The sequence below is a fragment of the Bombus huntii genome, unplaced genomic scaffold, assembly GCF_024542735.1.
Source record: "Bombus huntii isolate Logan2020A unplaced genomic scaffold, iyBomHunt1.1 ctg00000083.1, whole genome shotgun sequence".
In the NCBI taxonomy this organism is placed as follows: Eukaryota; Metazoa; Arthropoda; class Insecta; order Hymenoptera; family Apidae; genus Bombus; species Bombus huntii.
Genome location: NW_026099338.1, coordinates 295,503 through 403,290, shown reverse-complemented (window position 1 = coordinate 403,290; position 107,788 = coordinate 295,503). Strand labels below are relative to the sequence as shown.

The window sequence follows — 107,788 nt, the reverse complement described above, 5'->3', positions numbered from 1 at the left end:
TGACTCATTGAAAACCAGCTTTCATTTTTTGTTGATAGTATGGTAAGAAAATGTGAAGTTCGAACGCTTGTAACGATTGCCTGAGTTGCGTCATCCTTGGTTTTAGGAAAAGATAGGGAAGTCACTGAAGGGTGTCGCGGCTTCGATGTCTTTCGTAGCTGCGACGCGGAGGCCTCTCGGTTGTTCTTTGAACAATCGTCAACGTGGACGAACGTCAAAGCGAAACCACGCGAATTCGGCATTTCCGATAATACGGAACTCTGTAAACGCGACTGCGTTGAATTCGTTCGATTAATTCCTAGCAGTATCTATAAACAGTGAACTTAAGGCCCCATACACAACTGCATACGCTAGGTTGTAAGAAATAATAGCTATATAAGTATGTAGCGGCGCATGAGTTAGAGAACGATGCAAATCGAGAGCGACTCATATTATTGTTTTGCCTCGTGACACTTACACAGTCTTGACGTACATGTAACGTCAACAAATATCTCCAACAGACTCAGGAAACCTGAACAGCCTTGCACACGACACCGACTCCCAAAACAAAGGAATATGAATTCGGCACATAGGCATAAGATAAACGAACATCTAGAAGGGCTGTGTCTTGATCGAGTCTTTCAGTCTTTCGGTAACGGTCAAATCGCACACTTGTAATCCTATTATAAAATAAAGGTACCTCGAACTCTGGTTCAAGAACCCAACATTTTTTTATTATTATTTTCCCATTATTTTTACGTGACATTTTGGCGATCCTGCCAGGATCCATTCGCTTCAGTGTAAACGAAGTTACGATTTCGGTCTACGGACATTATTGAAGATCGAAGGATTCGAACTACTTGTGTTATGAACTTTGCTGTCAATAATTTACCACGGTGGACCAAATTAACGGGGCCACTGTCAGCATAGAACAAATCAACAGAACGAGTTTGACACTCAAACGCATTTGAACGCGCCACAGAGGAAAACACCGCAAGGGAACCTCATTCTACGAACTTACGTATCAAGGTGAGAAAAGTCGGAATTCTTTTAAACAATATAGAACGCGAAAAGTTAGTTTCTCTAGTAACTCTAGCGAAGAGACAATATGAACAAGAAAGACACAAAAGCCGAGACAAGTTTACCCTCTACAAGTGGAGTTCAAAATAAAACGGGAACACTCGATTCCTCTACCAGAGCAATTTTAGACTTAATACAGAGACAGAACGAAGAATTTCGACAACAATTTAACGAAATAAAGAATGCTTTAAAATTAGCGAACGAAGAAAATAGAAAACGCGCTAACGAAATGGAAATATTAAGTAGAAACCTCTCTCGTGTTAAACTACCACAAATAAACGTAAAATCAACTGAATTCGGTTCTATGATGACTGACGATGACGATAATATATCAGTATTAAAACACGATACTAATCCACCTCCACCTATGCCACAAAAGCCACCAACATATGTCCAACCATCCAATTCAACAGCTGGAAACTCTGGAAATCTAAAAGCTGTTTAGTATCTCCGATACTAAACGGAGAAAACGATATAAGTGTAGAAGATTTTATTCGTGAAATAAAAGAAATGAGAATGATGTGTAGCGAACAAACGTTATTATTAAAAATGATCAAAATAGAGAAAATTGTAGGAAAAGCCGCAATGACAATCCGCAATATCCATATTAACGAATTCGAAACTCTGTACGAAGGATTAAGACGTAACGTAGCTACTCAAGCATCAGTAAGAGAACACCAAGATCAGTTAAGAGTGATAAAGCAAGGAATAACCGAAAGCGTGCAAAATTATAACATTAGATTTCGACGTGTTTTCAACAAACTTCAATACAGCATTACCAATGAATATAAAGACGAACTAACTCGATGAGCGATGAACGATCGACTATACATGGTTTCTGTGATTGACTATGTAAGAGGCCTTCGTTCAGAAATAGGACACGTGCTATTGGCTAATCCCCCCCCCCCAAACATCATCGATGCAGAAAAAAAGGCAATGGACGTGGAAAAATACTTTCGCGAAGACAACGCTCGCAGACGGATGACACGACAAACAACCACTCCACCATCTTATCGTAACCAGACGTCTCGTCCAGTAGGTAACCGCTTCACGATTACAAGTAACATGAATAACAAAACTCCACCCACACAAAACATTCTACCAAGAATGAATAATTTTACAAAGCTTGAAAATCGACCATTAAACGAAAGGCCACAAACGAAATGTTTCAAATGCGATCGATTGGGACACCTTGCCAATCAATGCCAAAATTTTCGAATACCGCCTCAAACAAAAGCCCCTCCAGGAATAAACCACATTCAAGAACAATCAGAATTAACAATGCTACCTCAGGAAGATTATCCACAATACGACTACAATTACCAGGACGACGAGGATTGCGATTTTTCGTTGACTCGGGAGCAGGAATCAACTTGCTTAAACGAGGATGCTACCCAGGAAGGACAATAATACCAGACACATAGAAATTCTCCATGGAACATTCCAAATACGAATCCAATTCCAAAATTAAACTAAATTTATTCAACAAAGAGATAGAATTTTCCTTAGTAGATGATAATTTCCCTATCATAGAAGACGGCATATTAGGCTTACCCGGTTTAAATCAATATCGATTCGAACTCTCCAATAAAACATTAAAATTAGATAATAATACTCTTCTGCTGCAGCAAGAACCACCCCTCGCATCGGGAGAAATCGTTCAAAAAATTGTATACTTCGACGGAAAGCCAACGCCAGTATGCTTTATCAATGGTGGTAAGTTTTCAGTCCAAATTTCTAACATTATTGAAAATATAAACACTGTAGATCAAATCTAAAAATTCAAATCTTTGATTCGACTATCGCACATAGAAAAACCTCTTAGAGAACCTATGTAGTATTTTCGTCTGTACCTACTTAAATTATATTTATCTTATTTTCCTTTAAGCATTCGTGAACGTAGTGGTAATGAACTTCAATGTGTTTAGAATTTTTTGTGAAATTTCCGTACTTTGCTATACTTATCACTCCAGAGTTATCGTCATAAATTTTTACAGGGTTATTGTCTAGATTTACATTGAAGACCTTCATAATTTCTCTAATAGACATTAATTCACTCACCGCTTCCGATAGAGCTACATACTCTGCATACGTCCAGGCTTTTGTCACACACCTTTGTTTTTTAGATTTCCAACCGATTACATTTCCATACAATTTAATTACATATCCAGAAGTAGATTTTCTATCTAAATGATCTCCTGCCCAATCAGCGTCCACATAACAATCTATCGTTTCACACTTTTCATTCCTTTTCTAATGTAACCTTAAATCTTTAATATTAAATATTTCAATATTTCGGTACAAATATTTCAATATTCGCAAAGCATATTTAAAATGTGTCTCGCTACAACAATCTTGAAATCTACTTAAGATAATTCACACTATAACTTATATTGGGTCTGGTATTTGTACTAATATACAGCAATGCGCCAATTAAATTCTTGTATCCAATGTCATTTCTATTTATCTCAGCGTTTTCAATTTTTAAATTTGTTTCCGTTGGTGTACAGTACAATTTGCTGTTTTGTAATTTATATTTGTTCGCTAATGATTCAATGTATTTCGTTTGGCTTAGTTTCATTTCATTTTTTATATAATCATACTCTATATTTATTCCAAAATATTCTTTTACTTCACTTAAATCTTTCATTTTAAATTTATCAGGTAATAGCTTCTTTACATTTTGTATCCTTTTTTTGTTTTTACTACAGATTAACAAATCGTCTACATATATTAGCAAATAAACAACATTTTCCCCCTCTCCATGAGTATATAGGCACAACTCTATGTTATTCTTCTTAAAATCCAATGTCGTCACATACCTATCAAAACACTCATACCAATCCCTCGGACTTTCTTTTAACCCATAAAGCGCTTTCGATAATTTACAAACTCTATTCGTTCCGTCCGCATATCCCTTTGGTTGATTTACATATACCTCCGAGGTTACTTCACCATTTAAAAAGGCAGTTTCTACATCCATTTGCTCAATTATTACTCCATTTTGACAACAATATGATAGCAATATCTTAAAGGTCTGATTACTCGCCACTGGAGAATATATGTCATCGGCTACGTTTCTTTGTTGAAATCCCCTTACCACTAATCTAGCCTTATACCTGTCCTCTGATTTTTTCGTGTAAACCCATTTTACATCTAATACTTCTTTGCCTTTTACCCTTTCTACCAATTTCCAAGTTTTATTCTTATAGAGACATTCTATTTCCTTATCCATAGCCTGTTTCCAAACTTCACTATTTTCACAACAAATCGCCTCCTCAAATGTGCAAAAGATATCTACTCTACAATAATTTGCGTGAATCTCACTACTGTTTTCCTTTTCTGGATACCTTACTGGAGTTTTCTTATTACGTGTAGATCTCCTAGGAATCTTTACGCTTTCAGAACTATTATCATTTTCATCTTCTCTACTTTCTAACTCTTCCTTATTCATGCTGTCCAATAAATAATTATCTTTACTATCATCGCTAACTGCATCGAATGAATTCTCCTCAAAACCGATACATTTTTTGTCTGTTTCTACGACCTCTACATGTCGCTACTGTTATTTTTACACCTAATAGGACTCTCTAACCTACTTCACTATATCCTAACAGAATTCCCATATCTGCCTTCTTATCCCATTTGGAAACTCTTTTTTGTTCTGGCCTTCTTACAAAAACTTTACTTCCATATAGATGTAGATTTTTAACACTTGGTTTTCTCCCGAAGAATATTTCAAAAGGTGTCTTTCTTTCTATAGTATTCGCTAATATTCGATTTTTCAAGTATGCCGCTGTACAAACTATTTCCGGCCAGTACCTTTTATGTACTTTCGCTTCCGCTAACAAGCAACGCGCCATGTCCATCACTGTTCTATTATACCTTTCCGCTGTCCCGTTTAATTCATGTACGTATGTTGGGCAATTATTTATTCTTATACCTTTATCCCTAGCAAATTTATAAATTCGATTATTTAAATATTCTTTACCATTATCGCATCTTAATATTTTTAACCTCTTGCCCGTTAAATTTTCGGCTTCATTTACGAACTGTACGAAAGAATCAAAGACCTCATCTTTTGATTTTATACAATAGATCCTAGCTATTTTACTATAATCATCGATAAATGAAATGAAATATTTTTCTCCATTGAATCCGGTAGTCTTAAAGGGACCACATACGTCCGTATGAATAATTTCCATTATTTCCCTAGCCTTAGTTCGATTATTTTTGAAAGGTAAGTTATGCATTTTGCTTTCTATACACACCCTACATTTCAAAAGTTCCTTTTCAAATTCATTCGGTATGCCAGTCACTAGCTGCTCTTTACCCAAAATCTCTAAATATTTAAAATTTACGTGTCCTAGCATCCTATGCCATCTTTCCTTTTTACTCATACCACTACGTTCGGCGCTGTTTACTAAGTGCTTCTTCCCTTTCAATATACTTTTTATTCTATATGTCCCATTCTCTTTGAACTGAGCTGTAAGTATATTATCCTCATCTATTACTTTCGCAATATTTCCTTTGGAAATAACCGTATTCTTATCGTCTGCTGGTTTACCTAAACTAATCAAATTTGCGGACATTTCTTTCGCGTAAAATACTTTCCTCATATTTATTTTATTTTGTTTTCCGAATGCTTCAAAATAACTTATAACATTCCCAACTTTTGTCGCTTTTATCGGTCTATTATCGCCTAAATATATATTTACCGGTTCTTTTAGGTCGATAGATTTATCGAAATAATTTATATTATTAATTATGTGATCGGTACAACCGCTATCTAATAGCCACACTATTTCGTTCTTACTTATTTCATTCGTCTCACTGCTGTTTGCTGCGTGCGCCGTTGCTGTCCATATGCCTGCTCTTGAGTTTCCATGCTCGCCCGTGCCGGTTCTTGATTGATGATGAAAGTTTCCACGTCCTCTGCTCGTATTGCCTTTGTTCTCTCTTCCTCTGTTTCGACCAGGTGTTGGCCCATGCCAATAGCCGTTACTGCTTCCCGCTTGGACGCCATTTTGACACTCTCTCGCAAAGTGTCCTAATCTTCCACATCTGAAGCATCCTTCCTTTTTTGCAGAAAAGGCGTTGGTTTGCCTTTCTCCTCGATTGGATTTATTTTTCTTCTCTGCTATCTCTATTTTATTTTTTACATACGCTACCGTTTGATCCTCTTCTTTCAATGCGTCTATTATGTCCGCTATGTAGCTGTATTCTTCGGGTAACGTATTCAGCATGTAATTCAGCTTTTCCCTCTCACTTACTTGTGCGTCCGCACTTTTTAATTCATTTATTAATTTTTCGAAATCGTTAAAGAATGATGCTGAATCACTGTAGTTCTCCAGTCTTATGTTTTCCAATCTCCTTCTGCATACGATCTGCAGTGCCGTCGACTCTTTCAAGTACATTTCATCGAACCTTTTTATTATATCATACGCCGTTTTTCCTTCCCTAACATACTCCAATTGTCTGTTCGATATTGCACTATAAATTATATTTATCGCCTTCAAATCCTTTTTGTCCCAGTCTTCATCGTCTCTTTCGTTCTTCATTCTAGTTGTAACAACCTCGCATTCCTTATATTTGAGAAACATCGTGATTCTTTGCTTCCACATTCCATAATCCTCACCATCGAATATAGGTATCATGATTTCCGATCTCTCCATTTTAATTGATTCTTCTTTTTTTTTCTTTTCTTACTCAAGCGTTCCTACGTGCTCGAAGTATATTTTTTTTCTCTGAAAGTTTTTTTTTCTTTACTGAAAACTCACTCGCAAGATCGTAACCACGCACTAAATATCTTGCAAAACTAGTAACCACGCTCTGCTACCATGTTAAGGAAATTCGAGGATTTGGGAATACAAATAATTGACTATATTTCCCACACAACAGTTATACATCTATATTACTCTCTGAAGAACGTCTTGCACGCACGCTGGTCGCCAACCGACTATCCTAGATTCTTCTAACATCTGGCAACAGTCTTTTGTCTCCACTAAGACCTTGACGCCCTCTAACCCTTACACACACACTCTCATGTACAGTGTAAATGTATCACTTCCCTAACAAATAAGTATGTTATTTCGTTACCACTTATCTCGTTCATCTCGCTGCTGTGTGCTGCGTGCGCTGTTGCCATCCATATGCCTGCTCCTGAGTTGCCATATTCGCTCGTGCCGGCTGCTGATTGACGATGGAAGTTTCCACGCCCCCTGTTCGTATTGCCTTTGTTTCCTCTTCCTCTGCTGCGACCACGTGTTGACCCACGCCGATAACTGTTACTGCTTCCCGCTTGGACGCCATTTTGACACTCTCATGCAAAATATCCCACTCTTCCACATTTGAAGCATCCTTCCTTTTTTGCAGCAAAGGCATTAGTTTTCATTTCTCCTCGATTAGACTTATCTTTCTTTTCCGCTATTTCTATTTTATTCTTCACGCACGCTACCGTTTGTTTCTCTTCTTTCACTGCATCTATTATATCCGCTATGTAGCTATACTCTTCGGGTAACGTATTGTTTTCGCACGTTCGCTGGGAGACGCGATCTCGAAGAAGCGCGCCAACGGGAGTCGTAAATTCCCGTTACGATTTGCTAATCGACGCCGCGAATCGCTCGATCCCTTATTTCGTTTAGGATAATAAGGGTAGTTAAATGAAGGATAACGCTGTTGCTAACAGGTTATTATATATTTTCACAAACCAACAACTTCGGTGTAACACAAAATGAATATTTGTTATGAGATGACTACGAATGAGTGCGACCTGAGTCTCTAGACGGATTATCGCGTATACTGATGGATTTGTCGACTCATTGTATTCGAATTGCTGACCGCTTGACGAGATGCTTGATTGAGACTGACTGATCTTCGGGTGTAAACCCGGTCGAAGGATGTTGACTGTTCGAAGGATGTAAAGTCAGTGATGTTCGGAGACGATGCTGTGGCGGAGGAAAGCTAAGGATGGGTGTGTCTAGCGCACGGGACCATCGGATTTGTTGGTGACGATTTTGACTAAGGGAGTGAGGGAAATAGTCTTCGTTGTTAATTGGTTAAACGAAGGGTCTTAACCGCCCTCGAGAGAAAGTGGTTCGTGGGAGGAAAGTTGCATCATACGTGAGAAAAACCAACTTTCCCTTGTCAAGCCGTAGTAGACAAAGGTCTTTAGAAATGCTTTGGAAACAGACGTTTGTTCAGTTTGAAGGACCTCGACTAGGAAATTCCTAAGATTTATGGAAGATACTTGAGACTATTGAGGGTACGCAGTGAGTATCCGAAGACATCTGGTTGCCATCTTGCCCGCGGTGTGTGGCCTGGGCTAGGTAGAGTTACGCGACGTAACACGTATTTATCATGTAATTCAGCTTTTCCCTTTCACTCACTTTTGCGCCTGCACCTTTTAATTCATTTATTAATTTTTCAAGATCGCTAAAAAACGATGCTGAATCACTGTATTTATCAAGACTTATCTTCTCCAATCTCCTTCTGCACACGATCTAGTGCCGTCGATTCTTTCAAGTACACTTCGTCGAACTTTTTCATTATTTCATACGCTGTTTTTTCTTCCCTAATATATTCTAATTGTCTATTTGAGAAGGCACTGTAAATTATATTTATCGCCTTCAGATCCTTTTTATCCCAGTCTGGATTGTCTGTTTCAGTCTTCACTCTAGTTATAACAATATCACATTCTTTATATCTCAGAAACATTGTTATTCTTTTCTTCCACATACCGTAACCCTCACCATCGAATATCGATAGCATAATTTCCGATCTCTCCATTTTAATTGATTTCCTATTCTTTACTCAAGCGTTCCTACGTGCTTGAAGTATTTTTTCTTTTATTTTATATTCTTTGAACGTTTCTTCCCTTACTAAACTCGCAAGACTAAAAACCACGCACTAAATAGCTTGCAAAACTAGTAACCACGCTCTGCTACCATGTTAAGGTATAGAGAGGATTCGAAAATACAAATAGTTTACTTTATTTCGCACACAACAGCTATACATATATATATTACACTCTGAAGACTTCGATAACCTTCTTGCACGCACGCTTGTTGTCAACCACCTCCTCTAGATTCTCCTAACAGCCTCCAATCGTCTTTTGTCTCTACTGAGACCTGGACGCCCTCTGACGCTTACACACACATTCACGTGTACAGTGTAAATGTATCATCTACGTAACAAGATCATCAACGTAAAATCCTACCGTCCTCCCGAACATCATAAAACCGAAATAAATAAACAGATGACTGAAATGTTAAACAAAGAGATTATAGAACCCTCCGACTCTCCCTATAACTCTCCTGTCTGGGTCGTTCCAAAGAAAATCGACGCATCAGGGAAACAAAAGTGGCGAGTAGTGATTGACTTTAGGAAGTTAAACGAACTAACAGACCAAGACGCGTATCCACTACCTGACATTAACGATATACTATCACAGCTAGGAAATAAGAAATATTTCTCCTCTTTAGACTTATCCTCAGGGTTCCATCAAATACCCATGGACGAGAATTCAAAGAAATACACTACATTTAGCACACCATAAGAACACTTCCACTATAATAGAATGCCATTCGGGCTCAAGAACGCACCTGCTACCTTTCAAAGAATGATGGATACCACGTTAAGAGGTTTGATTAACAATCATTGTTTCGTTTATCTCGATGATATCATTATATTCGGGCAATCGATGGAAGAACATACTAAAAACTTAGTCATTATATTCCAAAGACTCGGGAAAGTAGGTCTAAGAATACAACCAGATAAATGTGAATTCTTAAAGCCCGAATTAGAATATCTAGGACATGTAGTGACAGCAGATGGAGTAAAACCTAACCCTAAAAAGATAGAAGCAGTAAAGAATTTCAAACTACCAAAAAATCCTACAGATGTAAAATCATTCCTTGGGCTAGCTGGATACTATAGAAAATTTATTAGAAACTTCTCTAAAATTGCCAAACCTCAATCTATTTTTAAAGAAGGACATTTAGTATTAATTCATAACGATCATAAAGAACACAAGATAGATACTGAATGGCCAGGGCCATACACCATTGAAAAAGTGAAAAACCCCTTATTATGAAATAATAGTAAATCACTCGATTAGGAAAATACATGGTAACCGTATTAAACCTTACTTTCCAGGACGATCTTCACCTTCTTCATAGTTAGCTAAGCTAAACGTTATACCCCTTAATGGTAGTTCTATATATCAAGAAAAATTAGCTCATGCATACTTATATAGCGAATCCGTAAACGTAATTATAGGTTTAGACATTAAGGATATATATGCAAAACTCAGCGAAATTAAAAGATTTAGACTAATGTTAACAGAACATTTTAAAAGTGAATGCCCGTATTCCAATGAAATGATTACACGCGCTCGCAAAAGAAATTTAGACAATGTAATCATGCATATTAAATTTATGACACACACTTGTTACCGAAGAGGCTCATTGAATTTTGTTGGATCCATTTCTAGAAGTCTATTTGTAACTCTGGATAACGATAATTTAGAATTAATGAATAAAAATATAGATAAATTTTTTGATGAAAACAATAACTTAAAAACCAATATAACTTACAAAACAAATTTCAAAACTATAGCTTTACCCTTAACTGACAGTCTAGAAGAAATCCTAACAAAAATTGAAAACGCTCCAAAAATCATTAATAATGTATAATCGTATAGAATGCACCTCAATCAAATTTCCAACGAAGTAAACTCTCTTAATTATGAACATAGAATTAGAAGTCTTAAGAAATAGGAACTAAGTGTCTTATAAATTATTAGTTATATTGATCTAGCATTACTAGGAACATATGTATATTTAACAAAATAGGATTATTCGATATTATAAGCAAATGCCTACCTTCCAAATTATGTATTCGCGTATTATGTTGTAAAACCAAAGAAAAAAAAAGACACAGGTATAAGCAATATCTCGAGACCAATAGAGCGCACCTTTAAACACATATTCCACACCTGAAATACAACCATTACGAGAATTACCTGAAGACACCAATTCAGTCATCCTCGAAGCAAGGCATGTAAGATTCCAAAAGGGCATACAAAAGGAGGCACTACACCGAAAATAAGAGTCTGGAGGACCAGCCGCACTCTAACACTGGGGGAATGTAACGTCAACAAATATGTCCAACCGACTCAGGAAACCTGAACCGCCTTGCACACGACACCGACTCCCAAAATAAAGGATTATGAATTCGGCACGTAGGCATAAGATAAACGAACATCTAGAAGGGCTGGTTCTTGATCGAGGCTTCAGTCTTTCGGTAACAGTTTAATCGCACACTTGTAATCCTATTATAGAATAGAGGTATCTCGAACTCTGGTTCAAGAACCCAACATTTTTTTATTATTATTTTCCCATTACTTTTACGTGACAAGCAAAGCGTAACGATAAACAAACTCCGGGCAAAACAATGTTGCCGCTACGTGCAATCGTCAACCGAGGTTGAATTTAAAGTTTTCGATACTCCCCCGAGTATAAATAAAAGAACACGATCGTTAAGACAGTTAGTATCGAACATTCTTATAGCGAATTAATATCGAACGAACGTAAGCATTACCTTGTATACACATATCGAGCAACACTAAGCGAACGACGACTAATTCTGTACTGCAAATAATTTTAAATACATTTGACTACACTAAGTATCAACTCGTCTGGTCATTAATCAACAACGCGTTTAATCGTCCTCCACATACATGTTGTATAAGCTACTATGTGTATATTTATTTATGTTTCCCATAGTACAGACGTATTCCTTATTTTATTGTAGCTGTGTAATTTCAGTAGTCTTGCATAAAGGACATCTGTTTTGTTGCAATTGTATCAGCTATTAATTGTAATACTTGAAGCGTTTGTATCTAATCGTCATGCATCTGTGGTGGCACTCGACCATGGAACTTTCCAACGGCTTCGCGACACAAAGCGCTATACCTTCAAAGCGTAAGGCCGACACGCCTAATGTACCATTGATATCCCTACAGTTCTTTCGCCGAATATTCGGAAGAATGCATACGCGGCAACCGTTGCGGACATCTAATAAACGCGTGCGTAGTGGAGATATCGAGGGGCAACAAAGAAAAGAATCCATTTGGTTTCGAATCAAAGATTCATTCTGCCCCGAGCTGCGGAGTGCGAAAGGTTAAGCGTCATAGCGAAGCAAACACAATTAGAGATACGTGATTATTGACTCTTGATAGTTAATCGTTAATCGTTAATCGTTGTTCATCGTTAATCGTTAATTGTTTTTGATCGTTCATCGTTAATCGTTAATTGTTGTTGACAGTTAATCGTTAGTCGTTAATTGTTGATCATAAATTGTTGACTGTTGATTGTTAATAATTTAATTAACTTTTTTGTTGAACATCAAGAGTATTTCTTGTGGGCACCTTCACCCACTATCCACCTCACATCGTTATTCTACATACGGAAGGCAAGATTGATATCAAGTTCGAAGGACAGACCGCAGAAGTCTGGTCTCTGCTATTACCACGAGACCTTTCGAGACCGCGCAAGGAAGTGCCGGGCCCCTTGCAACTGGACCCAGTGAAACGAGACCAGCCGTCCGTAAACGCGGCATGTGGCGATGGCTTTAGTATCCCATCGCATTTTCGTGACGGACAGGGCACCAAGGATCTCTTTTCTTGTGAACACCGGTGTCAATATAAACGTATACTCGTGCAACAAACTACGCGGATCCGCGAACAAAGATACGTACGAGCTGTTCGCGGCGAATCGAGTGGTCGAAGCAAACCGAAAACGCCTTTCGCGAGTCAAAACGCATCGTCTCTGACGCCACAATGTTAGTGTCACGACCGGCATACTTCAAATCCGATGGACTGACGATGGAGATAAAGATGTGGCGGCACTCGGCGACAATCGGCGGCAATATCGCTGAAGTGTCTAATGAACCATCAACATCCCAACGGTCCTTCCGCCGAAGGTTCTAGAAGAAAGAGCACGTGGCAACGGTCGCGGACGCCTAGCAAATGCAAATGCATGGTGGGGATGTTGAGGGATGACAAAAGAAAGTAATCGGATTCGATCGAAAGTCAAATCATAAGAGCTTCAGTCTTGGAAAGTTACGCCTAGAGTTTGGAAGTGGATTGTAAAGTGAATTGTTGTTAGAAAAAAAATAAAGTTTCTTTTTTTTATTTACACCTCAAATTTCTTTTTTTATTTTGTTATTTTACGTGACATTAGCGCATTCGGTATCGGCAACAGCGCGTGAACGACAAATGGCAGCCGCTAGGATTCGTTACAAAATCTTTGTCTCCCGTGCGATTAATTCTGTATTTAGAATAATTTTAAATATATTTGACAATATCAAGTATCAACTCGTCACGTCATTATTTAAATCATCCACCACAAATCCAAAAACAGAATAAGGAAAACAGAGAAACGAACAAATAGAAAATTAAGTTGCTAACATGTTTTTCTATAATAATATTTTAACATCAATATTGTAATACGCAATGTGTTACGCCGCCTAAAACATCTGCACGCCAGCCCGCGCGACCGGACAACAACCGACCTGCGTAACGTCACTTCGACCCTCAATAAACCTAAGGACCCACCATAACTTTCACTTCCCTGTATTGTTTCGCCATGTGTCTTCAATCCGTTTGTCTTGAAGAATTTCTAAAGCTTAAAAATATTCTCGAAACACAGTCGGTTTTTAGAGAGGTCCTTGGGTTTATTAGTCGCACTTAAAACACGGAGAAAGCGGGTATGCACCCATTAGGAAAATCCGAATAGCCCTGTAATAAAACAAGCTAGGTTTTTCTCACGCACACAGTCATCTATCCACCACGATGGTAGGAGACTCGATACTCATCCCTTCGAGCAGTAGTGCAGGTCATGACCAATCGACACCGCGCTTCGTGGCCCTCACTTTTTCTAACGAAAGTGGGAACAACGAATCCGCGTTCTTTAGGCACAGGGGCACACCCACACCGAACTTTTCTTCCGTATTAGAAAAAGAGCGACAGACAGTCTAAAAACTAACGCCTAACGCGGCAGTCTACACATAGCGCGAGAGTCGCATACTTCACGCAAATCTTTTGTCGGTTCTCGGTGTTGTCGAACACACATCTTCTCTCCTAAATATATTATAGTGCTAAGTCCATTAATACATTAATTTCCATTATAAGAGCCCTGCTCTAGCGTACATATCTATCGCATCTTCATGCGACAAGTTGTTAACTATTTATTTCTCTACGTCAGTGTAATCTAAGTGTTGGAAATATATAATTTATAATTCTGTGAATCACAGTGTTATACAAACTCAATCACCCCTATTATCTCAACGGAAATCAGGGGATCGATCAATTCGTGGTGTCGATTGTTATAATCGTAACGGGGATTTACGACCCCCGTTGACGTCTCTCCTCGCGATTACGTCTCCCCGCAATTGGTCGAAATTTACACAATGTGAAAATGAAAAAATTGGAAGCAACCGAACTACGGATGAAACTAAATCACTTCGCTGCTTGTAAAGATAACTTTTAGTGTTATAAACATAAGTCAAGTAGCAAAGAGCATAAATTGAATTTACCCAAACTCTTCTTGAAATCTGACAAAATGATTCTTTATTTTGTCAAAAAAATCTTTACGTATTTTCCATTCCCATTCGTCGCTTTTTTCAGTGGCGTGTTTATCGCTACGTCGAAACTCCGTCGGGTAGCAGTTAATTTCATTTAAAGTAGAAAACTATTCAGAAACGTGTATACGTTACACAGCAACAAACCAGTCGCCCTGTTATTACCTCGTTCTCAACAGTTCAAATTTCAGGGACAACCGACTACTTAGTATCGACCCAGTACGTCATATTTACTCGCCAAAAGAATTGTAAACGAAAATTGTAACCAGACGTGCCGTTAGTAACTACCATTTTTCGCGAAACTTCTTTTTCATTTGGCGGAAATTTAAACAAACCCCGAAACACCGTGGCGTTTTGCAACTGTCTTTAATCCTTTAAGATAAAAAAGATTGACGCAAAATTTTGACGGGATGAAATTTCACGATATATTCAGGTGAAACGATGCGAAATTAGAGCGAAGCTTATAATGGGAATATAGTTTGCTTGTCTGTTGTCATAAAATGAGATATGCAGAATATATTAAAAAATAGAGTATATGTAATACGAAACTTTATATTATTCATGTTATTATGGACAAAATATCACAATATGTTCATATATTTAAATCTCCTCCGAAAAAGATTATTGTATGTAGAACACAGTTTAACTGTATTTTGAATTCTTGTTTATCAGATCACAATTGATAAGTTGATATTAGGATGATTATCCTCATTTGAAACAATTTTGTGACTGTTACTTGTCAATATACTTTATATCTTATGTACATTTTAAATATAGTACGCAAACTCGAAGTTGCAAGGAACATTAATAAAAACTCAATATTTCAATAACGCCTTTCATGATTATAATTAAATATTTTTTCAAAATGTCGTATCAGTGTTACATCTAGCACCCCCTCCCCCACACACAAAAGTTTACCAATTTATAATATATGTACTAGTAGATTGACAAGTTACGATTTACAGGTTATATAGAATTCTATTTTATGATTTTATAATTTTTCGTTAAATACAATAATCAAATAACTTGCAAATAGTAAAATTTCATTTGTTTTATCGTCAAACTTGTGCAAGGGAACATATTAATGCTGGTAACTTTAGTGACTTGCAAAATTTCAATAGTGCAAGACAGGCCAGATATTCAATTGCAATTGGTTGCTATCCATATTTTCATCGGTCTTACAATAACCTTATGTTATCAATTATGAATTAAAAAGTTAATGAAATCACAACTCACCCAAGGCCAATGGGTATGACTTCTTTTCGAAGATCGATTGAAATCTCGAGTTTGTTGTTTGAGACATTCAGTTACCACAAGACAAAAACACCACTCCATTACAGCCGACGTAAACAAAACATGACAGATTCTTCCAATTCTCGGACAACAAACATAGGCATACATACTGTTTTAAAGTCACAGTCTGTCGTTGAACTTTCGCCAAGTAACTTGATACGCACATATACACGTCCCTCGAAATCAGTTTTCGACGAAAATACATACGTGACATGTTATGTTGCAACCGAACGTGAATTTCTCGCGGGAAATAGCCTGATATCGTTTATTTATGCGTCTCTCAAATACGAATTTTACTATACACTTCGTTTAAGACACGCCATTTTGCAAAACGATTATCGAAAGATTACTGCTTACATCGAGATCGAGAATAGATTCGCAGGAAGCTGGATGCCGCGATTTCTTCCCGCGCTTTACTTTCTTCCGAAGTTGTGATTGGTTGATTTCCTGCTGCCATATTCGGTTTCGCCGAGAATCGTGAACACGTACGCTGGAAGCAATGCGGGGTAATTATTTAATTTATTTCATAATATTATTTAACATATATCGTGAAAAGTTCTGAATATTCGGATTCTTCTGTTATCGTTTCATCGTATGTTAGCATTATCAGCTCTCGATATCGAATTGGCAAACAGAATTTTTCTCATACAAAGTAAGTCACATTAAGTATATGTATATGTATAGTCGAAGCAATGCAATTAAAAATTTTTCCATTTTAATTGCTATTATTTATCACAGACATTTTACCGAGCATTCATTTTATAAATCTTATACATACATATATATATATATATATATATATATATATATATATATATATATATGTATATATCGGGTTTACATTAGAATTAGGGTTAGGGGCGTGAAACGAATCTTCGTTTGGGTTACACGTTGTCGTTATGCAATGGAGAAGACATTGACTAGTGCAAATACGATTATTATAGAACCGGACAAGTAACCGCGGTAGTTAGGTGCTCGAGATACTAATGACAATGATCCTAGGTTCAATAACGAATCCGCGGTCAACGGGATGACAACAGAACGTACTCACAAAGTCTAAGTCTGAGAATAATCACTGATCGCGAAGGCGTTACTCTTGGATCGATGAGATCGCGAGCGAGAAAGCCTTTCCCGTCCCGATGATGCCACACAGGAAAACTATAACGGGGTGTGTCTAAGGATACGAGATCATCGGATTCGTCGAGAAAAGCCTTCGTTCAGAAAGTGTTGCTGCTAATTGGTTAATCTCCATATCGGTGGTTAGAAAAGGATGCTAGCCGCCCTCGAGGGAAAGTTGCTAGTGGGAGACGCCGCTCGTTGAAAAATATGTCTTCCCTATCTTCCCGTAGTTGGGACAAAGACTGTTTGTCTGTTTGAAGGACTTTAGTTAACTAAACCTTAAGATTTATAACGGGCCCTCGGGCTAGCCGAACATGTACTGCGGAGACGCATCGACATCTGGCAATCATCTTACTCGAAGAATAGGGTCTGCACGTGGCGAGCCACGGGACAGAAACCGTTGGAATGTTTACTGTCGCGTGTCGCCACAAATATTTCTTTTAAGGAGAGCTATAGAATTACTTCATACCTTTGTTAGGCAAAGCGTTCATCCCGTGACCGCGGCTACGTTCGGCGACTGACTGTCGCCTCGAACCCAAGCTCATTATCACAATTCTCGAATAATTACAATCGGGTTGAATAACTACAATTGTTCAATTACAGCTATAGTAGACTCTAGGTTACAATGTTGCGGGATTATCCAAAATTCCAAAGGCTCCGGTGTTCTTTCATCTCCGACACGGCCATCCTGACTATCACACGTCCTCGTGTGTAACTAAAATATCGTATTTCTTACATTAGATTCGATACAACTGACATTATTTGCGATTTAACTAAATGTCCAAGTAAGTCAAGGGTCCAGTGCAATAACAAAGTTTCGTTCGGAGGTTTGACAACAGAAAAATAAAAGAGAATAGGAATTTGTAATGTTATAATTTGTATTCAAAGTGTTAGGTGCGTTCTGTGAGTCGCCAGCCAGACCGTAATGACACAACAGATCATTTTCGATTTCGTACACCGGTGAACCTCAGTTTGTTGGATCATATTGCCACGTTGGGTGCATTACACCCAGAAAGCACGTAAGCCTACTCAACGGGTTACAACAAAAGCACGTAACCCCACTCAACGGGTTACAACAAAAGCACGTAACCCCACTCAACGGGTTACAACAAAAACACATCAACCCACTCAACGGGTTACAACAAAAACACATCAACCCACTCAACGGGTTACAACAAAAACACATCAACCCACTCAACGGGTTACAACAAAAACACATCAACCCACTCAACGGGTTACAACAAAAACACATCAACCCACTCAACGGGTTACAACAAAAGCACATAAAACCACTCGGTGTATTACTATGACCACAACGCAGTGTTAATGATCCTCTGAGGTCAGTGTACTTGCATCGTTATTATCACCGCCGTTGTCATCACCGCAGACGTCTAACTCAGCAGGGACGCAACCTTCTGGCATTTTTCTCAGTCTGTCGTGTCTGTCCTTATATGATCGTTTGCCGTCTAAGGTTTTTAGGGTATATCTATCTCCTTCCAAAATCTCGGCTATTACGAATGGACCCCTGAATTTCGGATCTAACTTCGTCTGGTTTCTTTCCTCGTTTTTACGTAACACGAAATCGCCAAGGTTGAACCTAACTATTTTAGCTTTGTTTTTGTCGAACCTATCCTTATCGTATTTGGCGCAGTGATACATCGAGCATTTTCGACGATCGCATTTGCGTCTAAGTTAGTTTCGCTTAGTAAGGAGTTATCCCGGTGATCGTGGATTCGTTTGAACTCAAACATTGCTAATAGTATTATTTAATTTAATTATTCGTAGATCGTATTATTCATTAGGCTTAGTGTTTGTTAGACTTATTATTAGTTGTACTTATTATTTGTTAAGCTTAGTGATAGACCTGTATATATGTCTAAATAAAATCTCGGCTTTGTGAAACGATGGCTAGTCCACACGAAGAGTCGTCGCGCGCCCAAAATTCGAATCGTGACCCGACATATATATATATATATATATATATATATATATATATATATATATATATATATATATATATATATATATATATATATATATATATATATACATATATATACAAGATATATATACAAGAAAGAAGATACAAGAAAGAAGATACAAGAAAGAAGGAATATTATATTAGCGGCATTTTTGTAGCCATTATATAGGGTTTCGATCGCATAATTAATCAGTATCAACTTACCAGTCTTTAACGGAAGGACAAAAAGAAGAGCAGACGACACACAGACCGCAATCATGATCATTTTCAAGTAGAATCTCAAACTGCCGTACATCTTAGAAAACTTCGTTAGTCGTAAGGGATCAAAGGATGATGTCCGCGCTAGGGAAAATAGATGAGAAGCGGCTATTTCAACAACCACCGTGTAGGTACTGCACTAGCCAGAAGTATCTGCGACAGAAATCAGAATACACTCGTTTTCGCATGGTTGGATCAATTTCGCGTGGGACTAACCTGATTGAACCTAACGCGGGATAATTGCTCAACTCACGACTTTAACCAGCCCGCTTGATTCTCTGTAAATGCTTGAAATTGACGCTTGGATTCTTTCCAGATTAACTAGCTTTGCCCCTCCCTCCCTTTATCTATTTTCTTAGATCGACTTAGACTGCCACAATATATTATCTTTCTTCTTTTCTTTCCTTTTCTTTCCTTTTGATCTTTTAAAGCCCTAAATCGCTGGCTATTTTGTATACTATATATTTTGTACACTCAATTACTCTGTAAGTCATAAGTACATATGTTTTACAACGTTATTTGTCATATTTCAGTTAAACCCCAGAAAAGCCAGAAATATATTTTCAGCATGTTTTAACGCGCCCCTGGCAAAGATCTCAAAAACGAGTTGCGGCACAATTTAAAGCGACAAATAGCATCGCGTGTCTCGTTGTGGTAACACACGGTTCGCCAGTTTTTTTTTTTTTTTTTTTTTTTTTTTTTTTTTTTTTTTTTTTTTTTTTTTTTTTTTTTTTGATATCGGTGACTGCCATATTCTCTTGAGTTTCCAAATCGTAAAGAATCTTTCCCCAGGGATTGGTCAACTGTGTATGTCCCCATGCGACGTAACTTGCTTAAGGAACACGAGCCGGTGATATGCAGGCAACGTATAATTGATTATCATTCGCTCTGAAACGCTGAAGTAATGACCAGTGCAGTGGTCCAGTGGTCATATTGAATGCCGCTGGATATATCAGCATTTGGCAACCTAACCCAGAGAAGCAGGAAATATGAAGCTACCGAATACCAATTAACTTCGTAGTTGCACGGTTCACATTCCATCATTTCTGAATATGCGAGGACAGTCCTCTTATTGTGCTTTTAATTCTTTTATTTGTTTCATTTTCAGCAAATATACTGGTTTTTTTAAATTAAGCTTCTGTTTATACAGAGTTACAGATTATATTAATTTTATATAGAATATATTTAAGAAAGATATTTAATTTTTTGCTAGTTAAGTATTGATCGATTAAGTTACTGTACCTTTGTTCCGATAAATGCGTGCCATTTCCTCGAATCTAATATCATAGCAAATGCCAATACCTATTTTGCAGCCCTTCACATCGAACGTCGTTAGGGAGTTACCAGGACTGAGTGAATCACTCTCTCGAAAAGTAATCTTATTAGGAATGTCGATGTCGAATAGATGTACCTAATAACATAAAAATGTAGTCGCTAATTCTATTGCTGCAACTTTTGTAATTTAATATCAAAGTTACCAACTCCTAAACTTTAATTATTTTTTATTTAATAACTGACAGCGTTTTTATCACTTTCTTTTATTAAAAAATCTTATCATTTAATAATGTTTAAAAAGGAGAAAAAATAAGTATAATAATATTTTAAGTATTTGAAAAATTTATACAACACAAACACATTACAACAAAAATGGGCGTTTCCCGTATCATAACGTATTTTATAAACCGTAAATTATAGAATTGGTTATAGTATACGTATGTACATATGTATATTCCTAAATTATTCCTAGATAGAGTCACTTTCTTCGCCCCAATATTTTCAAATTCAAAGCCATAAAGGAATATATTACTTACCTTTCGGTGTTTTGCTATCAAAGTTCCATCGGGACCCCAAATAGTACAGGTATTGTACAATTTATCGCCCTCTATTTCAGGCATCGTACCACCAACTACATAGATGTTGTTTTCTTTAGCTGCGTTCGATGAAGCAACGCTCGTTTCACCATCAGGAATACTCTCGGCGTATTTTGGAAAGTACTCTGCGTTGCAATATTTCAATTAATGAAATGTCTTTTGTTCCAACCATAAATTAAATTGAAATGTTTGTCAGTTTTTTATTTTTTAAATTATTAAAATAACTAAGTTTTATATTTCGACTTAATTAAATATGCAATTACTTAGCTAATAGTATATATAATAAATTGTTTCTACAGGTTCAAAATGAAAAATGAATATTTAGAAATATTTAATTACGACAATGCTATTTGTGTTAGCATCAGTGGCTTGTTACTCAACGACTTTGCTAGTACTTTTTGAAACATAAAGTTAGTTTTCAATTAACACTTATACTAGAGGCGGAATTATAAATGCAAAATAATTGATAATACTAATTTATAAGTACCTAATTATTAGTATCTTCAAAAATATATTTATACAAAAATCACGATAATCATGAAAATGGGGAAATCCTATATTCTCGAATCAATTCACAATTTATTTTGTATATTAATTAGATTCCGCGCTCATCAGTACGTACTCACTGGCGAGATCGAGAAAATGTATCGGCAATTCCTCGTACGACCAGAGGATCGGAAATATCAAAGGATATTATGGCGCAGCGCGAGTGGAGAAACAGAAACATATGAGCTTAACACCGTAATACTCTTATCATAGAAATAGAAGCAGTCCTCAATTCCCGCCCGCTAACTCCTATCTCCACCGATCCAAATGATCTCCTAGCCCTCACTCCCGGACATTTCCTCATTGGCGATTCATTAATGTGCTTACGTGATCGAGATTTCAGAGACATTCCATCGAACCGACTCTCCAAATGGCAGCATATCCAACAGCTTAAACAACATTTTTGGAACCGCTGGCATAAGGAGTATTTGAACGAGCTAACCAACCGCAATAAATGGAGCAAGGGTGGACACAGCATCCAAAAGGGCACAATCGTCATCCTCAGAGAGGACAACGTTCCCTCCATGCATTGGCCTCTGGGCCGAGTTCATCCAGGCGCCGATGGTGTTGTCACGTAAAATAACAAAATAAAAAAGGAATTTGAGGTAAAAAATAAAAAAAAGAAAACTTTATTTTTTTTCTAACATCAATACACTTTACAATCTACTTCCGAACTCTGGGCGTGACTTTTTAAGACTGACTCTTATGATTTTACTTTCGATCGGATCCGATTACTTTCTTTTGTCATCCCTCAACATCCCCACCGTCCATGCATTTGCTAGGCGTCCGCGACCGTTGCCACGTGCTCTTTCTTCTAGAACCTTCGGTGGAAGGACCGTTGGGATGTTGATGGTTCATTAGGCACTTCAGCGATATACATTGTCGCCGAGTGCTTTATCTCTATCGTCAGTCCGTCGGATTTGAAGTATGCCGGTCGTGACAGTGTCATCCGGACAGCTACAGTTCAGACGGCAAAAAGCATTTTGGATCGGGGCGTCAAAAGGCTTGTCCCACTGCCAATTCAACCCGATCTCGAGAAACCCGAACAACTAGCCACCGAGACGAAATAAGATGGGAACTTCAACCACACCTCGCTAGTTTGATCGGTACCCTCTCAACGGGGGGAGAATGTTACGCCATGCGGCTTACCATAGGTCATATTCTTAACTATCGATCGCGGCACTATAATGTCGCAGACGGACCGTCGCGTCTGCCCGGCAAACAAACATTGTAGTGGCAAGCGCATGATTCATTAAGCAGGGCGACTTCCAGAAACGTCGACTCGTGGTCGTTATTTTACCTCGCGTAAAAGAATGTGGCGTGATCCGAACGTAGTGGGGGTCGCCTTCCAGAAAAAACGAAAAAAATCGAAAGGCGTTCAGAACTTTTCGAGAAGTCGAACCGTCAACACAGGTGGTATGTCGCGCATTACTTATCAACCAAAACGCAGTTACATTTTTTTTGTTCCATTTATATCTTTCTAGTTAATAAGTTGTTGAAATAAACATTAATTTATTTGTGTTAATTCTGTGGAATTTCATTGAACTACTGAACTGATCAGTTCGTGGCGTCGATTATTTAATCGTAACGGGAAATTACAACTCTCGTTGACGTGCTATCTCGCGATCGCGTCTCTCCGCGAACGGTCGAAACAAAATGATTCACTAAAAACTGTCCTGAATTCCTAAGAACTTATTTACCGCAAAACTGACAAAGTGTTTATTTAAAAAATGAGGTTGAAGGTAGTCCTTTTCTTTCATTTCATTCATTTTCATTTTCTTTCTTAAGTATGGCTAACACAATATCTAATCAATTAAAATTTTATATTTTCACGTGAAAAGTTTCTTTAGATAATTATTATCAACATGATGACTCACTCTTACGGATTAATACGTGTCTGTAGGGCAATCCGGTGGACTTGATCGGCTTTTTACTTCGAAAGTTGAGTAATCGGTGTCGCTTTCTTACGCATCTTTGAACTGTATAAATGTTTTAAAATTGTTTGATCCAGAATGTACCACACCGGACAATCAAGAAGGCAGGTGCCTTGACTACAGAAAATGTAAACCTCTGCAAGAAATATGGCAGATACAGTACCGTACAGCCACCGATTTTTATAGACGATCAGTGTGCAGATACCAGGGCAATGTTACGATCGTTTGCTGTCCGAACGATCCAAACAAAGAGAAGAGAGAAATTTTAATAAAAACTGTGTATAAGTATAAGGCTTTGCGACCACCATACTGTGGTTTTAGCAACGTCTCTCATACCAGGGTGGTCGATGGTAAACCAGCTGAACTTGGTACGTTTTATGTCTTTCTTTCCGATTAATAATAAGCCATTTACTGCAAAGAATGAACTTTAAAGGCATTAAACAGCACATCAATGTACATTTCAATTAGACTAAATAATAATGCTATGATTTTATCGGTAGTAACTTTACTTATTAACTTGAATTATTTCTTTCTTTTACTTCATGTTAGGAAGAGTATCTTTTTGCTTGAAATAAAAAATTGATATAGGAGTAATAATATGGATAGAGATCAAAAACTGTTAGGGCAGAAATTACACGTTTGAACTTTATAGTTCAGTATAGTTCAAATAGAAATTATATAGAATTATTTAATAATTTGTATTCCACTGGAATAAAAATTTAATTTCTGTCTTTATCAAATCTCTGTTTCAGAGTATTTGTACGTATGTACTTATCGTCTGCTGTATGATCGAATTTCGAATAGGTAATAATCGTTGTTACTCGTTATGTGAGAAAAAATTATGTATATTCACAACTATGACTATTGCATTTTAGGCGCTTGGCCATGAATCGCTGCATTAGGTTTTCGTAATCCCCGAAACCCAGACAAACCACTATGGAAGTGCGGAGGTTCCCTGATATCGGCTAGGCATGTTTTGACCGCAGCACATTGTGCACATATGGATGGAATAGAAAACATACACAATCATAATATTGCCATTCTTAGATTGGTGGAGGAGGTGCCATTTTCGAGTAAGTCCTCAAATATATATATATATATATATATGCTATTGAGTATTACTGAAGTATCATATCCTGAAATTTCTTACTGTACACATATATTGTGTCATAAAGCGTGTATAATTCTTTCTCATACTTTTGGTCATTAGTTTCCTGCATTTTCATTTATTTTTTTATTTTTCAGGGTACGTATATCCCATTTGTACGAAAGAGCCCCTACGAAAGAGCAACTTCGTCGGCTATAACCCCCTTGTTGCTGGATCGGGAGCATTAAGATATAGTAAGTGATATCAATTTTATAATAAAATTAAATAGTTCCAGTCTTAAATATCTTTCTTATTTTCTTCGTAGGACGACCACGACGTAATGCATTAATGGAAGTACAAATGCCAGTGATTAAGAACGCCGAATGCAAAATAGCTTATTCCAAATTTCCTAATGCACCTGATATCACTGATGGTATAATATGCGCCGAACATGCTCAGGGTGGAGAGGATTCTTGTACGGTAATTAAGTTACAGAGTTACTACAAACTATACGGTATCTGAAGACACGTCGATTCGAATTAACATCAAATCGACGTCTTAAACATTAAAAATAATAGATAAACACAATTTAATAGTTTTGCCCACTTCTCACACCTCGTTATGGTATTTAATCTAATTTCCTCTAATCTTAGTTTTGCTCAAAATACATATAACATGTACGTTATAAATTGGAGTATTTCAATACACAAATCAATAGAAGATTATTACTGTATATAAGTATAATTTCAATACAATTCGATCGATATATTTCAGTATCTTTGATTAAAAATTTAACGATCCTTTCAGGCTGACCGCGGCGGATCACTGCTGATACAACATGAATTAACCTCGTATTTAATAGGTATTGTGTCTTATGCTTATAAGTGCGGCACAGCTGGGTATCCCAGCGTTTACACTAGGGTCACATCGTACCTTGACTTCATTCTCCAAGCGATGCAATAATATGATATTACTGTTCCATAAATATCATTGTGTAAAAAACGTAAAGTTGGATTTTTTTATTGTGGAGATAAGAAACAGCTCAAATTTACATTGTTTTGTACGTTACAAATTATAGGCTTAAAATGTACGAAATGTAACTTTGAAACGACACTAATTTTTTACGCACGATAAACCTCCACAACTTAGGTATGTAAAGATGATAAACGTATATTAATTCTATTAATTTGGTAATAATAAACCAACTTTCTGAGAAGTTCTGTAAATTTCGTTTCTTTTGTATCAAGAGAATAATGGAATATTCCACTTAGATCGTATACTTCTTGTATGTACGTACAAAATTTTCCGGCTAATCTAAAACACTTCATAAGATAGAGAGCTTCTGGAAATTCGGACACAGAGAGTGCATAAAATACAAGATAAGTCTCGTGTCTTTCAAAATTATTTTTTATTCGCTAAAAACGTCCTGTGTACTCATGCAATCACATGCAACCTCGAAACTTCACTTATTTTTTATCACTTTCCAATTCAATACACAGTTTCTGCATTTTTGACTATATGTAAGAGAAATTTCCATTCAGCCAAAGGTGTACTTACAGATTATAGATTCCTATACGACTCTCAGTAAAAATTTATCCGCACTCCAGATAGTTAAAACTTCTGTCGACCGTATTGATCCATCTGCACTCTTCGTATGACGTCAATATCTGTTCAGTGCTGCTGCGCAGGTTTCTTTGTGTTACGTCAATTCGTTTGTGACCGTTGCGCGAGTAATGGCGCTTTGCAATGGTGATTTGCAGGAAAACAGTGCAGGATGCTGTGATTCGTTTCTTGTGGTCGGAGGTTATGTTTGATGCCTATATTTATCAAAGATTTAATGCACATTATGGAGAAAGTGTTTTGTCACGAAGTGTGTTTGAATGGGCACAAAAGTTCAAAGAAGATCGCACAAGTGTTATGAAAAAACAGCTGGACGCCCGTCCACATCCACGATGACAACATTGAACGTGCTCATGAACTTATGCTCTATGGAATAGACGAGTGACAGTGGATAATGTGGCAAATCATTTGCAAATCAGCCACGGCTCTGCTTATGCAATAGTACACGACAGATTTGGATTTTAAAAAGTTTGTGCGAGATGGATGCCGAAAAAGCTGATGAAAAGGTGAAGACGACGATGCATTCGTGGTTCGCAGCTCAGCCCAAAACATTTTTTAATGAGAAAATATAAAGGTCCTTCGGCAAATGGACAAAGTGTATACAGAAATCGAGTGATTATGTCAAAAAATGATGTATGTCTTTTTTGACAATTGCTTAAAATAAATTCTACACCGACAGAGCGGGTAACTTTTTACTCACCCTCGTAAGACACTTAAATTTCCAATCTATTATGATGAATAAAAGAGCTTATACTATTAAATCTAATTGTATTTTGTTGCATGAGAGTACACGTGTATGTGATGTACATTACCTTTATATCCCCTTGAACGCTTCAATATTGCGCATATATACTATATTTTGTACAGCTTCTATAAAATTTCGTATGTTTGTTTAGGCTGTTAATCTAGAGGCTGGAGTACAAAGAAGTGGCACAATGATGTGGGCTGATGACATTTATAATTATCAAGGAATCACCCCTACATTCGCTCAGGTATATATCGTTGACTATAATGTATTTAACATATATGATTGTTAGAATATTAATAATTAATTTTTAATTCTATCAGAATTTTAATGAAACTGTCCCTTGGGAAGGAAGAACTGATACCTTGATATCACGGTTTGTACATCCTATATATACGACAAATTTTAGAACATTATATAACGAAGAACCAGATCGTCGTGGCCATGTGATGTGAATAAAAGGACTTGAATTTGATGATATTTTTATAATGTTAGATAACATAACTAAGTATCTTCACAGTAAGATAGGATGACATGGTTTACATGATCTTAATGTTGTTCACTCGAGTGATGATATTATAAGGAAAAGTGTAATATCACAGGTAGGATGATTCATAATTTAGAACTACTAACTCATGTATGTATTAAAAATTAAAGAAATATATTAAATTTTATAGGATATTTATGTTTAGTAACCAGTAATTCAGAGATTGGTATTCATGGTTACTATAACGAGGCTGTAGAAACGCACCCTTTCTTCTTTGCAAATGGTCCTGTATTTATGTCTAAGCCGAAACTGGAACCTCTGAATAATTTAGATTTATTCTTGTTATTTTCTAAAATACTTATCTACAGTATACCATAAGGAATGATACCGTATCGCACCTAATCAAGTGCCTTAAGAAACATCAACAGGATATCACAGTAATCCCTTATCGACTGATATGTAAGTAAAAGTTATCTGTCATTGTTATACACAATTATGTGTTAGTGTTATACACAGTTATTTATCATTTTCTATTAATTCAGTTGTAGCCACTACAATATCTATGACACTGGTAGTAATTATAAGAACAATAATGATGTTCTATAAGAGGAAATGATGATTAGGAACAAAAACTTACAGGTAAGTCAAAGTATATGTTATTTGCCATTTGAAAAGAAAGTTACTAACTTGGAATTTTTTGATAAATAATAATTGTGCAAAATATATTGGATTTCAAATTTGTCAAAAATTGAAATTTAAGAAGCATTGTAATAATATAACATTAATATTTTGATTTTTCAGGAGATATCATGCGGTGGATGGATAATATGTAAAAAATATTAAGCAGTATATGAATTTTCATATTGCGTAGAGATAACAAAATGAATTTTAAAAAATGTCGACATGGTAATAAGAAATAGCATCATGACAAAGAATATATAAACACAGTTTCATTTTTTATAAATAAAAATTTGTTGTTCCAGATTTTGAAATATAGTGAAACGTTTAATTAGTATCTTAATATCTTTAAATAATTATTATTTTAGAATCAATTGTAATTGTATCATACGTACTTTTGAATTCGTGCAAGAACATATGTTATTTTGAAGTAGTTATTATTAGGAAATTGTTAGACGCGAACAGTATGCGAAAAGTTAGTATGTAGTGTAATAATTATCAATCAAAGCACAAGAATTAAATTCTTTAGGAAAAAATTTCCGGAATTTCTTATTTACATGATTATAAAGAAATCCATAACAAAAAGGAGCTGCTTTCTAATACTTCTCTTCCTTGTAATGCCTACGTTAACAATAACGAGGTTCGACTTTTTGTTTTTAGAGGGATACTGGAAAATTTGAAAGTACAGTACCATTGGGAAGAAAATCACGATATTGAAAACGATATTTGCAAGTAAATTTCCAAAAAATCTGTTTTCAAATTTTCGCTTTCTATTTCACATTAAAAGAAAGGGAGGGCTGCCTTCTTTTTCTGCAAGACAAAACAAACATTCTGAATCTCGTATCAATGAATGATGTCAATAAGTTATTTTTCTTTTCAGATTGAACAATATTCCAGATTTATTCATAATTTCATACTACGCGAAGAATAGACTTTCATAGGTATATAAAGGAAATATTAAGTATAGGAAAACTCTTTTTCGTTGTAGGTGACATATGCTTCACGGTTGAACACATGTATTTTTGAACACATATAAATGAAAAAGTACTCTTATGGAGAAAAAGAATTGATACCTTCGATTGACATTAGATAATGTATATAAACTTATGAACAATCACTATCACTATCAGTTTGTATTTTAGGTGCACACGCAGATTTGTTGGAGTTCTTATAAAATGTACTTCCTGTACGAACGTTTTATTCTTCCAAATTTTACGATACTATGTCTCATATGATAACTATATGGATTAAACGTAATATAAATGATCCGAAAATAGACTCGAACGACATTAATTGTCTTTCTATTTATACCAATATCGAAAATACAAGTAAAGCTGGAGCAATAGTATGCAAGAATGGACTATTTATTATTTTAAACCAAATCATAGCATATTCAGAATGCACAGTATTATCATGAAACGACGAGTTTTATGTTAATTCCGACCGATTACAATACCTTTCTTTCGTTTACAAGGAACGACGAGACTGGCAGTTGCGTGATTTCCAATGCAAAAGCCGCGATATCTGCACGATAACCTAACCTCAACCGATTTTGTTGTACTATTCTTACGTGGACTTCGTTTGTACCACTTTCGTAACAAAAATAGAATACGTAGAACACAGCATTCCGTTATGCGATATTGTCGATTCCTAACATCCGAAAAATCAGAGATAATTTTTTCCCTACAGTTGTACATTTGTGTGAAAAATTACGAACGTAAAGTTGTTTGGTGCATGCACAGTCCTCCCCTCCGCTGCATTTGCGTGGACATGCTAGAAAGATTCACTTTTCCACGGTGAAACTGTATGTATTATAATTTCATTTTTACAAAGGTCGAACATCCTACTATGCATAAATTTAATATTAATATAAGCAGGTTTCGTGTTAAGTATTACATCTGACGTATAAGCACACGTGTGTACGAGCCTTGGTTTTAAATGTCTTATAGTAGACACCGAAAAGATTATTCAGTTGGATATCTGACTCAACATCAATATTTTACTAGGAGATAACATGTTAAGAACACGTTGGTGGATGGCATGGGAGATGATGAATGAAGACATACTTCTGTGAGATACATAAAATAGTAGTCAGAACGTATTTTGGCGCTTGGGGACAGCAACAGCTTTTTTTTTGTTTTTATTTATTTGTTGAAATTACAATCAATTCTCGCGTTGAGAATTTTCAGTAATTTTTCCGGCGTGGCGCAGTGACATGGCTGTTTATTTACAATAAGTTAATACTTATTATAGATAGGTATAATTTATAAGTATTATAAGTAAGTGCATATGCTTAATTTGGATAATTAAATGAATCTAACGTTTAGGTCTAGCGAGTAGTGCCTCTTCAGCCTGCGAATCTGGTCCGTCGTATCGAGTAGTCCAGTGATTAGGGGGTTTCGGTGTTTCTTGACTCTTTTGCTATATCTGTCGCTATATTTTGCTATTTCCTCTTTGACTGTAGGTATCTTGAGGTCGCGATGGATGGTTTCGTTGGTAACATACCAAGGTGCGTCTATTAAGGCTCTTAGCGCTTTCGATTGGAATCGTTGTAGTATTTCGATGTTGGAGTTACTTGGACAGCAACAGCTGGTGATACTGTCATACACCTCCATTTATAAACTTTCGAAAATCGATGTGACCTTCAAACTTTAGTGTATTCTGTTTCACAGCACAAAATGTTTCCGAAACGTAAGTTTATTGTTACAATAAACTTGACTAGTGGCTCTGAAATACTATCCTTGAAAAAACAATGGGGAAATTGGAGCAAAAAAAAAGAAGGAAATAAACAAAGACCTTGTTGGTTCGTAAAAATAAAATATGCTACAGGAAAAATTTTTTCCAACGGATTGAGATGCGACAAGCTTTAAAAGCTATGACGCGAATCGAGCGTTTGTCTACAAGAGCGCATTTTCGGTGGATATATATGTCGGAATGACATTGGGGATAGGGTTGTCGGTGTTTGAGGAGTCTTCATTGAAGGTAGCCATCGTTGCGGTGTAACGAAGATACGATTTATTGACACAGGTATGAATAACACAGGTTTTGACAATCTACCACGGCGGTGAGACGTCCGCGACACTAGTGACAGTGGTCTCCGGTTCAATAACGAATCCGCGGCCAACGGGATGACAGATGGGCGTTCTCGCTGAATCTAAGTCTGACTCGTAAAAATAATTGCTGAGCGTAAAGACGTTACTCTTTGGTCGACGGGAGCGCGTAAAAGAATGCCCGTCCCGTCCCGACGATGTCACAGAGGAAAACTATAATGGGGTGTGTCTAAGGACACGAGATCATCGGATTCGTCGAGGAAAGCCTTCGTTTAGGAAGTAAGGGAAATTGACGTTGCTGCTAATTGGTCAATCTCCATATCGGTGGTTAGAAAAAGATGTTAGCCGCCCTCGAGGGAAAGTTGCTAGCGGGAGACGCCGCTCGTTGAAAAATATGTCTCCCCTATCTTCCCGTAGTTGGGACAAAGACTGTTTGTCTGTTTGAAGGACTTTAGTTAACTAAACCTTAAGATTTATAACGGGCCCTCCAGCTAGCCGAACATGTACTGCGGAGACGCATCGACATCTGGCAATCATCTTACTCGAAGAATAGGGTCTGCGTGTGGCGAGCCACGGGACAGAAACCGTTGGAATGTTTACTGTCGCGTGTCGCCACGAATATTTCTTTTAAGGAGAGCTATAGAATTACTCCATACCTTTGTTAGGCAAAGCGTTTATCCCTTGACCGCGGCTACGTTGGGCGACAGACTGTCACCTCGAGCCAAAGCTCACCGTCACTAATCTAGAACAATTACAATCGGATTGAATAACTACAATTGTTCAATTACAGCTATAGTAGACTCTAGGTTAGAATGTTGCGGGATTATCTAAAATTCCAAAGGCTCCGGTGTTCTTTCATCTCCGACATATAATTATATAATGACTCATTGAAAACCAGCTTTCATTTTTTGTTGATAGTATGGTAAGAAAATGTGAAGTTCGAACGCTTGTAACGATTGCCTGAGTTGCGTCATCCTTGGTTTTAGGAAAAGATAGGGAAGTCACTGAAGGGTGTCGCGGCTTCGATGTCTTTCGTAGCTGCGACGCGGAGGCCTCTCGGTTGTTCTTTGAACAATCGTCAACGTGGACGAACGTCAAAGCGAAACCACGCGAATTCGGCATTTCCGATAATACGGAACTCTGTAAACGCGACTGCGTTGAATTCGTTCGATTAATTCCTAGCAGTATCTATAAACAGTGAACTTAAGGCCCCATACACAACTGCATACGCTAGGTTGTAAGAAATAATAGCTATATAAGTATGTAGCGGCGCATGAGTTAGAGAACGATGCAAATCGAGAGCGACTCATATTATTGTTTTGCCTCGTGACACTTACACAGTCTTGACGTACATGTAACGTCAACAAATATCTCCAACAGACTCAGGAAACCTGAACAGCCTTGCACACGACACCGACTCCCAAAACAAAGGAATATGAATTCGGCACATAGGCATAAGATAAACGAACATCTAGAAGGGCTGTGTCTTGATCGAGTCTTTCAGTCTTTCGGTAACGGTCAAATCGCACACTTGTAATCCTATTATAAAATAAAGGTACCTCGAACTCTGGTTCAAGAACCCAACATTTTTTTATTATTATTTTCCCATTATTTTTACGTGACATTTTGGCGATCCTGCCAGGATCCATTCGCTTCAGTGTAAACGAAGTTACGATTTCGGTCTACGGACATTATTGAAGATCGAAGGATTCGAACTACTTGTGTTATGAACTTTGCTGTCAATAATTTACCACGGTGGACCAAATTAACGGGGCCACTGTCAGCATAGAACAAATCAACAGAACGAGTTTGACACTCAAACGCATTTGAACGCGCCACAGAGGAAAACACCGCAAGGGAACCTCATTCTACGAACTTACGTATCAAGGTGAGAAAAGTCGGAATTCTTTTAAACAATATAGAACGCGAAAAGTTAGTTTCTCTAGTAACTCTAGCGAAGAGACAATATGAACAAGAAAGACACAAAAGCCGAGACAAGTTTACCCTCTACAAGTGGAGTTCAAAATAAAACGGGAACACTCGATTCCTCTACCAGAGCAATTTTAGACTTAATACAGAGACAGAACGAAGAATTTCGACAACAATTTAACGAAATAAAGAATGCTTTAAAATTAGCGAACGAAGAAAATAGAAAACGCGCTAACGAAATGGAAATATTAAGTAGAAACCTCTCTCGTGTTAAACTACCACAAATAAACGTAAAATCAACTGAATTCGGTTCTATGATGACTGACGATGACGATAATATATCAGTATTAAAACACGATACTAATCCACCTCCACCTATGCCACAAAAGCCACCAACATATGTCCAACCATCCAATTCAACAGCTGGAAACTCTGGAAATCTAAAAGCTGTTTAGTATCTCCGATACTAAACGGAGAAAACGATATAAGTGTAGAAGATTTTATTCGTGAAATAAAAGAAATGAGAATGATGTGTAGCGAACAAACGTTATTATTAAAAATGATCAAAATAGAGAAAATTGTAGGAAAAGCCGCAATGACAATCCGCAATATCCATATTAACGAATTCGAAACTCTGTACGAAGGATTAAGACGTAACGTAGCTACTCAAGCATCAGTAAGAGAACACCAAGATCAGTTAAGAGTGATAAAGCAAGGAATAACCGAAAGCGTGCAAAATTATAACATTAGATTTCGACGTGTTTTCAACAAACTTCAATACAGCATTACCAATGAATATAAAGACGAACTAACTCGATGAGCGATGAACGATCGACTATACATGGTTTCTGTGATTGACTATGTAAGAGGCCTTCGTTCAGAAATAGGACACGTGCTATTGGCTAATCCCCCCCCCCCAAACATCATCGATGCAGAAAAAAAGGCAATGGACGTGGAAAAATACTTTCGCGAAGACAACGCTCGCAGACGGATGACACGACAAACAACCACTCCACCATCTTATCGTAACCAGACGTCTCGTCCAGTAGGTAACCGCTTCACGATTACAAGTAACATGAATAACAAAACTCCACCCACACAAAACATTCTACCAAGAATGAATAATTTTACAAAGCTTGAAAATCGACCATTAAACGAAAGGCCACAAACGAAATGTTTCAAATGCGATCGATTGGGACACCTTGCCAATCAATGCCAAAATTTTCGAATACCGCCTCAAACAAAAGCCCCTCCAGGAATAAACCACATTCAAGAACAATCAGAATTAACAATGCTACCTCAGGAAGATTATCCACAATACGACTACAATTACCAGGACGACGAGGATTGCGATTTTTCGTTGACTCGGGAGCAGGAATCAACTTGCTTAAACGAGGATGCTACCCAGGAAGGACAATAATACCAGACACATAGAAATTCTCCATGGAACATTCCAAATACGAATCCAATTCCAAAATTAAACTAAATTTATTCAACAAAGAGATAGAATTTTCCTTAGTAGATGATAATTTCCCTATCATAGAAGACGGCATATTAGGCTTACCCGGTTTAAATCAATATCGATTCGAACTCTCCAATAAAACATTAAAATTAGATAATAATACTCTTCTGCTGCAGCAAGAACCACCCCTCGCATCGGGAGAAATCGTTCAAAAAATTGTATACTTGGAAAGCCAACGCCAGTATGCTTTATCAATGGTGGTAAGTTTTCAGTCCAAATTTCTAACATTATTGAAAATATAAACACTGTAGATCAAATCTAAAAATTCAAATCTTTGATTCGACTATCGCACATAGAAAAACCTCTTAGAGAACCTATGTAGTATTTTCGTCTGTACCTACTTAAATTATATTTATCTTATTTTCCTTTAAGCATTCGTGAACGTAGTGGTAATGAACTTCAATGTGTTTAGAATTTTTTGTGAAATTTCCGTACTTTGCTATACTTATCACTCCAGAGTTATCGTCATAAATTTTTACAGGGTTATTGTCTAGATTTACATTGAAGACCTTCATAATTTCTCTAATAGACATTAATTCACTCACCGCTTCCGATAGAGCTACATACTCTGCATACGTCCAGGCTTTTGTCACACACCTTTGTTTTTTAGATTTCCAACCGATTACATTTCCATACAATTTAATTACATATCCAGAAGTAGATTTTCTATCTAAATGATCTCCTGCCCAATCAGCGTCCACATAACAATCTATCGTTTCACACTTTTCATTCCTTTTCTAATGTAACCTTAAATCTTTAATATTAAATATTTCAATATTTCGGTACAAATATTTCAATATTCGCAAAGCATATTTAAAATGTGTCTCGCTACAACAATCTTGAAATCTACTTAAGATAATTCACACTATAACTTATATTGGGTCTGGTATTTGTACTAATATACAGCAATGCGCCAATTAAATTCTTGTATCCAATGTCATTTCTATTTATCTCAGCGTTTTCAATTTTTAAATTTGTTTCCGTTGGTGTACAGTACAATTTGCTGTTTTGTAATTTATATTTGTTCGCTAATGATTCAATGTATTTCGTTTGGCTTAGTTTCATTTCATTTTTTATATAATCATACTCTATATTTATTCCAAAATATTCTTTTACTTCACTTAAATCTTTCATTTTAAATTTATCAGGTAATAGCTTCTTTACATTTTGTATCCTTTTTTTGTTTTTACTACAGATTAACAAATCGTCTACATATATTAGCAAATAAACAACATTTTCCCCCTCTCCATGAGTATATAGGCACAACTCTATGTTATTCTTCTTAAAATCCAATGTCGTCACATACCTATCAAAACACTCATACCAATCCCTCGGACTTTCTTTTAACCCATAAAGCGCTTTCGATAATTTACAAACTCTATTCGTTCCGTCCGCATATCCCTTTGGTTGATTTACATATACCTCCGAGGTTACTTCACCATTTAAAAAGGCAGTTTCTACATCCATTTGCTCAATTATTACTCCATTTTGACAACAATATGATAGCAATATCTTAAAGGTCTGATTACTCGCCACTGGAGAATATATGTCATCGGCTACGTTTCTTTGTTGAAATCCCCTTACCACTAATCTAGCCTTATACCTGTCCTCTGATTTTTTCGTGTAAACCCATTTTACATCTAATACTTCTTTGCCTTTTACCCTTTCTACCAATTTCCAAGTTTTATTCTTATAGAGACATTCTATTTCCTTATCCATAGCCTGTTTCCAAACTTCACTATTTTCACAACAAATCGCCTCCTCAAATGTGCAAAAGATATCTACTCTACAATAATTTGCGTGAATCTCACTACTGTTTTCCTTTTCTGGGTACCTTACTGGAGTTTTCTTATTACGTGTAGATCTCCTAGGAATCTTTACGCTTTCAGAACTATTATCATTTTCATCTTCTCTACTTTCTAACTCTTCCTTATTCATGCTGTCCAATAAATAATTATCTTTACTATCATCGCTAACTGCATCGAATGAATTCTCCTCAAAACCGATACATTTTTTGTCTGTTTCTACGACCTCTACATGTCGCTACTGTTATTTTTACACCTAATAGGACTCTCTAACCTACTTCACTATATCCTAACAGAATTCCCATATCTGCCTTCTTATCCCATTTGGAAACTCTTTTTTGTTCTGGCCTTCTTACAAAAACTTTACTTCCATATAGATGTAGATTTTTAACACTTGGTTTTCTCCCGAAGAATATTTCAAAAGGTGTCTTTCTTTCTATAGTATTCGCTAATATTCGATTTTTCAAGTATGCCGCTGTACAAACTATTTCCGGCCAGTACCTTTTATGTACTTTCGCTTCCGCTAACAAGCAACGCGCCATGTCCATCACTGTTCTATTATACCTTTCCGCTGTCCCGTTTAATTCATGTACGTATGTTGGGCAATTATTTATTCTTATACCTTTATCCCTAGCAAATTTATAAATTCGATTATTTAAATATTCTTTACCATTATCGCATCTTAATATTTTTAACCTCTTGCCCGTTAAATTTTCGGCTTCATTTACGAACTGTACGAAAGAATCAAAGACCTCATCTTTTGATTTTATACAATAGATCCTAGCTATTTTACTATAATCATCGATAAATGAAATGAAATATTTTTCTCCATTGAATCCGGTAGTCTTAAAGGGACCACATACGTCCGTATGAATAATTTCCATTATTTCCCTAGCCTTAGTTCGATTATTTTTGAAAGGTAAGTTATGCATTTTGCTTTCTATACACACCCTACATTTCAAAAGTTCCTTTTCAAATTCATTCGGTATGCCAGTCACTAGCTGCTCTTTACCCAAAATCTCTAAATATTTAAAATTTACGTGTCCTAGCATCCTATGCCATCTTTCCTTTTTACTCATACCACTACGTTCGGCGCTGTTTACTAAGTGCTTCTTCCCTTTCAATATACTTTTTATTCTATATGTCCCATTCTCTTTGAACTGAGCTGTAAGTATATTATCCTCATCTATTACTTTCGCAATATTTCCTTTGGAAATAACCGTATTCTTATCGTCTGCTGGTTTACCTAAACTAATCAAATTTGCGGACATTTCTTTCGCGTAAAATACTTTCCTCATATTTATTTTATTTTGTTTTCCGAATGCTTCAAAATAACTTATAACATTCCCAACTTTTGTCGCTTTTATCGGTCTATTATCGCCTAAATATATATTTACCGGTTCTTTTAGGTCGATAGATTTATCGAAATAATTTATATTATTAATTATGTGATCGGTACAACCGCTATCTAATAGCCACACTATTTCGTTCTTACTTATTTCATTCGTCTCACTGCTGTTTGCTGCGTGCGCCGTTGCTGTCCATATGCCTGCTCTTGAGTTTCCATGCTCGCCCGTGCCGGTTCTTGATTGATGATGAAAGTTTCCACGTCCTCTGCTCGTATTGCCTTTGTTCTCTCTTCCTCTGTTTCGACCAGGTGTTGGCCCATGCCAATAGCCGTTACTGCTTCCCGCTTGGACGCCATTTTGACACTCTCTCGCAAAGTGTCCTAATCTTCCACATCTGAAGCATCCTTCCTTTTTTGCAGAAAAGGCGTTGGTTTGCCTTTCTCCTCGATTGGATTTATTTTTCTTCTCTGCTATCTCTATTTTATTTTTTACATACGCTACCGTTTGATCCTCTTCTTTCAATGCGTCTATTATGTCCGCTATGTAGCTGTATTCTTCGGGTAACGTATTCAGCATGTAATTCAGCTTTTCCCTCTCACTTACTTGTGCGTCCGCACTTTTTAATTCATTTATTAATTTTTCGAAATCGTTAAAGAATGATGCTGAATCACTGTAGTTCTCCAGTCTTATGTTTTCCAATCTCCTTCTGCATACGATCTGCAGTGCCGTCGACTCTTTCAAGTACATTTCATCGAACCTTTTTATTATATCATACGCCGTTTTTCCTTCCCTAACATACTCCAATTGTCTGTTCGATATTGCACTATAAATTATATTTATCGCCTTCAAATCCTTTTTGTCCCAGTCTTCATCGTCTCTTTCGTTCTTCATTCTAGTTGTAACAACCTCGCATTCCTTATATTTGAGAAACATCGTGATTCTTTGCTTCCACATTCCATAATCCTCACCATCGAATATAGGTATCATGATTTCCGATCTCTCCATTTTAATTGATTCTTCTTTTTTTTTCTTTTCTTACTCAAGCGTTCCTACGTGCTCGAAGTATATTTTTTTTCTCTGAAAGTTTTTTTTTCTTTACTGAAAACTCACTCGCAAGATCGTAACCACGCACTAAATATCTTGCAAAACTAGTAACCACGCTCTGCTACCATGTTAAGGAAATTCGAGGATTTGGGAATACAAATAATTGACTATATTTCCCACACAACAGTTATACATCTATATTACTCTCTGAAGAACGTCTTGCACGCACGCTGGTCGCCAACCGACTATCCTAGATTCTTCTAACATCTGGCAACAGTCTTTTGTCTCCACTAAGACCTTGACGCCCTCTAACCCTTACACACACACTCTCATGTACAGTGTAAATGTATCACTTCCCTAACAAATAAGTATGTTATTTCGTTACCACTTATCTCGTTCATCTCGCTGCTGTGTGCTGCGTGCGCTGTTGCCATCCATATGCCTGCTCCTGAGTTGCCATATTCGCTCGTGCCGGCTGCTGATTGACGATGGAAGTTTCCACGCCCCCTGTTCGTATTGCCTTTGTTTCCTCTTCCTCTGCTGCGACCACGTGTTGACCCACGCCGATAACTGTTACTGCTTCCCGCTTGGACGCCATTTTGACACTCTCATGCAAAATATCCCACTCTTCCACATTTGAAGCATCCTTCCTTTTTTGCAGCAAAGGCATTAGTTTTCATTTCTCCTCGATTAGACTTATCTTTCTTTTCCGCTATTTCTATTTTATTCTTCACGCACGCTACCGTTTGTTTCTCTTCTTTCACTGCATCTATTATATCCGCTATGTAGCTATACTCTTCGGGTAACGTATTGTTTTCGCACGTTCGCTGGGAGACGCGATCTCGAAGAAGCGCGCCAACGGGAGTCGTAAATTCCCGTTACGATTTGCTAATCGACGCCGCGAATCGCTCGATCCCTTATTTCGTTTAGGATAATAAGGGTAGTTAAATGAAGGATAACGCTGTTGCTAACAGGTTATTATATATTTTCACAAACCAACAACTTCGGTGTAACACAAAATGAATATTTGTTATGAGATGACTACGAATGAGTGCGACCTGAGTCTCTAGACGGATTATCGCGTATACTGATGGATTTGTCGACTCATTGTATTCGAATTGCTGACCGCTTGACGAGATGCTTGATTGAGACTGACTGATCTTCGGGTGTAAACCCGGTCGAAGGATGTTGACTGTTCGAAGGATGTAAAGTCAGTGATGTTCGGAGACGATGCTGTGGCGGAGGAAAGCTAAGGATGGGTGTGTCTAGCGCACGGGACCATCGGATTTGTTGGTGACGATTTTGACTAAGGGAGTGAGGGAAATAGTCTTCGTTGTTAATTGGTTAAACGAAGGGTCTTAACCGCCCTCGAGAGAAAGTGGTTCGTGGGAGGAAAGTTGCATCATACGTGAGAAAAACCAACTTTCCCTTGTCAAGCCGTAGTAGACAAAGGTCTTTAGAAATGCTTTGGAAACAGACGTTTGTTCAGTTTGAAGGACCTCGACTAGGAAATTCCTAAGATTTATGGAAGATACTTGAGACTATTGAGGGTACGCAGTGAGTATCCGAAGACATCTGGTTGCCATCTTGCCCGCGGTGTGTGGCCTGGGCTAGGTAGAGTTACGCGACGTAACACGTATTTATCATGTAATTCAGCTTTTCCCTTTCACTCACTTTTGCGCCTGCACCTTTTAATTCATTTATTAATTTTTCAAGATCGCTAAAAAACGATGCTGAATCACTGTATTTATCAAGACTTATCTTCTCCAATCTCCTTCTGCACACGATCTAGTGCCGTCGATTCTTTCAAGTACACTTCGTCGAACTTTTTCATTATTTCATACGCTGTTTTTTCTTCCCTAATATATTCTAATTGTCTATTTGAGAAGGCACTGTAAATTATATTTATCGCCTTCAGATCCTTTTTATCCCAGTCTGGATTGTCTGTTTCAGTCTTCACTCTAGTTATAACAATATCACATTCTTTATATCTCAGAAACATTGTTATTCTTTTCTTCCACATACCGTAACCCTCACCATCGAATATCGATAGCATAATTTCCGATCTCTCCATTTTAATTGATTTCCTATTCTTTACTCAAGCGTTCCTACGTGCTTGAAGTATTTTTTCTTTTATTTTATATTCTTTGAACGTTTCTTCCCTTACTAAACTCGCAAGACTAAAAACCACGCACTAAATAGCTTGCAAAACTAGTAACCACGCTCTGCTACCATGTTAAGGTATAGAGAGGATTCGAAAATACAAATAGTTTACTTTATTTCGCACACAACAGCTATACATATATATATTACACTCTGAAGACTTCGATAACCTTCTTGCACGCACGCTTGTTGTCAACCACCTCCTCTAGATTCTCCTAACAGCCTCCAATCGTCTTTTGTCTCTACTGAGACCTGGACGCCCTCTGACGCTTACACACACATTCACGTGTACAGTGTAAATGTATCATCTACGTAACAAGATCATCAACGTAAAATCCTACCGTCCTCCCGAACATCATAAAACCGAAATAAATAAACAGATGACTGAAATGTTAAACAAAGAGATTATAGAACCCTCCGACTCTCCCTATAACTCTCCTGTCTGGGTCGTTCCAAAGAAAATCGACGCATCAGGGAAACAAAAGTGGCGAGTAGTGATTGACTTTAGGAAGTTAAACGAACTAACAGACCAAGACGCGTATCCACTACCTGACATTAACGATATACTATCACAGCTAGGAAATAAGAAATATTTCTCCTCTTTAGACTTATCCTCAGGGTTCCATCAAATACCCATGGACGAGAATTCAAAGAAATACACTACATTTAGCACACCATAAGAACACTTCCACTATAATAGAATGCCATTCGGGCTCAAGAACGCACCTGCTACCTTTCAAAGAATGATGGATACCACGTTAAGAGGTTTGATTAACAATCATTGTTTCGTTTATCTCGATGATATCATTATATTCGGGCAATCGATGGAAGAACATACTAAAAACTTAGTCATTATATTCCAAAGACTCGGGAAAGTAGGTCTAAGAATACAACCAGATAAATGTGAATTCTTAAAGCCCGAATTAGAATATCTAGGACATGTAGTGACAGCAGATGGAGTAAAACCTAACCCTAAAAAGATAGAAGCAGTAAAGAATTTCAAACTACCAAAAAATCCTACAGATGTAAAATCATTCCTTGGGCTAGCTGGATACTATAGAAAATTTATTAGAAACTTCTCTAAAATTGCCAAACCTCAATCTATTTTTAAAGAAGGACATTTAGTATTAATTCATAACGATCATAAAGAACACAAGATAGATACTGAATGGCCAGGGCCATACACCATTGAAAAAGTGAAAAACCCCTTATTATGAAATAATAGTAAATCACTCGATTAGGAAAATACATGGTAACCGTATTAAACCTTACTTTCCAGGACGATCTTCACCTTCTTCATAGTTAGCTAAGCTAAACGTTATACCCCTTAATGGTAGTTCTATATATCAAGAAAAATTAGCTCATGCATACTTATATAGCGAATCCGTAAACGTAATTATAGGTTTAGACATTAAGGATATATATGCAAAACTCAGCGAAATTAAAAGATTTAGACTAATGTTAACAGAACATTTTAAAAGTGAATGCCCGTATTCCAATGAAATGATTACACGCGCTCGCAAAAGAAATTTAGACAATGTAATCATGCATATTAAATTTATGACACACACTTGTTACCGAAGAGGCTCATTGAATTTTGTTGGATCCATTTCTAGAAGTCTATTTGTAACTCTGGATAACGATAATTTAGAATTAATGAATAAAAATATAGATAAATTTTTTGATGAAAACAATAACTTAAAAACCAATATAACTTACAAAACAAATTTCAAAACTATAGCTTTACCCTTAACTGACAGTCTAGAAGAAATCCTAACAAAAATTGAAAACGCTCCAAAAATCATTAATAATGTATAATCGTATAGAATGCACCTCAATCAAATTTCCAACGAAGTAAACTCTCTTAATTATGAACATAGAATTAGAAGTCTTAAGAAATAGGAACTAAGTGTCTTATAAATTATTAGTTATATTGATCTAGCATTACTAGGAACATATGTATATTTAACAAAATAGGATTATTCGATATTATAAGCAAATGCCTACCTTCCAAATTATGTATTCGCGTATTATGTTGTAAAACCAAAGAAAAAAAAAGACACAGGTATAAGCAATATCTCGAGACCAATAGAGCGCACCTTTAAACACATATTCCACACCTGAAATACAACCATTACGAGAATTACCTGAAGACACCAATTCAGTCATCCTCGAAGCAAGGCATGTAAGATTCCAAAAGGGCATACAAAAGGAGGCACTACACCGAAAATAAGAGTCTGGAGGACCAGCCGCACTCTAACACTGGGGGAATGTAACGTCAACAAATATGTCCAACCGACTCAGGAAACCTGAACCGCCTTGCACACGACACCGACTCCCAAAATAAAGGATTATGAATTCGGCACGTAGGCATAAGATAAACGAACATCTAGAAGGGCTGGTTCTTGATCGAGGCTTCAGTCTTTCGGTAACAGTTTAATCGCACACTTGTAATCCTATTATAGAATAGAGGTATCTCGAACTCTGGTTCAAGAACCCAACATTTTTTTATTATTATTTTCCCATTACTTTTACGTGACAAGCAAAGCGTAACGATAAACAAACTCCGGGCAAAACAATGTTGCCGCTACGTGCAATCGTCAACCGAGGTTGAATTTAAAGTTTTCGATACTCCCCCGAGTATAAATAAAAGAACACGATCGTTAAGACAGTTAGTATCGAACATTCTTATAGCGAATTAATATCGAACGAACGTAAGCATTACCTTGTATACACATATCGAGCAACACTAAGCGAACGACGACTAATTCTGTACTGCAAATAATTTTAAATACATTTGACTACACTAAGTATCAACTCGTCTGGTCATTAATCAACAACGCGTTTAATCGTCCTCCACATACATGTTGTATAAGCTACTATGTGTATATTTATTTATGTTTCCCATAGTACAGACGTATTCCTTATTTTATTGTAGCTGTGTAATTTCAGTAGTCTTGCATAAAGGACATCTGTTTTGTTGCAATTGTATCAGCTATTAATTGTAATACTTGAAGCGTTTGTATCTAATCGTCATGCATCTGTGGTGGCACTCGACCATGGAACTTTCCAACGGCTTCGCGACACAAAGCGCTATACCTTCAAAGCGTAAGGCCGACACGCCTAATGTACCATTGATATCCCTACAGTTCTTTCGCCGAATATTCGGAAGAATGCATACGCGGCAACCGTTGCGGACATCTAATAAACGCGTGCGTAGTGGAGATATCGAGGGGCAACAAAGAAAAGAATCCATTTGGTTTCGAATCAAAGATTCATTCTGCCCCGAGCTGCGGAGTGCGAAAGGTTAAGCGTCATAGCGAAGCAAACACAATTAGAGATACGTGATTATTGACTCTTGATAGTTAATCGTTAATCGTTAATCGTTGTTCATCGTTAATCGTTAATTGTTTTTGATCGTTCATCGTTAATCGTTAATTGTTGTTGACAGTTAATCGTTAGTCGTTAATTGTTGATCATAAATTGTTGACTGTTGATTGTTAATAATTTAATTAACTTTTTTGTTGAACATCAAGAGTATTTCTTGTGGGCACCTTCACCCACTATCCACCTCACATCGTTATTCTACATACGGAAGGCAAGATTGATATCAAGTTCGAAGGACAGACCGCAGAAGTCTGGTCTCTGCTATTACCACGAGACCTTTCGAGACCGCGCAAGGAAGTGCCGGGCCCCTTGCAACTGGACCCAGTGAAACGAGACCAGCCGTCCGTAAACGCGGCATGTGGCGATGGCTTTAGTATCCCATCGCATTTTCGTGACGGACAGGGCACCAAGGATCTCTTTTCTTGTGAACACCGGTGTCAATATAAACGTATACTCGTGCAACAAACTACGCGGATCCGCGAACAAAGATACGTACGAGCTGTTCGCGGCGAATCGAGTGGTCGAAGCAAACCGAAAACGCCTTTCGCGAGTCAAAACGCATCGTCTCTGACGCCACAATGTTAGTGTCACGACCGGCATACTTCAAATCCGATGGACTGACGATGGAGATAAAGATGTGGCGGCACTCGGCGACAATCGGCGGCAATATCGCTGAAGTGTCTAATGAACCATCAACATCCCAACGGTCCTTCCGCCGAAGGTTCTAGAAGAAAGAGCACGTGGCAACGGTCGCGGACGCCTAGCAAATGCAAATGCATGGTGGGGATGTTGAGGGATGACAAAAGAAAGTAATCGGATTCGATCGAAAGTCAAATCATAAGAGCTTCAGTCTTGGAAAGTTACGCCTAGAGTTTGGAAGTGGATTGTAAAGTGAATTGTTGTTAGAAAAAAAATAAAGTTTCTTTTTTTTATTTACACCTCAAATTTCTTTTTTTATTTTGTTATTTTACGTGACATTAGCGCATTCGGTATCGGCAACAGCGCGTGAACGACAAATGGCAGCCGCTAGGATTCGTTACAAAATCTTTGTCTCCCGTGCGATTAATTCTGTATTTAGAATAATTTTAAATATATTTGACAATATCAAGTATCAACTCGTCACGTCATTATTTAAATCATCCACCACAAATCCAAAAACAGAATAAGGAAAACAGAGAAACGAACAAATAGAAAATTAAGTTGCTAACATGTTTTTCTATAATAATATTTTAACATCAATATTGTAATACGCAATGTGTTACGCCGCCTAAAACATCTGCACGCCAGCCCGCGCGACCGGACAACAACCGACCTGCGTAACGTCACTTCGACCCTCAATAAACCTAAGGACCCACCATAACTTTCACTTCCCTGTATTGTTTCGCCATGTGTCTTCAATCCGTTTGTCTTGAAGAATTTCTAAAGCTTAAAAATATTCTCGAAACACAGTCGGTTTTTAGAGAGGTCCTTGGGTTTATTAGTCGCACTTAAAACACGGAGAAAGCGGGTATGCACCCATTAGGAAAATCCGAATAGCCCTGTAATAAAACAAGCTAGGTTTTTCTCACGCACACAGTCATCTATCCACCACGATGGTAGGAGACTCGATACTCATCCCTTCGAGCAGTAGTGCAGGTCATGACCAATCGACACCGCGCTTCGTGGCCCTCACTTTTTCTAACGAAAGTGGGAACAACGAATCCGCGTTCTTTAGGCACAGGGGCACACCCACACCGAACTTTTCTTCCGTATTAGAAAAAGAGCGACAGACAGTCTAAAAACTAACGCCTAACGCGGCAGTCTACACATAGCGCGAGAGTCGCATACTTCACGCAAATCTTTTGTCGGTTCTCGGTGTTGTCGAACACACATCTTCTCTCCTAAATATATTATAGTGCTAAGTCCATTAATACATTAATTTCCATTATAAGAGCCCTGCTCTAGCGTACATATCTATCGCATCTTCATGCGACAAGTTGTTAACTATTTATTTCTCTACGTCAGTGTAATCTAAGTGTTGGAAATATATAATTTATAATTCTGTGAATCACAGTGTTATACAAACTCAATCACCCCTATTATCTCAACGGAAATCAGGGGATCGATCAATTCGTGGTGTCGATTGTTATAATCGTAACGGGGATTTACGACCCCCGTTGACGTCTCTCCTCGCGATTACGTCTCCCCGCAATTGGTCGAAATTTACACAATGTGAAAATGAAAAAATTGGAAGCAACCGAACTACGGATGAAACTAAATCACTTCGCTGCTTGTAAAGATAACTTTTAGTGTTATAAACATAAGTCAAGTAGCAAAGAGCATAAATTGAATTTACCCAAACTCTTCTTGAAATCTGACAAAATGATTCTTTATTTTGTCAAAAAAATCTTTACGTATTTTCCATTCCCATTCGTCGCTTTTTTCAGTGGCGTGTTTATCGCTACGTCGAAACTCCGTCGGGTAGCAGTTAATTTCATTTAAAGTAGAAAACTATTCAGAAACGTGTATACGTTACACAGCAACAAACCAGTCGCCCTGTTATTACCTCGTTCTCAACAGTTCAAATTTCAGGGACAACCGACTACTTAGTATCGACCCAGTACGTCATATTTACTCGCCAAAAGAATTGTAAACGAAAATTGTAACCAGACGTGCCGTTAGTAACTACCATTTTTCGCGAAACTTCTTTTTCATTTGGCGGAAATTTAAACAAACCCCGAAACACCGTGGCGTTTTGCAACTGTCTTTAATCCTTTAAGATAAAAAAGATTGACGCAAAATTTTGACGGGATGAAATTTCACGATATATTCAGGTGAAACGATGCGAAATTAGAGCGAAGCTTATAATGGGAATATAGTTTGCTTGTCTGTTGTCATAAAATGAGATATGCAGAATATATTAAAAAATAGAGTATATGTAATACGAAACTTTATATTATTCATGTTATTATGGACAAAATATCACAATATGTTCATATATTTAAATCTCCTCCGAAAAAGATTATTGTATGTAGAACACAGTTTAACTGTATTTTGAATTCTTGTTTATCAGATCACAATTGATAAGTTGATATTAGGATGATTATCCTCATTTGAAACAATTTTGTGACTGTTACTTGTCAATATACTTTATATCTTATGTACATTTTAAATATAGTACGCAAACTCGAAGTTGCAAGGAACATTAATAAAAACTCAATATTTCAATAACGCCTTTCATGATTATAATTAAATATTTTTTCAAAATGTCGTATCAGTGTTACATCTAGCACCCCCTCCCCCACACACAAAAGTTTACCAATTTATAATATATGTACTAGTAGATTGACAAGTTACGATTTACAGGTTATATAGAATTCTATTTTATGATTTTATAATTTTTCGTTAAATACAATAATCAAATAACTTGCAAATAGTAAAATTTCATTTGTTTTATCGTCAAACTTGTGCAAGGGAACATATTAATGCTGGTAACTTTAGTGACTTGCAAAATTTCAATAGTGCAAGACAGGCCAGATATTCAATTGCAATTGGTTGCTATCCATATTTTCATCGGTCTTACAATAACCTTATGTTATCAATTATGAATTAAAAAGTTAATGAAATCACAACTCACCCAAGGCCAATGGGTATGACTTCTTTTCGAAGATCGATTGAAATCTCGAGTTTGTTGTTTGAGACATTCAGTTACCACAAGACAAAAACACCACTCCATTACAGCCGACGTAAACAAAACATGACAGATTCTTCCAATTCTCGGACAACAAACATAGGCATACATACTGTTTTAAAGTCACAGTCTGTCGTTGAACTTTCGCCAAGTAACTTGATACGCACATATACACGTCCCTCGAAATCAGTTTTCGACGAAAATACATACGTGACATGTTATGTTGCAACCGAACGTGAATTTCTCGCGGGAAATAGCCTGATATCGTTTATTTATGCGTCTCTCAAATACGAATTTTACTATACACTTCGTTTAAGACACGCCATTTTGCAAAACGATTATCGAAAGATTACTGCTTACATCGAGATCGAGAATAGATTCGCAGGAAGCTGGATGCCGCGATTTCTTCCCGCGCTTTACTTTCTTCCGAAGTTGTGATTGGTTGATTTCCTGCTGCCATATTCGGTTTCGCCGAGAATCGTGAACACGTACGCTGGAAGCAATGCGGGGTAATTATTTAATTTATTTCATAATATTATTTAACATATATCGTGAAAAGTTCTGAATATTCGGATTCTTCTGTTATCGTTTCATCGTATGTTAGCATTATCAGCTCTCGATATCGAATTGGCAAACAGAATTTTTCTCATACAAAGTAAGTCACATTAAGTATATGTATATGTATAGTCGAAGCAATGCAATTAAAAATTTTTCCATTTTAATTGCTATTATTTATCACAGACATTTTACCGAGCATTCATTTTATAAATCTTATACATACATATATATATATATATATATATATATATATATATATATATATATATCGGGTTTACATTAGAATTAGGGTTAGGGGCGTGAAACGAATCTTCGTTTGGGTTACACGTTGTCGTTATGCAATGGAGAAGACATTGACTAGTGCAAATACGATTATTATAGAACCGGACAAGTAACCGCGGTAGTTAGGTGCTCGAGATACTAATGACAATGATCCTAGGTTCAATAACGAATCCGCGGTCAACGGGATGACAACAGAACGTACTCACAAAGTCTAAGTCTGAGAATAATCACTGATCGCGAAGGCGTTACTCTTGGATCGATGAGATCGCGAGCGAGAAAGCCTTTCCCGTCCCGATGATGCCACACAGGAAAACTATAACGGGGTGTGTCTAAGGATACGAGATCATCGGATTCGTCGAGAAAAGCCTTCGTTCAGAAAGTGTTGCTGCTAATTGGTTAATCTCCATATCGGTGGTTAGAAAAGGATGCTAGCCGCCCTCGAGGGAAAGTTGCTAGTGGGAGACGCCGCTCGTTGAAAAATATGTCTTCCCTATCTTCCCGTAGTTGGGACAAAGACTGTTTGTCTGTTTGAAGGACTTTAGTTAACTAAACCTTAAGATTTATAACGGGCCCTCGGGCTAGCCGAACATGTACTGCGGAGACGCATCGACATCTGGCAATCATCTTACTCGAAGAATAGGGTCTGCACGTGGCGAGCCACGGGACAGAAACCGTTGGAATGTTTACTGTCGCGTGTCGCCACAAATATTTCTTTTAAGGAGAGCTATAGAATTACTTCATACCTTTGTTAGGCAAAGCGTTCATCCCGTGACCGCGGCTACGTTCGGCGACTGACTGTCGCCTCGAACCCAAGCTCATTATCACAATTCTCGAATAATTACAATCGGGTTGAATAACTACAATTGTTCAATTACAGCTATAGTAGACTCTAGGTTACAATGTTGCGGGATTATCCAAAATTCCAAAGGCTCCGGTGTTCTTTCATCTCCGACACGGCCATCCTGACTATCACACGTCCTCGTGTGTAACTAAAATATCGTATTTCTTACATTAGATTCGATACAACTGACATTATTTGCGATTTAACTAAATGTCCAAGTAAGTCAAGGGTCCAGTGCAATAACAAAGTTTCGTTCGGAGGTTTGACAACAGAAAAATAAAAGAGAATAGGAATTTGTAATGTTATAATTTGTATTCAAAGTGTTAGGTGCGTTCTGTGAGTCGCCAGCCAGACCGTAATGACACAACAGATCATTTTCGATTTCGTACACCGGTGAACCTCAGTTTGTTGGATCATATTGCCACGTTGGGTGCATTACACCCAGAAAGCACGTAAGCCCACTCAACGGGTTACAACAAAAACACATCAACCCTCTCAACGGGTTACAACAAAAACACATCAACCCACTCAACGGGTTACAACAAAAACACATCAACCCACTCAACGGGTTACAACAAAAACACATCAACCCACTCAACGGGTTACAACAAAAACACATCAACCCACTCAACGGGTTACAACAAAAACACATCAACCCACTCAACGGGTTACAACAAAAACACATCAACCCACTCAACGGGTTACAACAAAAGCACATAAAACCACTCGGTGTATTACTATGACCACAACGCAGTGTTAATGATCCTCTGAGGTCAGTGTACTTGCATCGTTATTATCACCGCCGTTGTCATCACCGCAGACGTCTAACTCAGCAGGGACGCAACCTTCTGGCATTTTTCTCAGTCTGTCGTGTCTGTCCTTATATGATCGTTTGCCGTCTAAGGTTTTTAGGGTATATCTATCTCCTTCCAAAATCTCGGCTATTACGAATGGACCCCTGAATTTCGGATCTAACTTCGTCTGGTTTCTTTCCTCGTTTTTACGTAACACGAAATCGCCAAGGTTGAACCTAACTATTTTAGCTTTGTTTTTGTCGAACCTATCCTTATCGTATTTGGCGCAGTGATACATCGAGCATTTTCGACGATCGCATTTGCGTCTAAGTTAGTTTCGCTTAGTAAGGAGTTATCCCGGTGATCGTGGATTCGTTTGAACTCAAACATTGCTAATAGTATTATTTAATTTAATTATTCGTAGATCGTATTATTCATTAGGCTTAGTGTTTGTTAGACTTATTATTAGTTGTACTTATTATTTGTTAAGCTTAGTGATAGACCTGTATATATGTCTAAATAAAATCTCGGCTTTGTGAAACGATGGCTAGTCCACACGAAGAGTCGTCGCGCGCCCAAAATTCGAATCGTGACCCGACATATATATATATATATATATATATATATATATATATATATATATATATATATATATATATATATATATAACCAATTTATAATATATATATGAACACACACACACACACACACACACACACACACACACACACACACACACACACACACACACACACACACACACACACACACACACACACACACACACACACACACAAATATATATATATACACACACAAATATATATATATATACACACACAAATATATATATACACACACACAAATATACAAACACACACACATATATATATATATATACAAACAATAGAAATACTTTCGTGTGCTATTATACGTAGTTCGATAGTTTACATTTCACGGGCCCCGTGTTGCACCTGCGTCGGTTTCGTTCCTGTTTCCAACGTATAAGTGTAGCGTCAGTGATTCGCGTGACGCGACGCAACCTTCAACGTTTGTTTTTCTCCGTTTATGCGTTGTGTGTTCGTTTGAATGAAAACGTCGCGAGTGTTGTAACAAAAACCACGGAAAACAGAAGAAGAATACGGGAGCAAAAGGAATTCCAGGCTACAGCAGAATGCCCATTGCCCAACAGGGTTTCGTTCCATGGTATTTCAACGAGGTAAGCTACCTCTTTTAGTACGCTTCAAGGCGCCTCTTTCCAACCAATTAATTTGCGTCCAACACCATTTTAACTTCGTATACTCAGAGAAAATATCGTTCTTTTGTATTTTCTAACTCTGATCTATGTATAAATTTACTGCGACGGGTCATTTCTACGGATTAACGTATCTTATAAAAACGTTGCGTGAAATGTTAATAATATATAAGTCTTGAAACATTTGTACTAATTTCATAGAGGAACGTAGTTGGTACCTTCCGGGTGGCATATTGTATGCTTGTTACATGAACTTTCCAAATATCTTACAGTTAAATGGTTGGATTGTTTACTAGAATAAGCAACACAACATTGTTTTTGATTTATTGTGAATGAATTTATAGAATCATATTATTTTACACATATACACTATCGCGCAAAAGTATCCCAACATTTGATTACTTTTGATATTATGTTATTTAATTGCACAATCAAATTGATAGTATGTACCGATATATAATGATTACGATCTGTATTATTATCTTATTCCTATGATGTGGTTTTAACATAGGTCGTAACAAAACGGTCAAAAAAATTCTTTATTCTCAGACTCTGTAGCCTGTAAGAAACGAATTAATTAATTAAGAATCTCGTTGTAACCTACAGGTTCGGAAAAGGCTGATAGGCTTTGGTCTACGTGGTGGTTGGGAATTTTCATTCGTTTCGAGTTCGCTTAGCTGATAAATAGTGAATGTGCATTTCTTCCAAAATAAAGAAGAAAGCGAAGTCGATAGAAACGTGGGTCAAATTTGAAATCATTTCTCGATTATGTGGAGGTTGATTAAACGCGTTGGTGTATATAGTGATGAGACGAGTTGATATTTGGTGTAGTCAAATGTATTTAAAACTATCGGCAGTACTCTTCTAACGATCTCCCTCTAACGAATTTAAATTCGACTTCGGTTGACGGTTGCGCGTAGCGGCGATATTGTTCTGTCCGGAGTTTGTTTATTATCAAGTTTCGTACCTCGAGACGGTATCAATGCCCCGAGGCAAAACAACAACATGAGTTACTCTCGATTCGCATCGTCCTATGACTCATATGCCGCTACAATATGCAATCGAATAAAGTGATAAATAGCTTGCAGATGTTTACGCGTCTCTGAAAATGTTAAAAGATATAACATGTTTAACGCGAAGTATTCGTGATAATATTCGCTGCAATTTGAAATATCTGCGTGCAGTCTCGTAGGTTTTGAATAAAAATTTATCTTTTATCGAAAGATACATACATGTTTTGGCCTATATATAGCTTTGTACTCTTGTAACCTAAAAGAGAAGTCGAAAAAAAGTGATGTTAACTCTTGCAGTAAAAAATTCATTTATGTCAATACTACTTTTAGAAATGCACCAAGAGAAGCAAGACAAATTATTGACGAAACACAGGATAGTCATTTCCGATTCAAAAGAAAAACGCAACTAAAATAATATGTAGATAGCTATTAAGGCAATAAATAATAAAGTCATTGAAATGATCCATCATTTCAAACTAATATCGCTTCTCTTTACTTCAGAACTGCTATAAACATTTTAAATATCATTTATGTCTTGGTTCCCTTGCGAAGTTCTCGAAGAATTCGTCAAATGATGTCATGAACAATATAAATAATCGTAAAAAATCTATATTTGTGTTTAAAAAATAGGCGAATAAAGAGAAATAGGATAATCGAGACCGGTGAAAAAGGATCAACCAACATCCCGCATCTGATACAAGCGGAAGAGAAATCAATTTCTATCATGTCGCACGGCAAATAAGAACGCAAATACGGAATCTTTTGTATAATACTACTCCAAACTCTGTTGAGTCGCAGTAATAATAATAATCGGGTGTTGACTTTTGCTCGTTTTTACTTGAAGTTTGCTCGTTACCTCTTTGAAATTTGGTGGATCGTTTTCTGTCGAAACCCGTTCCATCTGACGTTAAAATCAATAAAAACAATATTACGATAAAGACTTTTATCTCCATTGTTGTCAACTTCCGTCAAGTCTTCGTTTTCTGCTCGCTGAATATAATACGGATTCCCAAAAACTTTCTTCGTATGAAATTTTACTAATGTACATTTATCAAACATTGCACATTTTAAAATAGGTTATCATTATAAGATTAAAAAAAAAATAGCTAAAAATATCTTGAAACAAAAGAAACCAATTTTGAAGTTTGTTAGCCCGGAAATGTCATGGTAGGAAGGTATACTTCGATATTACTTTTACTATCGATAGGCGTCGCCGTCGTTGCTGTTATCATATACGAGACACAACAAATCACGAAATTGACAAATCACCGGTGATCTCCTCGAGTCGCAGTTCGAACGTTTCACAAATAAGTTAAAGAATTAAACTTTAGATATAGTGGTAAAATTTATTGTATGAATCCAACAGAGTGACGGTTCAGGGTGTTATAACAAAGAGGTATAGAACGCTGATTTGGGAGACTTCTTGTACTGAGGTTTTAGTCCCTCTGAAGCGGTTATCGTCGGGTGTATATCAGAGGCGCCTATCCGTTGCTATCTGGTTATTGTTTCGATAGCTGTGGCATGTAGGATGTTTTGTCTACTCTATTAGTGCTTCTAAGCGTGTGATACTGTCGACGATTCGCCTGTGCATGATTATACATTGAGTAAACGGATAGCCTGAGTTGGAGTTTTGATGATTAGGATAATCGAAATAATTCATAGCCATGGTAATATTTTAACTAATTTATTTTGTTGTCTTTTATAGGCCACTGCAATGAGAAAAGAATTCCTGAAGCCAAAGAAAATGATACACCCAAATAGCAGAAAGTCTATCGCTATTACGAAAAAAGCCAAAAAGTAAATACAATTACTATTAAATTATGTGATTTTGTTATGTACATTTCATTTATTTTATATGATTATATAATACTTTTGTGTAATAAAGAAGGAAATGGACAATGTGTTTTGTTTCAGAATATCAAATAGACAGAAGGCAGAAATGTCCTGCAGAAACAGAATTCAATAGGAGAGAAAATATCGTGGATCAGAAACAATATGATTCCAGGCGTGTGACCCTATACTCCAGAGATAACTGCAAGTTTGTTAGAAACGGAGGTAAAACAAAAATGTATACACATGATGATACAGAGATTGTACATTAAAGATGTGATTAGTTATAGTTCTATATTTGATCCAAAGGTATGTAGCAAGAAATGATGAAGAAATGGAAGAAATTACTATTAAAAGGTCTATAGCTAGCAACAGGAGTAGACAGCATGCTAGGAGGGAACATATAATTAGAGTAGAAAGAACTAGGAGAATATCATACACGTGGAATAGGTAAAGAATTACAGCCAAATTTATTTTCAATATATCCTGATGTACAAACCCTCCTTTATTTTTCAGAAATTTCTGATATTTTAAATGCAACTCAGTGTGAAATGTTATTGAATTGGAATAATGAATTACAGTGTGCGAATAATTTTAAATTTATAAGGTTTGGCGAGAAAGATTTAAAGAAAGTATTAGAGCTAAGAAAAAGAATGAAAATAAGCCATATTAGACTATCCAAATCTCTATTAGCTATGCCTGTAAACAAGAAGAATTTATTCAGCAAGCCAATTGATTCAGATGAAAATAGTGTAATGGAAATAGAATAAATTCTGTAGATATGTCTTTTTATCTTTCATCTCTATTTAAAAACAAGAAAACAGAAGAAAAGCGAACAGTTTCGTCCTTTTTTGTTTGCGAAATGCTAGAAACCGCATTTCGTCTTGCTCTTATCTCCCACGAGAAACAGTCACGTCACAAGATACAAGAGTACGATAGAAGAGAAAAGAAAATGTTCGATTGTGAAATATACAACAAAACTGAAACATGCAGATGAATCACGTGCACGTTATGAATATTCTGCATCGTTTCTCCGCCTTTCCTTCATTTTTTTCGCTAGCTGCTCCATTATTTAAGAACGAAGATATAGTAATTACTCTCAAAGTTGTACATTTCGAAATGGTAGGAAAATCAATAGTACAATGATAAATATACGATTTTAAAAGCTTTTTAGATTTCTTACATACTTAGCATTAATCAAATAGCTTAGTATATAAAAGAGTTTACTTATGTCGCATGTTATAAATGCAGCTGCGTTCGTTACAACAATTCCAATTCCAAGGAATTTCTCTCGAAGATCGCAGTGAAGAATTTGCTTTGTTAAATTATTACTGGTATACTTCGTCAACTTGTGGTATATCGATACAATTTGTCAACCATCACTTTTAATAGCTTCTCGCTAATAAAAACATTTCGTACCTATTTAATAAGAAGCAGTATATTCTTAATTATTTAGAAATTTACTTAATGATGTTTAAAAATACGAATATGTTTAAAAATTATAATGTAAATATATATATTTCATTTCATGTTTTACTAATATATCTCTAATTTAGATTAAATATCTGAAACTTGAAAGAAACTTTTAAAACTTTCAATACATCGCATACGTTTCAAATTTAGTGCATAGTTACATATATATATACGATCGATCTTACTCGATCATCTTACTCGAAGAACAGGGTCTGCGTGTGGCGAGCTACGGGGCAGGGACCGTTGGAACGTTTACTGTCGAGTGTTACAACTATTTCCTTCTTAAGGAGAGCTATAGAATTATTCCATGCCTTTGTTAGACAAAGCGTTCATCCTGTGACCGCGGCTACGTTCGGCGACTGACTGTCGCCTCGAGCCCAAGCTCATTATCACAACTCTCGAACAATTACAATCGGATTGAATAACTACAATTGTTCAATTACAGCTATAGTAGACTCTAGGTTACAATGTTGTGTGGGATTATCCAAAATTCCAAAGGCTCCGGTGTTCTTTCATCTCCGACAAATATATTATGGTATAGTTCCTATTTTCCGACCGCGTGGAAGGAAAATAGGACAGCCTTAATACCAAAGGCTAATAAAGATGGAAATATGGTCGAGAACTGGCGACCAATTACGATCGGCCCAATTCTAGGCCGCATTTTCTCATCACTCCTCGATGGGCGGCTAAGATGGGATATAGATCAAAATATAAGGCTGTTGAGATATGTGTAATTTTCTGTGCTGGACTGAGTTAAGTAGTAGAAATACTTATATGTATATATCAGTGTGTGGAAGTATGTGTGTGTGCGCAGCGTCTCGAAACAAAGGAATGTAAACAGTCAGTCGGTTAAGAGTCGTCGATGAAGAGTCGGGTGTAGAAGGTTCTGAGACGCGTGCAAGTGTGTATCGATAAATATATATAGAATCGTTCATGTAATAAATATATCATTATTTTAGTAATAACTGTCAATATACATTTAATGTTCCTATAACATTATTTCGGCTTCAAAGATCCACAATTCTCAACATGGTAGAAGATCGTGGTTGCCGAGATTTAAGGTTATGGAACCACGTGTAACCGGGAGTGAATGTATAAAAGTCGATTTATAAAAAGGAATAAAAAATTGGAAATAAGTTCTGAAGAGATAAAAAGGCTATTAGTAGAACAAATAAAAAGATTTTGAATAATAAAGAGAATTATTTTTTGAAAAAAAAAAAGGTGTGAATATAGAAAACGAATCAAGATGCCAAGGGACGACGAAATTAAGGTTCAAATATTCGATGGACGCGATTACAGAATGTGGAAGAAAAGAATATTAATGTATCTAAAGTGTAAAAAATGTTATGAACCGGCTACACGAGAGAAAATGGACACGGATGCGCAAGATAAGTGGGATGAAAAGAATCAATGGGCGATGAACTACATCTATAGTAGTATAACGAATGAGCAATTAGAATTTGTTGGTGATCAAGACACTGCTTTAAAAATAATGCAAAAGTTTGATGAGATGTATATGAAGGAATCAACAGCAGTGCAAATTTGTATAAGAAGTAGACTAGGCATGATGAGGTTGAAAGACTTTGAAGAATCAAATTCATTTTTCACGGAATTTGAAAAAACTATCAATGAATTAAAGAGTGCCGGTGCAAATGTAAGCGAACGTGAAAAACTCGACTACATGCTGAAAGCACTAGCAGAATCATTGAGCTATGTTGGTGACTTAATCGACTCAGTGAAAGAAAGTGATCGGACTTGTGAATTTTTGAAAAATAAAATTATAATGTGGGAAACGCGTAGCAAGAAAGAAAGTGATAGAACAAAGTCAAATGTATTTACAGCCGAAAAAAAGGACATAAAGTGCTATGGCTGTGGAAAGTACGGTCACATGGCAAAAAATTGCACAAACACGTATAGAGGCGGAAACAATGGCGCAAACAATGGAAGAACACAACAGCAAGGAGGTGCGTATCAGCCGCAGTAGAATGGGGGTCGCGGCGGACGAAGTTTTGGCCAAAGAAGACGAGGATACGGCCAACGAGGATTTGGCCAACGAGGACAAAGCAGAGGCCGGCAACAACGCTACTACGAGGCAAGTCAACACGACGCAAATTATTCACACAACGAGGGCTACGACGACCAAGAAATTGGATCTTTCCTAACGAGAGTAGAGCGCGAAAATAATAAAAATGAAATTACGGTATGTACTAGCGATACGCGAAAAATAGATTGGATATTGGATAGTGGATGTTCAGATCACATTATAAATAATGACTCTTATTTTGTTGAGTACGAAAATTTAAAAAACCCGATAAATGTGAAGTTAGGAGACGGTAGAATTCTAAAAGAAACAAAAGTCGGAAAAATTTTAACTTACTTTGAAGTAAACAAAAGGAGGATTAAAATTACAATGTCTAATGTATTTTACGTGAAAGAAATGGATAATAACTTAATTAGCTATGCGAGAGTAACGAATGAAAATAAGATAGTCTCAGCAGGAAATACTTTAAAGATATATAACAAATACAGAAAGTTGATAGGGATAGCATTCAAAGATCATGGTTTATATAAGATAAGTAGTTACATTGAAAGGCAAGAATCTCATGCTAAAAATGTAGAAATGTACCCTTCCAAAATAACCGTAGAAGAGCACGCGAGATTTTAGAATTAGTACATACCGATTTAAATGGACCTCATAATAATACCGGGTTTGATGGATCCAAATATTTCTTGACATTTATAGATGACTACAGTAAGTGTGCATTGATTTATACTTTGAAATCAAAAGGTGAAGTTTACAATTGCTTCCTTGATTACATAAACAAAGTCGAAAATCTTACTGGTAAAAAGATAAAGAGATTAAGATACGATAATGGAAAAGAATATACGAACAAAAGCATGTACAATCTAACTAGGGAAAAGGGAATTGTCGTAGAACCATGCCCACCTTATGTTCACGAGTTAAATGGAACAGCTGAGCGCTACAATAGAACAATCATGAATTCCGCTAGATGCTTATTACATGATTCAAAGCTGAATATTAAATATTGGCCGGAAATAGTTAGAGCCGCGGCGTAATTAAAAAATAGAACCGTTACAAACACATATGAAAATAAAACACCATTTGAAATATTTTTAAAAAGGAAACCGAATATAAATAATTTAAGATTGTACGGAAGTAGAGTTTTCGTAAGAATACCCGAAGTTAAAAGAAATTCGAAATGGGACAAAAAAGCAGACACTGGGATACTTGTAGGTTATGAAAACAATGGATATAGGATACTAGTTAATAATAAAATTGTAATTGCAAGACACGTAGAATTTATAGGTGAAGATGATAATTTAGTAGGATTTCGAGGAGAAGATGGACCAGGCAATGAGACAGAAAAGGTTTTTGACGAACATTCGGATGTAAACGAAAAGGTCGAGCAGGTTGCAATAAAAAAGGAGAGAAATTTAAGTAACGAATCAGAAGAAAAACTTGAGGACACAGAAAGTAATTTGAGAAGGTCAGGACGGGAAAGAAAGAAACCTCAAAGATATGGTCAAACGAGCTCATATTTCATTTATGTGAATATAGTTAGTGCACACAGTCCTATGAAACCTATGAAGAAGCTTTAAGTGGAGATGACAGCGGTTCATGTAAAGAAGCAATGGATCGAGAAATGAATAGTTTAATGAAAAATAAGACCTGGCAATTAGTAGAAAAACCAAAAGACAAAAAAGTATTAGACTTGAAATGGATATATACGAATAAATCTGATAATCGTAAGAAAGCGCGACTAGTTGTTCGAGGCTTCCAACAAAAAGAAGTACTGGAAGATTTATACTCTCCAGTAGCAAAAATGCAAACGTTGAAGTTATTACTATCTTATTGTTGTCAATATGGTTTGACGATTATGCAAATGGATGTAGAAACAGCTTTCTTAAACGGAACTATAAAATCGGAAGTATTTGTAAAACAACCTATAGGTTACGACGATAAAAGCGGGAAAGTATGTAAATTATCAAAAGCGTTATATGGATTGCGTGAAAGTTCAAGAGCTTGGTATGAATGTTTCGACGAATATATGAAAAAATTAGGATTTCAAAGAAGTAAGAGTGATTATTGTCTGTATATGAAGTATGAGAGCGATGATGTTATATATTTAATTCTATTCGTAGACGACTTATTAATATGTGGAAAAAACATAAGAAAAATCGATGAAATTAAAAAAAATTGTCAAACAAATTTTTGATGAAGGACTTGGGTGAGGTAAAGACTTACTTAGGAATAAACATTGAATACGATAATAAGAAGTGTGAGATGAAACTGGATCAAAGTAGTTATATAGAGTCATTAGCGAAACATTATAATATAGAAAACAGTAAATTATATTTTACACCAATGGAACAAAACTTAAGTTTAGAACCCGCACAATCAGCTTTAGACGATATAAGATATAGAAATCTCATAGGAGCTTTGTTATATATTAATACTGGAACAAGATTAGACGTTAGCTATAGTGTAAATTATTTAAGTCGATTTCAAAACAGTTATAACGAGACCCACTATAAATATGCAGCACAAAAAATTAAGGAGGTGTGTTGAGATATGTGTAATTTTCTGTGCTGGACTGAGTTAAGTGCGTAGTAGAAATACTTATATGTATATATCAGTGTGTGGAAGTATGTGTGTGTGCGCAGCGTCTCGAAACAGAGGAATGTAAACAGTCAGTCGGTTAAGAGTCGTCGATGAAGAGTCGGGTGTAGAAGGTTCTGAGACGCGTGCAAGTGTGTATCGATAAATATATATAGAATCGTTCATGTAATAAATATATCATTATTTTAGTAATAACTGTCAATATACATTTAATGTTCCTATAACATTATTTCGGCTTCAAAGATCCACAATTCTCAACAAAGGCACAAAGGATTTACATCCGAAAGTGGATGTAAAATCAATATTGACCTAATGAGCGCAGCCTTAAATTATAGTAAAAGAAATCGAAGGGGAATTTTCACAATATTGGACATCTCTAAGGCCTTCGATACTATACCCCATTCAGCTATAAAATCATGTCTGGCGAGAAAAGGCGTTCCGACCCCCATAATTGAAATTATAAATGAAATGTACAAAGGATGTAAAACTACGATCAAAGCGAATAATAATATAGAGGTCGAGGTAGAAGTTCTCAGAGGAGTCAAGCAGGGTGATCCTTTATGACCGCTGCTATTTTACTTGTGTCTCGAACCGCTGCTTGAAGTAATCGAAAAGAATATCGGAGGCATTAATATAAATGAAGGGAACAAAGTCTCTGTGTTGGCCTTCGCAGACGATATCGTCTTGCTTGGTGAAAATACGAGGGCGGCACAAAGCCAGATAGACGAGCTTCAGAAATACCTGGAGAGGTCGGGGCATGAAAATATCAGCAGAGAAAAGTCAAATGTTCCAGGTAATAGCGAAAAAGACACCTGGTTTATTAAAGACCCGGCAATAAAAATTGGTAAATTAAGGATACCCGGAAGAATCCCAGAAAGAGCCTTCAGGTATTTGAGTGCTAAAGTTGCGAGTGGGGGAGGCATGAGGTAGATTTGTCCCATATCACGAATATACAATACAAGCAGGCGATAGAGAATCTGATTCGAAATTATAAGCCGCAGAAAACGCTCGAAGTAGGGGTTGAAATGAATCTAATATTACAAGATGATCTACCCGGTTATGAAAGACCGCGAAGGTTATCCCCGCAAGATAAGGTCGAAGTCAACGGTCAGATCAAAATGTGGCTGAATGACGGAATAATACGCCAGTCACATTCCGACTATGCAAGCCGGATCGCGTTGATTGAAAAAAAAGATGGTTCAACTAGAATTTGCGTCGACTATAGGCGACTGAATCGAAAGGTAGTGAAAGACAGATACCCGCTACCCTTGATCGAGGATCAATTAGATTTGTCACAGGGATCGATAGTATTCAGTACGTTGGACCCCAAGAATAGATTCTTTCGTGTTCATGTCGGAGAAAGTAGCAGGAAATATACAGCATTTACAGTTCCTACAGTATGAATTTATTAGTGTGCCGTTCGGATTATGCAATTCACCAGCTGTTTTCCAGAAATTCATAAACGCAGTTTTCAAAGGATTGATCGTGACAGGGCATGTGCTGACATGGCAACCTGATGAAAAGCATCCTGTCTTCCTTGGAGCAGTGTGGGGATCACAAGGAAACAGGAAGAAGGAGAAGGAGAAAGCCTGTCGAGGTTAAAAAAAGGGCAGACAGGGCAGAGATGAAGAGAGAAGTGACGATAGCTAAGGGCGGATACCCAAAAAGAAAGATAGTATCGCCGGCTGAAATTATGAGAGTTGGGGAGTATAAGAGGCCCCGAAGAGGAGAGGTCACATACGCCGAGGCGTGTGGGAGGGAGAACAGAGCGATAAGGGGTGACTTCAGCGAGGACTCCGAAGGGTGGATGAGGGTAGAAAAAAGGAAGAGGAAGAGGAAAGCTTCCTTAGAGCAAGCTACCCCGATGGTGCGTCCGGGAAATAAACGGCAGGTTGGTGCCGAAGAGAGAGCGTATCAAGGAACAGGAGGAGGAAGGAAGCCATTCTAATTAAGGTGGAGGAAGGGAAGGTTGCGAATGGCTTCATGTTTATAAGAGGATAATGGAGGTGAGGAGTTCATTGGAGGGAGCCACGGGGGTCCGTAGGACGAGAGCGGGCCTAATTGAATTCGATAGGACGGTGGTGGTTAGTGAGGAGGCGGCCAAATTGAGAGCCGCCTTGAGTGATAGTACGAAGATGGCCGCTCTGGTGAACAGGGCGACCCTACAAATAAGGAACATCGATCCCCTCACCAGCAAAGAAGAGCTGGTGGACGAGATCAGGTCGCAGTGGGCAATTGAGGAGAATGCGGATATAGAAGTCAAATCTATAAAAGCGGCACCATGGGGCACGCAAGAGGCGGTGGTGGTCCGCCCAGCGAGTGGAGTGCCTAGTGACGAGAGAGAGGAGGCTGAGAACGGGGTTAACGATAGCTTCTGTAAGGCAGTTAGCTAATATTCGGCGTTGTTATAGGTGCCACATGTTGGGGCATGTGGCGGCAGGGTGTACTGTTGCATGTCATGGCAGGGAGTTGTGTAGGAGGAGCGGCAGCGCTGAGCATATAATGAGAGATTGTGATAAAGAGCCGAGATGCGCAATGTGTCTGAAACATGGTGGCATAAATGCAAGGCATGTAACGGGTTCGTTGGCGTGCCCTATGGAGCGTTTAGGTGTTAGGAATAGACGGGGGCCCAGTTAGGGTTCTACAAATAAATCTAAATAGATGCAGGCTTGCGCAAGACCTAATGATGCAGTGCGTATGCGAAAGCAGGGTGGACATTGTGGTCATCTCCGATCCCTATAGGCAGTTGCCATTTTGGTTTAATGACGAGGGTGGGGATGCATCGATATGGGTCACTCTGTTTAATGGAAAACATGCGGCAAGCGAGACCCTGATAAGAAATGTAGGGATTGTAGGGTTCAGGGTTTGTGACGTATTTTGCGTCAGTGGGTATTGTTCCCCTAATAAGAGTAAGGGCCAGTTCAACGATTATTTGAAGGAACTGGAAGGGATCATAAAGGACGGGAGAAAAAGAGCACCGGCGATTATGGTTGCCGGTGACTTTAATGCGAAATCCTCGGTGGGGGTGGGGGGGGGGGGTCTAAGACGGACCGTAGGGGAACATGTCTGCTGGACGTTACAACGAGGAACGAGCTTATAGCTATTAGGACGACGGGAAACTATTCCTTTCTGAGAAATGAAAGGACTAGTTTCCCGGATATACTTAGTGTTAATAGACGAATAAGGCTGAGTTGGAGGGGGAGTAGGGTCCTAGGTTGGTACTCAGCCTCTGACCATTTTTATATTGAGCATAAGTTTAGGGATAATATTAAGCGAGTGGAGGGTGGCGTCTTTAAATACTTGACAAAAGAGATGGATGTAGAGGGTTTTTTAAACAAATATGACGGAGTCTATGACGAAAATGGACGAGACGGCATGCGGCGAAGGGCTGCACATGAGTCTAGCATACTGTCGGCGTTGAGAAAGGTGTGGAAGCACACGCTGAAAATGCTCATCGAAAGGAGCGTTGGTCTGGATCCCTTTCATAGGGACCAGTATGGCTTTCTTCACAAAGGAGGGGGACTCTTGAAGGCCTGGATAGGACGGTCGCAGTTGCTGAAGAGTGCAGAAGGAAGGGCCTGGCGTGTGTTCTGGTCGCCCTTGATGTGAAGAACGCCTTCTACACTCTAAGGTGGGAGAGGATAATGGAGGAGGATCGAAGGAGACGGCTACCGGGACGGCTACAGGAGTTGTTAGCGGACTATCTGGCTGAGAGGAGAATACTGATACACTGTCGTGACGGTGTCGCAGGGAGGAACGTCTACGCGGGGGTTCCGCAGGGATCGGTCTTAGGACCGTTACTGTGGAATCTCGTGTATGACGAGGTGCTGGAAGCGCTGGACCGGGAGAAGGATACCGAAGCAGTAGCGTTCGCCGACGATCTGGCGGTTCTACTCAAGCTCTGAGTCAATGAGAAGATAAAGGCGATCATAGCCTTGGCCACTAGGTGGTGCTGCGAGACTGGAGTGCATCTGGCCAGGGAGAAGACGGAGGTTATCCTCTTAACAAGGAAGAGGATACCGACGATTTTTAACTTCGACGTGGGGGATGGGGGCGAGATTTCCACTAGCCGTGTTGTGAAGTACTTAGGGGTAGTGTTGGATAGTGCTAGGGGATTCTCCCCCACCTCAAAGCAGTTTGTGATAAAGCGGAACGGTTCTTGGGCGCCATACGGAGCCTACTCCCAGACGTCGGCGGGCCCAACGATTTAGTCAGGAGACTGTATTATGGTATCTGGGAGTCTGTGGTTCTATATGGCGCACCGATATGGGCCTCCTCCCTGGGAAGAGAAACAAATAGGACGATCATGAGAAGGGCATAAAGGGCGGCGTTGATCCGTATGTCTACCGCCTACCGTACGGTGTCACATGGGGGTCTGTGTGTGCTTACCGGTAGCATGCCGATTTACATCAAGACATGGTTGCGGTGGAAGCAGTATGGAGTGAAGAGGCGGATCAACGAGAGCCCTGAAGAAATGGCACATGTTGGGCAAGAAGAAATGAAGGATTTGGAGACGGAGGCAGAGGACAGGTGGAGATTGGAGTGGGCGTTCCACAACCCCACAATTAAACTACGAGACTGGTAGAAGATCCGCTGATCTTTTACAAAAGAAAGAGGAAGATCAACTACCATACAGATGCAGATCCTTACGTAACACGGTATCTTTAACTGGTACCGTCATAGGATCGGCAAAGAGTCGCACACCAGTTGTTGGGATTGTGGTGCGGTGCTGGATGACGCCGAACATGTGCTCTTTTGGTGCCCTAGATGGACGGAGGAGAGAACGGAGTTAAAGGTCGCGATCGGTGAAGACTTTAAATTGGAGAACCGGGCCGTTGAGAAGATGGCCGCGGAGGAGCGGTTTTGGAATAGGTTTTATGATTTCTGCACAAAGGCGATGAAATGCCGGCTTTCTAAAGAAAGGGAGATGGAGGTCAGGAGAAAAAGGGAAGGAAGGAGGAGAAGAAGGACCAGAGCGTGTTGCGAAGTGGGCAATTCTTTTAGAGCAATTCAATTAGGCCAGGGAGGAGCATACTGCACATCGACGCGCTAAGTCGAAATCCGTTGCTCATGGTCATGCTGCTAGACGAGGACGAACAAAGGATTGTTGCACGGCTAAGGAAGCCGCATTTGCAAGAAGATAATCTGCGGTAGATCCGGGACAACATCGAACAGCACGAAGCTGGCGGATACGTTTCAAAGGACGAAGTTTTGTACAAAGAAATAAAGGAGATACCATTGCTGGGCGTGCCAAAGTCAATGCAGACTCAAGTGGTTCGACGAGCTCACGAACACGGCCATCTGGGCATCACTAAAACGGAAGCGTTATTAAAAAGGGACTATCGGTTTGTGGGCATGCGCGAGAAGGTGGATAAGGTAGTGCAGAGTTGCATCGATTGTATCCTTGCGGAGAAAAAATAAGGAAAACGAGAGGAGTTCCTGAACCCTATTGACAAGGAGGAGTTGTCATTTGACACTTATCGTGTCGATCATCTTGGACCATTGCCATCTACGAAGAAAAGGTACCGGTATATCTTCGTGGCGATTGATGCCTTCACAAAGTTCGTTTGGTTGTATTCCACAAAATCAACAAGTTCTGCGGAAGTTATTCGCCATTTGAGGAAGCAGTCTGTAGGTTTCGGAAATTCGAGAAGAATTATCTCGGATCGCGGGACGATATTCACAGCCGTTGCCTTTGAGGATTATTGGAATGAGAAAGGTATACAGCACCGCTGGACTACAATGCACAAGTAGAAAGAGTGAAACGGACGCTTATTCCCCTATTGACGAATTTGTCTCCGCCAACACCAGACAAGTGGTTACACCTAGAGATAGCGCAAAGGTATTTGAACGCAACCACCAGCAGAAGTACGAATGTTACCCCGTTCCAACTCTTGTTTGGAACGCGGATGAGAATGCGCGCAGCTGATCGAAGACGAGTGAGCCGTGATGTTCTAGGAGGAGCGAGATCAGCTACGCGTAAAGGCAAAAAAACGGATCGAGGAAATTCAAGCTAAAAACAGACGGACGTTTAACAAGAGACGTAAAGAGGCAACAGCGTATAAGACAGGAGATTTAGTGGCGATCGAGAGGACGCAGGTCCTGGTCCGAAGTTGCAGTCGCAGTTCCTTGGGCCGTACCGCGTGGTAAAAGTCTTGCGGAATGACTGCTATGTGGTACAACGAGAGGGCGAACACGAAGGGTCACGAACAACAACCACGGCGGCTAATCGCATGAAATGGTGGGACGTTGTTGAAGTCAGAGGTGAGGGTGAAATTAGTGATGATGAGCACATCCGAGGGCAGATGTGATTGTCAGGTACGGCCGAAAGTAGTATCATGAACGAGGGGCCTAAGGGGTGTTGTGCGGATCGTAAACAAGCGGTTGCCTAGGTGTGAATTATAAACAAGCGGTTGCTCAGCATATGCGTACTGGGGCTATGACAAAAGACAAGGGGATGCTAGGGGACGATAAACGAATTAACAGGAGTATGAATTGAGAAGTCCGAGAGTGCGGATTGCGTTATCAAGATAGTGTTGTTAAAAGAGAGTTGAATTTGCGTTGACGAAAATTGTTAATTAATTATCTAATTGTTTTAATTAGTATACGTTTATTGCAATTGGGTCATGTTTAATAACCACTGTTTTCTGTTTAATTAACATCTGTTTAATCCATTTATCATTAATAAACTAATCATAATAATTTACGATATGGACATTTGATAACTAATAAAACAAGTTTAAGTCGTCATATTATCCTTTCTGGGGACGACTCTGAACAGGTATCCAATGTCAAGAGCGCTATAATTGTCCGAATAACTACCGACATTGGCGCTGAGATTATGCGGGAGATAGAGGAGGTGCAGCTGTCACTCCTTCTAAAGGCCTGAAGGCTACCTATGTTCATAGGCTCAGGCAGCCATCCCATAAAGTACGACCGGTTAGAATATACGCGCTTCTGCGTGAAACGATGCGTATCCTCGAAAATGAGGTTAATCTCTTCCAGGCGACAGTGGCGAGTCCAACCTTAGGGCGACTTCAAGAGGTGTGGATCATTCCAAGAGGTCTCGTCATTCCGGCAATGAATTTGGGAAGAGATCGCAGTGCCTCAGAGAAGCTCGGACAATGAGATGTCATTCGCATGTCAACGTCGGCGCTCAGAAAATGTCTTATTAGACACTAGTTACCTTCAAAGACAAAGAAATTCTGACCTGGCCTGGCCAAAATAATGCTCTAAAGAAAACCGGCCACGTTGCTGCTATTATCCTTGCGAAAGGCATAGCTACAAGATATCAACAATATTTTACGACAAAGAGCAAATTAACTCCATTATATTATAAGATTTCTATCGTAAAACGATGTTATCAAAAACTTTTGCACGTAACTGTATATATAAATTAGCAACAAATTAGCAACACTGCGGTTTAAAGACTTACTTCAGGTTAAACACAGACGTTGATTCAAGAATCACCCAAAATTTAATGAGCTAGAGAGGAGCAGAGTTCAGTTCTAAGTTCTGCTGGGTCTGCCATTTAAGGTCTATCTACGGATTGATTGATAAAACAGATTTTAAGGATTTCAATTATTCTACATATTCGAAAGCCTTTCATAATATTATAAACTTTTGTGTTCTAGCTTCCATCATTATAGTATATTATTATGATTAAAATGATTGCCATTTTAGCTATTCTATTAATATTACTATATTCCTTGTACAAATATTGTTATTTGATACTTCTGTTCTTTGATAAATCTCTTTAAAGATAGTAACCTGTAAATTTCTACACGCCCACGATCGCTAACCACTCTCGATCTTACGAGATACCATTGGAGTAAAGCGCTCGTCTAAAGATCAGTGCCCGCTGGCCAAACACTGAACTTCGTAAATTGCCCCCCAATTGGTTTTCGAATAGAACTCTTTTGCTTGCTGTTACTTCGCAAACAGCTTCAAGGACTGTTCACAATGTAAAGTTGCAGAGGACAACTTCTCTGACGGATACTTCCATCGTGAATCTTTGTTCGCGAATAGAATAGAGTTGGTTCCAAACAGAGGACATAAAAATTTGGCTATGCAGGTCCTAAACCGTAATTCCTTCCATATATCCAATGATTGTTCGCAAACTGTTCAACAGCGTGATCTCGGTGACCGAACTTTCCCTGAACACATTTAATGAATAGCACACTTCAATAACTGTAATTTCAGTAACAATAAAAAAATTAAAAATATGTATACATTAAGATATCTACTAATTATTACACATTATATATTAATATATAACATATAATATGTTAATATAATAATTTTTATGCGGTAGTTAATGGATAAAAATCCCTATATAAAAGGGGTTTAAGAGATATTTCAACTTTAATTTGTCAAATTTATTGTGCTATAGATAGGAAAAATTGAATGGTGCAGACGGAGTACATTTTTGACGAAGCCGAATTCTTTTTACATTATTATTTCCCAAGATATAAATTAAATCAAATAAATTGGATATATGTATATGTCGGGTTTACATTAAGAATTAGGGTTAGGGGCGTGAAACGAATCTTCGTTTGGGTTACACGTTGTCGTTATGCAATAGAGAAGACATCGACTAGTGCAAATACGATTATCATAGAACCGGACAAGTAACCGTGATAATTAGATACTCGAGAAACTAATGACAATAATCCTAGGTTCAATAACGAATCCGCGGTCGACGGAATGATAGATGAACGTGCTCACAAAATCTAAGTCGGACGCGTAATATTCACTGGTCGTAAGGGGTTACTCTTTTCGTCGATGAGATCGCGAGAGAGAATGGCTTTCCGCCCCAACGATGCCACGGAGGAAAAATTATGATGGGGTGTGTCTAAGGACATGAGATCATCGGATTCGTCGGGGATAGCCTTCGTTCGGAAAGTAAGGAAAATTAGCGTTGCTGCTAATTGGTCAATCTCCACATCGGTGGTTAGAAAACGATGCTAGCCGCCCTCGAGGGAAAGTTCCTAGTGGGAGACGTCGTTCGTTGAAAAAATAGGTCTTCCCTATCTTCCCGTAGTTGGGGCAAAGACTGTTCGTCTGTTTGAAGGACTTTAGATAACTAGATCTTAGTGTTTATAACGGCCCTCGGGCTAGCTGATCACGTACTGTGGAGACGTGTCGGCATCTGGTATCCATCATACCCGAAGGATAGGATCTGCATGTGGTGAGCCACGGGACAGAAACCGTTGGAATGTTTACTGTCGCGTGCCGCTACAAATATTTCTTTTAAGGAGAGCTATAGAATTACTCCGTACCTTTGTTAGACAAAGCGTACATCCCGTGACCGCGGCTACGTTCGGTGACTGGCTGTCGCATCGAGCCAAGTTCATTATCACAAATCACGAACAAATACAATCGGATCGAAAGACGACAATTGTTTAATTACGACTATGATAGAATCTAGATTACGGTATTAGGGGATTATCCCGAAGTTCCAAAGGGGGGACCTCGATGTCCTTTCATCTCCGACATATATAAAAGACATTTTGTGTATATATTAAAAAATAAGACGTTTATTTCTAAAGTTATAAAAACTGATTATTCCGGAGAAGAATACTTCCGTTTAGTTATAATTTTCATACATACATCTCTTCTTTCCCATTCCTTCATGACGTTCCGTAATAAATAAAAAACCCGAATGATCATCTTTTAACATCATTCATCTGATACTGAATTACTGAGTTTTCTCACATTTCTTATTATATCATTATGACACGAGTTTAGTCAGATTATCTAGGTACGTAGGATAAAATTCGTGGGGTCTGAAAACGTGAACTACCAGTATTCGCGAGCAACGGCCATAAAAGTTTGCCGAAGAAGTTTGCTCAAGAACACGTTCGCACATAGTACTCTTGAACACATGACCAGCCTTTGGGGAACGACGTTATCAATAACAGACACAGTAACCTGTATGGACGTTACACTACGTTCCAGGTAATCCAGAACAATCGAGATCTATATAAATAGGACCGATGAAGATTGGATCCACAATAAAACTAAATATAAAGCTCGGGTGTATCTCGCTCGGGCATTCCATTATCGCGTGTTCGCTACTGTAACAGTTCATCTGCGTTTGCTCGTTCGAAGGTTGACAAATCTTGAACAAGTGCTAGACTGGTGAAATTAGTCGTGATGCTTTTACAATTTATCAATTTATCAATTCATTAATTACAATTTATCAATTTGCAATCCGTAGGAAAGAGATAACATGCTCGATATTCTAGTTTGTAGCTGTAGAAAAATAAAACATATATTTTCTATACATCTTCTATATTGCACACCTCATTGAACATATAGAAAATCGCTAGTAGAACATAGATTATGAGAATATATTTAACTCATAAATACGTTGTGAAAATTATAGAGGAAAATATAAATAGAATGTAAGCCGGAGGTAACAAAATTATATGAAACGTTATTTAATATGTGTTGTAGAACGAATATATTATTCGCTATTTATAATATTTCATGTTTTAGTTCCCTTGTAAGATATTTATTATATTTCAATTATATACTTAGTTTTCGAATATCTTTCTGCTAAATTATATTATTTTCCTAGAACTTCATAATTGAATTTAATCTTACTGCTTGAAATGATTGACTTCCTTTTGTGAAAACACTCCTGACTAAATCTATCCGAACACTTTCCGTAATACTCAGATCTGTTAAATTTGCGAAACAAATCAAGGTTTGAATATTTTCAAAAAGATAATAGTTTCAGTAAATTTAAGTGTATCGAACATTATCACGTTGAAAGGATCTCTCCGTTCAATGCGACTAACATGCTTTTCTTATCTTCCATATATTAAACTGATATATCTATGACTGTTTATAGCACTATATCATTACTAATTCTATTCACTGCTTAAATTAATTAAATTTTTTTCTGAAAATTGCGTTTTGTTTCATCTCTTACTTGCCACGTTTTCGAATATAAATTTCGTTTAGATTAAACAACGTTTAATTTAACAATGGAGAAGTCATGACACAGGTTCATATATGTTCCTGCTCCGAATTTATATCACAGGAAGTTCCTCCTTTCTGAAGTTAAGATCACGATAAGTATCTGTTCTTCTGTCTGTTCTGATGGAAATAAGTGATCGATGAAATAGTATACAACGAAATATAATATTGTCAAATACACCGGAATCTGTTACAATATTCTTCAAGGACGGTATAGTTAATCGTCACGCAACACGGATGACTGTGATATTTGTGTTCTATCTGTTCCCTCTTCTTTTTCTATCTACTTAGAGACTCATTTTTTGCACTGATTCCTAACGAGCAATCTTGTCTGAACGTGTCGTCACTTTTGCGGATACTTGTTCACGACTTCAATACGTATTCGCCATTCGGTCATTAAAGAGATTGAAGAAATTCTGATACATTTTTCTTTACGCATCGTCATCTCAAGAGTATTCCTATTAAAGCGTGCAAATGTTTCATAACGGTAATAAATACATCGAGTTCAGCAAACATTCATATAGATAAAATTTTGGGCATCTAAATTTACTAGCGTAATGCGATGCAACATTTGCTTAAGTAGTTTCACAAACTGAGTTGAGTTTAAGAAATTGGTAGAACACTTGACAAAAAGCTTCTCGATGTTCAGGATAATATGCTCCATATATTATAAGGAAGTTTTTATGAGGCGATTGTTTCAATAGATTCGGATGTTAAAAAGGATATTTTACAGGATCCTTAAATCCAAGCTGAAATTGCACTTATAAGCAGAGTTGTAGTTTTTATATAAGGATTTCATCCTTGAGTGAAAACGCTAAATATGTTTTCACTTAAATGATCTTTTTATTTGTGTTGACTGTGTCAATTTTTTTTTTTTTTTTTTATTGTTTGTCTTCAAGATTTTCTTTGCATGTTGTCTACTGACAGTCTTGAATGCAGTAATTTCATATTTGCAAATCTCGAAGGATTTGTGAATAAAACTGTCGCCAGAAGCCCGAGAAGAAAGAAGCATTAGATACTTCTATTATTCAATTATAAACTTTTAAAAACTATTTACTTTTTATTTTTATTATTTATATTATTTCTGAAATAATACTGACATTTGCTATAAAATTTGAATGAATTCGACATCTGTGTTTTGGTGAGAAACATAGCTGTTGACAAAGCATCCACTGCATCCGCTGCACTGTATCGTATTGATTGTATTGTCACCTATAATATTATTATAGTTAGTTTCCAACGGTACAAAGATTATTGTATGGAGAAATTACGGAGTGTGTTGTTTGTAATCATAGCGGTGAAATTTTGTGCTCGTGTTCAGCAACTGGAGATCAAATTATGCGAATTGCATTTTTCTATGCAACAAAATGCAAATACGCCTATAGAAAATGTGTCATGAACAACCTACTTCTCGATAAATGTGCGGACATGTTTAAGATATCCAATATTTGAATGTTTTTGAGATGTTCATCAACTTTCTTCCAGAAGCTTTTGCATCTTACAACCTTTTTCCATTGATTGCGATCTCATTGCGTATAGCTTTATTTGTAAGTATTAGGCAAGCAAATGTTTCATTTGTTCATTTATCCAAATTGAAACTTGATATTATTTCTTATTGCTGTTACTATATTACATTGTACAATCCTTGTATCAAGAGAAATATGTTAAAATTCTGGACATATATTTTACAGATAAAGCACAATTCTAGATTCCAAGTATACAAATGTATTCGTTTGTGAAATAATGAAAATCTCCTCTTCATGATTAGAAAATTGATGTGTACTGCATTGTATATCTGACAGCAATAATTGGATCCATTTCCTTCGCGTGTTCTGTTCACGTGGTCATCTGATTTCACATATGATATCACATGCATCTTCTTTCCGTTTCCGTCTCAAACTTCAAAACGCAAGTTTATCGTTTCTAATCTTTTCACTTTTATGTTTTCTTCGTTTTCTTTTACTAATGATCGTTTTGTACTGCACCATTTATTTTTATTGCCTGATTACTCTGAGTACGAGTTCTTCAAACTATTCAAATTCCTCATCGTATAAATAGATATTGCAAGTTCAAAACACGTTGCTGTGTCATTGGTCAATCTGCATAAAGTTCTCGACCAATATCAATATCTTTAGATTTGTTATAGATTTTCCAACATATGTTGATATACGACAAATTACAACATAATATATAGTACATTGTTGGCTAGAAACTTCTTGCATATTCTACAATTCCGTCCATCTAGACGGATTGCTTTTTCATCGCTAAGTACAATTTTTCTTTAATGTTTCCTGCATTGTATACTGTGCACGTATCTTTATGAATTCTATACATTGTTCTTTACGTTGAGACGTGAATGATATCTAACGTTGCAGTGTTGCAAATGTTATATCGCTGCAAAATACGTTGAACGGTTTATCGCAAAATCTACTATTTTAGCAAACAAATTTTTGGCAAAGCGATTGCTCTCTGCTCTTGTTTGTGTTATATTTCGTAGAACTTCTAAGCAATTATACTGTTATCTTTCCATTTCTACTAACAAATGAGGGAAGACTTATTTCCAAAATTCATTAAGGAATAAAACAATAAAATATTGAGTAGACTTGTACTTTATTACTCTGCTATCAAAACACGTCAATAGCAATTAATAAGAGATATAACAAGATTCTATTATGTTTCCCTCCATAAATTTCATATAATATTAATCATATAATATTCTACAACATATGACAGCGATCTTCCCAGTGCGTTTAGCATAATATATATATATATATATATATATATATATATATAATTTATAAAATATATGTAACATTTCCCCTTGTAGAACATGTTAACATTTCCCCTTGGAGTCCTTAACATGCGTCATGATGTAGTCTGTATCAAATGTAGTGTCAGGTTGCACTATAACGAATAATAATATTACTGGAAAAAATGGAAAATACAAGTAACCAATGTAAAAAAGTAGGATGTCTCTTGTTTAAAGCAACACAACCTCTATACATCATCTGTTGTGTCAGTGCTTTTATATATGAGAATCATCTACAATTAATTACAACCGATCAGAATGAAATAATTACATAACTATCATACAGAATTATTTATAACACTGAGAGTAATTTAAAATTGTACGATACGATGCAAGAAATATTTTTATGTATAAAATATCGCAAATAAAAGTATAAGATAGTTTATATCAATGTAATCAGTAATTGAACGATACTATATATATCATTTGTTTTGGCAAAAAATTCTCATACTCATACAAGTCAAAAATGTAGAAAGAACGAGTTCCATCGTCGGAAGATAAGTCAACGATTGCATAATTCTTGGTTTTTTGTAAAGAACTATTGCAATATTTATTGTGAAACTGTTTTTTAAATATATTAGAACACTTGCGCTACTTTCATCGGTATTTATAATCTACTTTGGAATAATAACGGTAATATTTTATTGGTTATGGTAAGCAGTAGAGAACTAAGAGAACTATAGAGATTGAGGATCTCTCAGCGAAGAAAAAAAGGATATTCCTTGTCTGCAATGCCTGGAAAATATAAGCTCTCGAAAATGGGAGTCAGAAAGATGCTTTTTTTATTATTTAATTTGTAGTTTGAGGACTTTCGGTTTGGTATGGGGCTGGAATATGGAAGAAAGACTGGATAGAATACAAAGAAGATATGTGAAATTGATCTTAGGTTTAGATATGACAACACCAAATTCTATCAATATATATTGATAGAAGAATGCAAGCTAACATAAATCAAAAAAAAGCATTAAAAAGAGCAGCAAGGTATGACGAGAAAGCCTTAGTATCAAAAAAGGAACTAGCAAAGGAGTGCATAAAGGAAAGAGAGAGAAACTGGGGAAATGGCCAAGAAGAGAAAAGAGCAAGAAAGAGAAAGAAGGGACTAGAAGAGGTGAGAAATGGAGGGACACAGATAGAAGCAAGAGAAGAGCAAGAAAGGATGACAGCAGACCAAGTTATAGAGGAAAGAAGAAAGAGAGAAGTAGAAGAGAGGGGGGAAAGGATAAGGAAATCCAAATATAACATACATTACAGAAAAATCGCCAAAGAAGTATTACCAAAGTACTCAGAAGGGAGGATGAAGTGGAAGGACAGAAGAATATTAGCAAGATTCAGATGTGGAAAGCAAAGGAATACTGGAAAGAAGAAGGAGAAAAAAGATGCAAACTATGTAAAAGGAAAGAAGAAGACCTGAAACATGTAACAGAAGAATGTGACATAACGGGAGGACCAAAGGATATAGAAAAAACACTAAAAGAGACTAGAGAAGGACTAACAGAACTAAAAGCAATAATAGAGAGGAGAAGGGTAATACAAGAAGGGGCGGAACGACAAGAAGGAAGCACAGCAAGGAGGCAAAAGCGCAAAGTTGCAATAGTTTTTTAGTCATTAGTTTTTAGTTTTTTCTAGTTTTTTAGTTTTTAGAGATAGAATAATTAAGGGAGTGCAATATAATAGAATGGATAAGAGGGGAGGTAGATATATAAGAAGCGAAATAGGTATAAGGGATGTAAAACCGAAAGTTCGTCCAAAGCCGAAAGGCGCGGACTAAGCAATAATAAATAATAAATAATTTGTAGTTTACAATTTGTTCAGCTGGACATTCCGTAAATTTTTCTAGCTTAAAAAAAAAAGAATGCCATGTGATTCAGTCAAAGAGAGATGTTTCGCTGAAGATGTGCCAAGAACGGGTAGAAAACGCAAAATGACGCTGCGGCAAGATATTCGATAACTGCGAAAAGGTGCATAACACGATAAAAAGAGAGCGAAAAAACAACGCAGTGGTGAAAAAACGCAAATGAATTCTTTGGACGCATTGGAAAAAACTGTTACCTACAGGCCTTGACACTGATATTGTTGCAATGCGCCGTTCACGCGAACTTTTACTGAACTGTCTCGAGATTCAACTTAATGTAACCAAGTTTCTTTAGAGCATAAAGGCAGCTCTGGGAAAAAAAGGAGGATGCATGCACAGACTTGTAGAAAAATACTTAAATAAGTTTACTTAATAAAGTTCTATTACAGATCGATGATTGAAACGATGTTGAAAAGCGAGTTCCTAAGGGTGGATATCCGATTTTTCGGATTTGCCACTTTTTTAAGATGAATGGAAAATTAGAAATAATTGGTGGGTACATGTTCCAAAGAAGATTCAGCACCTGTGTACCGGTCGCATCAAATAGCAACAGGTTTTACCGTTCTTCAAGGTGGATCTCACCAGTAATGGGAGAACTCTCTAACCTGAACATACGGATAAGACCAGGCACTTGCAATATTAATGATTTTTATTAAAAAAAGGAATAAATATTTCAATTCATAGATTACTTATGCAACACTTCAATTTGCCGAAAACAAAAAAAGAGTATGAAAAAACAGTAATATTACAGCCTTTTTTAAAAAAAAGTAATCGAACTAATCCGGGTTTGCTGTATACAAGTGTCCTTGAGTCGTCAGAATGAAAAACCAAATACATGTAACCAAATACATGTATACAAAATACATGTAATCAAACACGTTTGACTCAATAGGTCAAAATGATTACCATCCACGCGCAGTCAGTGGCTCCATAAACGGTACTCATTGAAAGATCCAGAATCCAATTTATTGCTAAAATAAAGTGTAAAATACCACACAAATTTTACATAATTTTACATTTCCCCGTTTTGAAAACTGATAGACTGCAAAAAAGTGATTAATTTTTGGTTTTGCCCTAAAGCAAAGTTCAGCCAAAAACGATAATAACATAGATCCAAAATTCGTCCACATTTTCCAATTTGGGCCCGTAAACGCCATAAAAGTAGTGGTTTATTTCGTCGTTTCCGGAAGCAAGTAACATTTTTCTTTTTTTATTATTCTTGTGATTTAGGTTCCATGTGAACTAAAATCTCGATTAAAACAGCACACCAATACTGTTGTATACAACAGAAATGCTGAAGCAATATCAGAAGATTTATGCAGTGACACATGATATAATAGTACTTCAAAATAACGTTTATACTGATTTATGCGAAGTAATGGTAACTGCATATGGTCCATAGGTGTTTAAATAACATGATATTGGTAAATTTTTTGAAACAATATGCAAATAAAAATACTCTTAGCAAGTCAACGCTAGAGGAAGATATTAGAGGAAGACGTTGTTCGTATTTACGACTTGGCATGGCCTGAATACTACACGAAGATTCGTGATCACAGAAGTAAACAAGGCCCCGCGGGACTTTATTTACAAACTCCGGGTAAACAAAATAAAAATACAAAACTATCAAGAAAACAACAAACACTCACGACGAAAGAAACAAAACGTAACGTAGTTTGATCTTTAAAAATAACGACAACAGAATTGCTGGAACCGGGAGACAGCAAGCAACACGTGTCAGCACTGTGTATGCTTACGGGCACTATATCGATATATTTTAAAACACAGCTGCAGGCGGAAAACTATGAGATAAGAAGGGTAGAATAACAGGAGCGATATAACACCCGTTCTAGGTCAGGAACCGCCTCAATTTTTATAGAAAGGATTAGGACAGTGGAAGAACGTATGGAGAAAAAGTGGAGAGAAGAATGGAGATATTACAGGGAGGATAATTGGACAAGGAGACTTATAAATGACGCTTGTATTTTTAAAAGAAGTACAGAAGGAATATTGAAGACTTTACCATGCAGAACTTGAGAGGACATGGAATATTTAACGTATATCGTAAGGCTATTAATGAGGAGGCCCACTCAAGATGCTGGGATTATAATGCTGAAGAAAATGATGCGGAGCATGCGTTGTACCACTGCCCTACGTGGATCAATGATAGAACAGTACTAGAAAAGTACTTGGGCATGCAACTCTGCTAAAGTACCTGGAAGAGAGAAGCTGGATGATAATCACTGGAAGAGATAAAGAAGGGGAGGAGTGGACATATATGGGGAGGGAGGAAACTCAGTAATAGATTATGTGATTGGAAATCAGGAGACGACAGAAGAAATAATCGACATGAAAGTAGGAAAAAGAACAGGGTCGGACCATATGCCGTTAGAAATAGAAATAGGGGGCAGGAATTACAACAAGTGAGGAAAAGAAAGAAGAAGAGAAGGAGAAAAGGGAATGAACAAACTAAAGTGTGGAAAAATACCTGGAGGAATGTAAAGGCTGGACCTGCAAGGGAAGAACAGTAGAGGAAATGTGAACTGAAATCAAAAAGAAGATAAATGAAGCAATGCCTAAGCAGAAAGTGAAGATAAGGAAATGGGGCATGGGGGAGAAAGTGTGGTACGACAAGGAGTGGAAAGAAAGGAAAAGAGAGATGAGAAGGAAGATGACAAAGTTTATGAAAGGAAAATGCAGCAGAGAAGCGCTCACAGAGGAAAAAAGCCATTCAAGCAGTGGTGTAAACAAAAAAAGGAAAGACACGAAGAAGAAGAAATGTAGAAAATAAAGAGGATCAAAACAGAACAAGAAGCGTGGAAATATATAAATAAATACAGAAGAAGTAGAGATGGTATAGATGAGGATATAAGCGAAGAAGAGTGGAAAAATCACTTTATGGAAATTTTAGAAGGGACAGAGCAAAAAGAGGGCAGAAAAACGGGGCATAGAGAGGAAGAGAAAATAACGGAGGAGAGAGAAGATGTTGCGTCGGACAACACTCTAAACCAGGCCACACACCTCGGGCAAGATGGCAGCCAGATGTCTTCGGATCGTTACTGCGTACCCTCAATAGTCTCAAGTGCCCTCCGTAAATCTCAGGAATTTATCTCGAGGGCGGTTAGCATCCTTCTTCATCCATCACCATAGTAAATAACCAATTAACAACGAAGCCTATTTCCCTCACTCTCTTAGCCAAAATCGTCACCAACAAATCCGATGGTCCCATGAGCTAGACACACCCATCCTTAGCTTTCCTCCACCACAGCATCGTCACCGAACTGCACTGATTTTCCATCTTTCAAACAGTCAACATCTTTTGACCGGGCTTACACCCGTAGAGCAGCCACTCACTTATCTTATACATACGCACCAGCGTAACTATCTTCCTTACAAAGTTGTTGGAATAAATTGTGATTTATAACTTATTATACAGTGTTACATTCATTGAACCACCTCTATTATCTTAATCGAAACAGGGGAACGACTATTTCGCGGCGTCGATTAACCGAATCGTAGCGAGAATTTACGCCTCTCGCTGACGCGTTTTCCTAGCGACCGCGTCTCTCCGCGAACGATCGTAACATTTTGGTCCCTTGAGCCGGATTCAGTGGCAAGTGAAAAGTGTGAACACGTAACCGGTCGAATCATTTTGGTCCTTCGAACCGGATCACGTGTCAAGTGAAAAGTGCACGCCAGTGACACCCACTGCCATACAGTGCCACGTGAATCCAACACAAACAGCAGCAGAAGCGTTACCACTCCAGCGAAGTCAGTAACGTCAGAGTCCATCAGTTTTTTGAAGAGGCATAACCCGGTGGTTGAAGAACGCAACCACGCAGCCTCGCGCCAACAACTAGAGGGTCAACTTCCGCAAGAACACGTCTTACACGTCAAACGAGACACACACGGTGACGAGTAACATTTAAACTCACAACCACGAGGTAAGCTCGTTTATTGCATTGTCTTCACAATCTACTATACCAATGGAGAACACAGACAAAATTACCTCCTTGCATCGGAGACGAGGCTTTCAAATCGGCCGATTTACTACTCTATCTACACAACGGTACCAACTTCGTTGGCGCCAACAACGAATTACGAGAGCTCTGAAACCTTCTGCAGTCCGACGATCATAAGGTAAAGGTTCAGTCCTTTTTAACCGACCGACGGATCGAATGGCGCTTCATTCCTCCCAACTCACATCACTTCGGCGGGTTGTGGGAGGCTGCAGTGAAATCCTTCAAACCACATCTCAGACGTATCGTAGGTAACGAGCTCTTAACATTTGAAAACTTCAACACACTCATCATTGAAATCGAGTCTATCCTCAACTCCCGTCCGCTGACTCCAATATCATCAGACCAAAACGATCTTCTTGTCCTTACTCTCGGTCACTTCGGTGATTCATTAACAAGTTTCCGAGAACGAGATTTCAGGGACACTCCATCCAATCGTCTCTCCAGCTGGCAACATATTCAAAAACTCAAACATTTCTGGCGCCACTGGCATCGAGAGTATCTGAACGAGCTGAACATCCGAAACAAATGGAGTAAGGGCAGTCACGACATACGAGAAGGCGTCATCGTCATTCTCAGAGAAGACAACGTTCCCCCAATGCAATGGCCACTGGGCAGAATCATCAAGGTCCAACCCGGCGCAGACGCATCATACGGACGGCTACCGTTCGATCGGAGCATCAAGCGGATGGTACCACTCACTACCATGCAGGGATACTGGACGAACGACTGAAGGCAGAGATTGAAAAGAAACGGAGAGAGCCAATTCGGATTCAGAAAAGGAAGAGAAGTGACCGATACGGTTTATGTAATAAACCACATCACAGACAAGCAGCTAGATGTGGCGACACTCGACGACGGAAATTTCCAACGGCTTCGCGGCACAAAGCGCTATACCTTCAAAGCGTAAGGCCGACAGGCCTAATGTACCATCGATATCCCTACGACTTTTTCGCCGAATGTTCGTTAGAATGCATACGTGGCAACCGTCGCGGACTTCTGATAAACGCGCGCGTAGTGGGGATATCGAGGGGCAACAAAGGAAAGAATCTGTTCGGTTTTGAACCAAAAAGATTCATTTTGCCCCGAGCCGCGAAGTGCGAAAGGTTAAGAGAAGCAAACACAATTAGAGAAACGAGTCGTTAAAACTACTCTTGAGAGTTCAGTTTTAATCGTTACTTGTTATTAATTGTTGCTAAACGTTAACCGTGGTTAAACGTTATTTGTTGTTAATTGTTAAGAGTCTAATAAACGTTATTGTTGAAAATCAAGGGTATTTTCTTGCGGGCACCTTCATGGACGGTCACCTTCACGGACGGTCACCTTCACGGACGGTCACCTTCACGGACTGTCACCTCATAAGTGTGAATAAATATCTTGGTTGTTAAACATATCCAAATGTTCCTTCAGTACCTATCACGACCTATCCACCTCATAGGTGAAGAAAGAGGGAAATTATATACCTGCCTAAGAGCGGCGTTCGACAGACTAAACAGAGAGAAACTGGAGGAGAAAATGAGGAAAATGGGGATTAGTACAAGTGTACTCATCGAATATTACTGTTAATAAATATTGATTGTTGAATACATCTGAGTATTTCTTCCGCACCTATCACGACATCCCACCTCATGGCCATGAAGGGAAAAGAACAAGAAAGAGAAAGAAGGGACTAGAAGATGTGAGAATGGGAAGGATACAGATAGAAACAGGAGAGGAATAAGAAAAGATGACAGCAGACCAAATTATAGAAGAAAGAAGAAAGGAAGAAGCAGAAGAGAGGGAGAAAAGGATAAAGGAATCCAAGTATAATATACACTACAGAAACATAACCAAAGAAAAATTACCAAAATACTTAGAAGGGAGGATGAAGTGGAAGGACAGAAAAATACTGGCAAGATTCAGATGCGGAAACGAGATCAAAGCAAGGGAATACTAGAAAGAAGAGGGAGATAAAGATGCAGACTATGTAGAAGGAAAGAAGACCTGAGGCATGTAATAGAAGAATGTGAAATAACGGGAGGACCAAAGGACATAGGAAAAACGCTAAATGAGACTGGAGAAGGTTTAACAGAACTGAAGGCAATAATAGAGAAGAGAAGGGCAAACGACAGGAAGGATGCACAGCAAGGAGGCTAAAGACCAAAGTTGCAATAGTTTTTTAGTCGTTAGTTGCTAATTTGTAGTTTCTACTTTTAGTTTTTAGAGGTAAAATTAGCAAGGTAGTGCAATAGAATAGAGTGGAAAAGAGATGTAAGAGATGTAAAACCGAAAGTTCATTCAAAGCCGAAAGGCACGAACTAAGCCATAATAAAATAAAAGAATAATACAAGAGGATCCAACAGACCAACAGGCGATCAACATTGTGTAGTAAGCCCTATTATCATAAGAGGTAGAAACGCTACTATTCACTTCTAAGGACGTAGGAACGCTATCAGTGATGTCTAAGGATGCAAAGCCTTCAGCATTTATATTTATATAATCAAATAATAATCAAATCTATCTGCCAAGCAAAGGAAAGAGTAAAGAAAAAAACAAAGAAAAGAGGGAACACTGTAACAATCATCTCGGAACAATGTAAAAGCCAGGTCGAACGAGAACATGGGTACATGAAATTTGCATAAATGTTGAGGACTGATGGTTTAACTAACTAGCACTGCTCATTAGATTAATTATATGATCTCTTACGTCGTATCGCAACTTATTCCGGTTATGTCCATGAAGTGTGAGTTATCTGTAAAATTTAATCGTAGCGTTTAGCTTCCCTTCATAGACTTAGCTTATTGTAGTTCGTATCGTTGTTGTCTGTCTTGGAGCCTATATATTCATGCACACCATCAACAGAATGTTTGGATCTCTCATAAAGCGTCTTTTAACTGTTTTGCCAACCGATGCACTGATAAGGCGTCTTACTCCAACACTCACTGCTGAAGTCATGAAGACATGGATTGCATTGGGTGATCGACAGAACGACGAGTTTTTGAAATTGCATGGTCGTCCCGCGGCCTACTTTAAGAGAGCGTCGAACGATAACACCGTGCTCCTTTCTATCTGCCTAGTCGTCAAGTCACTTCAAGTCCGTTCGAATCTATCAGTTTAGAGAATCGGTACCAGTGCACTTCGCTGGGCATATGTTCTCGTACACATTCGCGGGACATTCTCTTTATATTAAACATTGTAGAAACAAACTATGTGTGGACATGATTAGCCTATCGTGCAGATAGCTAGAAAAAGAGAAAAAGAGAAAAAAGGATTAAAAAATTTAAAGGAAGGAAGAAAGCGATTTGGAAAAGAGAAAAAAAGGGCTGAAAGCCGAAAAAACATTTCTTGACTTGGGCGAACTGGAACGCCCAAAGAACAAAAAAGAATGTAAGACAATTAATGGGGAAAATTAATTTTTATTATAAATTTATGGAAGATGCCTGCAAACTCCTGGAACCACTTCATAACTTATTAAGGAAAAATGTCAAATTCATCTGCAATGAAGAATGTGAGAAATCATTTCAGAGGATCAAGGAATATGTCTGTTCAAGTCCGGCCCTAGCAACATATGAGCAAAACAAAGAAATATTCATTTATACAGATGCAAATGGTGATGGTTTAGGAGCCGTTTTAAAACAACCCCAAGATAACGGTATGTTGCACCCGGTTGCGTACTTCTCAAGAAAACTGAAACCAAACAGAATCAAAGATGAAAGCAATCTATCTCGAATGCCTTCCTCTTAAAGAAGCGATTCAATATTGGCAACATTACACATTACTGTTGCTTTGCACAGAATGCTTGATATGAAATGAACCTTATAGCGATAGCGTTCGTAATGAGAACTAGCTGCAGTACGTATATAGCAGCAGATGGGTTCACGAAAATTGCATCAGGTCTAATATGGCGTTCTGCGTGTACATCAACTGTAACTCGAATGATACACGTTGCTGAACCGAATAACAAGCGTATCAACTAAAAAATTGTAAAATAGAGATAACAATGAAGTGTTTGCAAGTGATCTTAGTTAATATATCTTGAACTTTGTTGCTGTATTTTCGATGATAGCGACTAGTGTTATTTGCAAGAATTGCAAAAGAAAATTCAATCTTCTAGAACCAGAAACCGCGGCTTAGGTTCCAAAATTGCAAGTAAGTGTGAGTACTGGATGAAATTTTTCAACTCATCTCCACTAATTGGCAATGCCAATCCATACCAAAAGTCATCTGAAATAAATCGCAGGATTGTGTTGGCGACTTTTAGAGAACGGAATGGAAAAGATAAATTTATTTTGTGGGCTAATGGATATTTTTCAGGGATCGGCTATCAATAGATACTATGGCTGTCCGGAAAATTTACATTCTGTTGTCTTACGGGTATCTAATCGTCCAATTTCGAGAGCTACCGAAAAAGACAGAATAAAAGTTAGCGTTTCGGAAGAGAGAACGCCAGGAAAATGAGAGAATTGAATTTTTCGTTCGGGTTTGCTACACTCCTCGGGAAACACAGTAAGAATGTGCTTGATATAATTGTAAAATCTAGGTTTCCCAATCTTGCAGCGTTGCATGGGAGAATAAAACGGGCACAGAACAGTACAATGATTAGTATGAAGGTGACAAAGATAATTGCACTATAAACCATATCAGTGCTGATAAAGTGGAAACTTATGTCATCACAGAAATGTTTATGAGATCAGGAAAGAAACATCATGCCAAGTATAGTACATGTATTGGAGATGGAGATAGCGAAACACATAAAGACATTAATCCATACGAAGACATTGTTGTTTAAAAGAAAGAATATGTTGGTCATGTATAGAAACGAATAGGCACAAGGCTAAAGGACGCCAAATAATGTTAAATAAACTGTTTTCGGATAATTACAATAGCGTTTTCACAAAAAGTGGAATTTCTAACTTGAGAAGGACAAACACAATAATTTGTAAATGTCCTAGGAATAGCGAAGAGTATAATCCATGCATGTTTTAAACCAGTTAAAGCTGGATTCCAAGTCACTTTACACAAAGTTCATCTGAAACAGAACTTTTGTTTGTAATTGCTTTTGTTTGTATTTGATTTTTAGATGAATATAATTAAGTGCTGTGGTCAAAATCTGAACCCTCGTCAATATTTTATTGCCGATCTATTAAATTTGTATTTATGAAAGAAAATGAGGCATTGGTTAGGGAAGAAGGTAATAATGGAAATAAATAATCTTTCTCCCAATACATACAATTCAAACAATGATAATATAAAAGTTATCTTTGCTTTGCGCTTAGCCATGTTATACGGTAGCGTTGGTAATATTTTATCAAATATAAATGTTAGTCCCAAAATGTTGTACCGGTGGAGAATCTTCAAAGAAAATGAATTCGATAGAAATTATTCAAAAACCTCGCGTGTGCAGATATTTCGACGTTAGCACGCGAGCTAAGAATTAAATCGTAATTCGACCGTGCCAGTTTATCCTTTCAGGAAGAAAACAACTTTATTGACTGGACAGTTCTATGTAAATATTTATAAATCGCACATTAAGCGAACTTGTTTACGAGTTAAAATCCAAAGGTCTCAGCTGTAAGAACCACAAGAAAAGATAAAAGAGACCTACCTTCAGAATTTCAACCTCATAAACGTCGTGAGGTAAACTGTTTTCTTTTTGGGTTCACTCAAAACAGAATATTGGTATCGTATGATCCCAAGAATTATGATCCCATTAATACAAATATGTATATAACAAAACAAAAATGAAACGTATTCTTTTCATTTGTAATTTTAAATAACGCATAGAAAACATAACGCATACATGGAGTTTATCACCTTCTTTAAATGGTATAATGCATTCCATAATTAAAAGCGAATAAAGAAACGAACTTACCAAAGCACCATAGGAAAGAATTTATGAAGTTTTATCTTACTCGGGAGTCAGTTTGCCTGAATATCACAAAATCCATTCACCTTAAATTTCTGGCAACGAGAACTCTTCAAATTTCCTAAAAAATGAATTTTAACAGACTTTTTTTTCAATTTTTTAAATTTTAACAGGCAATGTAATATTTTAACAGATAATTTAACATTCTAACAGAAATAGTAACAAGGGAAAGATAGCGTGTGCAAAAATGCGTGAAAGGGCATTTAGAAAAATCGAAATAATTGGAAATATAATTAAAAAGTGAAGAGAAAATATCATGGGTTTCATGCCTGGAGCATAAATGTGAAAAATTTCCGCTTTTGTAACAAATTCTACATCCTTTTCTTTTTTTGTTTAAATTGAGGTGTGCATTGAATTTCATGACAAAATAATATATATTCATATATAAATATCAAAAATAGTAGTCATTTTCCTTAGTTTATTTATCAAAATGTCATTTCTTTATATTATTATGATACAAAGAATTATATATATATATATGATGTATAATGCAAAATAAGGATATAAAAATTAAAATTGATTTCACAATTACACTTGAATATGGTATGAAAAGTAAGGTTTGAAAGAAAATTTCAGATACATTGATTTCCGGAGTTATTTAATTGCTTTTCATGTTTAGTTGTAAATTTCCACAATTGGCCAAATTGCAAAATTCATGCCATTGACATTAAGGAAACAATATAGAGTGTAATAAAAGGAAAACAAGAAAATACAAATTCTGACAGTGAATTTAGTAAAAAATCAAGAAAAAGTAAGACAGACGTTAGGAAACTATAGCAAAATAAAAGAAGCTCGAGAGGGCAGCGGTAACCATAACAATAAGAAAGAAACACAAGAGAAAGGTCACTAAAATAAATTACAAAGTGTAAAATAGCAGTAGAAGACAAAAAACAAATAACAAGTAGGAGCAAGGAAAATAAGTTATACAAAAAAGGAAATGAAGAAATGATTTTAAATCAAACCTTAAATCCTACAGAAAGTACATATAATGTTGAAGGGAACAAAGAATATGAAAGACAAATTAAAGAAGGTAAGAAAAATTTATCATTAATTAAGAGAGATTTTATATTATAATAGAAAGATACCAGAATATAGAAAAAGGTAGGAGAAAAGAAAAGAAAATGAGCAGATGAACAAAGCAAAATGGGCAGAAGAAAGAAGCAAACTAACAAAAAAAAGTGAGGTAATAGAAGAGTCAGACAAAATTAAAAGAAGAAAAGAGAGGAAAAACTATTATTATAAAAAGGTTGTAAATAAGAGATAAAGTAGAAGAACCCAAAATGAAATTGAACATAAATAGATTAAACTTTGTTTGAGGGCATCACTCTTTTCTGGTCATTGTTTGTATCCTCTAATGTTATTTCATGAATATGAAAATGAATATGAGAACGAAAAATAACAGTTTTGAGTTTAGTGATCAATTGTTTCACAAGTAGTGATCAATATATAAATTGATTTGGCAAAGGCAACTTTTGGTATTTTGTACGAGTGGAAAAATATATATAGCCCAACTTATATTATAGCGAAAACATTCATGTTATGGACAGAAATTAATGCTTTAATGGTAATCTGACATAAAGACAAAGTCAACCATACACAGTGTAGGTATATGGTATAAGAATATGGGTTCTCCACTACTCAACAAGAATAGATAAAACACAAACACATTTCCTAAAAAGAATATTATACATACTGAAATACCATGTAATGCCAGATTATGTGATTAAAAGCAATAGGAATAGTCTTGGAACACAAAATAATAAAATGAGGCATAAACTACATGTTAAAACTGGCAAACATGGGAGAACTCATAATTAGACAGGAAAACATTGCAAAAAGTAATACACACATAATAAACTCAAATAGAGTTATGAAGCCGATGGTACAGAAATAATAATAAATTTAAACTGAACAATAATAGAAGAAATAACACAAATACTTGCTGGATAAAAGAAAGAAAGAATAGAATAATCTACTTATAGTGAAGTATATAAATATGCTAAAAATATAGAAAAAAATAATTAAAGTTTCTTGCATATGAAACTGCTATTAATAACTAAAAGGATAATCAAAGTTAGAGTAGCTGGGAGACAGGAACGATCAGTGAATGCAGAAAATAGCATAAAATACAAAACAGATGAAAACAAAATGTATAATATGTGTAAGAAAAATATATTGGATAATATTAAGAATTTACAACAAAATTCATTAAAAAACAACAATAGGATGGTGATTTTTTTCTGACAAAGAAAAATAGTTACAAGGACTGACAAATTTTATTAAAAAGCAAAAGCAGCATTAAGCTAAGATCATTTTATCATAGAAGAATAGCAATTCAGACAAATTCACAAATTATAATAATCTAAGAACAACTTAAATACTTTGTTATGTTTGTTTTGCAGTAACCAACAAATTTAAAGACTTAGCCTAAGTATAAATATGCCATAAATAATTCTATGTAGAAATAAACATAAATAATATTAAATAAATAGAACTTTTCTTATTGAAATGTGACAGTCTGTAATAAAAGATAAATTAAAAAAGAAAAAATAACTTTAACAAAAAAGAAATTTATAAAAATTTATTCTTAAAAAATTGTGGCCAATCAGATACGTGAAATAAAAGATTATTAGAAGAAACATGATTAGTCTACAAGAAGATCATACGAAAGGAGAAATGAAACATGTACCGTATTCTCTCAACATACGATTGCGAAGAAGTTTACTTACTCTATATTTCATTTCCGAACTTCTTCGTTTCCACGCAGTCATAGCAGTTCAGAACTATTTTATGAAAATCAAGAATTTCCTACATCAAATTATTTGATTTGCAAGACCTCATATATTTCTAAATTACTTACACAAAATTAGTACAGCCTATGAACAATGCAAACATTAAAAAGAAATAAGCGATACAGTAGCCCAAACAAGGACAAAGGTTGAAATAAGACAACAAAAATAGCAGTTATTATTCAAATTTGTATGAAAAATCCTTCAGAAATTAAATTCTTCTTTTAATGAAAGACGGTTATGTATATGAAAATCAAAAATGCAGTAAAAATACAAAAAATATAAAAGAAGAAAACTGTATTTGTTATTACGACTTACTTTTGCATGTAGAATAATTTCCATTTCGGTTACTGCACTACCCCTGTTATTAAATAGCTTTGGAGTTCGATATTTAATTGATTCACACAGATTCAGTTTTTATATTCTGTATTTCACCACCATGTACAGCCATATGAACACACCGGATACTCTCAGATAATTAACACGTGGCAGAAGCCAAAACAAAAGGGCGTCGTTAGAAGTCGTACCAACTTCGCATGTAGGAACTAGTGATCATACCAACATGACATTTATCTCAACAGATTAAACAGTACTGAACTCTATGATGATGCGCTAGCATGATATAATGTCGACGACGAGGTAGCGTTGTTTGCTGATTGGTTATACTTCAGGACTACATGTGGGACCTCTGTACGATCGCTGGTTAAATCGGTCACTTTGCGATATGCTTATGAAATCTAAACGTAATTCTTTTGTTAACATTTTCATAATTCTACTTCAATTTTAGGATTAATTAAACAAATATTTAATAATTATTTTAATATCGATTACTATATATAACGATTATTATAATGCGAAATTTTATGTGTAAATAGTATGTTAAAATATGTAAATGTATATAAAATAAAATATATAAATGTGTGCATATCCAAAATATATTACATGTGTGTGTACCTACATTCAAAACACGTAACAGTAATACAATATTCTAGATTACGAATTTGGATTTATCGTTCATTATGTTCTTTCATTACAATTTAGTTGTCAGTTGCAAATCGATTCATAAGATTCATAAGGGAAGGATCTTTTTATTGCAAATAGACTAATGGAAAGTTTTTCTCTAAAATCAATTGCAAATAATAATTTTGAATAAAAACGGAAGAAGAAATGTCTTTCCTAAAGGAAGAAAAATGAATAAGGTATGAAAATCTAATAGCTGATAAAATTTTATTCGTTATTCCTTATTGACTGTCGATATTAGACCTTGATATTTCGTGTCAGGTATCCCTATCTCTGACATTCAATAAGAAAGGAGAACGTTTGTTTAGAACCTTACGTCCTCGAGAATGTTTCTAGTCCTATAACAAACAGTTTTTGTAAACAAAATCTTATTTTTAAAATTACATATTTACATACATTATATTTAAAAGTCTCGCTCTGACAAAATAATATTATTATACACATGTATAGCATTACAAATTAGAAACAGAAAAGACATGTACCTCTGTAGCTCATAACTTTCTTTGACGAAAATTTATTCCTATTCTAATTATAAAGTTTTTAGTAATAATAATAACAAAATAATGACTCGATGATTGAGTACATATTAACAAAAATACCCGTATCTGAAATGTTTATTATTTTGAAACTTAGTGAGGTACAATTATTTCATAAAGTTTATTATTCTCGCTTTGTTTCGTGCAAAATCAATAATTATATCTTCGTAATTTCAATTTTCACATAACTTATTCAAATTAAATAATCAATTAGATAGTCTTCCCTGAGACATAGTAGTATGTATATAATTTTTAATTAATTTTAATCTAGAGAAAGCACGCCCTGCAGAAGCGATTGGAATAATTAGTAATATTCTTAAAGTAACATAAAATTGGAAAATAAATCCTTAATTTTATGTATCATATTCGAACATTGCATTGCTGTTATATACAACAAATTTTTACTGTATATGTCACAAAATATTTTTATTTCATTAAGCATATCGCTTCTATCTACATTTCGATGATTTTCATTTTCTAAAATAATGTCCAAATTCATACGGTGTTTAATCGGTTCTTCTGCTTTCATATTTTTTAGTATTGTTATGTTATATAGAAATCTGAATGGTACAGACTCATGCTCAATGCTCAATTTGCATGAACCTTTCTCCGATTGAAAATATTCTCTGATCAGTCATAACTAAAAAGTGCTTTTTGAAAAAGATAACTTCGGTGTTATGCGAACGTGTATCTCCGCTTCATAGGCATAACAAATTTTCGTTTTCTTAATACGACGTCTTAAAAATTTAATGAAATGTCATTATTAGAGCAGGTGAACCTGTCGAAGAGCTACTTGCTCATCGATTTCGATGCCCTTGAAATATATCGTGAGATCATGATTCTGAACAACATTTTCTTATAGATACGAATGCTCGGTCTTAGTTTTCGTTATATTCATGTAAAAGTATGTTTGGTATCATAAACATATAAATCCTTTTTTTATATTTTATATAAAATTAAGAAAATAATGTTTGACATCTTATTTGTAAATAAAATAGTAGACGGTATTATTTCTTCTTCTAATGTCAACCAGCAATTTTCTCTTAATGTCCCTTTAAGATGTCTTAGAACCAACAATTTATTCTACACCGGTCAACACATATTGCTTTAATCGTGAGCTAAATCATGCTAACTCCTTTTATTCGAAGATAGATCAACTTTGGCAAATCACAGTCTCCTTAAAACACTTGCTGGAACGTTTATTTTAATTTATTTGCATGCTTGTATCTATATTTAATATATATATTATTTCGAGCATATATATGTCGGGTTCACATTATGATTAGGGTTAGGTGAGTGTAACGAATCTTCATTTGGATTAATCATTGTTGTTATGTAATAGAGAAGATATTTACTAGTGCAAATATGATTATTACAGAATTTGACAAGTAGCCGTAGTAATTAGATACTCGAGATGCTAATGACGATGATGTGAGATCGGACGAGAACGAGTGCACTCAACGTGGTATGAGAGTTGGCTGAAGTAAGTAGTTTTGTTAATTGCTCTTAATATTCAAGAAAAAAAGAATATTAAAAAAACAAATGTATGTAAAAATGAGAATGATACAATGTATGGCAATAGTCGCGTAGTACTAAAATATTTTTTTTTCGATGCTTATATTATAGATTATTAAAAATAGATTATTAAGGAAAGCAAAAGAAAAATTGTAAAAATGAACAAACCAATACCACACGGAGTTCCCAAACGGTGAACCATCTAAGTACCATTCGTGCCTAGCGTTGCTTAACTTTCGTGATCAAACGAAAACGAGTGCTTTTTTAATTTTAATTATAACGTTTATTGCCCAAAGAAATACATATTTTGTATATAAGGCCGAAAATTTTTACTATATCGAATGCTTTTTCAAGGCAGGCGGCTACTCGTTGCTTTGCATTGGGAGCCCACCAGATGTCTGACGTTAGTTTATTTATTGCGTACAGTGTGGAATGTTTGTGTCGGAAGCCGATTTGATTGTGTTGGATTACGTTGTTTTTTGTGCGGAAGGAGACTAGGGGGTTGTTTATGACTATTTCGAATACTTAGCTTATGTTGGATAGGAGGGGTCGCAGGTTTGATTTTGTCTTTGTTTCCGCGTCTTCTTTTTTTATTTTGCACTTGCCTGGTCAATGCGACTCAATATATTTTACGCACCGATAATTAAGGTTACAGTTTTGTGAGATATGACATAACAGTTGGCATTTGTGGCATTGCGTCATGTAATTTTTTCTGGTTTTTCCCCATTTTACCCTAAAGTAATTCAGACGGCTAATTTTTGGTAAGTTACTAATATTGCTATGAGAGAATACTTGGACTATGTAGATTGGGAGCAGTACGTTGTTATCTATTGATTTTTTATTGAGATGCGTGAAACTTTTTTTAATTGGACGTCGGACATCTATAATGCTTGCAACTCTACGAGTATTTCTATCTCAGAGATTTATTATTATCATATGTATAGAGGAATATATATAGGTACTGAATTAAACCATCGATAAACATATGATAATGAGTGGACTTGTGGAAAAAAATTACTTCCTCTTCGATTTCGATGGGTTTTGAATATATTATCCGAATATATTATTATATTGAATATATTAGTATCCGAGATATTCGCAAATAACTGTCGATAGTACTATAGTGTAGTCAGCCTATAGTTGTGTGCTGAGGCAGCGTATGGGTCAGTATTGGTTGCCCAAGTCCACTACAAATCTATCTCTTATCTTCTGTTTATAGTATATATAAACGAGAATTGGGCTAACTCAATGTCCCGTGCATAACTGTATAGGTTGTAAGAAATGTCTATTGTAAACCAATTAAATGTAAATGTCATCAATGTATTGCGTTAGGGTTAGTCTTTTTAATAGCTTGCTTGAAATAAAAACAAGTTAATTATACAAATACTGAACGAATTGATAATTGATATTATTTTTCGAAATAGAACAATTATTATTTTATGCTAATCATTTCGCGTGTAACCTACGAGTGCACTCAAATTTTTCACTCTTAACTCCTTTCTAACCTCATCTTTTGTAATTATTGCGGCTTATTTACGGTGTATTTACATGCGTGTGGTATTCGCTGGATAAACACTTCTCAAGCTTGTCGAAGGTGCGGCCCCTTTCCCCCACAGTAGTTACATGATAATAATTTTATTTGCACTAAAGTTCGTCGATTCGCGGATAAATATATCGAAAACTAAATTGAGAATGCGATAATCACGAGACTATCAATTTATATTATTTTAAATATAATTATTTTATACGTCTTTCAAATTTATTTGTGAAATTAGAAGTATTTTGAAAAATAAAGAACAAAATAAAGGATTCTGTTACATTGAACCGCTTAATTGAGCTTAATCACTAAATAAGTTCGGATTATCCTTTTCTCTTTCTTGCTTCAGTTTTTCCTCGGTCCTGTCGTTTTCGACGAACTGATCGATCGTCATAATGACATTAACAAATTAATATCTTATTCGACAATGATAACGGATTTATTTTCATTAGAAAATCGATTGACTGTGTTTACAATCAGAGCATCAGCATTTTCTTTGGCCTGATTGGTTACAAATCTAACAATGTGAAATTCACCATGAAGCATGAAGATAAATTTGCATTTAATTTCATCGTTTGAAAAAAATTGTCTTTTGAACGACGCATTTTCACCTTACGAAAAAGCTTTGTTGCTTTTGTACAAGAAGAACTGTTTTCATCGGAATGGTTATCCGAAAGAATAATTTGAAAAAACACTCTGTATAATATAAATGTGTATATCTGTACTATATGCGAATTCACCGCTAATCTACATCGACCCATTAGCACCTATTCTATGGTCATAACTGACCATATACCAGATCAGTGCTTTTCTATTCTTCGAACGAATTTCTGGTTTTTACGAACATTCATAGTAAACTTGTTTTATGTAGCGATAGTTTATTTTTTGGTAATTGTTCACTGGTAGAATGTCTACAATGAGTCAGTACATTTTCTTCCTTTTGAGTCTGATTTGCTCGATTTCTTTATTTATGTGTTGTTTCCAAACAAATTTGTTTGGATGTAGATGGTCCGGGCAAAGACTTGATTATCTAACTGTTTTGATTTGCTGTATGATGTGGTGGTTGAGAATAATAAGAGATGTGGTACCTTTCCTTAATGTGAATATAGTGAGGTTGCATTTACCCGTATTTTCAGTTTATTTCTATCTATTTGGCCGCTCCTCGAGTATTTCGATGTGAGTTTGTAGCTGTAGCTACATTAGAGTAGGTTCTAATTTATTTTATATAGTGTCGTACAGTGACAACTATCTACTTGCCAAGCCGCGTTACAAGAAAAAACCTGGGAGTACAGGAAATTACTTTGAACCCCGAGACAGTTGGGCTGATATAGTCGGCTGCCCGAAAGTTCCATTATAATATTTCCGAATTAAACATGATAGAATTTGGAAATATTGCGCTATAACGGTTTGTGAACAATATAAAGGAATACCGATAATGTGTAGGTCAAGGTGGGTGTAGGTCGTAAGATAAAGGATAGTGTAGATAAATATGACAAGGTGTATTTATAAACAAGTTATTTATTATAAATTATTTAATATGTATACAGGCCAGTCGTATTATAGCGGCGATAGTTAGAGTCAAATTATTAATTTTGGTTTTTTATCGTAGTTAATATTATGTTGGTTGTGGCCATGTTGAAGGCGAATCAGGATAGTCCTGGCCCAGGTCGGTGGTCTGGCCCTATAACAAATAATATCAACAATAATATAGCAAATAAATATCATAAACATCGATATCATTTGTAAGGGAATGCACTTTGAGCATAGTGAATTTATGTTGAACAGTTTTTGGGTACTAGATTGAAATTAGATAATAATTTTGTTACTTATGTTATAGATTTACCCGTTAATTTTAAGGAGATGCAATTGTTCAGGCGCCGTTAATTCACTGGATATGTCGTCCTTGTAGAGAAATGTTAGGTTGGCATGATCGCTAGTTACTACAAGCTAAGTTGGTACGACTTCTAACGACGCTCTTTTGTCTTAGAAATCGACCACGTGTTAATTGACCGAGTGTATTCTGTGTGTTAAGACGTGTCTTACGAGGCGATATATTATTACAAAATATATTGGAGAAAGTCGAATCTGCGTGAATCGATTAATTAATAAACCCAAACCTATATCCTTTAACAGGTTATGGGCCCAGGGCAGTAAACTGCGGTAATAAAAGGCATTACTTTTGAGTTTTTGTGTTTTCTGAGATAATCCAAGAAGAGACCACGCCATGGTCGACCAGGAGAGAATAGGTGATGTGGACAGCGATATGAAGCCGGCTCTAAGAAAGGGGAATTACGAATATTGGAAGACAATGACGGAAGCCTCGTTAATTTTCCTGGGTTGCTGGAAAGCAATAGAGCCAGGATTTACGGCAGCAGAAAGGTTGAACCCAGAGTGCATGAGGATGGACAACATGGCACGTGCGTACCTTCCCGGCATATTCGCCCCGAATATCTTGGGGAAATTAGGACTTTGAAAACAGCAAGGGATTCCTGGAAGGTGCTAGAGGACGTCCACCGGAGGTCTACGTCGATGGACACTGTTTTATGCATACGGGAACTGGGAACTATAGAGAAGACCCCCAACATGGATATCTCCACATACTGCGGGAGGATATACGACCTATGCGACAAGCTCTCCAACGTAGGATTAAAAATTGAAGACCATATGATGGCATGTTTCGTTTTGGCCGGCCTCGTGGCGGATCCAAATTGTGCAATGTATATTAGAACAATAAGAATCGATAAGAGTCTAACCATGAGGATCGTGAAGTCCGATCTTCTACTTGAAGAAAAACAGATCGAAGCGGCCATGGATTCATCCGAGAAGAACAACGCAATGGCGACCTGGAAACAATGGAGGCCCAAGCCTCAACAAAGCAAAGATGGCGCGAAACCAATGCAAAAAGACCAAAAGGATAAGAAGTGCTACAAATGTGGAAAATGAGGCCATATGTCGTACCACTGCCAAGAGGGAAAGGGAGATAAGGAGGACCAAAACCAAGGAGACAAAAGGGAGAGAGAATCAGAAGACAAACCGAAGTCCAAGGGACTTATCTCCACGCTAACTCTATCATCTATCAGCCACATGGAAAGGGACAGGATCAGCTACCTTGACTCGGGGGCCTCAAATCATATGACTCCGGACAGGCATCGGTTCGTGGATTTCGTGCCTGCAACTGGACAGATCAGGATTGGTAAGGTGTACCTGGAAGTCAAGGGAAAAGGAACGATCGTCGTGAAGATGACTAAGGCCTGTGGCGGGTGGAACCTATACTTGTCGAACGTCCTGTGGGTACCTGAATTAAATGTGAATCTAATCTCAATCAGGCAATTGGCAGTATGTACGAGGGATGAGGCCATCGGTACACATGATGATAGGGATGTAATATTCAATTCAAAGGCAGGAGACAATGTGTATTACCTAGAGACAATACCATCTGAAAGGCATGTAGCAAACGTTTCCGTGGAGAATGATCAGGAAAGACCTGGGAAAGATGACGACGACATTGAGGTCATTGAAGCCAAGGCATACAAAAGTATCGTATCATGGCATGAGAGATTAGGTCATCTACATGGGAATGCGATGAGGAAAATCCCTGTAAGTAGTGTGAAAGAGGACTCGAGGAAACCTGAGGAACCATGCAGAGTCTGCGTGAAAGGAAAGATGACCAAAGTACCATTTCCGAGGACAGCTCACCACATGTGTCAACGCCCTTTAGAGATTGCTCACAGCGATATTAGTGGCAGAACTCAATGCAAGTGGCTGGGCGGAGGTAATTATTTTGAGACCCTTATTGATGACTTTTCTCGTTTCATGCACGTCAGAATCATCAGTAGGAAGAATGAAGTACTCAAATGTTTCAACGAGTACCAGGTGGAAGTGGAGGCTTTGCACCAATCCAAAATAAGTGCCCTCCAAACTGATAACGGGGTTGAGTACACGGGGGAAAACTTTGAGAAATATCTGAAGGAGAAAGGCATCTTACACAGAAAGACCGTTCCTAGAAACCCTGAACAAAATGGGGTTTCCGAACGAGCAAATAGGTCGAAATGTCTAGATGTTTACTCATCCAATCAGGACTCCCTGACTATCTGTGCGGGGAGGCTGTGAACACGGCATGTCACATAAGGAACCTATTTCCATTCACTGCTATCGGAGACAAGATCCCACTGGAATTATGGAAGGGTAAGGGATGTGACCTCCAAGGGGAGATTAACAGACTGAGTGTGCTTGGATGCAGAGTCTGGTATCTGAAAAGTCCAAGCGGAGGAAAATTCGAGAGCAGGGTGGATGAGGGAATATTTGTAGGATATGACAAACAGGTCAAAGGTTATAGAGTTTACCTGCCGAAGACCAAGAAGGTGATAATATCCTGTCATGTCAGGTTCGAGGAGAACACGTTCCCCTACAAGAGCGCTAAGGCGGAAACGAACCATATAAAGGATAAGTCCTCGGAATGGATATGGGATGTAGAAGCCTTTGAACTTGGAAGGGGAGTTGGCCAGACTGACGTCGAAACACAGAGTGATGGCGAAAACGACGAAGGGGAGACTGACTACTTTATGGATAATTTAACGAGTGAGAATAATCCAGTGGAGGCTGTGAGTGTACCGATTGTGGCCAGGAGGTCGGCAAGACGGCACAAACCGAAAACATGTGATAATTGTGCTCATACTGCGACCGTTTGTAAAACTCAAAACATGTGTGTACCTGTGAATGTGTACGAAGCCCTGAGGGGGCCAGCTGCTCAAAAGCGGTCTGACGCAATAAGGGAAGAATTAGACAATCTAAAAAAAAAAGATGTGTGGGACATTGTGCAAAGACACTTAAATAAAAACGTTATAGACTGTAAGTGGGTGCTTGTGATAAAGAGAGACCCTGATAGGTATAAGGCTAGACTGGTAGCTCGGGGATTCTGGCAGAGATCTGGAGTAGATTACTCAGAAACCTTCAGTCCAATAGTGAAACGCAGAACTTTAAGAATTCTGCTTGCTCTATCTGCGGAGAATGGGTGGGTTTATGAGCACATCGATGTGGAATGTGCGTATCTCAACAGTTCTCTGGATGAGGATATATACATGGAGCAACCAGAATTTCCCAAGCCAGGGAAGGACAGAACTCAATTTGTGTGTAAACTTAAAAAGAGCCTGTATGGACTGAAACAAGCTGGGAGAATGTGGTTTAGGCACATCAATAGTATTTTAAAGGGTATGAGTCTGAACCCATGTGTGAGCGATCCATGTGTGTATGTGAATGCGTCCAAAGATTTGATTGTAGCTGTGTATGTGGATGACATTCTTGTGTTTGGGACGAAGGAGTGGATTGAAATATTCAAAACTAGGATTAAGGACAAATTAGACGTAAGAATGCTAGGTGTAGACACTCAATTTCTATCCATCCGCCTGAGCATGCCAAACAGCACCACTGTAGTATTCGATCAATCTGTACGGATAGGTCAAATGCTGGATCTGTTTGACATTACTCGTGAGGTTGGGGTGGTGGGAGTGTCGACACCGCTAGCTAGAGAATGTGAGACTGGTTTTGATATTGAACGTGATGAGCCTCTCGACAGTAAATTATATGAACAAGCTGTGGGGCACATAATGTATGTAGCTACTGTAAGTCGTCCTGATGTTGCGTGTGCAATAGGGAAACTAAGCCAAAGATGCGCGAATCCGACTGTATCCGATTGGAAAGCAGCGAAGCGGGTATTCAGATATTTACTAAAGACCAAAGACTTGAAGTTAGTATACCAAAGGACCGGGCAACCTCTGAAGGTGTTTTGCGACTCGGATTTTGCGGGTTGTACGGTAGACAGGAAATCCAGGAGCGGGTATGTGTTCATACTCGCTGGTGGTGCGATATCCTGGCTATCCAAAAAACAACCGATTATAGCTCAATCGACGTGCGAAGCGGAGTTCGTGACGATGCAGGAAGCAGCAAGGGAAACAGTGTGGATTTCCTTACTGTTAAGGGAGTTGGGCCAATTGTCATATTGCCCTCGCCCTTGCAAGATCTTCTGTGATAATATCGGAGCTATTTCATGGTCAAAGGTTCTAAGCACGTCCAAGTGCGTTACTTTTATATTAGATTATACGTATTATATATAGGGGATATTAGATTATACGTATATACCTAGTCCTGAGAATGACGCTGACATCCTTACCAAAGGCTTAAATAGGGTTAAGACTCAGTATTTCACCAAAGTTATGGGGCTTGTAGGAACTACGATCAAAGGGGAGTGTTGAAAAATGTTAGGTTGGCATGATCGCTAGTTACTACAAGCTAAGTTGGTACGACTTCTAACGACGCTCTTTTGTCTTAGAAGTCGACCACGTGTTAATTGACCGAGTGTATTCTGTGTGTTAAGACGTGTTGTACTCGGCGATCAAATATATTGGAGAAAATCGAATCTGCGTGAATCGATTAATTAATAAACCCAAACCTATATCCTTTAACAGCCCTAAACCAGGATATTTAAATTTTATATTATTGTATTAAATAATATTGTATTGATAGGAAGTATTTTATCGCTAAAATTATGAGTTTTGATTAAATATAGCATAGTGTCGCGTCACTACGAGAAAGGAGGTCAGTCGTAAAAAATGGCAGTAATTGTATAATAACAAAGAACAAGCCAAATATACCGGAATAACTCATCGGCTAGCGGTTGTGTCTATCAAAAACAAAAGAAATTTGAAAGATCTTAGTTTATAGGACTTGTTGACAATCAATGTCACGCGGTCGATACAATGTTTAAGTGGGCTGTGTTTAGACACACAACATAATTTATAAAATAAACAATTCTTATATTTGATTTAAGAAATGATAGATGGTTTGCGAGCAGTATTTATTAGACAGTGGCTGAAATTCAGTTTATAATTTGAATTTAATAATTAAATATCTAACGAATGAGTGTTTAGTCTATAAAGCACGAATGGAACAGATGATAATCTACAGAGCGTTCGTGCTTGGCGGGTGTATTATTTTGTTTTGTTTACCTAGTGGATGGGTATTCTGTTGCGACGGCTTTAAATTTTTAGATGTAAATAATGGGATTGTTTGATATTATTATAAGGAGTGGGCGATCACGGCATGCACCCTGAGAGTTGTATAGCACTGGTAGAGTTATTCGAGTGGAGATAGTCGCTAACTATTGATAAACTGCGTAAAATGCACTTGCACTTGCACATAAATTCAATCGAGGTTGTTAGAATCACGTGGCAGGCTAAAGTATATGTCGGAGATGAAAGGTCATCGGAGCCTTCCCCTTGGTATTTCGGAAAAATTCCTTAACACCGTAATCTAGAATCTACCATAGCTGTAATTAAACAATTGTAGTCACCCAGTCCGATTGTAATTGTTCGAGATTTGTGATGATGAGCTTGGGCTCAAGGCGACAATTAGTCGCCGAACGTAGCCGCGGTCAAGGGATGAACGCTTTGTCTAACAAAGGCATTGGGTAACCCTATAGCTCTCCTTAAAAGAAAGATTTGTAGCGGCACGTGGCAGTAAACATTCCAACGGTTTCTGTCCCGTAGCTCGCCACACGCAGATCCTATTCTCCGGGCAGGATGTTTATCAGATGCCGACGCGTCTCCGCAGTACGTGATCGGCTAGCCCGAGGACCGTTATAAACACTAATATCTAGTTACCTAAAATCCTTCAACAGATAAACAGTCTTTGTCCCAGTTACAGGAAGACAGGAGAGACCTATTTTTCCACGAACGACGTCACGGATGTCGCGAGTGTGTGATCATTGTGAGCTGTGTCAACTCTGTAACATTTTTGTGTGTGTCAATAAAAATAACTTCAGTGTAAAAAAATGAATAGCTTCAGTGAGGAATCCTTACCTGTCCCAAGCCTCCGCCAAGAGGACGACTCGGGCCCAGATTCGGACTTTGACTCGACATATATGTAATTGTACAGCATAAGAACATTTATATAAATAATATAATTGTACAATAAATGTACGCAAACATTGACATTATTTATTGTTAGGGAAAAATCGACATAAATTTCCTCTATATTGTCTATTGTAATGATCAAGTTTATTTCGTTGATTGGTGGTTCATCGGCTTACTCTGTTTCTGCCGAGCACACGCGTTTTTGTGGCTTGACGGTGAACTCGACCTAGGCAGTTTTTGCATAAAGGAATGTATGTGTGTGTTTGCAGAGAATGCCTACATGAAGACAAGAGGGCTTAGTCAGCGAGTTCAAGCGGACGTCTCTCTTTACCTGGCAGTTAAATAATATTTCAATCTCCCGTAATCTTTCAATCTCCCGTAATCTTTCAATCTCCCGTAATCTTTTAATCTCCCGTAATCTTTCAATCTCCCCCTATCATACCTACATATACTATGAACAAAATACTGTATCCGGTAGCAACCTACGCATAGGTTGCACGGACGCACAACTATAGGCAGAATTCATTCAAGCGATACCGGCAGTTTTTCGCGAATATCTCGGAAATTAAGCAAGTTCATTCCTTGTATGGATAGGAAAAGATTTTTCAAAATATAGATTTGCACGACATACGCAAAAAACATCAAAATCGAAGTTTAGTCAGTCTTACTACAGTTTCAGTAAATAGTGAATATAGACTAATATCTACGTAACATAGTGTAATTAATATCGCAATCTCGTTATACAAACTTGAACGAACGTATAAAGTGTCAATTTTGAACGATCCTTTAGTTTTACGATTTATTCCTTTTTTCGCTAGCCGAACCGTGGACGTCAACCGACATGCCGGTGGAAGTGTCACACGCTCAAGAAAGGCCACCCGCTCAGAAACAGTAATAAAGTAGACGAAAAATCCTGCATGCCATAGCTATCGAAATAATAACAAAACAGCCCCTCCAAAGGGACTAAAACCTCCATATAAAAACCCTCCTAAATTAGCGCTCAACACATTATTCTGTTGTAACACTTTGAACCGACACTCTGTTGGATTTATACAATAAAATTTCCATCAACTTATACGAAGTCACCTGGTCATGCGATAGCGGTGAGAATAGACAGTAACCGAACTCCCACCCGTGAGATATATGAATCATAGTGAGGAGGCAAAGATCCCAGTTCTTTAGTAAGTAAGTCAGTCTGTATTTTGCTATTGAAGTGTAACTTCGCCTTTTGAATAAAGTATTGTTCATTCGCCTATCTTTTTTTATATATATCGAAGATGAAAGGAAAGCCGAAGCCTTTTCTTGGAAATTTTGGGAACATCCTCTACTCTAGCCTAGATTTTATCCTAGCTGTAATTGTTCAAGATTTGTGATAGCGAGATTGGGTTCGAGGTGACAATTGGTCGCCGAACGTAGCCACGGTCACGGGATGGACGTTTTGCCTAACGGAGGTCTGGAGTGGTTGTATGGGTTTTCCGAGAAATGTGGTAGTGGCGGCATGCGGCCTCGGGAGCGGGCCTAGCCACGTGTGATGTTGCCTCAGAGGTCCCGATATAATGGGACATACATTGTATTAATAATCAAACTCGAGGTAGAAACTGCCTAGCAACGGTGTTTGGAACTTTCTCGATGCTTCCAAACTAGTATAGAAAGCAAATGCAATCGTACAGCGAGAAAAATCTCCACGAGGCTGGCATTCGTGCGATTGTCTTGGAGAGTAACACATCGAGCATTTTCAACAATCGTATTTTTGCGTCTAAGATTAGTCTACGCTTAGTAAAGAGTTATTCCGTTGACCGTGGATTCGTTTAAACACAAAAACGTTGTTAATAGCATTCATTAAACTTATTATTCGTAAATCATACTATTCATTAAACTTACTATTCGTTAAATAAGTTTAATGAATAGTGCTAGTCTAATGAATAAGTCTAATGAATAGTTCAATGAATGCGCTATTAATAAAGGAACTTGTTTGGATTCAGAAGATGGATACACCTATTGGCAGCCACATCCACTATTCCTATGTAAGTTCGAGCAATATGACGTCTTGTATGAAGGAATCGCCACAAAAATTCAAGAAATAAAAACCAATAGCAACCCGACGCTACCGGGTTTTGCCTTTACGACTCAAGAAATAACCTTTGTGCTAACCAAGACTGGAGAACAGCCTTTGTGCGGATACACCCTGTTATCCACAGAACACCCCAAGCTCTTTTTCCTAAAAACGACTAAAGGAAATACATTTATACCCAAACGTAAAACAGCAATCAAAAATTTGGATATATTCGCATACGTTAACTCAAAATTCATTTACGTAGAAAAACTGTCAGAAGACAAATAACGGCACTCTATCAGGATATATTGACACTAAGATGCATCTCGGAAAAGAAAATAATAGAGAATGCATTCAGTCTAGCAACTATATTACCTGATGAATTTGCGTATGCAATAACCAAAACTCCAGGACACATGGCTTTGGTCGCAGGAGAAGCAGTACACATAGTTAAATGCATTCCAGTTCAAGTGAAAGTAGGCAATGCCCTGGCCGCGCTGAGTGCACTCGTTCCCGTTAGATCACGAAAGTTAAGCAGCGCCGGGCACGGATAGTACTTGGATGGGTGATCGCCTGGGATTCCGTGTGGCGTTGGCAGAGCGCGCTGGGCCCGCCGCGCCCCCCATGCGGTGGTTGATACGGATGCCAGCGCGAAGGTTCGTTTCTCAGAGGAGATTCCTGATCAAGTGTTGGAGGTTTTCCTACGCCACCATTCCTCAGATCAAGGGGGGGTACTTGTCCTGAAGTACTCTCATGGTGTTTAGATAGGTTTCGTGAAATGTATCCTGATGCTCCGTGTGTAGATTTTGACTTTACTTGGTAACAGTGCCTTATTTATTCATGTGTGTATATATGCCTAAATGTGTTCCCAGCGGGTGTTATTTTATTGGAGTGATTTTGTCTATATTCTTATATTTTATTTAATAAGATATGTTTTGTTTGTTGTTTTTCTCCCTTGCATTGACACGCGGTGAGTAGCGTCGGCTTCCGGATGACGGGTTGTGCATCTTGATTGTTGATTTGGTATATTATCATTACGTAGATTTTGATTACTATTTCCATGTGATTGTTGCCTCCGGTGTTTGATTTGATTTACTGTTATGAACATAGGTTTTGGTCATTTCAATATTAACGTTTAATGATGCATACGGAGGTATCTTCGTCAGAGGTTCCCATGCGGACTGTTCCAGTGCATATCTTGTTTTGTTTTCTTTTATTTAGTTTATCCTTTTTCGTTCATTTTTTATTCACTGCAAGTAGTATTTCAGCGCAAGAAGAAGAGGGGTTGGATTAAAACCTTATAATAAATTATTAAACCCTTAACTACTCATGGTGAACGGATTAAGAAGAAATAATAAATGACAATTAATACAATACACAGTAGCAAAAATGTTAAAATCTGTTAACGAACAGTCACGAGAAAGGAAAACTGGATCGTAATCAGCTATCAACCCGTCCATGATTGACGAATTAGAAGGAATATATGAAACACTGAAAGATAAAGGCAATACCCCGAAAGGAAAATCCCATTGTGACGCACTGACAAAATGAATCAACAAAAACTTCATAATAAAGCGAGACATGTTAATAATAAAATATCTTTGTTCTGTTACACAGAATGGGCGTTGAATTTAACAATCAGAAGAACCAATTGTTATACCTTCCGGATGGAATCTTACCTACGGACTACCCGGATGCTTACGAGGAATTGTTATTCAGTTGTTGCGTCCATCTAATCCGCTCTGCTTACTAGTTCCAATATGTTTTTATTTGTCAAGACTGATTGGATCCGGAGGATCAAGAATTACACGAAGATACGCCAACACACTTGCTGTGTGGAGTACCGGAGCGAACTACAGCAAAGCATTGCCGAATGTGCGATATAGATATGTCACAGATACAACCCGCGACATCCAGTACTGAGTGTATAAACGCTTACATGGATCTTACCGAAACCGAAAAAAGTTTTTTGGCTTTTGGAAAGATAACTTGCCCCGTTGTCCCCCTAGATGACTACAATATCATTATCGACAACTTACACGGATAAATACATATACATATACATATTTATACATATACATACATATACATACATACATATACATATAATTGTAAATTACTATAGTAACGGGCCCAAGAAAGTAAGAATAAAAAAAAAAGAAAAACTAAAACAACAACTCAATTGAAAACGTAACAATAACAATTAAAATATTTTTTTCGTGGCAGCGGTGGGATGCGCTCCACAGAGGATTAAAGTTCTTACGGTTATTGACAAAATATAATAGAGAATATGGCAACTCCATTAGAATCATTGAACGAAGACATGCTCTTGACATTGTCAGAAAAACTAAGAGCATGTGATGCAAATTTTCGAGTAATGAGCCGACATGAGTACAAAAACCAATGAATTACAAGACGACATGCGTTCACTCAAAACAAAAAAGGAAATCGAGACACCCGTATCACTGCCGATAATTCCTCAGGTGACAATACCGACAGACGGTAGCCCCCAACCAATTAAGTTAAAAGACGCGATCGAGTCAGTACCAATATTCGACAGACATCGACCCTCAGTATTTCAATTTTTAAGAGCATACGAGCGCGCACGAAACATGATTCCGCGGCATCAGGAGCCTCAATTGGTAAAATTATTAATGAATAAGCTTCGCGGGTACGGGTACCTCGCCGTAGAGGACAGTCAGCTAAACAGTTTGGACGATTTCGGGAACAAATTAAAGGATATGTTCGGCCCAGGGAAATCCCTTAACGAATATAAGGGAGAATTAGGAACAATATTGGAACGACCGGGGGAAGACATACTAGACTATATAGATCGCGTCAGAAACCTTAGGTTAGCAATAATGGACGGAGAAAGATGTGATTACGGTATTATATCTCAGGATGTTCAAGACACAATAGATTGGGACACAAGGGAGGCCTTCGTTAAGGGACTCCCAAACGAGGTATATTTGCGAGTAAAAATAGCGGGATACCATTCTTTAGAAGAACTCGTATCGCCAAGCTGTTAAAGCAACGCGAGAATTAAAACGAGCAAACGACAGAACGCAATACCAACGTCCGACACCTCCGAACAATTACAATCGTAACAACGTTCGTCCCCCGAGCAATAGTAAAAACATCGGAAACAACCGCCAGGATCGAAGACCTATATCGCCGCCGCAAAATGGCCCAAACGCTCCGAGACAAAATGCGCTAACATGCAATTATTGCAAAAAAACCTGGGCATTTGATAAAAGATTGTTATACATTCAAAGCCAGAGTAGACGCTAGGATAATCGTACCCTATGCATCGGAACAATCGGGAAACCGGGCACGTCCTTCGGGAGAATGGGGCGAGCCACGAAGGAACGATATTCCGAATCGCCCGAGAGTACAGGCAGTAGCAAGAAAGCCGGCACCTACGCCAGTAAAACAAACACGAGCAGCGATCCCCGTAAAATCAACTACACGATCTACAACAAAAACCAGAGCGAATGTAAAGCCGGCTGTAAAACCAACGGAACCACCACCAAATACTGTGGGAAAACCTTCCTGCTGGATCAAAAAGAGAAGAAAATACGAGAAGAATTGACAAAAGAAAATCACCAAGGATCGGACTCAGATTTGGACTCTCCGGATTGTTTCAATAAAAATGAACGAAACTCCAAGTACTCCCACCGCTAGAATAGTCTCCCCAGATTTAAAAACTAAGACAAATTTACTATTAGACTCCGGATCAGAAATCAATATTGTTACGTTTTTGTTTGGTTCGTTTTGGTTGTGTTGCCGTTAATTTTTGAATTCAGATTAAATTGTAGTGTTGTCTGTTATTTAATGCGATTGACAATTAAACTCCACGTTTCGGGTGATCTGCTACGCGCAGGAGTACTGGCACGGGAGAGGATTAAAGTTGGTGAAAATAAATGTT

General features: G+C 37.3%; 1 protein-coding gene, 5 long non-coding RNA genes and 1 pseudogene across 11 annotated transcripts; 5 read left to right on the top strand and 2 right to left on the bottom strand.

The window, feature by feature from the left end:
* Positions 1–19,999: 19,999 nt before the first annotated feature.
* On the bottom strand, positions 20,000–23,163 carry LOC126876560 (omega-amidase NIT2-A-like). The gene is made up of 4 exons (XM_050639430.1): positions 22,921–23,163; positions 21,166–21,350; positions 20,597–20,765; positions 20,000–20,321 (listed from the first exon to the last, which is right to left on the bottom strand). Exons 1-4 carry the CDS (start codon positions 23,015–23,017, stop codon positions 20,188–20,190), a joined length of 585 nt encoding a protein of 194 aa, XP_050495387.1. The 5' UTR covers positions 23,018–23,163; the 3' UTR covers positions 20,000–20,187.
* Positions 23,164–26,989: 3,826 nt separating this feature from the next.
* On the top strand, positions 26,990–29,380 carry LOC126876572 (uncharacterized). 2 transcript variants are annotated; one of them, XR_007694328.1, is made up of 7 exons: positions 26,990–27,096; positions 27,309–27,404; positions 27,481–27,759; positions 27,835–28,103; positions 28,187–28,283; positions 28,446–28,550; positions 28,983–29,380. It is a non-coding gene; the product is annotated as an uncharacterized LOC126876572 (long non-coding RNA). The 2 variants fall into 2 exon arrangements; XR_007694327.1 differs by lacking the exon at positions 28,983–29,380 and having other exon boundaries at positions 28,446–28,842.
* Positions 29,381–51,773: 22,393 nt separating this feature from the next.
* Positions 51,774–54,927, top strand: LOC126876566 (uncharacterized). Its single transcript, XR_007694319.1, has 3 exons — positions 51,774–51,935; positions 54,690–54,781; positions 54,899–54,927. It is a non-coding gene; the product is annotated as an uncharacterized LOC126876566 (long non-coding RNA).
* A 10-nt stretch (positions 54,928–54,937) lies between these two features.
* Positions 54,938–55,600, top strand: LOC126876565 (uncharacterized). 4 transcript variants are annotated; one of them, XR_007694315.1, is made up of 3 exons: positions 54,938–55,039; positions 55,124–55,264; positions 55,331–55,600. It is a non-coding gene; the product is annotated as an uncharacterized LOC126876565 (long non-coding RNA). The 4 variants fall into 4 exon arrangements; XR_007694318.1 differs by having other exon boundaries at positions 55,025–55,039; positions 55,105–55,264; XR_007694316.1 differs by having other exon boundaries at positions 55,025–55,039; positions 55,099–55,264.
* A 21,103-nt stretch (positions 55,601–76,703) lies between these two features.
* Positions 76,704–89,665, bottom strand: LOC126876574 (uncharacterized). Of its 2 annotated transcripts, XR_007694330.1 has the most exons (4): positions 89,611–89,665; positions 89,233–89,379; positions 86,450–86,564; positions 76,704–77,184 (listed from the first exon to the last, which is right to left on the bottom strand). It is a non-coding gene; the product is annotated as an uncharacterized LOC126876574 (long non-coding RNA). The 2 variants fall into 2 exon arrangements; XR_007694331.1 differs by lacking the exon at positions 89,233–89,379.
* Positions 86,282–87,698, top strand: LOC126876577 (uncharacterized). Its single transcript, XR_007694334.1, has 2 exons — positions 86,282–86,382; positions 86,455–87,698. It is a non-coding gene; the product is annotated as an uncharacterized LOC126876577 (long non-coding RNA).
* Positions 89,666–104,339: 14,674 nt separating the features above from the next.
* LOC126876578 (5S ribosomal RNA) lies at positions 104,340–104,457 on the top strand (annotated as a pseudogene).
* The last annotated feature ends 3,331 nt before the right edge of the window (positions 104,458–107,788 follow it).

Bases quoted from the DNA above. Each gene is read 5' to 3' on its own strand.
- LOC126876560 (XM_050639430.1), bottom strand. From the start codon at position 23,017: ATGCGCTTGCCACTACAATGTTTGTTTGCCGGGCAGACGCGACGGTCC. The intron at 20,766-21,165 runs GTAAGTAATATA...TTATGTTATTAG, and splicing joins TGATAGCAAAACACCGAAAG to GTACATCTATTCGACATCGA. The intron at 20,322-20,596 runs GTACAGTAACTT...TCTCTGGGTTAG, and splicing joins ACGCATTTATCGGAACAAAG to GTTGCCAAATGCTGATATAT.